This window comes from Hippoglossus hippoglossus, chromosome 15, assembly GCF_009819705.1.
Source record: "Hippoglossus hippoglossus isolate fHipHip1 chromosome 15, fHipHip1.pri, whole genome shotgun sequence".
NCBI lineage: Eukaryota > Metazoa > Chordata > Actinopteri > Pleuronectiformes > Pleuronectidae > Hippoglossus > Hippoglossus hippoglossus.
In genome coordinates, this window is record NC_047165.1 from 24,099,230 (window position 1) to 24,243,408 (window position 144,179).

At 41.2% G+C, this 144,179-nt stretch overlaps 5 protein-coding genes across 13 annotated transcripts in view; 1 reads left to right on the top strand and 4 right to left on the bottom strand.

Annotated features, from left to right (window-relative positions):
• The first annotated feature begins 2,368 nt into the window (after window positions 1-2,368).
• On the top strand, window positions 2,369-40,545 carry rasgrp3 (RAS guanyl releasing protein 3 (calcium and DAG-regulated)). Of its 7 annotated transcripts, none has more exons than XM_034608306.1 (17): window positions 2,369-2,517; window positions 21,133-21,270; window positions 21,916-22,018; window positions 24,313-24,375; window positions 24,810-24,941; window positions 25,749-25,896; window positions 26,573-26,746; window positions 29,493-29,609; window positions 29,708-29,986; window positions 31,010-31,090; window positions 32,739-32,852; window positions 32,957-33,072; window positions 36,306-36,453; window positions 36,724-36,760; window positions 37,930-38,079; window positions 39,104-39,480; window positions 40,373-40,545. In XM_034608306.1, exons 2-17 carry the CDS (start codon window positions 21,201-21,203, stop codon window positions 40,379-40,381), a joined length of 2,118 nt encoding a protein of 705 aa, XP_034464197.1. In that variant the 5' UTR covers window positions 2,369-2,517; window positions 21,133-21,200; the 3' UTR covers window positions 40,382-40,545. The 7 variants fall into 7 exon arrangements, with proteins under 7 accessions (XP_034464197.1, XP_034464205.1, XP_034464202.1 ...); XM_034608311.1 differs by having other exon boundaries at window positions 2,388-2,517; window positions 21,192-21,270; XM_034608307.1 differs by lacking the exon at window positions 2,369-2,517 and adding an exon at window positions 3,772-4,144.
• Window positions 40,546-44,458: 3,913 nt separating this feature from the next.
• On the bottom strand, window positions 44,459-69,847 carry LOC117775292 (cadherin-1-like). Of its 2 annotated transcripts, XM_034608305.1 has the most exons (16): window positions 69,782-69,847; window positions 69,365-69,479; window positions 58,538-58,626; window positions 57,681-57,944; window positions 57,020-57,160; window positions 54,115-54,270; window positions 52,236-52,380; window positions 51,661-51,833; window positions 51,086-51,214; window positions 50,384-50,569; window positions 49,893-50,137; window positions 47,265-47,407; window positions 46,936-47,027; window positions 46,580-46,712; window positions 46,006-46,215; window positions 44,459-44,532 (listed from the first exon to the last, which is right to left on the bottom strand). In XM_034608305.1, exons 1-16 carry the CDS (start codon window positions 69,845-69,847, stop codon window positions 44,474-44,476), a joined length of 2,346 nt encoding a protein of 781 aa, XP_034464196.1. In that variant the 3' UTR covers window positions 44,459-44,473. The 2 variants fall into 2 exon arrangements, with proteins under 2 accessions (XP_034464196.1, XP_034464195.1); XM_034608304.1 differs by lacking the exon at window positions 44,459-44,532 and having other exon boundaries at window positions 45,920-46,215.
• Window positions 69,848-75,888: 6,041 nt separating this feature from the next.
• LOC117775653 (B-cadherin-like) lies at window positions 75,889-94,218 on the bottom strand. Its single transcript, XM_034608989.1, has 19 exons — window positions 94,172-94,218; window positions 93,757-93,871; window positions 87,154-87,246; window positions 86,649-86,740; window positions 86,300-86,563; window positions 85,668-85,808; window positions 85,170-85,325; window positions 83,406-83,550; window positions 82,506-82,678; window positions 81,931-82,059; window positions 81,229-81,414; window positions 80,738-80,982; window positions 79,371-79,513; window positions 79,187-79,278; window positions 78,831-78,963; window positions 78,084-78,302; window positions 77,461-77,591; window positions 77,175-77,318; window positions 75,889-76,806 (listed from the first exon to the last, which is right to left on the bottom strand). The coding sequence occupies exons 1-19, from the start codon at window positions 94,202-94,204 to the stop codon at window positions 76,591-76,593; spliced, it is 2,850 nt and encodes a 949-aa protein (XP_034464880.1). The 5' UTR covers window positions 94,205-94,218; the 3' UTR covers window positions 75,889-76,590.
• A 6,004-nt stretch (window positions 94,219-100,222) lies between these two features.
• On the bottom strand, window positions 100,223-131,039 carry LOC117775290 (B-cadherin-like). The gene is made up of 17 exons (XM_034608302.1): window positions 130,931-131,039; window positions 121,038-121,126; window positions 120,181-120,444; window positions 119,551-119,691; window positions 119,053-119,208; window positions 117,161-117,305; window positions 116,261-116,433; window positions 115,686-115,814; window positions 114,985-115,170; window positions 114,189-114,433; window positions 113,044-113,186; window positions 112,828-112,919; window positions 112,472-112,604; window positions 102,543-102,761; window positions 101,920-102,050; window positions 101,565-101,708; window positions 100,223-101,212 (listed from the first exon to the last, which is right to left on the bottom strand). The coding sequence occupies exons 2-17, from the start codon at window positions 121,062-121,064 to the stop codon at window positions 100,994-100,996; spliced, it is 2,547 nt and encodes an 848-aa protein (XP_034464193.1). The 5' UTR covers window positions 121,065-121,126; window positions 130,931-131,039; the 3' UTR covers window positions 100,223-100,993.
• A 6,394-nt stretch (window positions 131,040-137,433) lies between these two features.
• Window positions 137,434-144,179, bottom strand: part of LOC117775289 (B-cadherin-like) — a 19,569-nt gene continuing 12,823 nt past the window's right edge. For both annotated transcript variants that reach the window (XM_034608300.1, XM_034608301.1), the window contains 11 exons: window positions 144,119-144,179; window positions 143,544-143,672; window positions 142,842-143,027; window positions 142,351-142,595; window positions 140,981-141,123; window positions 140,797-140,888; window positions 140,441-140,573; window positions 139,692-139,910; window positions 139,069-139,199; window positions 138,714-138,857; window positions 137,434-138,351 (listed from right to left, as the gene is read on the bottom strand). The exon at window positions 144,119-144,179 is cut by the window's right edge and continues 112 nt beyond it. In XM_034608300.1, the coding sequence (XP_034464191.1) occupies window positions 138,136-138,351; window positions 138,714-138,857; window positions 139,069-139,199; window positions 139,692-139,910; window positions 140,441-140,573; window positions 140,797-140,888; window positions 140,981-141,123; window positions 142,351-142,595; window positions 142,842-143,027; window positions 143,544-143,672; window positions 144,119-144,179 (1,699 nt within the window). In that variant the 3' untranslated portion in view covers window positions 137,434-138,135. The remainder of the gene's footprint in view (window positions 138,352-138,713; window positions 138,858-139,068; window positions 139,200-139,691; window positions 139,911-140,440; window positions 140,574-140,796; window positions 140,889-140,980; window positions 141,124-142,350; window positions 142,596-142,841; window positions 143,028-143,543; window positions 143,673-144,118) is intronic.

The window sequence follows — 144,179 nt, forward strand, 5'->3', positions numbered from 1 at the left end:
AATTATAATTACTAAGAGAGAGAGAGGGATCAGTGCATGACGGGAGTTCCCCCAGCAGTCTAGGCTTATAGCAACATAACTAAGAGATGGTTCAGGACTCAGCTGAGCCAGCGATGAACTATAAGTGTTGTCAAAGAGGACCTTTTTAAGTCTAACCTTAAATGTGTGTTAAATCACACCTTACATTTTCTAATAATACTGCATGCTTTATATCACTTATGTTGGTATTATTATGAAAGAAAATTGAAGTGGGCTAAACCATTTTTAATACATGTTGACTATAACAAATGTGTTACAGTTTACTATCTTTACTATCTGGTTTGGGATTTATCATTAACCTCTGAATTATCTATGGAGAATGAAAGAAGAATCTCCTTCTCTGGTCACAATGTGTTGGTAGACTGTAAGAATTAAAGAAGCTGCAGAGACACTGACAGAGCAGACAGAGAGAGAGAGAGAGAGAGAGAGAGAGAGAGAGAGAGAGAGAGAGAGAGAGAGAGAGAGAGAGGAGTACTTGTACTTTATGAGGAAATAGTTAACTACTAATGGAAACTACAAAGTGAGCTGGTCCTTACGTTCTGATTCACTTTTAAAGAGCTGGTTAAGGGTCAAGACTTGGTCTTAGTTTTCTGATTCAATCAGGTTTAGGTTAGTAAATGAATAAATGTATGTAGTATTCCTGTATAAGGGAAAAATGCAATCATGGCAGCAAAACAGCCATTAGAGCGTGACAACAGGTAGAACGTCTTAAAAAGTCGAACCAATAAAAACAAAGCTGACATAATATCATTGCGGAGAATATGCAAAGTTACACCTTTTTAAAAATCAGGACTGAAAGGTGGATTTCAAAGCAGCTTGTTGTTTTGTTGGCAGCAGCGTAAGTGAAGCTTGGATTTACAGTGATGTCAACAGAACCCAACAAACACCAAACATCTTTAGAAAGTCATCCGTCATCATTCAGGCTCTGATTTACACAGGAGCACAAACAAGCTCAATTTCAAGTTCCTTTGCCCTGTCCTTTCAAATGAGAGTAAGAGGCAAATGTTGAAAGTATTGAACCTGAACAGATGTTTCACATCAGCGCTTTACTTCATGGAACAAAGAGAGTAGGAAGAGATGAAAGGAATGGGTCTTGTGGAAAAAGAAGAAATAACTGTTTAGTAAGTTTTTGGTTGAAGGTGCTGGTGTATTTGCAGACAGATGCACTATTCACAAGGTCACATGGTAGCCTTATCATCACTGCTCTCTCTACATGCTATTAATAGTATGTTCATTTATTAAATGAAAAAACATTGCAGGCCCACCTAGTGTTTTCAAGTTATAAAAACATTTGAGGAAGCATAGTGACCCCCCTCTCCAAGTGTTCTAACCCTTTCTCGTAGTGTTTTGGGGTCTATGCCAATTGGGATGTGAGAACCCCTGAATACAAAAACTCTAGCTGCTGGAGGTGTGGCCACTCGCTGCCTACGCCATGAATCTGATGGCAGTGGAACCTGGTCCAGCTCTACAATAAAGCTGAAGTAATTTGGATCTGAAGTTGTTAAGAATCTGAGGATGAGTATTTAAAATTTGTGTGAAAGTTGCAAGTATTGCTTCCCTTTCCTCTCACGAGCTGCGTCGTAACGATGGCGATCCCTCCTAAAGATAGAAATAAAAAGTGTCAACCAGCTGGTCGCATTCTAGACAAAGTTAGGACATCACCGCTGTCACCAGGATTCATCATGTCTGCACCAACTTCCAAGACAATCTGTCCAACTGACTGGCCGACAATATCTTATACCCTAAAGCCACAAAGTCCAGTTCTGGAGCTCTCAATCATATCACATGTTCTCCCTCAGCTGGTGGGGGTTTCCCAGTTGCCATGGAAGTGCCGAAGTGGAAATCTCCACTTTATGGACCCATGTTGGTTTAAACTCTGTCTGTTGAGGAAGATCAAGTGATAAAAAAAAAACTTTAAAGCTCCAGGGCAGCTGCTAAATGGAACTCATTTTGTCAACTCCAGTTTCCTGAATCAAGGATATTTACAGTCCACCTCACAAAAACCTCTTGTGGACATGTGAATTGTGAATCTTGAAATGAAAGGCAGAATTTGTGTGACACTATTACACTGCTGCAGACCCATCCCGTGTTTTATTTCTTCATCTTTGTCCTCCGTTTTATAAGAACATGTTCATATGTTCATTGTTCCTCTGGATTAGATTCTGTGACTCTATCTCTATCTGTAACTGATATTTGCATAGCTGTCCTGAACACCATCCTTAGTTTCCAGTAAACTCAAAATCTATTTATAGACTGTGTGAGCGTGCGTGTGTGTGCGTGTGTGCGTGTGTGAGAGAGAGAGAGAGAGAGAGAGAGAGAGAGAGAGAGAGAGAGGGAGAGGGAGAGATAAGGGGGAGAGTGTTTTGAGTTATTGCAGAGACAGTTAACCTGCAGCACTTGAAGTCATTGTGTGTGTCAGTGGTGGTCCTGATGAGCTGGGACTAACCTGGCAGTTCTGTTTGTCTGGATCACAGTGAGGTAAGTGTTTCCTTTAACACAGATCTGTGTCCAGGATGAGAGGAGTATGGATTCAGGAGGTAATCATATTTTGTACCCTGCAGTCACTGACCACACTGTAATGTAGGATTTCTGTGTTTTAATGGAGTCAAGTTAACATTAGTGTACATTAGTCAACTATAACTGAGCACATGATCAAATGTTAGATTGAGTTTATAATTGTTTCATAATGTTATGCAGCAGTCAGAGAAAGCTCAGTAACAAAAGGTGATACCATGAGTGTAGTGGGTTATAATTAGTGTGACAAAGTAGGCAAAACACTGAGAGTTGTGCAGTAGAAACATTCATTCTGTGGAGAGGCTGCAGTGCAGGCAACGGTCAGGCTCATCTAACAGGCTGTTGATGTTTTAAACCAGACCAGGAGTTTCCACTAAACTTAACCAAGAGCTATGAGAGTCTGAACAGAATCATGAAGCACTTTGATAATGCTGGAGTCACAACAGGTGCAGACTGTACTGTGAGACCAGTTACTGGTGGAAAACAAACATGTTGTCTGGTACATTTTGTATCATTTGATACTTGTTAAATACATGAACTAACAACATATCTTCATTATAAACCCCAACTGGTCCCATTTAATAACATTTCTGTAAAGCTTGACCGCAACAGCAAATGTATTTTTTAAGAAACATCCTTGGGAAACAAGGAATCAATAGCAGAGGGTCAAATTTAGTAGAAATGGTTACATTGGAGTGTCCTTACAGAAGCTGCCCCTTGCTGGATAAGTGTGAGTTCTTTTTGTCCAGGCAAGCAGCAGGATGTGCCGTCAGTGTTTTTGTTTAGGCACACATTTTTAGACAAAACCCAGAGACAAAACAATGTGCACAACGTCATTAGAGTGGAACACGGGATGGTTCAGCCTCTCACACAACAACAATCCATGAACACACACACACACACACACACACACACACACACACACACACACACACACACACACACTCCACCCTGCTGACTGAAGCGGTAGTAATATACTAATACTAATAATAATACCAATACTAATACTAGTATGAATACCACCAAAATGAAGTCAGCTAAACTAGGCCCTTGATAAACTTAACATTTAACCACATGTCATTGGACTCATTCATCATGACTGTTGCTGTTGCTGAGACAGGAAGACACACAGAAACAAACATGAATGTGCGCACACGCATATTGTGATACATTTCCTGCTCTGCTCTGTTCCACTTTACCTTGTGTGGTCCCTATATTTAGCTCAGTCCAGGGAAACCAACCGACACAGGCAGGAAAACTAAGTTTGGAAAGAATTGAAGGAAGTCTAGTGGCCGTTTAGACAAACAGCTCACACACTGGGATCAGTTCTGGCTGAACACGCAGCAGCAGTGCTGTATATGGCTGAGACAGACAAAGGGCTTCAGAGGGACACAGGAGCATTTGAAGAAAGACTTGGGAAATATTCGCTTGAGCGCTGACTGGATAGCTATGCTAGTCCTTGTGGATCCAGCTAGTCTTGCGTTTGGATGTGGGTTTAAACAGACAGCTTGGATCTAGACGTGAACATGTTTAGAAGGTGGATTCGTGTGGTCAACCGATAGATCTCAACAAATTGGAGGTCACAAATCAGGTAAGATGCACATGCAGTTGCCTCAATGAAAAAATGAAATTGGTTATAACTTTAAAAAATCCGCTGCTGTCGGCTCCAATTACTACCTTGTCAAATTAGAACCTGAAACATATTTTCTGATTTGTGCTTAACTCTAATATGCAGCATATTAAGTCAGTATATTGCTGATTGGGATGGAGAGTGTTTCCTCTTTGTCAGACATTTAGTGATTGTCACTAATTGTCATATGGTACTGTACATGTGTTCCACTACATGAAACAGAGACTACTTCTACACACTCTTCTACATGATGGTGTGTATATCGTGTGCTGCTCTCCATGGTGTGTCCTGCTGTCTTCATTATGAGTGTAATTAGTGTGTCCCAGAGGAGGAGACAAACGTGAACTCACTAAATTCCCCCGATTGTATTAACAGTATATTTATTCAGACATTGACAACACACTCCTTTTTTCTTCTGTTAACTAATTACACAATTATCTTCTTTCACCTTTAATTGTGGTATTAGTTTGGACAGAGGGTTGCATTATGTTTGCTTTTGATCATTTATATCTACACTGATATTCTTGTAGATGCAAACTTCATCCCAAGACTCAGTCTTTTGTCGGCTCTACATGCGAGTGGATTAGCAGATGGAAATCTTTGCTTTAATCTTTGAAATATTGCCGCTGTGAAGTCTTTCAGAATCCAGAAGCAAAACTAAATTGTTTCATCTGGTGTTAATTTGACTTCAGTAAGTACTGTAATCGTGACAGACTATGGGGACCAAATACAGTTATGTTTCTGTATAGTTCAGTTGTGTTGTGTAGAGATTTGAGAGAATTGCATTTTGTAATTTGCCACAAACGTCTGTCTTTTACTACTTCTTACTGTGGCCTGAAGATTTCTACTGGGAAATGTCTCCTGACACCATGTTTCTTAATAGGTGTTTGGCCTGAGGTGCTGTTGATTTCTTTTCTTGTTTTCAGACTTGTTTTCACATCAAATCAACAGATTGCTCATATTGAACTGTTTCCATCTGAGACACATCATGACTTTCCACTAGACCCACCTTAATGACAAGATGTCAGTTTTGCAGACAAAATTCCCATGATCTTATTAGCAGCTCGCCATCTGCTGGGTACATTCATGACCCCTGGAGATTAACTTTAGGATTCAGTTGGGATTCAGCTAAAACCACCATCAGGACTAAACATTTGCAGCTAAGAATCTATATGAGCAGGATGTGTACCCTTCACTGTGGCCGCTACAAGCAGAGAGGAGGCTGTCAGGGACACATGGTGATCAGAGGTTTCAATACCTAGTTCATCCAGAATGTGTTGTCTTTGAGCAAGACACTGACCCCTATCTGCTCCTCATACTACATGCATGAGTGTGACTGAAAAAGACTTTGAGTGGTTGACAGACTAGAGAAGCACTTTATCAATGGACACTACTTAAAAGGTGACCATAAATAGGTGGCAAATAACTGAACTCTTCTGTTTGTTCTATTACAGCTGATTCATGCTCTGTCTTTGTGGTTGTAGCATTTACAACATTCTCTTACACTTAAATATTTGCATTTAATTTCAATGTTCAACCAATGGATTCTGTAATAAATTGCCGAACTAAAAAAGGGAAATCATCCAGTATGCACTTTTACTCCAACCCTGTCTCACACCCTCACATAAACAGCAAAGCAGTAACTGGTGGTAGGGTAGGGTGATGGACATGTGTGTGACACTGCAGTATTTTCTAATTCAACATGTACATGTGAACATGTGGACAGACTTTTGTGCCAACAGGACCTCATTCAACACAATCCACAGGACTTGCATACATTCATAATGAGCAGCAGTACGGCTGACACATTCAAACTCTAGTTAGCATAATTATTTCATTGGTTGTTACCTGAGAAAATGGTAATTTGACTCTTACTCCTTTAAATTCATAGAACATTATCCATTTATTCAGAATCCTATTTACCAGGCTGCAGTTTGACCACAGTGCGACTACGGGTTTAATGAATAACCCTCACTGCTGCAGGAACACTGGAGCTTAGCTGTCCATTCAAATAATAGGCACACTATTAATGAATTGTAAGAAAATACAGATTTATGGGTATATCCATACATTACCATCAATAGTAGGTGCTTTCAGATGGTGCCTTTATGCCATAGCATGGCATAAAGAGTTCCAGTGCCAGTCAGGCCTTGAAAGAAAAGAAAGAAAGACAAAAGGGTAGAAAACATTAGCCCAATGTTTTGTGTTACATTGTAAAAAGGCTATTGTACATTTTGGGCAAATGTATGTGACTGTATGAATCAAAGCACTTTTATTTAAAAGGATGCAGGCTTTTCAAAATGCTAAATGGGTGAAAGTATTAAGAGCATTTGATTGCGTTTGACCTGCATGAGAGAGATGCAGGCTGGGTAAAAACAAGGTTGAAACAAATTAAGCCATCTTTTTCCTTTAAATGAAAGATGAACCAAAGACAGAGTTTGTGGAAAATCTCTGAATAAGTGGCTGTAATAAGAAAACACCACAATTATAATAATACTAATGTCATAAGAACAAAGGTATAATGTATAATTACCTACACCAAGAATGTTTTTCATTAATTGGGAGGAACTGATTCATTTTTGGCCTGGATCTTTTCTTAATCACTATCTTTAACATCACAAGACAGTTTATGGACATTTTCACTGATTTCCAAATAAAACAGGAATAATATTTTCAAAAATTAAACAGGAAACACCAAACATGCTACAGCGAGGAAGTTCATAAGGAGGGGCTAATCACGACAGTTCATAGATCAACCCAACTCCCCAGTTCCCCTCAGCTCTACACATATTATTCACCCCTTTTAGTTTGTCTTCACATTATTACTGTTGCGATTCGGTGAGCAGGTGGACCCAAGTGCAGAAGTGAGGTGGATTCATTCCCAAAAAACTGAATTTATTGAAAAATAAATAAAATAGACTAAGGGGCAGGCACAGCAGGAGATAAACAGGAGAAACTCAAACTGTTCAGGGAGAACAAGCGGACAGGAACAAAGCAGACGACTGGACAAAGACAGAACTGAGGAGTGGACTTAAATACAAACCGAACTCATGACAAACAAACAGGTGGCACAGAGCGAGCAGGTGAAACAAACCAAGGAGGGACAAACAACACTGGAGGGAAACACAAAGGCAGGAAGTAAAGTGAACTGAGACACATGAGGGAGATCAGAACTACAAAATAAACAGGAAACACTGAACTAACAGATAACCATGACAACTACCATTCCATTCATGTAACATTTCTGAATTTATTGGATTATTTAAACATGTTTATTTGCCTCTTACAATACATAAGCTGTGCTGATGTTAGCGTTGAGCTTACTAGCAATTGACTGTGTGTTTGTGTGAAACTGAAGTAACTCACTAAGATAGACGTACAAAAGTGTTTGTGTGTGTGTGTGTGTGTGTGTGTGTGTGTGTGTGTGTGTGTGTGTGTGTGTGTGTGTGTGTGTGTGTGTGTGTGTGTGTGTGTGAGTGCGCGTCACATGGCAGGACTGCTGCTGCTCCAGGCTGCTGTGTTTACCAACAAGAGGAGGAGGTCATAGTGTAGTATCCATCATGGGAGTCTCTCTGCTTCCCAGCCAATAGCAGCCTGCAGCATGCGGCAGCAGTAACAGTTATCTCATTGAAAGGGCTGATCTTTAACTTGGATGGTTGCTGACACGCTGCTGTATAGGCGGTAAGATCTGACTGTTTGTGTAGTTTGGGTGACATTTATATTTGCTGATTTCTGTGACAGCATTTTAGACGTTATTTGCAAGAAAGAGAAACAACATTACAGATCACGCTTCGATTTTCAGCTATGAATTCATTTTGTGTAGTTAAGGCTAGTGTTCGGCAGAAGCAGTGTGTGTGTGTGTGTCTGTGTGTGTGTGTGTGTGTGTGTGTGTGTGTGTGTGTGTGTGTGTGTGTGTGTGTGTGTGTGTGTGTGTGTGTGTGTGTGTGTGTGTGTGTGTGTGTGTGTGTGATAAGAAGCAAAAGTAAACAACACTACATCACAGTTGTGTCTGAGGATTTTGTAATTGTTTTTTGTGAAGAAAATTAAACAGACTTCAATGTGAGCCCAGACTTTTAAGAACAATCTACTGAATCTGTGTGCAGGTCTATGTCTTTGTATTATTGTAATTATAATTTATGTGTGTGTGTGTGTGTGTGTGTCTGTGCGTGTGTGTGCTTGTCTTTTTATAGTTATGAAGGATAATTTTGGTTGAATAACATCATGAGGACTTCTTGACTTTGTGAGGACATTTAGGCTGGTCTTCACAAATTCAAAGGTTGGTTTGAGGGTTGAGACTTGGTTTTAGGGTTAGAATTAGGTGTGTGTGTGTGTGTGTGTGTGTGTGTGTGTGTGTGTGTGTGTGTGTGTGTACCTACAAGCAGTGTATGTCACTGGACTATGCATAAGAACACAATGACGCATCCACAAACCAGAGGTAGAGACAGAGTGACCCATTGTGGAAGCAGAAAAGCACAAGTCATGCTAAAGGGCACAGCTGACTGTAACATGCACAGCCAAGCTGTGAAATCAAAGGGAAGAAAAACATAGCAATGTGTTAGTATGTGTATCCTTGTGCAACTGACATATAATGTATTAATGTTTGACACACGGAGCAGCATGACGTCCACACACAAAAATGAAAGAGAACACACACACCAGTTTCATAATTGTCCATTGGTTGCTTGTGATGCATGTCTGCACCAGACTGTGAGTAGCAACATTTAATGTCATTGCTTGACTTGTATAGATTTTCTTCTCATTTTATATTTACGAGTGCATTTGGTAAACACTTGATTTATACAGTGACCTACATTGAAATCAAATTCACTCCAGAAGCCTTTTATGTCATAGCCAGGACCAGTCTGACACCAGGCACTGTTCAGACTCCCATTGTAGCACTGTTGTGAAATACTTTGACTGGGGGGTGGGGGGGCTTTCTGTGAGGAGTTTGAATTTCTGTGTGGGTTTTCACTTGGGGCTCCAGTTTCCTCCTACACACAAAATACATCCGTGGTTGGGAGACTGTAAACAAGCCTAAGGTGTGAATCTGAGAGTGAATACTGTGTGTTGAGTTCGTCTTGTGATCGACTGGCGACCTGGTTAGGATCTGCCTAACAGAGAGAAGAGGCTGGCTGAAATTTGGTTAAGTAATGTCAAACTCTCTATGAACAAACGTTGAGAGCAGGCAGCACATGGCTACTAGCATCACAGCCACTTACAAAGAGAACATGTCTCCTCAGAAGAGCAGCTCAACTTCCCTTCTTTAGAATGGACAAGGTTATGTAATGCTCTCCATGTCTTTCTGATGCTCAAATGTTTGCTCACTATAAATATTGTGGCAATGTGACATTAAGTGCAGATGTTATGTTATGATGATACAGAAATGTTTTCTTATAATTTGTGTGAGGAACATACTAAATGGCATAAGTACAAGGCAGATGCAGTGAGCAACATGTGCCATCAGCTTAAAATACTCAATTATCAAAAGCATAGTCATGGCTTAAAAGAAATGGACCAGAGGGGTTTACTCAATTGGGATTCGCTTTGAAAGTGTTTCTATGATTATAAAATTCCCTTTCACTTTGTGAAACTCACAGAACAAAACAATTATTTATGAAGATTTAATGATAAATCAATTTAGCAAATATCTTTAGGATATGTCCTCTTAGCACCATAAGTGTCCATAAACGTAAACCAGTTATTAGGGTTGGTGTTTGCATTGGTGGAGACAGTGTTGGGTAGAGACTTACTGGAAAATAAAAAGGCTGAAATGATGTGTATTGTCACTTGTGTAAAAGTAAATGTGCAAAGATAAATCAGCAAGTTTTGAATGTCAGTGCATGAAGGTGACTGGAACTGCTTGTTACAAATCCCAATTTCTTTTGTTATTGAAAAGTATAATTTAGTTGTGTAGGTTTTAAGTTACAACATTTCTTTTTCATTTGTTTTCTTGAGAATTGACTTGAGGATGTTTCACCTTGTCTGTTGGTTGCTAGGGTGGATCTGTGAATAGACCTGTGAATGCTTTGGCACGGATGGGCTTGACAAGTTCTTCAATTTCTCAGCAACCTTTACTTCTGATCCACGTGTAAGGCACAGACAACTTCTAGCCCCCTGGGACCCTAAGATAAGCAGGAGTAACTAATGGATGGATGGACAATCAATCCTTCAGCATGTGCTTGGAGACATGACCCAAAAGTATGCATTCACACGACAAATAAAGCAAAGCCTGCAGGGTAATTCAGGCAGCCCAACTTGAATCCACTGTTGCACTATCTTGACATACTCCTCTCACTGCAACACACCTCTTAGGTCATGGTGGTGGACTTAAACCATCAGTGCTCTGCTCATTCTTTTTCCGCATGGTTGTTCAAAGCATTGAACTGCATCTGCTGCTGCCAATCAATCAATGACATTTTATTTGTACAGCCCATATTTACAAATCACAGATTTTCTCATAGGGCTTAACAAGGTGCGACGTCCTCTGCCCTTAACCCTCACAAAGAGTGAGTATTAACAGGGGAAAGAACCACTGATTCCAAACCCCACCTACACCTCAGTGTTCACCTGGACCCTGAGTTAGCATCGTCGCTCCACAGGCATAATTCAACTCCATGTTTCCTTGTGGGGAACAATGAGATCAGAAACTGGACGCCAAACTTTACTGCTGTGCAGATTCTACTTTTACATCAGCTTGTAGGCCATGTGTGCTGGCTGCATGAACTCTTCTGAGGTCAAGTAAATTACAGTACATTGAAACAAGGACACATGTCAGGAAAGGCTGCAAATCCCTGAAAAGCATCTAGCAAGGCCAGTCATAAAGAGGACTTTTATTATTTGGTGTTTTTTATGTAAGTCACTTTTGAGTGTCTTGAACTGTCTATAAATTAACAGCACATAAAATGTATTTTAACAGGAAGGACATAAAAGCAGTCACTTATATTAAATAAAATGAGTGAGCCAGACTGTGGGGAATGCGAGTAATTCCCTGCAGGGATTGTACGACTGCAATGATTTTATATCTATCTGGATGTCAGCTGGGACGTCCTCAGCTGATCTGCCTGAATGTGCTCAGAGCTGGTCAAGACTTTATTTAATCATTAATATATGTTTCTTAGAATTTTTAAACTCTGTCTTAAAACAATAGTTCCCATATGAACACTACAGCAGTTTTTTCTCCAGCCTTTGTTGTACAAAAATATCTTTGTGTTTTTGACCCTTCACTGCAGACCAGTAACAACATTTGTATTTGTATGTACTAAAACACTACTACTACTACTACAGCACTACTGTTTGAGTAGCTGAAGTTAGGCTTCTGAATACGAACTTTAACTAAGCTACATATTTTAACTCTATTTGGCACAGAATGAGGGGTACAAATTTTGTCCCCCATCTTTTCACGGCCTGCATGATTGAGAGGAATGGTTGGAGGAAGAAAATCCTTTTGCAGTATTCATATGGGGACTCACTGATTTAAGACCGACGTCAAACATTTTGAATCCTTCAATACATTCCTATTTAGTTGTCGAGCATCTATCTATCTATTATCTAAACTGTTTCACTACTGTGGTGGTCTTAAAGCATGTGTAGCTTCTGCTGTCGCTGACATTGTGGCTGTAGACATGGTTTTGCGTTGGTTGTTTTGACTGTAAGACATTTACTTTTTGATGAGTGTAACAGTAACTTGGTCTTGTGTGTGTGCAGTGAATTAACACGCACTCATGCTGGCTGCATGTTGTATTAAAGCTCTTGTATTTCTAAACTTCTGCAGTGTATTGGTGATACATATGTCATACCTGACAGATGCTGCACCAAGGGTTAACATGTATTCAAACACAGCTGCAGTTGTGGTTCAGGCAGTAACCATGTCCACAGCTTCCCCCAGTGAGAGCCGGCACAGCAGCTGCAGCTGGACTGGCTCTCAGAGCTCTGTAGGAAGAATGAGCAATAAATGCATCATGTGAAATGTCTGATCATCACTCCTTACTGCATTGTCTGCCAAAATATACACATACCAAAAATCAAGCAAACATGGAGCGACGTCTGCGAGCTAGTTCAGGCAGCCAACTCCAGCTGCGCTACTCCAATCATGTGACATACCTCACTCTCCACAACCATCTATAATACACACCCACCTTATCAGGTGGTCAATTTAGGCAGAGAGAAATTTCCCATCATCCCCTTTGCTCGCACTGCTGCTGCAGTATGGCTAACAGTTGCTCCAGCCCCTCCACCACCCCAGCATCCACCTGCAGGCTCCGATGGGGGGGTTACAAGTATTTGCTCATCACTCCCATCATTCCTGTGTAATCATACGGGGGAGTGATTAAGTTGGAGCCTAGACACCAAACACTAAACCTGTTCTACTGCTGCAGTAAATGTTTGAACGTGAGTTGTCTGACTGAAATATATGAAGGTATTACAACAGTGTCTTTAAATAAATAAGAAGTCTTTTATTTGTATTTCTGAGCTAAATAAACATTTATATTTTTGTAATAGTAGAGATAGCCATAATGTCTAGCTGATCGGGTCCAAACTCTTTGACGCTGAGCTTCTCTTGCAAATTCTTTTGAAGGGCATTAATACATTTTCTTCTTCTTCATTTTGTAAATGACACTCCTTTCTCTTGGGTTAGACCATCCTAAAAATCATAGAATATCCTGTCCTATTAATGAACTGTTTGAGGGCTGGATTACGAGTCATTTTTTTCATGTTGGTTTTGATTTTACTGAACATCTGAAAATAGTGAAAATATCAATCACAGAACACAGCTGTGACTGAGGGGGTAGAGCGGGTCATCCTCTAACTAGAGGGTGAGCTGTTTGATCCCAGTCTTCCACATTCCACAAGCGTCCTTGGGCAAGAAGCTGAACCGCAAATTGCCCTTGAAGGCTTTGCCTTTTCATAGAAAAAACTCTCCCCATAGATGCACTGTACGAATGTATGTGTGTAAAACTCTACTGTTAAGTGATTTCATTGGACAGAAAGAGATCATTCAAAAGTGTGTGATTGTGTAACAGAAACTGGTTCATTTGCTGGGAGGGTCAACAAGTTGCCCTGGAAAGTACGTCAGCACCAGTTCTTTCTGCCTTCTATTTTGGTTTGCCAGCTGTACGCTGATATGATGTGGTGTGATTGGCTGAAGCTGAGGAAATGGTGGCGCTTCAGCGAGACAAAGGTTCTTAGTTCAAATCAGTTTTTATATTTTGCAAAGTTTAAATTGGGGGTGCAGTGGGTAGCCTCAGAATCATACACTTTCCTGTAGATTTAACCAATGAGTTGAGCAGATTAGGTCCCTGTGGGCCTGTCGCTAACTAACAGAAATTATCCCCGAGCAGGGAGGTAAAAAATGCCAGAAATCTTCTATCATTGGACACAGAATGAGCACAGGACCCTGACTGCAGGATGAGTCATTTTGTGTCATCAACAATTAAAACCATTTTACACGAAGAGAAAAGACAGAGATTTAGACATTTGATAAATAGATGAATAAAGATAAAATATAAATAAATGAACACAATATTTGTTCCTTTCTTCAAGTCATGGGTCCTTCAACCTGTAGCTTAGTTCATTTGGGAAAACAAAAAACAGAACATTGTTCCATATAAGTTCTGGTCACTCACTGATTGGACAGTTTTGGTGATGTCATCCTGCACATCATTTAGACCCACATTGGTAAATGAAATTCTGGTAACTGACAGCAGGTCAGTTTAATGCTTTTGTCATGTGTATCTATGATCGCTGGAGTCACAAAGATTTTACAAATAAATAACTGATCATAAGCAGTATTATTATAATTAGACTGCAGATCAACTGCATGGGATTACTATGCCATCACTATGTCATAGTCATTATAATGGACTTAATGAATAATAAACTTAGCACGCCACAATTTAGTGCTGTTGACTGTCTGATCAGGAGAATCTAAGAACTCACCTGCTGACTGGCAGTTACCGCAGTGAGCCTTGCCTTTGAAAACATGCTAAAAACGATCACATTTTCAAATCATAAACCAAATCACGTACATTTGTGTATAATTATCTGCAACAGTTTTGAGCTAAGCTCTCAGTGAGAGCACAAATGCCAGTAACCCAATTATAGTCAGTAATCATAGTGGCCTTTATCCAACGATGTAGCATTGATGCTCTTGGTGCATATAGTAATGTTCCATCAGCAGCATAATCTACAAACTCTCATATGTATTTACTGATGCAGTGTCTCTGCCATTCATGTATCATCATATCTGCTAGGCATTCTATCTGCATTCACATAAATAAAGCTCAGAATTTGGCAGAGTCAAAACGTATGTCACTGTGCTCCAATTCCTTATCAATAAGAACTTTGTGGTGATGTTAGTGTTGAAATCACCAGACACACTAGGAATTACCACATCTAAGATTACTCCTGTTCAAGATCTTATCCATTTACACATTTCTTTTATACAATGCCCTTATTCTTTTCAGCGTGTACACACAGACACACGGACACAATGATTGCTAATGTTGTTTCAAGTATTACAGAATGAACTAGATACTGGCCTGTGACGTCTTTTTAGCCTCTGATGGCAGCTGATTAGAAACTGAGCCCTTATAAGGTCCAAACCCCCCAGCTCCCACAATGCACTGCTAGTCTTCATCCAGCTGCCTGGATGATGTGGTTGGCTGCTACAATACAGATATTCCAAACGGCCCAGCATGTCAACAAACCACAATACGTGTGGGATCGATTTGAGTTTTATTGAGACTGGACTAGGTTAAATCCTGTTCTGGTGAAGATTCATTGTCAGCTAAAGTTGCATTTTCAACTGATTATGTAAGACATTGTGTTTGGGAAGAGAAACCACTGATTATTAGGAGCATAGAGGTTTCGGTCCTTTTCCTGGTTAGTAATCAGGATTAATTCACAAAATTATCTATATAAAGAGCCTTTTTGTTGAAATCCTGCATCTGCTATGTTTTAAAACTGTTTTAAGATGTTAGGTCTCATGCTATACTCTAAAATAGCATAACATAATTAGTAATAACTTTATCTTTATCATTCAGTTTACATAACAGAGACAAATACAAATATATCATTGAAATATGGGTTAATATACTGTAGTTTACAGTATGGAAAAGTTGCAAGGATATATTAATTGTATACTGTAAATATATTTTACATTATATACATCTGTCAACACATATAAATCAATCAATAACATTTTATTTGATTAGCCCATATTATGCCCTTATAATATAATAATAATAATAATAATAATAATAATAATAATAATAATAATAATAATAATAATAATAATATATTTATAGAGCACTATTTAAAATCCAAATAACAGTTCTTCACAAGTTAAGTTCTTCACAAGGGAGTAGAACAAAGTCATAAAATCAAAGTTTAACAATTATCGAAAATAACATGTCAAGTTTCAGGTTTTTGTCTGGACTCTGTTTGAATGAGTGAGCAGAGACAATGAGAATTTAACAGGGTTCAATGAAGATGGTAGACAAGTCTGGGCTCCAGATCTGAGGAGATTATCTTGAGATCCAGAGTCTAAACCAAGAAGAGCGGGCTGGGAGCCAAACAGAAAGCAGGCAGAGCTGCGGTGTTGTGGACAGAACAAGTGAGACAGGCAACAAGCACAATCCACAGAGCTCTCGGAAGCACCCGTAACATGTCTGGCCACAAGGGTAGATTGACGAAGTGCCGGAGTCTGTTTGCTTGAGCTGCTGGTTAAATGCTGTCAGGGGGTGAGTTGTTGACTACTGAATGCAGATCATGTGTGCAGGTGGAATTGGAGAGAGGCTGAGTGGTATATATCTCATATATAAACATATAACATATGCATACACAAAAAACAGCAGAACAGGGACAAACAACCCACAATAGGAAGATGCAGGGAGAAAGGAACACACAGAAAAACGGGGCAGCAAAATGGACAGTGAAAATTATCTTTCACCACAGTTTGTGTCGAATATGACATTCACATAGAAAGGAAACATGTCATGATCAACAAGGCTAGGGAGACGTCATGTGAGAAAATATCTGACATATTGAATGTGAACGTTTTCTACAACAGATGAGGATTATATTGCTACATGTGGAAAGAAATTCTGAGGAGGGAGTGGCATCTATTATTACATTTCATTTAGCTGACGCTTTTCTCCAAAGCGACTTACAATAAGTGCATTCAACCATGAGGGTACAAACCCAGAACAACAAGAATCAAGAAAGTACAATTTCTTCAAGAAAGCCAAACTACAAAGTGCTATGAGTAAGTGCCCTATAAGTGCTACTAAATTGTTAGTTAAAATTGTATTCAAGGTATAGTCGGAAGAGGTGTGTTTTTATTTTGCGGCGGAAGATTTATAGACTTTCTGCTGTCCTGATGTCAATGGGGAGCTCGTTCCACCATTTAGGAGCCAGGACAGCAAACAGTCGTGATTTTGTTGAGTGGTTAGCTCGCAGTGAGGGAGCAACAAGCCGATTGGCCGATGCAGAGCGGAGTGAAAGGGCTGGGGTGTAACGTTTGACTATGTCCTGGATGTAGACTGGACCTGATCCGTTCGCAGCACGGTACGCAAGTACTAGTGTTATGAAACGGATGTGGGCAGCCACAGGTAACCAGTGAAGGGAGCGGAGGAGCGGAGTAGTGTGAGTGAATTTAGGTTAAAGACCAGTCGAGCTGCTGCATTGTGGATGAGCTGCAGAGGTCGGATGGCAGTAGCAGGTAGACCAGCCAGGAGGGAGTTACAATAGTCTAGGCATGAGATGATCAGGGCCTGGACCAGAACCTGCGCCGCCTTCTGAGTGAGAAAGGGGCGTATTCTCCTGATGTTGTACAGCATGTATCTACAGGAACGTGTTGTTGCAGTAATGTTGGCAGTAAGGGAGAGTTGACTGTCGAGTGTCACACCCAGGTTCCTAGCAGTCTGGGTGGGGGCTAACACGGAGTTGTCAAAGGTAATAGTCAGCTCGTGGGTGGGAGAGCCTTTCCCTGGAAGGAAAAGTAGTTCAGTCTTGTCAAGGTTAATTTTCAGGTGGTGAGCAGACATCCACTGAGAGATGTCAGTCAGACAGGCAGAGATTCTTGCTGCTACCTGTGTTTCAGATTGGGGAAAAGAGAGGATTAGTTGGGTTTCATCAGCATAGCTGTGGTAGGAAAAGCCATGTGAGTGAATGACAGAGCCGAGAGAGTTGGTGTACAGAGAGAAGAGGAGGGGACCCAGGGCGGAACCTTGAGGGACCCCAGTAGAGGACAAGGTTCAGACACAGATCCTCTCCAAGTTACCCGGTAAGTGCGGTCGTTGAGGTAGGATGAGAGCAGGGAGAGAGCAGAGCCGGAGACACCCAGGTCCTGGGTGTCCGTCCTGGGAGAGAATTTTATTACAAACTAAACTGTTTCACATGTGATCTTAATATCTCTCCACAGCCTACATTGTTTAAATATGTATGTCTTAATAAATCAATTGTCAAATCACGAGATACAGTAAGACTCTGGATATTAAGCTTAATAATGTCAAGTATGTTTGAAATGATGGTGAAGGGAACTGACATCCCTACAATACATGTACTGTTACTTAGCCTGATAAGTTGATGAGGTATGTGTGAAACCTCTCTGACCCACTGACCTAATAAACCTAAATGTAATTTTGTTTTTCTCCAACTACAGTGTTCTTTTTGTAGGAAGACTGACAAATATGACTTTATCTGCAGCTACAGTGGGAACTGTTGGGTTTTCTCTACAAATTTAAGGTCTTGACCTTATTATGTTGTGATTTGGCTATTGAATATCTCTTATTACAACAGATTCTTCATTTTGCCATGGACTTTTGTGTGAAGCACTATGTAACCTCGTTTAGATAGGTGCTATACAAATAAAGTTATAATTATTATTATTATTACAGAAATACGGGAAGAAAGAGTTAAGACCAAGTAACACATGTTTTGAATGTGTCTGCATTTTTGAATTAGGTTTAACTTTACATTTTACTGCAGGAATGAAGTAAGTAGTCCTATTTTTTACCAACAACTTAATCAGCTACTTTTTTAACATGTTTGTCTATTAAATATATAAAAGGCATCTTCTCCTCCGTATCAAAGACCAGAAAAGCCACTTTGATGCAATACCCCCTTGGTCATCAACCCTTTTTTGAAAAACCAAAACTAAACAAAAAGCAATGAATGGAGAAGAGAACATATGTGTGCATCTCCTTGACCAGGTATTAGAGCAAAATGCTGCTTACACATTGACAAACAGTGTATCAGTATCATCATTAACCATTACCATGATAATGTCATTGGAAGGACATTTTACTGTGGAACCACTGCTTGCTGCCACATCTTGCTGATTATGCTTCACTACTAAAATAGGATTTTTCATGCAGGACTTTTAATTGTATGTAGGGTTTTAGCATTGTTTTATTGATACTTTAATGAAAAATGAATGACCTAATGAATGAATTATTGTTAGTCATAACAAACGTGGTAATAATGGAATGGAGGTTGTGTAAAAGAGACTACACCACCTTATTTTCAGATAAATGTACTCTCTGTTATATAGTGTGTTCTAATATGTTGTGTCCTGCAGCCAATTTAACATTGAAATTAATGATCAACCGACCATCAGTGTTTTTAGTCTTGTTTAACCCTTTCTTTGGGTTGAGGTGTACAGTATTACTGGTATGGTTCACTCTCACCACACTCTAACCTTCTAGTAGCAGTATTGGCAGAGTTAAAGTTAAAAACAGAGTGAATCTTGGCTTTAGATTTGTGAGTGTTAAAAACGAGTGAATTGAGAACTGAATGCTGAACGCTGCTCTATGTCTTGATGGGTGTGTAAATAGACAACTGTTCACTAACATGTTGCCATAACAACTTTATGAGGTGATAATATGTCAATGCTGTATCACAGCTTCCCCCCTTATGGCCCAAACAATGTATTATTGCTGCTTTAAACTCAAATAGAAGCATGATCCCCCCCCAATATAGCCTGATTTATTACATGTAGTTAATTTCTCTGGCAGCCTCTACAAGTATCACTTCATGCTGCTCAGGCAACAAAGGCCCAGTTGTGTGGTCGCTTTTAGCTTTGGTTAATATTTATAATGTTGAATGTTAAAAATGTCAAGTCACACTCAGACATTTCTTTGTTGTTAGTATAACTTTGATTGTTGTAGTTATATATATCCCTGCTGTATATGAGCAAATACCATTGTTGATAATTGAAACACTACTCTAAATATCATCATTACCAAGCAACAGCCAACCTGCAGATATAAACAGTGACATCCTGGATTCAAATGGCAGGTGATGAGGAGAAATACAGTGATCTTGTTGTGGATAGAAATGTCACTGACATGAAGCTGTTTCAGCTAAAAACATGTTGAGCATCATAAATGAAACATATTGGGTTAAATGTGATCAGCTGAAGAGTATATTTCAATTGTTGTGCACCACAAACATCAGTGGATCTCAACTACTTGGATCGGACACAGCTTGGTTTTAAAGCTTTAAAATCTCACTTTGAAAGTTTCTCATAACAGATTCACATTTTTAAACATACAACCCAACATTTCATAGCAAACCTCTGAGCAGGGAAACTCATTTGTCATGAGAGAAACGCAGATCATTTTAAAAGCCTCTCCACAGCTCTCAAAATGTGTGCCTGAAGACACACTATATCATGGAGGAAGCTATAATTTTCTTCGTTAAATAATCAGCCATAATGTTTCATCAATAGATTTTGCAGTAACTAAATTACTGTAATTAATCCATGTAATTTTACCATTAAACTCTTTGATATTACTCCTTTAATATAATGTGGCCATGATAGTACATGTGACAAGCGTCATCATGGGCCGTCTTTGTGCAGCTTAACATTAATGGCCTTTTGGATTAATATGTAGTGACAGACATGTAAACATGTCCATGCAGACAACCAGCGTAGTAGCAGAAACATGAGTGTGTCTACTGTTCATGTTTGTTTTGGACTACATCTACCCCTTACTCATAACAATCATATGATTGCCCTATAAATCCAGAAGTTTTAATTATATCTTTATGTTCAGAATCACTTCCTTGTCCTCCCATTCACTCTTATCTACATAATGAACACTGCGTAGTTTACTGGGTAGTGAGGGGTCATGAAACAAGCACTGCATTGGCAAAACTCTAAGTACAGTTTTGTACAAGTCTTTGATTGCTGTTGAGTCACAAGAGACCTTTAAGCGTTTAGAGTTAATATGGTGTAAGTATACATGTAGGAAATAGTGAATGACTTCAGGCACAACTTATTTGTTGCTTTAAGATTATTTGTTTCAGATTGTGTTGCAGGAGGGTTTTTGCTGTTCTGACATTTTTGTTAACACCACTATTTGTCGCAACAGTACAACAAATACAAATCCAGCCAGGAAGCTTTAATAGGTTTTAATGTCTGCCCATACAATGTACAGAGTAACAGTGAGTTATGTATGTAGTGTAATTTCTGCTCCCACTCAAATTGAAAATACTGGTACTCTATAAAAGTGGTTTACTCTATGAAATGTTGTTTTTTAAATGGGAATGACTACGTGTGTTTCAGTGTTTCCTATTAATTACCTACATTGTGGCAATCTGCCATCTGCCACAATGTAGGTATGTCTCATTTGTCCTGACACACTTTTATACTGATTACATTTTTTTAATAATAACTTATAAGATCTCTAACTTATAGTGTATAGTATATCCCATTTAAAGGGTATTTGGCGAGAGTAAAGGGATTTTTTAGTGCCTCCATTGTTTCTGTTTAAAGTGGACATATAAAGATTCCAAACAGATTGTTACTGCTACTGTTTGGCTAAATTCAGCTACATAATAAGGAGAAATGCTTCATTGCGTCTTCAGATAACTTGTTTCACTCCTGTCTCATAAACTGTTCTCTTACTCTGACTGATGATTCTCTCTCTCCTGCTCCAAAGACAATCCTGACTAGTCCAGAACAGTGGCGAAGAAGTGCTGACCTCTGTCCTACTTTCAGCTTGGTACTATGGGATCATCCACATTGGGAAAGGCAGCATCTCTTAATGCTCTTTTAAATGAATGCATTCAAACATTTGGTGAGTACCACATCAATCAATCAATCAATAACATGTATTGATGACAAATTAATGTGATGAGGAGGGAAGGGAGGAAAGAGAGGATCCATGTTTCATGTATTATCCCCCATCAAGGCCTATAGCAGCATTACTAACAGCTGGTCCAAGACAGATCTGAGCAAGCTCGAACTATAAGCTTTATCAACAAGATAGTTTCAAGTCTACTCTTAAACATACAGAGGGGGTCTGCCTCCTAAACTGAAAGTGGGAGATGATTCCACAGGAGAGGAGCTTGATGGCTAAAAGCTCTGTCTCTTACTCTACTTTTAGAATTTAGGGAAGACAAATAATCCTGAATTCCGGGAGCGCAGTGCTCTAGTGGGGTGATATGGTACTGTGAGCTCTTTAAGTTATGATAGTGTCATATCATTGAGGACTTTGTCGGAGAAGAGGAGAATTATTGTATTTTACAGGGGATTTCTATGGCACAAAACAAAAAGATTAAACACACTAAAGGATGGAAAGGTATTAATTGGTGATAAGAAAAAGAAAGAATATCACACATCTTATACTTTAAGATTAAGTCATACAATGACTTCCCTCATGGTCATTAACATAGTGATTGTCACAGTTAAAATCCGGTGACATTTTGTGCTCTCTTCACAGATGACAATGGGGAGCTGCAGGGCAACCTGCTTCCTCGAACCCTACTGCTGATGCATCGTTGGTATGTGACATCCTCAGAGCTGGCAGGGAAACTACTGATGATATATCCCATCTGGCAAAATACTGCACTTTTTTATGCAACCACATTCCTTTAACAATATGTTATAATATTGCAAGCTAATTTACCCAGTGTAGAATGCTGCCTTACAGGAAATCCAATCTAAATATGTTATTTTGATAGTGGAAGTGGGATGATTAGTAAAGCTCTTCATGTTTTACTTCACCTCAGTCCCTCAGCTCTCTTCTAGTTGCTTGTGTTACTACTATTGTTAATGTAAAATGAGCAATATTGATCCTGTCCAGGGCGGATGTCCTTGGATCGGCTCACTAAGTGGTCTGTTGTGCTGTCAGATGTCAGGGTAGCTTCCTTTGCCTCTACCTTCATGAAGTCTCCAACATTTATAACTGTATTTCACAGCAGGAATAACAGAATCATTGGTGAATCATTAAATGAAGCCTTCAAAGGTTTACTAAAATAGATAGAAAGAGAGAATCTTGAATCCGCACGTAATTCTTGTGTAAATGGGAAACCAGAGAGACCATCGGAGTGATCTGCTATGCAGTACAGTACAAAGGACAAGTAACCGGTGTTTCGTTGCAGGAATAAAAGCTAAACTTATGACTCTTGTTTGTGAAAACGGAGGTCAGGATAAAAAATTACAGATCCTTCATTTCTAATGTAGTTTGAGAGAATAATAACAGCTTCGTAATTTTGGCTTTTTACTTCAGCACATCGCATTTATCTTGTATGAATTCAAAGATAAGAGCTAAGGCTCAATGTTTTCAATGTAAGACGCAGTGAAATGAACAGTTTGCAGCAGTGACAGTTGTCTGATTTGAACCATTTCCATAAAACATAAACCCTGAACGACAGGAGACTGTTCAGGATTCCTTGGAGTCTGGTGGTGTTGGAGTACATGCAGCAGAAATCAAATCACCCAAAATCCTGAGGTCATGGTGGTGATGAGGGATTCATGTGTTGCACAACAGGTCTTAAAGACAGAATAACTGGAAGGAAATTATATTCAAAGAATAAAAAAAACATTTGGCTTGAGGGTAGATAGTGGTGATAACAGCAAATGTGCATGATAGGGTCTCTGATAGAGCTGAGCAAGAAGAACTAGTAAGATCTCACCCTCAAAGAAAGAAAGGCCAAGCATGAGAGGAAATACCTTCCTTAATTCACTTTTTCATTGCTTCATTGATAAATAGAAAGTGCTTTGCAAGTTGTACCTGGGCCTGCATGGGTTTCATTTGAGTGCTCTGGTTTCCTCCCAATGTTCAATATTATGCTTTATTAGAAGTGCTTGTCAGATGGTCAGATTGCTTCAGAAATGAGTCCACACACCTTTTTGACCGAGTGCAACTTTTTGAAATAAACAAATCCAACGCTCACACTTTGCCAGCTGTGTGGAGGTGAGAGAGGAACCGAGGTTAGAACTGAAGGTGTAAGACAATCAGCACACTTCCAGGAGAGAATTAAAAAAAAAGTGTGCAATATTTTAGTGATGTGAGGATCCTGAAATGGTTTGCACAGATATATCAGGAGTCCGATGGCTCTATCTCATAACCAAAGCAGCTCTTGTCATTTTTTGTTGATTATATATATATTATACTCAAAATACACCCAATGACATACTAAATACTTGCCTTTCGAACAATGCACTTCGAAAAAAGTCTGTTCCATTACACTAGTGGATTTAGACACTTACACTCTTGCTTTAGACAGAACTTTCTTTTTATGTCCTAAATCGTCGAGGGCCAAATTGAATACAATTTAACAAGCTGTATTCAATATGATGGTTGATATTTGCATATTCATAAATATTCATATATTATTACTGTATTCATTGCTATTCATCTGTCAATGTTGATACTTTTCTGTACTGTTCCAGTAAAATAGTTTTGATATGTCATGCAAATAAAGCACAATTTAATTTGACAAATGTGACTTGTGAGAGATGTTGATAATCTGTTTACTCTCACCTACAAACCCCAGTCCAGCCGATGTGTGAGGAAGGTGTGAGTGATTGATTGTGTGGTTGGAAATAGTATGATCAGATATGGTTTTGGTCAAGATAACTGTCTCTCTGCTTGAGGACATTGCTACACATCAGTTTGCCATCTGAGCAGAGAAGTGATGTCAGTACCGTATCAAATTAGCAGTAACACAGGCTGCATAGACGCTTGTAGACGATGCAGTCGTGGCTGAGATGAACCTGAATGGTGTGGAGAGGATAGCCTCCCATTTGTTATCTACAGACAATAACAAATATAAGTGTCAGTAATTAATTGTCAAATCTTGTGAAAGAAAAAAAAACCTTAACTTAAGCCCACGTACCAGGACTGCAGTGACGACAGCTGCCAGGACACCAGACTGAAGATTTGTTATTTAATGAGGTAAGGTCCTACATACATATTCATTCATCCCAACACATTAAGACTTTTCTCACTGGACCTCTCAGACCCAGAGAAATTTAAACCCAAGACTAGAGTTTGCAACATTCCCTTTTTACAGTTTAAAGCTTTCACACTTGGAAATCCGAGGTCGCAGTTATTTTCCATTATCACAGTGCTCATTATCTGTGTGCAGGTTACTAACCCTGAGATTTAAGCACAACACTGTTATAGAAGGAAGCCGAAAAGGCTGACAAAATCACAATTCTAAGTTGTGAATGTGAAACAAGCAGTACTGAACTACATGAGTTGCATGTCACAAGGTCATTATCTAGTTCAGTGGAAATTTTATTGTAATACATTTTCCACTCTACCACATGTCTTATCAGAGTCCAAATGTTTGCTGAACATTTATAAATGTGAGTGTGTGTATTCAGGTACTGGATCGTGACATTCCCTGCAGAGTTCAACCTGGACTTGGGTCTGATCAGGATAACAGAGGAGTTTAGGGACGTGGCTGCTCAGCTCGGCTGTGAGGATCATTTCAAACTCATAGACATCTCCACCATGTAAGATTTCAAATGCATGCAGACTCACTTTTAATAACTATTGACATTATCAGTGTTAGCAAGTACATTCATAACATGTTAATTGTGGCAGGAACTTAGGCCCTATCCCAATTCCTCTCCCTTGTCCCTACCCCTAGATATGATTTGCCCTTTGCTGGTAGTGTCCTCCTCCAAAAAGAGCTACGGGGGGGGGGGGGGGGGGTCACCACTCGCTACGTCATCAGCAGCCGACCAACGATATTACAGTGACAAACAATATCAACTAACGCTATTATATTAACAACCGACATTATAAAAGTGACACAATTGACAACTGCTGGACAGACGGGACAGATTGATCTATTGATCAAAACACAGTCAGTCAGTGTGTTTACATCAGTTATTTCTATGTAACATAAGTTCTGTTCATAGAAACTTCTGCCCCGCACTGAAAACTGAACTGTTTACATGCTTGTTTTAGTGACGTGAATAGAGATTTTCCTGAAACACTCGTCAGAGCAATTCAATTACATTTTCATTTGCCTCTGGACACTCTGCTGGATTTAAATATTTTTTTCCTGTTTATTTTTTAAGATTTGAGACTTACAATTATGAGCAATTTACTCACAGTGGTTGCCATGTTGATTCTCTTCATCTGTTCAAAAATCACTCAGGAATTTCTGTCTACCCCTTCGTTTTTAAGGGGGGTCCTGAATAGTAGTGGTTAGATGACCACTACCCCTACATCACATAGAGAAATGGGACATTTGTTTGTCTCTAGTCTCTTATTTTGCAGCTGTTATATTGGATATTTTGTTCTCCTTGTAGTCCATCATACGATTGGATGCGTAAGCTGACCCAGCGGAAGAAGCAGGCCAAGAAAGGCAAGGCCTCACTACTGTTTGACCACCTGGAGCCAATGGAGCTGGCTGAACATCTCACCTTCCTAGAGTTCAAGTCTATCCGGAGGATATCGGTAAACAGCTTTAGTTTAATTGTTCAATTATTTTTGCCACACTAACACTGAGAGTGTCTCTGCTCTTCTGCTCTTTTCTAATCACTCACACGTAGAACTGATCTTTATAATAACCTGCTGAATTCATGTTCCCGGATAAACAGACTTATTCTGCAACAATGAAGTTAAAACACAGGGACCCCCGAGACCCCCTGTATTTCCGCACACAGTTAGTAGCCTACAGAAGTACAGATATTTGAACTTGCCACAGAACTGTAAGAGTTTTTGTGATTCTATGACTTTTCATTCAGCTCCAACATACCTGTAAAATGCAGTACCATCCTCTGCTGTACTTTTAGTTCAGAGCTGATTAGTGCATGTTAGCAAACAGCATCAGAATATTAGCATAGGGATGATGTTGATATTAGCATTTTGCTCAAAGGAATGCTGTGTACAGTGTATGCAAAGGTTATTACAAGGAACGTTCCTAAAGGTTACAACAATGCAAAGTTTATGTGGGTTTACCAGGGTACAAGCTCACTTGATTTAAAAGGAAAGGGAGATGGCGCATGGATTGGTTTATGTTATGTTACACCCATGATTTTTTAAAGGCTGAAGTACAACCTTTTACAACCGTGACGGTGTGCAGAAACTATTGAAAATTAACATCTCATCTGTAAATCTTTTTTGTCCCCAGTTCACTGACTACCAGAGCTATGTGACTCACGGCTGCCTCGTAGACAACCCAACTCTGGAGCGCTCCATTGGGCTGTTTAACGGCGTGTCTCAGTGGGTCCAGCTCATGGTGCTCAGCAAGCTAACACCTCAGACCCGTGCAGAAGTCATCACCAAATACATCCATGTGGCTCAGGTAAGATAGGCAGGAGGTAGTCGACGTAGAGGATTTCCACCTTCACTGTTTTCTCTAAACATGAAAATGGCTTTAAGTGACTAAAATCCTGTTCATCCAATAATGATATAAACAGGGTCCCTGCTGATAGCAAAGGAAGGAGGCTGATTGGCTTCCACGTGGTAAATTGCAATTGGATTTAATTTATAAAGCTTTTTTAAACAGGTGAATTGCTCCACTAGTTCACCTCTTTACACACATTCACACTGATGGGGGTGCCATGCAAGACACTGACCTGCCCATCAGGATTAATAGAGGTTCAATCTCTTGCTAAAGGACACTAAAGGCCCAATCCCATTTCACCCCTTGGCCCTTCTCCTTCATTTTGCGCGTTCACGTGTAGGGGTAGGTGTCCCAATACCTGTTGGGACAAAGGGCTAGGGCCGAGGGGCTCTATACTCCTCTAAACGGAGATTTTTCAGACCCTCACTTCAAACGGAGGGGTACCCAGAATGCCTTGTTAATCACTGGCAAGCTGGGAGATAGACCCACAAATGTAGTATTTTCTCCATTAATAAGGATTACAAATTACGATAATGATTGTAATATCTTAGTTTAATATCATTTCAATGTATTATGGTCACTTTTTTCACAACAACCGTAAAAAAAAAAGATCGCGGGTGAGCCAGGTTTTCTTGACGACTACTGATGATGTAATGGCTTCTTGAAAGGCTGTCCCAATTCGTAAGGGAAGATTTCAACCACTACCGCTTGTGACTCCGTTTCAAGGGGCAAGATAACCCTCGGAAAAAAGGGGTAGGGAGGACCAAGGGGTGATTTGGAAAACTTGTGTCCAAAGAATAATGGCATGAAGAATCCAGGTTTAGGCACTCAAAGTCTTTTGAGAAATGTAAAAGGCCTTTATTTAAATGGGCTTTGACGCTTTAAAATACACTATATTGGCTTATGCCTTCTTCAGGGTGTATTTTAAAGTGTCAAGTCTATTTAAATAGAGGCCTTTTTATTCAGTGCCTGGACATGGATTCTACATGCCATTATTCTGTTTTTTGTTTTTTTTTACATATTCCCATCCATGAGCACCAGTGGGTTGAGGGACCCCAGTAGCGATCCTGCCACATCTTTCTTTTACATATAGATGCAGTTGACTTATCCTTCCATCATAAAAGCTATCTCATTAATATTCATTTTGAAGGTTACTGGTAATTGTGATGGGTATCTCCATCCAATGTGGGGGCGAAAGAGCTTCTCCAATACTCCTCCATCAGCATTGAAAGAAATGGATCAGTGTCCTAGCTCAGTGATCCTGTCTCTGTGTGCAGATGGGCTCAAGGATGAAAGCATTCAACACATATTTCTAAATGCTGAAATTAGAGCATTTGTTGCTGGTCTGTTTCTCTCAATATTCAGTCTATTGTAGCATAATATTAGCCTTAATACATGCAGAGACACTACCTTACATCAGGCTTAAATTCTCCATCATTATGTGTTTGAAGGATTAGAGAGAGTTCACTTAGAGAACATGTCCTTTCTCACCAAATCCAACTGCCAATTGTGAAAGAAATACACAGCTACTTCAGTTACGTGAAAAAGGTAATACTGTGCTTTAAAAATGTTCCATTACAAGTGAAAGTCATGTTAATAGGATGTTTTCATTAGTGTGTAATCACTTAAAATTGTTGTGATTTGGTTAACTTAGAATGAGCCCTTTTTATCCACATCAAGAGCAAGTCCATTTCCTCTTCTGAATCCATCAAGTTACATAGTAGTTTACATTTCTACAGTAACCCAGAATGGACAATCCAAACAATAGCTCTAGAGAGGGCATTTCACAATTTAATGTTAAATGAAGGTCACCATAGATTCTCCTACATACTAAAAAGGGGTGTCTGGTATTCAGATAATTAACATAACAAAAATAACCACCACAAGGAACACCATGGTCATGTCCTCCAATTATACATTTATTATAGTTTTTAACTTCATATTCTTAAAAGAAAACGTGATTTATGGGCTAATTTAAAAATCAGTTTCAAGTTAAAACCTGAGCTTGTTGTGTGGATATAGTAACCCAAATCTAATATGAGAAAATAATACTAACATTGGGTCAAAAATAATTCTGTATACCATTTATCTAGATTTTTTTTGGCTCAGAATTTACAATTTAAGCAAATGACCAACCAATGATAACAAATTGAATTTAACTACATCAAATATAGAAGTTCAAACAACTCATAACTTTCTTAAATCTTGTCTACAGTCCTGACTGTTTTTAGAGTTTTGGCTATTTGGAAGCAGTAATGTGTAGGTAAGGTGTCACTGCATTAATTAGTAAAGGTAAAAACGTATGTAACTACAATCTCTGTCTGTGTAAAGAAAAAAGTAACTACAGCTGTTAAACAAACTAAATGGAATGAGAAGGGCAGTTATTCTTTATTTATATAAGGAGTGGAGTAAAGGTATAAAATGTCATTAAATGGGAATACTAAGTACAAATACCTTATAGGGTACGTATTTCCACAATTATGAACCATATTATTATCTGCTAAAAGGGTCAGTAGCCCCATGCAAGCTAATGCTTTAAATGAATGTAGATTTAAAGTCTGTCCTTTATTTTTAAAATGTGTCATAATATTGTATCATGTTAACAGATGTCATGAATTCAGTGAGGTGATCAGCAGTAAAGAAAATGTATAAAAATCCATGTCCTTCTCTCTCTCTCTCTCTCTCTCTCTCTCTCTCTCATCAGAAACTTCTGCAGCTGCAGAACTTCAACACTCTGATGGCGGTGGTGGGGGGACTGAGCCACAGCTCCATATCTCGACTTAAGGAGACTCACTCTTATCTGGCTCCAGAGGTTGTGAAGGTATGGCTTTTAATGTAATTCAATATCTGTATTGCTTTTCCTGATCAAGTCTGCATTTTAGCCATGATACTTACTCAAATCCCCCCCCCCTACGTCAGATCTGGAGTGAGATGACAGAGTTGGTATCTTCCAGCAACAACTACTCCTGCTATCGCAAGGCCTTCATCGAGAGTCAGGGCTTTAAAATCCCCATCTTGGGTGTGCACCTCAAAGACCTCATTGCGGTGCATGTTGTCTTTCCTGACTGGGTTGATGACAGTAATAAAGTGAACCTGGTGAAGATGAATCAGCTCTACATGACCTTCAATGAGCTGGTGTCATTGCAAAGTGCAGCAGCTCAAGTGGAGCCCAACATGGACCTCATCTACCTGCTAACGGTGAGGGATTACCATTCCACTGAAAACAGCTGTAAGATAGAAATCCTGAGCAATGGGTCAAAAATTGTAAAGTAGGTAAATAACAAATATGCTATAACTACTCAGTAATGTCTACTGAGTATGTTTGTAATAATGTAGTAATGACTGCTCAGTAATAATGCGGGAAATATGAATGAGAACAACATTTTGGTGGGTGTCCCACCTGGTGTGAGCCAGTGTCAAGATGAGTTCTTGTTTGATCAGAATTTTTCTTTTTGGGCACAAATTGTGTGTAATTCTCTGATAAATGGAAGCTTTAGATTGTCTTTTATTTGCAGACATCTTAGAAAATGTGTTCTTTAGACCATAGTTTTGATAACACACACACACACACACACACACACACACACACACACACACGCACACACGCACACACACACACACAGCTGCTGTCAGCAGCTTTAGCCAAGACTTGGTGTGACTTTGTATCTTTGCACTAAACTGAACCAAATGAGAATCCGCAGTGATTCAAGATTTAAACCTCAGACATGTTATGTCCAATCTCTGGGATGAAATGTCATGGCCAATTTCATTTGGATAAATGTCCCTATAGTTCATTTGTGACTGTTGCTTGAAGCTGTTCATTATACTAAATTGCAGTATAACAGTCTTAAGGAGCATGAGACTACAAACCAGTCGAAATTTTATTCGTGACATCAAAAACCTGTTGGAAGCTGTTCTTGAGAATCCGCTCATTTGCCACAACCTGTCAGCCAAAATGGTGTTATGACACCGGGGGAAAAAGAAGAACTTCTTTGAGCTGTTTTTCTAAAATGTTATTGAGAAACTGCAGGTTGAAGACTTCTTTAAAGTTCTCTGTATCGTGCACTTATTTAGTGGAGGAGAAATTCAACTCTGAAATACTGGAAACATACAAGGTGATCTATTAGAAAGTTCTAGTCTATTGTAAGAACATTTACAAAACTGCTACCATCTGTAGAATGATTGTTGAACTAATCAAATCCATGATCCTTGTGTTTTTAGCTTTCTCTCGACCTTTATTACACAGAAGATGAGATTTATGAGCTGTCATTGCTCAGGGAACCACGTAACCCAAAATCATTGGTAAGTGTCAACTGCCATGAATTGTATTCTGTGCTCAGGTTTTTCCACACTGATTGAGTCCAGTTTCAATGAACTTGATATTTATGCTGATTCATGTCCCTCCATCCCTGCTGCTGAAAACACAGAACAGATGAAGATACCACCAATATGCTTAATGATGGTGGTGCCTGGTTTACTCCAGACATGATGCATAGAACTGTGGTCGAACAGTTAAATATTGGTTTCTACAGATCAGAGAATCTTCATTCTCGCAGTTTCAGAGTCCTTTAGCTCCTTTAGCTGCTTCCATGTGTAATTCACTGAAGAGATGCTTCCATTTGGCCACTCTTTCATAAAGCCCAGGTCGATGAAGTGCTGCAGTGATAGTTGCCTTCTACAAGTTTCTCCAATCTCCACACAGAATTTCTGGAGCTTAGTAGGAAAGTGACAAGCAGGTTCTCGGTCACCTCTCTTAAGCTGTTTTCAGATATGACCCACAGACGATCTCTGTGGTATTGGGTCTGGACTTTCTCCGCAGCTTGCCTTTCACACATGAACAACGCAGTGTGAGATTCTCTACTCAGACCTGCTCACAACAGCAACAAATTCTCCCCATGATTTCAGGCGAGGGGTTGTGCATTCGGGAGAGGCAGGATGGAACGTATCCATTCTGCTGCGGACAAACTCTCTTGACCCTTTCGTCTGTGTCTTTTTTGTGTGTGTCACTGCTTTTTCATCATGAGATATGTTTTATTTTTGGTTTTGTTTTTTCATTTTTGTGCCTGTTGCGTGTGAGAAGCATCTCCAACCAAACTTCTTCCCTTTTATGTAGGACATTTTCAATCAATCAACCAACCAATCAAATTCTATTTGTATAGCCCATATTTACAAATCACAATTCGTCTCATAGAGCTTGACAAGGTGCGACACCCTCTGTCCTTAACCCTCAACAAGAGTCAGGAAAAACTAAAAAAAAGAAACGTAGAAACCTCAGAGAGAGCCACATGTGAGGGGTCCCTCTCCCAGGATGGAGAGAAGTGCAATAGATGAGAAATGAACATCAACAAAATAACAGAATTTACAACATTGATGAGAAGAAACAATTTGTAACATAATGGAAAGTGTGTCAATGTTTATAGAATTTATACATGAGAAAATATCTGATAGAGATGAAGGGAGAAGGAATGACAACTGAAATGGAAGAGTTCTTGTCAGTAATGGTAGAATATGTGAGTAGGCATATTGTATTTCAAGCAGTCTTGTTGTAATCATAGTCCATGATCAGATGCCACCATGATCAGGATTCGCCACCATGATCCTCAATCCATCGTCATGATCCACTGCCACTATCATCCCTCCTTAGATCTGTGCCACAGTCCTTTTTCTGAGCTCTGCCAGCAGCTCCTTCAAACTCACAGCTTGGTTTTTGCTCTTTTGTGTGTTGTCAGCTGGCAGACCTTATATAGGCAGATGTTGTGTGTCTTTCCAAATCATGTCCAGTCAACTGAACTGATGACCGAAATACAATCTGAAAGATGATCAAGAGAAATAGGAGGTGACTGACCCTAACTTTGTGTCATGGCACAGCGTCTGAATTCATTACCTTTTGTCATGTTACATTTCAGTTTCTCTGTGCTTCAAGTCCTGTGTATGTGAATTATTTTCATAGCTGTCTTCTCCAACGACTCCCAATAAGCCCCTGGCCCCACTTGACTGGGCCTCAGGTATCACCACCAAACCAGACCCCTCTCTAGTCAATAAACACATCAGGAAGGTGGTGGATGTGAGTAGACATCATCCATTTTCAAAATATGCACAGAAAAGCAACAACCTAGATGTGTATGAAATGTTTCTGGTGTAATGTGTTTCTTGTCTGGTTTGGGGAAGTCTGTCTTCAGGAATTATGACCATGACCATGATGGATATATTTCTCAAGAGGACTTTGAGAGCATCGCTGCCAATTTCCCCTTCCTGGACTCCTTCTGCGTTTTGGACAAAGATCAGTGAGTGTGGAAAATAATGATACACATTAACTGCACTTTTTAGCTGTGATATTTCACTGACTTCCACCTGGCTTGCCTTAGTTTTCAGTACATGGTCTGCAATACCAAATGTAGAAACACTCCTAGTTTAGCCAGATTTCAATATGGCTTTCCAGCTACTTTCAAAATCATGTTACATTTACACTTGAAACCAAGTTACTTTCTTTTGTTGTGTTTTAACATACACAGCAGAATAATGAGTGCAGTTGTTGATGATTTTACTTAATAGTACATGTCCCTTGAAGTACCTTGCAATGTATTTTACTATTTTCAATTAAAATTCTTGGGTTGTCATTGCTCAACTACTACAATTAGCATGTAGCTTACTAATGCTGCGTCCAAAACAAATGCAACACAATTTCAAAATTGGTAAATTAACGATAAAACACATTTTCCGTCCATTTGTGTTTATGGCTCGATCTAAAATATTTTAACTTGGGCGAGAAATTTGTGTTGGGAAAGCTAATCAGTGCTGAGAATAAAATTCAGGGGACTCAGGTCCTGGCACAGCACCGAGATAAAGGGTGATCAAACCAGCCATCAGAATCAGAATCAGAATTCTTTTTATTGCCAAGTATATTTACATATACAGGAAATTGCCTTGGTGTGGTTGGTGCCTTTGGACATAACAACAAATCGGACATAAAACAACAATATATACAGAAAAAACAATAGGCACGTGCGGTGCTAAGGTGCAGTGATTGGTTCCGGATAGTGCCAACAATATATAAGTTATAAGTTATGTGCGGGGGGGGGGCAGAGTCAGTGTGATGCAGAGGGCTTGTTTGTGAGCCCCACTGCCATGGGGAAAAAACTGTTCAGGTGGCGCAAGGTTTTGGTCTTGATGGCCCGGAACCTTTTTCCAGATGGGAGTCTCTGGAATAGGTGGTGGCCGGGATGGGAAGGATCAGCAATGATCTTGCCTGCTCTCTTCCTGGTCCTGGAGTGGAACAGGTGTAGGAGAGCCGGCAGGTCACAGCCGATGACCTTCTCAGCTGACCGAATGATCCGCTGCAGTCTGCCCTTGTCCTTGGCAGTGGAGGCAGCGAACCAGACGGTGATTGATGCAGTGAGGATGGACTCAATGATGGCCGTGTAGAACTCGACCATCACTTTCTGCGGCATGTTGAATTTCTTCAGTTGCCGCAGGAAGAACATCCTCTGCTGGGCCTTCTTGGTGATGGTGGTGATGTTCTCAGCCCACCTCAGGTCCTGTGCAATTATGGTCCCCAGGAATCTGAAAGACTCCACTGTTTTAACTGGGGAGTCGCACATGGTGAGGGGGGCGGTTTGGGCTGGGCTCCTCCTGAAGTCTGCTATCATCTCTACAGTTTTTGAAGCGTTCAGCTCCAGGAAGTTCTGGCTGCACCAGGAAGCCAGGCTGTCAACTTCCTCTCTGTAGGCGGCCTCGTCCCCATTGGAGATTAATCCAATTAGGGTTGTGTCGTCTGCAAACTTCAGGAGTTTGACAGAGGGGTGGCTGGAGATGCAGTTGTTGGTGTAGAGGGAGAAGAGTAGAGGGGAGAGCACACAACCTTGTGGGGCTCCAGTGCTGATGGTCCGGGGCTCAGAGACAAGCTTGCCCAGCCTCACGCGCTGCTTCCTGTCTGTCAGGAAGTCAGTGATCCACCTGCAGGTGGGCTCAGGCACGCTCAGCTGTGTCAACTTGTCTCGGAGAAGAGCTGGGGCGATAGTGTTGAATGCGGAGCTGAAGTCCACAAACAGGATCCTGGCGTAGGTGCCGGGGGAGTCAAGGTGCTGGAGGATGAAGTGGAGTCCCATGTTGACTGCGTCGTCTACAGACCTGTTGGCTCTGTAGGCAAACTGCAGTGGGTCGAGGAGGTGGTTGGTTATGGCCTTGAGGTGGGTCAGCACGAGGCGCTCAAAGGTCTTCATTACTACAGAGGTCAGGGCGACTGGTCTGTAGTCATTAAGGTCTGTGATCCTCTGCTTTTTGGGAACAGGGATGATGGTGGATGTTTTGAGGCAGGCAGGTACCACGCATTCAGCCAGTGAGGTGTTGAAGATGTCCGTGAACACTGGAGACAGCTGGTCTGCACAGTACCTGAGTGTGGAGGGGGAGACAGCGTCTGGTCCAGCTGTCCAGCATGGGTCGCCTTCAGGTAGCACTTGAAATGACTGCATCTAGACATAGCGCCTAGAGAAGCCGGTGAAAGTCCCTGAGCTGTGTGCTCTTCTAGATGAGCTTATGGACCCATACAATGGTACTGGCTTACTTCGGTGGTTCCACAGCACCTACAACACAGCAAATGTCATCACTTCAGCCAGTAGTCCCCTCCTCTTTTCTAGAGGAGAACAGGCAAAGACTCGCAGATTGTGTTTATTTGCATTACTCACCCAAATAGCACTGTTTAAATTGAATGGGAATAAAGTAAAAAAGTAAAACATCATTGTGGCAATCGACCTTGCCACGGGGCTCTCCCACACACAGCCAGAGACGGAAGTGTTGCTTTTTAACATTCTTTATTACTCAAACAAACATAAATAAACTACAACTTAAATCAGACTAGCTTTCCAGCTCAGTCCTTCACTCAGTGTCTGGGAGTCTCTCCAGAGTCTGCGTCTCTGAGTTCCTCCTTGAGGCAGCGCAGACGCTAACTTTTAAGCACGAGGACCAATCAGCTAACAGCTCTCACCTGATTGATCCTCTGTGGTGCAGGTGAGGGTGCTCTCCCAGCCCCCTCACCTCCACAATCATCAAAAAACTGTTGCTTACCATTTACCTTGTGAGAGAAAGGAAGGCACACAAGACTATACACCTTTATCTACACAGGCAGAGTTCACTGCAGTGACAAATCATCACAGACTTTTAATTTGGGTTTGTTCAAGAACAGACGATGTTGCGCCTTGTGGCTCAGAATGAACTAATGGTGTGTGCAGGTGTTTCTTCTATATTTTGCTTTTTTCTTGTTCAATGACTCTGCACATATGACCTGCACCAAATGTTGCTTGTGTGTTTTTAATACATTGTAGTTTGCATTAAAGGTGAGGTTTGTTTTGGTCCCATGTAAGATGCAGGTGTGATCACAGGTAGAGAGGCATTGTGATAAAGCAGCATGAGGGAAAATCTGGGGCGAGCCATTACTTTGCTAGGTTGTTATTGTTGAAAAATGTTACCGACTGTCTTCTCTCTTTCTTTCTTTCATCTTACTCCCTCTCTGTCTTTCTCTCAGAGATGGACTGATCAGTAAGGATGAAATGATAGCCTATTTTCTTCGGGCTAACCCACTGCTCCAGTGTAAGATGGGACCAGGATTCATCCACAACTTCCAGGAGATGACATACCTGAAGCCCACTTTCTGTGAACATTGTGCTGGATTTGTGTGTATCTCTAACATCCTGTCACTGCACTATTTACGTCTCCTGTAATGTAACTGACCTGCCTGCATGCCCCCTCCCCAGCATGTATGATAATGTCCTGAACAAAGACACAGGAAGTCACATGATTACACGACATGTAGTGAAGGATTACATCCTGTTTATGAGCGAGTCGTGTTTGTCTTTAAAAAATGTTGCTCTTCTTCATAATCTAATTTTTTTTAAATTTTCTGTTTCAACCTTCTGCACTTCCACATGTTTCTGGACCTGCAGCTCTGGGGAATCATCAAACAGGGCTACAAATGCAAAGGTAAGGTTTACACTTTAACCTATTTATTAGTTTTATATGTTTTTAACAACATCTTACGAATCTGTAGCAGGTCTCCAGTCACGGTAGGTTACCCAACACAAACAAGAGCCTGCTTTCCCTTATAAACTTTTATTGTCAAAAAACTCAAATATAAATAAAAATAAATTGTCCTAAAGGTAAATCAGACAGCATGGTGTTTCAGTGGCAGCGTCACTCGGGTCCAACACGTCACTGCATCAAAGAGAGGGAGCGATTAGATGATTATCTGTGCTAATCAATACACTGCAGGAAGATGCTACAACGCACACCCTCACAAAATCCTTAAAGCACAGCTATTCCTTAAAAAGTCAAGCAAATATTGCTCCTTTGAAAAGTGTTTCTTCACTCAAAGCTCAGCTCAATAAGGAGCGATTTCAATTCAATGACACACAATTCTATTGCCAGGCACAACGAGTGGAGAAAGTGATTTGTTATAAATTAGTCTTTTGGCATGTAGACCCCATCCAGATATCATTATGATTGAAAGGCTGAGCTTAGTACAGGAAACAATATACTTAACCGGGGATATTCAATTTAATATTCCAAGAGATCCAAATAGAGAAAATGTCCTCAACGAAAAGTCCAGAGCATCATAATGTCGAACTTGTGTTATGATTCAGTGCAATATATATTAAAATATTAGATATATCAGCATATGTGTGTTGTCAAAACTTTCCCAAAAAGAAAAACAAACAACCAAATGAAGAAACTAAATCTAACCACATCTGAGTGAAGTCGACAAAGGTTTATCTTGCATTTTTATATATGTGGTATCTACTCCCAACTAATGATGTGCAGTCTTAAGTAAAGAGTTCAGTCAACACAAAATATAGTTGAGGAAATAACTCAACTCAAAATCTACTCATTTGTTCTGCAGCTTCTAACGCTATCACACAGTCTTCATCAGAAATCAGTCTGAGCATCATTCTGATCAACTGGGACGTCTCATCCATTGTGGCTTACTGGCTTAACTTGACAGTTCAAGATGTTGAGACTGTGATAGAATCAAAAGTTCATGTTTAAGAGACTTATTAAACATTATATTAAGACCGTTTCCAAGGTCATCAGTGGATTGTGAAGCTCACTAACACTTTTGGCCCTAATGTGACCTGTCTTCATTTACTTTGCAGACTGTGGTGTTAACTGTCATAAACAGTGTCGGGAGCTGCTGGTTCTGGCCTGTAGGAAGCTGATCCGCTCCGGCTCTGTGGGCAGTGTTTCCCCTTCCAGACTGACCCACAGCTCACTGCCCAGCAGCCCTGCACTGCCCACCTGTACAGGTCTGTTTCAAACATACAAACGTGCTGTAATGCATTTTTATAAGGTTCATATGTTGTGAAACTGAACATGGGAAATTATGCTGCCACTTTCAACCTGATTACAAAGACTAATTTAGACAATTTCACGACCTGTAAATGACCTGGTTGGTTATGTTAGGGATCTGAAAATCAAATCAAATTGTTTATTTGGATAAAATATTTGAAATCAAAACAATGGCTCTAATAACTGCCAATCAATCAATCAATCACATTTTATTTGTATAGCCCATATTCACATGTCCCAGGATGAAAATTGTTGCAGCTTTGAGAATGGCTCAGATTATTTGCCACCATTGCTGGTTCTGGGACACTTGGCCACGCCCAAGTCCACACATCAGCTCCTGTTGTATTCTCAATGAAACAGGCAGAGAGAACCCGTAGGGATATTCAGTTTTTTCATCACAATTAGAGCGGCTTTATCCTTTCCATATTTCATTATGCTTTTTCATTTCCTGCATTATCTTACCTGACTGCCAGTTTGCTAAAGTGTTAGCCTCTGTAGCTTTCAGATGCCAACATTAGCGTCTATATTGCTGTTGCCTAGCAGCAGTGTTCTCGTGACTTAACCATCACAGCGCCAACACATAGTGTGCCCAACTTCCCACATAACCACTAGCTAATGAGTTCTATTTGAAGGCAGCAAATACTTGAGCTGTGATTGGTGAAGTATCAAAAGTTCGCAAGAACACAAGTAGAGAGAAGAAGTGCAGAATATTTTCATACTTCAATAAGATACAACTTTTTTTACACCAAGTCACTGTCTCCCAGGCAGAACCAAAACTATTTCAAAGTTTTTCATCTTCTGTATGTTGTTATTACATGTTTAGAGAACAAATATTTTGTGCAGTGTAGGAGGTGATTACAGTATATTATATTATAGTATATTATATTATAATATACTGTAATCACCTCATACACTACACATACAGTTTACTCACCATATTAAAATTCATTACTTCATTATCTCCTGTGTTTTCTCCTTCAGATGAGGATGAGGTGTTTGAGTTTCCAGCTGTCACATCAGCAGGTGCAGCTCTGGACACTCAGTCCATCACCCTGATGACCGGTTCAGCCCAGAGAATATCTGTGCGCCTGCAGAGGGCCACCACCAGCCAGGCCACCCAGACCGAGCCCCTGTGGCCTGATCACAACTGGGGGGCCACAGATGGCGGCTCCCATACCTTCCCTAAAATGAAATACAGGACTCACAGGAAAACATCTAAAAATAAAGGTTTTGCCTGCTGGGAAAACCAAAATGGTGGGCAGCACCAGGCGGATTCCCCACGGTGCAGTCTGGAGTCTCAGGAGAAGTTGGACAGCTTAGGGGAGCTTGTAAAGAACGGGTTTACACTCAGAGGGAAGGTAATGCAATAAATGGCTGTGGAGTTTTATTTGAATATGATGTTTAATCTTTTAACATAAATAAGACATCACTATATATATATATATATTCTTCTTGAGACAACCTAAATATGGCACATGCCGAAATGAAAACTGTGGAGGTGGAATTAGTTAGTTCAAACTTGAGCATGGAAGTCCATTTCTTGACCATGGCAAAATAATACAAAATCAAGTCTACTAACTAGATTTGGTGGTTCAATGTACCATAACATAAACAACTGATGTTGGTGTTCCAGATAAAGGCTGAGATAGCAAGTGGGAACCAATCATCATGTCTAAATTACAAATTTATCTTTGATAGTCCCTTCTACAGTTTTCTAGTGTTGGAGGCCATTTTATACATTTTATTAGGTGTCAGCAGTTGATGAAGACGAGAGAGATGGAGGATACATGCTCCAATAGGTCCACATTTAAAATGCAACTGTTGTTGCTGCACTTCATGGTGGCCATCTTAAACTGCTTTCCCTTGCTTTGATGATTTTGCATTAGTGACTTGGCTGCCAGTTTGGAGCATTTATATAAAGTTTTGACTTTCTCACACAGCAAAATTTGCATGTGGAAATACTGTCTGAATGTTTATGAATGGTTCTTGTACTGTAAAGCACTTTGAGTGGTTGATAAGACAATATATATGTATATATGTATATATGATATAAACATGTTGAGCATCCTGTATGTACTACACAGGACATTATTATATTGTATGATGTCGGACATTAACTAAACAAAATGAAATCCAGTTTACAATGAAAGACATGTAAGAGTCATGGTTTAGTAGATGTGGTTTAGTAAAAAAATGCAGTTGCCATATATCTGCATACAAATGAACAAATATCTGTCCTCCTCCCTTCAGGACAGCTGACTTGGTGAGGGCAAATCCCGAAGGTCCAGAAAGCCCCTGGCAGCAGGAACCAGGAAGCTCCTCTCTGTGGGGGAGGTGCTGGGCTGCCTGAGGTCCCCCTTCAGTGACGTGAAGTTCTCATGGCCTCTCTAGACTTCAGCATAGACCGAGCTAGAGGAGGAGACTGTGTAGCTGCGATCAGGGAGGGTAGCTCAGTGGATAACTGACCAACACCCACTGTGAATTAAGTGGAATGCTAAGATGTAACTTAGTTGTGGGTATTGGTCCAGAATGTACATATAATCTGCACTGGAAAACGTGAGAAGAAGAATAAGAAGAAGCATATTTTATTCCTTAGAGGGGTGCAGATCTGGTTCAGTTTAGTGGCTCATAACAGCTAGGTTTAAACCCCAGCTTGGGTTCACTATGATAAAGTCAAATCCTGCTTGATCTGAGGATAGCAAAAAGAAAGTTCTTAGTGGTCACTTTCCAAGTTGGACTGATGAGAGAAAGTACGGTGCAGTCAGAGACTGTGTAGATATTTGTATGTGGGGCAGTAAATAAAGGGAAAGTCAAGTTGAAAGTGAAAGTTAAGGGCAACCAACCAACAATCAAATGGGACCCTGGGAATGGATGATTCTGCAAAGCATATGTTTTTTTGTTTTTGTTTTTGAACATAAACTTTATTTTGACTTAACTCCAATTGTCACAATCCATCTATTCATACATCCAGTCATCCTTCTTAGGGTCGCAGGGGGACTGGAGCTATGGGTTCTTTCAATCCATTCTATTTGGCGAAAAGACAGCAGTCAATCACAAGGCCAACAGACACAGACAAGCAACCATTTACATTCACATTCATACCAGAGTAATTTACAGATGCACAGCCAAAGTGTCAACAGGAAACTGCGTCAATGTGAAAGATGATCCGCTGTTATCACTTGCTATCAAGAAGCCAACCCATGGGCCCAGCAATATGAAAGTAGATTGTCACTGAGACTGATGATGTGACTTTGTCTTGAAGAAGGAAGAAGCTCCCGCTCACCTCACGAAAACTCATCAGGACAATTGTGTGCTGTCCTCTGGTGGACAATCCTGAAATACAGTACACCCCTTTGTGTGCTCTGATGAGTGGCATGGAAAATTACAGTACACAATTATTTATTCATTTATTAACGACAAGTGTCCCTACTGGTTGTATGACTCTTCCTGTTTGTCCTTAACATTGCTGTTGCTGTGTTTCTGTGGTCTATGGCGTTAACTGCTATAATTATGCATAAGTTGAAATACCCTTCACTTCAACTTGAAGATATTACAATCAAGATTGATTGTAATATATATTGATTGAATCATTTATACATTTTCATCTAAGTGATAGTGTCCAGGGGTGTAGTTTTGGGGTGTATACTGTATATAGTTGTAAGAGACCTGGTAGGTGTAACCTGCTATCTGGCGACATACATGTGATGGTCTAGAAAAGGTAAATGTTGTGAGTTAATCACACTGTAATGAGGTCTGGCCTAGTTCACACACAGATTTTAAAGACCAATAAATAACTCTACCTCCCTAAATACTGCAAAATGCATTTATTTACTATACATGTTGTATTTCCATTATCTTATTTGTCAATGAAGGCCAAGTGTTTGGACAGTTACAAATGTTTTACTTCAAGATATGAAATAAAATTATGTTAGTGGCAAGTCGCAGCTTTAATTTGAGTAGGTTGAAATCAGTGTAGAAAGAACTGCGTAAGAGTTACAGCTCTTTTATCATCAGCTCGTCTGGTGCTTAAATTATTTTAAGGAATAGATATACACAGTTTTGAAAAAATCATTAAATTCAATATTTGGTGGAAACTCCTTTACAGTCAGTGACTGTGTGAAGTCTTTGACTCACAGACCTCAGCAAACGCTTTGTATCTTCCTTGGTGATTCTCTCCCAAAGCTTCGCTGCAGCCTCCTTCAGCTCTTGTTTAATGCTTCTGAACTTTCATATCTTATGGTGAAGCCTCCGAGATGCATGAAGTCTTCTCTCGCCTACTATTTACAGTATTCATGTGATTATTCATTTCATAATTACTTATTTAATATAAAAAAATGTTGTGCTCTGCTCTTAGCAGACTGAGGAATAGGAAAGAAAATAGTTAAAGGAGAATTAAAACATTTACAGTTACTTTATATTTACATACTGTCATTATTAAAGCATATTTTAATGTATCTAATTTATCCTTTTACCTTCTAGACATAAACTAACTGTAATATTTAGAAGAAAAAAATATATTCAGTGACTAGAACTCTGCACTCGATATAATTAAAATTCAATAATAATAATAACATTTTTTATTTATAGAACACATTACTAAATGTATAAGAGGGCAACATCTTAAACCAAAAAAATCACAAAAAATGTCTATCAAGTAGTCACTAATGTCACATGCAATATTGCATTTGTGCAATGTCAAAAATCAATTAACAAAATTGTTTTCTGAGGCCTCGAGCTGAAGCAGAGAAAAGAGCTGCTGTGTTGTGGACAACGCTACTGCAGCAGTGGGAGTGGAAACTATTCAAAAGCATAAACATTTAGACATACGCAATCAAAGAACCACACACACACAGAAGGTTTTACAGTGTCAGGTGAGTGTGACGTGAAGAGGCTGTTGACAGCAGAGGGCTCTGGCATAGAGGGAGGGGATAACAGGTGGAAACTACAAGCTGGTGTTTCACCCTCAGTCAAATGTGTCCAAGAAGCGCTTTAAAAAGGAAAGAGGATTTATGGAGCCTGAATTAGCCTGAATCACACAATGCTCATGACTCAACTGATCAAGACTAACAGACTGATATCAACTCAAATGAACCTGTTCATTCTTGCACAGATCATTTGGTTTCATGGAGACTGAACAGTGTGATATTATGTTTAGACCCAATAGTTTGTGATGACCTGGATGCTCTTCCACAAGCAACATGTGTCGGCTGTCTTTGAAGACAGTTGATTCTTGGTGCATAATTCTGTTTTGCTTCACTGGCACTGAAGTTATTATTTCCTATTACTTTGAGATATGCTTCTGGATGCAACGTATGTGCTCCTCCAGTTCAAGCCATCTGCTAAGACAGCCTCCTCTGGCCAGAATTTATCTACAAAACTCCATAATTTGTCTGTATGCTGGGATTAGTATGGCAGATATGTGGTTTGAATACCCAAGGTGAGAATACTCTGTATGTACTTTACATTTGGAAAAAAACAAATGCAGGCTAGCTTACAAATCAGAGGCAGAGTAAGGCGGGTGATGTTTTCGCTGTGCTAGGAAAACTATGTATTGCAGGACACTAATGAACCACAGGCAATTTAGAAGTGGATATACTCTATGCTGATTGAGAAATACGTGGGTATAGATGCCATATATCTGCGTATACTCTGCACTACACTACTGAAAGCAGTTATGGATATGGTCCATAACTTGACATTCTGATGATAAATCTGTTGACTGCTGGAGCTGCTGTCCTCTGCTTCATGTTTTTAATCTGTCCAGTTTTGTTACATGTGGAATTTTGTGCCTATCAAATGTTAGAGAAGTGTAAAAAAATAACTTGTATTTTCCCATAGCTTAAGATGATATCTTCAAATGTGAAAACCCCAAATAAATGAGTATGGATACAAAAATTCACATGACTCACTGTCATTGGGATTGCATTCAGTGATGTCAGGAAACTCAGGATTTCATCATGATAGAAAGGGTGTGAAGCTGAGCATAGTATACAAAGTCTAGACACTGGTGGTGGTTGATGGTTGGAAGAGAATGGAGATGGGGAGAGGATTTGGATGAGATGAAAAGTGGACTCAGCTGGGCTCAATATGGAGACTGGAGACAATTGGGGAGGAGGACAATCGCAGCAAATCACTGAAATGACAGCAAGCAGCATTTGAGAGGTGATCATCTAAAGCTTGACAGCAACATCATTATTGGCTGATTAAGACGATGACAACATTTTATTGGATTACTGAAAACACCCACACTCAAGTGATTAGAAAAGGCAGGGAGAGAGAAAGAGTTGAGGATGAATGGGTCATAAATACAGTCTTCCTGAATGAACTTACAATAAGATTCATGAGAAGCTTCTATCCTCTCCATCTCTCAACCATCAGCCGCAGCAGCAACACTTGCAGCAGCAGCAGCACTGAACACAGAGCACACAGGTTAATCCAACACACCTACAGGATTAGGTAACCACCTGAGAGCTGAGAAAGGAAAGTGTATGTTAAGTGGTGAGAGCACCACTGCATAGATGGTATAATAATACCTTTGTCAGCTGCTGGAGCTGAACAGAACCAACCAGACACGTAGGAGCAATGTGCTCATAGTACCATGGACTGCATCGCTCTTCGTTTCTTTACTTTTAGGAGTTACTGATATTGATGTACTGGGCGGGATATACGGCGGGTAACCAGACCTTCCATTTAAGTAGATTTATCCTATGAAATTAAATATTTATTTGGAATGGGGGATAGATAGTTTACAGATTTACCTTGTGACAGCCCCCAGTCTGTTGCGCAGTGTGCACTCTCCTTAAAGGGTAGGATAAGGGAAGTTTAAAACAATGTCTGGTTGGTTAAATCAATCCTCATCGCCAACACACCCAGTACATCTCAATCTCTTCCTGTTTCAACATGCACCAAGGCATCCTGTCACCAAAATGCCAAGGGCGCACAATCACGTTCTGTGTGCCATTGCACACAAAAATAGGTCCATATGTTTTCAATAACTATTGTGTCATCAGAGTCAGTGCAGACAGTGTGTGTCAAACTAAAGCCCATTATGGAGGCTTCATCGTGTGATTCAGTGAAACATTTCATCTCTCATCCGACATGTTTGCTTCCACACGTCTTGTTGGTAAAGAACAGAACATCTTGTGGTTATTTATCTCACCAACGTATGCACAGTAATGAGTAAATGACACATTAGAGTCATTAGAAGAGTTTAACAAGCAGATGCTGGAACTGAACCTTCCTGGCTCTGCTGCTAGTATGTGCAAAAACACTGTAGGTCAGGTCAAGCATTCAATAGGAGGGAGGCCTGGGCACCGGTTGCATTATGGGTGTTCTACCTTTTGGGGAAAAGGGAATTCCTCAGTCCCTTTTCTCTGTTTTCTCTCGTCATGTTTGACCAATCCCCCCCCGACTTTCTACTGCATAGATACACAAGTTTCATCGTAGGGCCATCCTAACCCACAATGAATTACATCTTCAAATTTACTCACTTGGCTCAATCCGACTGAGACCGAATCAAATGTGGATTAATCCACCACTCACGATGTTCCTCAGCAAAAGCACATTTTCATCAGCTTTGTCCATCCGTCAGTGAGGCCGTCAAGTTAGTACTACCTAGCTACATTAAACAAATTGTTTTGATGCCCAAATTGAAAGCAAACGTTACGTAATCTTTATACAGAATTATAATTTCAGCAGTTTTCAGATTACTGAAACAGGCAGAGCTTCTCCTGTGTCATACAGAACAAATGATCTGCACCAAAATCAAACAGCTGCAGGTTGAGATGCAAAGCTACATGACTTTTCTTTGAGTTACAGGCTAAAGTTCTTCCCTAGGACTTCGATATAAATCTTTTCAAATTGAACTAGAATCAAAGACTCACTGAGCAGCAACAGGATGCCTCCCAGTATTCCAAGAATCATGGGCAGGCTGCTCCCACCGGCAACACAGGACACAACATTTCCTGTGCAGTCACACACTGTGGCCTGGACGGTGTTGTCCTGCTCCATGCCATCGTTGTCTGTAACCCTCAGGACCACAGTGTATTCTCCACTTTCCAGCTCAGTGCCTAAATTAAGTACGATGCCCGTTTCTGCAACAAAGAAGAAATGAGAAGAAAGTGTAGTTTATATCCCCTGCATTATTCCATATCAGTATATATCTCAGGAATCTATAATTTAATCTAATTCCAGATTCATTTCCAAAGCCGTGCTCATTTTGTTCCCACCAATTGCTTTAAACTACACATTGACCATAACAATAATGCTACAAATCAAATTTTGGAGCTTACATTGCGTGGTACACAGACTGGGAGGAAGACTTCTATACAGTTATCAACATTTTTTACTTTTTGGTTATCTGAAATAGAACAGCACCAAAAGTGGGTTTTGTGGGTTTGTTTTTAAAACTATGTTTTTAAAATGTAAAACAACAAGCCTGTATCATAGTGCACATACTGGAATCATTCATCCGAGCGGTCCAGTTGGTCTTGGACATGCCCTGTAAAGAGACACTGTATGGAGCAGCAAAGCCAGGTCCATCTTTATCTGTTACTGAAAGCAGCTGAGGAGCCGATTCCTTGTAACACACCTGAGAAAACACAAAATGTCATATTGAAACATTTGAATTTGCTGATCAATTAAGTGGACAACAGTTATGTTTGGCTACTTTTAGAACAGCGGCATTTAATTATTTGTTTCATATGTATAGAGGCTCTCCACCAGACAGCTAAACTCCTCCATGTTAAGTTACATCAGCATTAAAAGTGCTCAAACACATGACAACTGTTCAGCATCTGGGAAATGAAACACACCTTTATTGTACGTTCCTCAATTATGGGTGCATTGTCATTGACGTCTTCAAGCTGTATAATCAGAGTACCAGTTCCTGTGGCCGGGACGTCATCTGGTGAGATCACACACACACACACACACACACACACACACACACACACACACACACACACACACACACACACACAGACACACACACACACACACACACACACACACACACACACACACACACACACACACACACACACACACAGACACACACACACACGGTGAGCAAAATAAAATTAATTCTCAAGTCTATAGTTCGACAACTTTTAACGATTATCAAGCTTATTGTCACACCTACCATTGTCGTATGCACCAATGAGTGCTGTGTATTTGCTGTCCTTGACAAAGTGCGACTCTCTGTCCATGATGCTTTTCACCTTAATCAGGCCTGTGTCCTTGGCCACGTTCAGCCAGCCCGCAGGGTCGCTGATTATTTTATACCTGGACAGTCAGAGAAATGATGTGAGGTCAATGCAAACAAGCTTATCACAAAAACAAGCTTCACAATGGGACATTCAAATAACTTGTCAATTAAACAATATTCAATTCATCACAGTATAGTGAGAGTCTGCGTGTACATCACGTAAAGATGATGTACTTTTCTACAGCTCATGCTGTAATTGCTGTACACCAATATCCAGTCAAGGGCTGCAACCAACAACTATTTTGATAATCGATTAATCTGGCAATTGTTTTTTGATCAAGCGATTATTTATCAGATAAGACAAAGCTTCATTCCATCTTTTCTAGCAGTTTATTTAGAAAAACTAATTGCACATCTTCTTGTGCAATTATCTTTGCATATGCATTAAGATGTCTGCAATCAAATTATGAATATAATTCCACTTTCAGATGTCTACAATTTAATTCCGACTAGTCATAATTTAATATCTAAAATGTATCTTCTCTTGACCACAGCTGCCTTCTCTCTCCTCGATGAGCCGGGAAAGCATCAGTCGTTTAAAGTGTGAGAATATTTTACATGAAACACTAAAAGAAAACTTTCACATGTGTTGGGCCATGGTTCTTTGTGAAACCACACTTCGGCCTACATGTGCCGTCAAAGCCTGAAGCAGCATGTTCCTCCAGGACTCAGTCTCCCAGGGGCCATCAAATCCAGAGCAAGGAACTCAGTCTCCCAGAGGGCATCAACTTCACCCAGAGGGGTGAAACCCCCCCCCAGGGGCACAGGTTTCAACTCCCATTGGTCACTCTGGACCCCATGACCTGTGAGGTCACCGGGCCAATATAAGGCCTGTTCTCCCCCTCTTCTGTCTCTTCTGCTCTCTTTCTACACTCCCTCCACGTAGAGAAGGCTGTCGAGCCTCTTCTGCCCTCGTCCTACAATCCTTCTACAGGAGGGAAGGCTGTCGAGCCTCTTCTCCAGCTCATCTTACCAAGGACACCTCCTCGCCCTCCAAGCTCTACCAACGTCCTAGCAGCGATGCGATGTCCTGCTTGAAAACTTCAACCAGCAACTGAGCTACACAGCCAGACAGAAACCAGCAAGACGACTTCACAGGACTGCGAACTGCACAGCAACTCTTGTTTCCCCTTTCCACCGACGGGTAACACAACTGGGCTTAATAATTATACTAGGCTAAGCTAACTGTTTATTTGATTCTGTATGACGTTTATAAGTTTGATTTGTGTTGTGATATTGTGGTTACAAGTTGTTGAGAAAGTTAATGCTAGTTATGCTCTTCAGTCCTAACTCTTCACCTCATTATCTCTACAGGTCGTAAACATTCCAATAGGGGGGAGGGTGTTATATTCAATTGGCCAGCCGCCATTTTGAAAGCACGCTGACTCACACATACCTATCTTTGTTTAGTAAGTACACCGTTAGTAATTTGTGTTTTTATACTTTATTATATTCATAATAAATGTTTTTCTTTCACAAATGTTTTTTCATTAATGTTGCATAAGTGAATTTTGCCAACCTCTACACTGTCAAGAACTCCATATCCTTGAACTTAGCTAACTATCTATATGGTAATTTTGGTTATAGTTATTAATTGAATTGTTAATCAGAGTTCCAAATTTGTAGTTAGTACTTTTATAAGACTTATTCAATAAATTGGCTATCTTTTCCCTTCCTTTGAAGGGTGGTGCCCTGAGGTAACTTTAATCAATTAAAGTTATTATTTAATATTAATAATACAATATTAATATTTAATATTTTATTTTGATAACCAAATTTATTGAATGCCGAAAGGCACACCATTTCATGGTATCACGTTTAATGCATTATGGCACAACACATGACACAGCAGCATGTCACTGTGGTATGATCCTTGAAGCTATTTACGATCCCCTGGTAAACCAAGAGAAAAAGTTATCTTCAGCTCCAACATGTTCTCTCCTCATGTTCATTCCACAGATATTTTGCTGCTGTGCCATACAAGATCAGCTTTGCAGAAAACAGTCTTCTTTGAAGGCATTAATGTAAATTGTTTCAACACTTGGAAAGTACACTTGTCTGTGCTGTATTGGTAGCAGTGTTTGTCTCTGCCACTTTTCAAAAGCTTAGTCCATGTCCGTGTTGTTACATGAGCTACACAAGGCAGTACTGCCCCCACCTACAGAAACATTGCTGCAGTGTGTGCAGGGCATTAGAGCAGACCCTATTTATCGATTATGAAATTAGTTGCCAACTATTTTTATGATTGATTAAATCAATTAGTTGTTGCAGCCTTAATCCTGTCTGTGAGTATTACAAATCACTGTGCTGTCTTTTAGTGTCTTACTCCTTTAAATACAAATCTGTTTCTCGAGCTGGACTTCTCACATCGTATATTTCACTCCCACATGAAACTAGTGTGAGCAGCGTTTTAAACTTTACTGTCTAATTTTCTGCAACAGGGATTAATGTGTTTTGATAAATGTTCAAAGTAACATGTTATTTTCATTAGTTTTCTCTTACATGACTTTCTGTTTGCGTGCAATGTCGGGGTCAGAAGCAATGTACTGCACCACGTCACCGTCAACAGGAAGGTTCTCCGGTTTGGACACAAACTTTTCAACTGGATCAAAGACTGGAGCTTCGTTGACATCCTGCACGTTCACCACCACTGTGGCTGTGGCAGTGGGCAGTGGAGTAGCAAATGGAATGTCATTCTCCACTGCAACCAACAGAGTGTGCTTGCTGATCATTTCAAAGTCAAGACCCTGGTTGGATGGAGGAAACAGTACATTCATTTATCAGATAACGATCTTACATGTTGTTCTGCTGTAAAACACAAACTTGTTCTAAAAGAGTAAGCCACTTGAACACTGCTACTTCATTACTATAATCTTGTGGAGTTGAGGGAGGAACTACCCAGTATAGGTGTAGTGTTCCAAATAAAAGTGTTCACTGATATCTCTAATCTTTGATATTGTGGCTTGTTTGAGAATTCATGCTTTAGGTCCTACCTTGGCAGTAGTAATGATCCCTTCCTGTTTGTTACTTCCTGTTGTGACTGTGAACAGGCCTCCAGGATCACCATCAACAATCTTGAATTTGGCGTTCCAGGCTGGTGAATGTGGCTCATCACCATCTGTTACTGCCATCGTAATGACCAGAGCGTCCACTCTATTTTCTGGTACTGTTGCCTCATACTGTGAGAAAGCAAGGGATATGTTGAAAAAAGTATAGTTCCCTGACATAAAGGTATATTTCTTAAAGATACCCTCCTACATCAATATCTGAGTTTCCATTTGATTTGTTCTCACATGTGAAAAGTATAAATGTAAAAGAATTACTATCCAATCATGTCGTAGACATTCAGAACCTAAACTGAGATCCGATAAAATGGAAAACAATCATTGTTTGTTGCTCATCACCAAAAAAAGATTATGATCAGCTATGTTCTCCAGCAGTAGCCTTACAGTTGACCATGTATGAAGTCAATGTTCATCAAGCCCCGGTGACTTGCTGTGATTGTAAAGATGTTTGTACTTGTACTACATGTCTGCATGATGGCTGCAGATTTACAGTTGATTTCCTAATCATTTTTAAAACACTGTACTGTATTTCAGACAGAAGAAAAAAGAAAAAGAAAAAAAGCACACTGCTTGGTGACAAGTAGACATCCTTGCAAAGCTGTGATTGAACTGTTTGTATGTTTTACTTACAGAGGACAGAGTGAAAGCTGGAGGGTTGTCATTGCTGTCTGTTACAGTGATGATTACTTTGGCATTTCCAGTCAACCCGTTTCCCTCCATGTCTGCTGCCTCTATCACCAGAGTGTGCTTTGGGTATTTCTGTTGGGGAGACATACAATTAGTGTAACTCATCAAATGGACAGCTTAAACACTCTGCTATCATTCTCTGATCATAAAACACTAAATCTATACCAGGCCTGACATAGTGATGAAAAGGTAATACTAATCTCATTGCTCTGTCCTTTGTCCAAATACCTGCAAAACAAACTTTGTTTTTGTGTTCCACCCATGTTAAACAACTTCTCCTGGAAACCCAGAATCTGTAGTTTCATCAGTGGAATCACATGCATCTTAAATATTGATTCCCAAATATGGATCAGTTCATCTTTACAGCCCTACCCGACAGCCAATGACAGACAGCTCCTATGAATGGTAAAGTGACTACAAGATCAATAGAGGCTTCATAATAATCTAACATATCAAAAATTATGAATGCTAGCACAGTTGAAGTAAAATGCTAATACAGTACGTTTTAAAATCCTCACCTCTCTGTCTAGCCCACGGGCATTGACTCTGATTGCTCCAGTGTTTGGGTTGATCTCAAACAGTGGGCCACTGGGGAACTTTGGATCCTGGCTCACAATACGGTAACGAATATCCGAATTGGCATTACCCGGCTCGTCAAGATCTATGGCCACAACCGTTATCACCTCAAAACCTGCACAAAGGGGTTTTCAGAAATGTGAATTTAAGTACAGAGGCGTCACAACGTGAACACTTTTAATTTTACATGTTCTTTATTCTGCAGATTCATTCTTCCCCATTTTTCTGGACTCTACTCAACACCTACCTCAACCCACAAACACTCGTCTGCAAATTTTTAGCATGTATGCTTCATTTCAAATTATTAATAATTGGTTACATTCTGGATATATTCCATTTGCCAACCTTTCATTCTCCCATTTTAAATATAATGTACAGCTATAAGAAACCTAAATCAGTGAATAATTGAGTGAGAAGACCACAAAAACGTCAGTGCTGCCACAGAATATTACTGCCAGCTCTTCTCTGTTAAATGTAACATATTTATCCAATCATAAATGAAAGTATCTCACTGTACCTGTTGGTGAGGATTCAGGAACTTCTCCCAGAAATGTATCTTGACCAAAAACAGGTTTGTTGTCATTCTGGTCTATTACAATCACCATAATATCCATCGGCTGCTCAGCATTTAGTGACCCATCTACCGCAGCATGTGCTTGAAACTGCGAACAGACACACATTTGTATCATAATACAAAACATGTAAAAATAATTAATGTAGATATTTCATTCAGGTGATGTGAGGTATATTCCAGCCATGAGTTTTACACTCAGTAGGCCGTGAAAAATACTACTGGCAAGTAAACAGAGATAAACTTGACACCACTGTAAAATACATTTAAAAGAAGACTTTTCAAATGCATTAAGAGGGAGAACAAATGAAATGAACACTGAATGGTAGGCATTACTTTGTTTACATGACATCTCCAGAAGGCATTTTGATTATTGGTCATTTATGTCCATTTTTTTAAGAAAAGTAGTGGATGTGTCAACCCAAATGCAGGTAGGCTTTACTGCCTGTTTACTACTCGATTGCACACAGTGATCTCAGAGTATTCAGACATTTTTTTCCACACATTGTATAATAGATATCATTTTTTTAAATGGACCAAGTTCCATTTTTTTCCCATCAGTCTACAATTAATAACCCATCCTGACTTGGTTTCAGAAACAACCTCTCTTTTACAGAAGTATTCAGACCCCGAGTTCAGTACTTTGTAGAGGCTCCTTTAGCAGAAGTTACAGCTTCAAGTCTTCTTGTTTGGTATCTGAGCTTCAAGTCTCTACACAGTTTCTATGGGGTTTAAGTCTGGATGACACTGTATAAATGTGTGTTTGATTGCCACACAAATTGTCAAGCGCTTGTAATTGTTGTACTGAAAAAGCGCAATTTAAATACAGTCCAGATACCATTTACTTTGTCAGGACCACTTAAGGAAAGTCAGACTTGTCCTGAAGACACTCCAGCTTTGTCTTGGCATCATGCTTCAAGTCATTGTCACGCTGGGAGTTTAACAGTCATGCCAATCTTAGGTTGTGTTCACTCTGAAGCAGGTTTTCTTCAAGGAACATCTTCAAGGTGCAACCCTCTGCTTTCAAAAGTATCTTGTACACGGCTAGGAGGAACCAGACAATTATTTTGTCTTTCTTCTTCTCCTCTCGGTTTTCTGGTGGATCATAAACAACATACCACCAACTCTATAAGCTGTTGCTCCTGGGACAACAGTTGCTCTCGGCTCTCCTCGCTCAATTGCTCACAGATTTGCTGCATGTCCCAGTGTCGGAATCCTTTCACATAAAATATAGACATATTTTCAACAGTTTATCTTCAGGTATTTTGTTGTTTTGTCTACTTGAGTTTGAGGTAGCTACTAGATAACTGTAGGGTAACATTAAGTGCTGCCAAAGCCATGTAGAGTGTGCTGCCACCAGAGGCACGTGCAGTGATGTTAATGTTACCTCTAAGCAGGATAACTCTGTCAGTACATAGCTCAGGCACCAAAATGAGGCACTGAAATATATATATATATTGTTTTTCCACCTCCCTGTCTCAGCCCGCCTTGGTTAGTCAACTTGACTGGACATCCAGCTCTAGAAGAGACCTTTGGTTCCAAACCTCTTCTGCCTCACAACTACTGAGATCCCTATGCTCCTGGGAAGACTAAGCTTTAGAAATGGTTTCATAACAATGTCCTGATCTTAACCTCACCACAAATTTATCACAAACTGTCTATAATGAGTTTTTGGTTCACTTGTCCATGTTCTATTAAGGGCTATTGAGTGTAGATGAAGGCACTTTACTGTACTTGGACGTCAGCATAAAATGAAAGTGAAAAGAAATACACAATGTTTGACAAAAAGTGTAGATATAAAACTAACATCAGAGAGGGTGCTTACCGTGTACCTGTCCACCTTCTCTCTGTCCAGAGGCTGTGTCAGATACAAAGTACCAGTGAGCCTGTCCATTGTGAAAAGGCCAAGGGGAGGCTCATTAGCTCCTGGACCAGTGATGCTGTAAGATATCGTCTTCACTTTATCTTCACTAGAACGGATCTGGACAAAACACAACAGGTGTGAGTTAAACAATTCTCACTGACTGTAACCATAGTTAATATATTGCAAAACCATTTAAATTTAGTAAAGAAGAAGTGCTAAGTTCTTTGAGGTTTGCTGCTTTAAAATTCCTGGGCTAGAAAAACAAAGACTGGCTTAGCTACCATATTCTACATTCTGATCAAGTAAGTTACCATGTGATCTCAACCTTGTTAAATCACAGCCATGGTGCACCAAAGAACGTAGTTGTCATTGTTACAAGGAAACATCTATTTTCTGCAACCATTGTTATTAGACATTTTTTGCATTTGAGTATTTGATTGTGCAAATTGTCCATCTTACCTGAGCTACTTTAAGAGGATAGGGTCCTTTGTCATTTTCAGGAACATTGATGTCAGGAATATCCCAGTCTCTCTTCCTCCTCTTCAATCCATCACCAGATTTGGGGAACTTCAGAACAGGCACCTCTGGGGTGGTTGCATTCTATAAAAATGTACATACATTTTAAGTACTATAGGGTTTATTAGTCTAACAAGAGTCTAGATAGACAATCTCTAAAGAAATCCTGAAATCTTAGAGCAGGCGTCAACATTAGCCGTTACTGTCCAAGGAGTACACCAGTCCAGGGTGGACCCCCCTAAGAACCAGTGTGCACTGGGATAAGCTCCTTCCCCAAGTGACTCTGCAGCCATACATGGTATAGATACTGGATGTCTGTGGTGCTAAACCCAACCACTTCTCCCATCCTCCTCTGCAGATTTATAAGAGACCCACCACTCTGACCAACAACTTCAGGCAGCTGATCATACGCTCAGACAAGCCAAGTGGAGCATAGGTTGGTTGATATTAAACTTGCTGTGCATTTATCTCGGGGCAAGAAACGTATTTTCAGTGGAACTGTCAGACTTTCAGTACTGCCATGACAACTTAATATGTAAGGGCTGCATTTCTTCCTTGTGCTCAAAAACCTTTCAAATCTGCTGTGAAGCATTGTATTGCCAACCTCTAGAGACATAATACTGAGTTTGTCCCATTCAAACACAGACAGTGTTTTTTAAGGAAACAAGTGTTTGCATGCAAACTAATTTCAATCAAATGTATTACTTTAAAATCATTTTTTATTTTCACAAATTGAGGTTCTTTATGCCCAAACCGACAGGGCCTCTAATCATACCTCTGTATTGTTAGCAGAGTCCACTTCATTCAAGTGGTGCTGTGAAGGTATGTTTTACTTACAGAGGACTGAGTGAAAGCTGGAGGGTTGTCATTGCTGTCTGTTACAGTGATGATGACGTTTTTTTTCCACACATTGTATAATAGATATAATTGTTTAAAATGGACCAAGTTCCCATTTTTTTTCCATCCGTCTACAATTAATAACCCATCCTGACTTGGTTTCAGAAACAACCTCTCTTTTACAGAAGTATTCAGACCCCGAGTTCAGTACTTTGTAGAGGCTCCTTTAGCAGCAGTTACAGCTTCAGGTCTTCTTGTTTGGTATCTGAGCTTCAAGTCTCTACACAGTTTCTATGGGGTTTAAGTCTGGATGACACTGTATAAATGTGTGTTTAAATGCCACACAAACTGTCAAGCGCTTGTAGTTGTTGTTGTTGTCCTGTAAAAGCGCAATTTAAATACCAAGTGCCAAAGCCATGTAGAGTGTGCTGCCACCAGAGGCACGTGCAGTGATGTTAATGTTACCTCTAAGCAGGATAACTCTGTCAGTACATAGCTCAGGCACCAAAATGAGGCACTGAAATATATATATATTGTTTTTCCACCTCCCTGTCTCAGCCCGCCTTGGTTAGTCAACTTGACTGGACATCCAGCTCTAGAAGAGACCTTTGGTTCCAAACCTCTTCTGCCTCACAACTAATGAGATCCCTATGCTCCTGGGAAGACTAAGCTTTAGAAATGGTTTCATAACAATGTCCTGATCTTAACCTCACCACAAATGTATCACAAACTGTCTATAATGAGTTTTTGGTTCACTTGTCCATGTTCTATTAAGGGCTATTGAGTGTAGATGAAGGCACTTTACTGTACTTGGACGTCAGCATAAAATGAAAGTGAAAAGAAAAACAGAATGTTTGACAAAAAGTGTAGATATAAAACTAACATCAGAGAGGGTGCTTACCGTGTACCTGTCCACCTTCTCTCTGTCCAGAGGCTGTGTCAGATACAAAGTACCAGTGAGCCTGTCCATTGTGAAAAGGCCAAGGGGAGGCTCATTAGCTCCTGGACCAGTGATGCTGTCCACTTTATCTTCACTAGAACGGATCTGGTCAAAACACACCATATCTGATTTATGCAATTCTTACTAACTATAAACAAAACAAAACAATTTAAATGTAGTAAATAAGTGCAAAGGTCGTGCCGCTTTTAAATTTCTGAGGTACCGAAACAAAGTTACAATATTCTACATCCTGGTTTTGAGATGAAGTCAGTTACTTTGTGATCTCTGGTTAAAAACATTGTTTAAACATATCAGCCATGGTGCACCCAATAACTTAGTTGTCATTATAACAAGGAAACACCTTTATTGATTTCTCCTGATGAAATTCTTTTACTGTTGTCATAAATAATTAACTTTGCTGTCGTGACAAACAAGGTCATAACCCTTCACCCTGTTCATTCATTCATTCATCTATATCAGGGTTGATTAGTGATTGTAGCTATGGCTTTACTTGAATAGTTGAATGCAAGCAGTATTGAATTCTCAGTGACAAGGGGCTGCAGTTCGTCTTACCTGAGATACTTTAAGAGGATAGGGTCCTCTGAGATTTTCAGGAACATTGATGTCAGGAATAACCCAGTCTCTCTTCCTCCTCCTCAATCCATCACCAGACTTGGGGAAATTCAGAACAGGCACCTCTGGGGTGGTTGCATTCTATGAAAATGTGCATACATTTTAATTAGTGTAGGGTTTATTATTCTAAAGAGTCTAGATAGACAATCTCTAAAGAAATGCTTGAATCCTAGAGCCGGCATCCACATTAGCTTAAAAGCTTTAGCTCAGATCATCATGAACCTGTTACTGTCCAAGGTGTACCCCAGTCCAGGGTTTTGACAATAGGTTTTAAAATGTAGGCCCTACATTAAACAAATGAATAAGTACATGCCATTAAATTTCTATTACACATTATACTGAAATAATGATTCTGTTTGGAAAAAGAAGAATATTTAGACATTGAGATCCTATGAGCACACAGCTTGTTCTCAATCTAATGTGGCCACAGAGGGGCAGTGTTTGTTGAGGAAAAAAGCACAGAGCCTTTTTTCATTTGTGCATGTTGGAATTGAAAACGATATTTCCTATTAAATGTGTTATTTAGAAATTTATTTTATTTTGACAACAGTTTGAGTTTCTGGTTTTCTTTATTCCCCTCCAACAGGGCCTCTAATCATACCTCTGTATTGTTAGCAGAGTCCACTTCATTCAAGTGGTGCTGATTGTTGTGGTGTCTGTGCTCTCCGAGGTGATGCTCAACATTTTGCTGGTGATGCCCATGGTTTTCCCCTCTGTGTTGTCCATGGTGATGACCATCATTTTGTCCATGGAGACGCCCATAGTGCACGACTGTGACTGGAACAGTCATTTTTTGACCGTGCAAGTTCCAGGAGTGGATAAAGAAGTCCTGGTGTCCTTCCAGAAGAGCAACCATTCTCTTTACCTGGATGGAAAAAACATCATCAGAGAAGGTGGGCACGCTTTAACTCTTTGACTTGAAAAAACTGTACATGACAAATTAGGCAAACTGGGACAGTTTGATGATATTCCTCGCCTGGAGTAGATTGACAAGTGATCTTGGCAACTGACTGAATTTCTGATTGGCTCAGGTCAATATTTACTGTTGGTATAGAAAAGGACAAAACGTTTAGAAATGCTGGATATTTCAACAAAGCTGATAGATGTGGATCCTGGAGTTCACGTGAGTCATATTCTGTATGATATCCCTCATAATTTAACTGTCTAAGAGTCAAAGCTACGTTTTCATAATGAAGATCTGGCTGAAACCCAATAATTGTATTTCAGTCCGGTTGGTTTCCCAAATAGAAAGCCCTGGGAATTAATCATGCATTTATTTTACATGCAGGAATTACAGCCCCGTAGAAAAAATATACTTAAAAATGTCCACACCTTCTTTTACTTTATTTTACTACCTAACCAACTGCTGCATTTATTTTAAATCATTTAGGGTGTGAGACGAAGGGTGAAGCATCAGAAAGCATTTTTTCGGTATCGAGTCTGTCAAAGTCTGCTCACCATCAATATCCCATCTGGATGGACCATGAAACGTCTGTCATTACTGATGAAAAGGAATATTGTGCGGTTTGTGCAGTCATTGAAGCCCACTGGGATTGAACACAAGAAACAATTAGGGCATGCAGAGAAATCAATCTGCAAATTTTCAGTACATGACAAATTATTGTTGGATTGACTGGATAAAAAACACACACACACACTAAGCTAAATATCACGTGGAAGTGGCAGCTTGTCATAAATGGTTCAATTAGGGCTGCATGATGTATGTTAAATGTCTACTTTGAAGAAATCAAGTAAAAACAACTTGTACAAAAGGGTCATTTCAGTTCATAAAATAAGAGATGATAGCTGCCACATCAGCCTCCCAGAGTCACAACAGTTCTATAATCTGTTACATTTTCAGTTACAGCATATGAACCTGCCACAGTTCACAGGACTGTCCTGACCCAGGATGGTTAGCTGACTGGATATCTTAAGAGTGGATTCTGAGGTTGCATATACAAGAGGGAGTGGCTGAAAAAAAGTGCAAGCTGATGTGAATTTGATTTGCTAAATATGGCTATGAGATGTGAAGCAGTTTGAGATACTTGTTATTTCAATCCACTTACGTACTTCACCGACTTGGTCACTTTGAAAATTGAAAATAAATATATGATTTAGTTTTAGCCAGTCATGCAATTTCTGAAGGAAGTTGGTAAAGGAATGTGCAGTGACATAAAGAACCAGACTGGTACAGCACCATGTTTGCTCAGTTGCTGTAAGACACACTCAGGCTCGCTGAATTATAAATAAAATTAACATCCACCCTTAAATGTACTGATGATAGCAGATACAAGTCAAGTGAATGACTCATGGGCTTGCAAATGTGTGATTGAACACTGAAGGTAATAGGAAGTCTTTCAGTGGTCAGTGCTCATCTCAGTACTGACTGTTGACACATCTAATATGGGACAGTCAGTATCTTTCCTGTGCAAAGACTTGCTGTTGGAAATTTATCCCAGCATGGGACTATGTCAGTCGAAGGTCACAAAAGTCAATATTGATTCGGTGTGTACACATGCAAAAACAATGTCGGACTCCGTACTTTTAAAAATAATTTAAAACCTAATAGCAATAATAATAAAGTTGATCCAACCAATATATCAGTACCAAAAAAAAGAAGTATACAATTGTATTAAATATCAGGTCACTCAATCCAAAATCCCTACATATTAATGATCTGATTATTGACCATCAGATCGATTTAATATGTCTAACTGAAACCTTTCTGCAAAATGGTGAATATGTAGGTTTAAATGAAGCAACACCCCCCACCCATATTATTACTCATATTTCTCAAAGCACAGGTGGAGGGGTTGCAGCAATCTCTAAATCTGACTTATCTATCAACCCTTGACCTAAAGGTAGTTACAACTCGTTGGAAAATCTCATCATCAGCCTCATACAACAAAGCCTGAAATCACATAAACCAGATCTATTTCGACCTCACTCAGACCGTCACCACGGTCTTTACCTTGAATGGTGTCCTCATCTCCCTATCCTCGAGACCATATATCAACAATGTCACGTAAGTGACCTTAGGGGGCTGGGCTCGCCGCCCATAAAGCTCCCCGGTGAGCGCGGCCCCCTCCTCTTTGCTTCACTCGCCTCATCCGAGACCGGCAGGTAAGTGATATATTTTGGGACTCTTGTGCAGGCGCCTTGTGTCCCTGAGGATTGTATGTGGTTTCCCCCTTTTCTAATAGCGAGGCAGAGGGTTACACTGCATGTGTTAAACTCTGCTCTTTGTTTCAGGCAGCTTAATTCGCTGCACCTGGTACTAACTACTCTTGCTCGCAGCTTCGGATAAGTGTTGTTTATCTCACGCTGTTTGTTTCCATACAGAGTTTTTTCTCTTACAGGAGTGAGTAGAAAAGTTTGGAAGCGTGATCACTAAATCATCTCTTCCTGAAGGCAAGTTGATTTAGATCGGGGTTGCCCCCCCTCACCCCGTAACTCGCTGTCCGCAGTGAGTGGGGTTTCTCCAACCCCCCCTCGTGCGTTCGCACACAGTGAGGAGTGGAGGTGATTTTCAAGTCAACCTTTTCACGTTTATTTGCCTTTCAAAAATAAATAAATAAACAGTATTTGAGGCCAGGTAGTTTCCCCTTTTCACCTCTGTGCGCAGAAGGTGGGATTGTTTACCTGTGTTCCCTGTATAAAATACAGTTGGTTCTTAGTTATCACCTTTTTTTAGGTGCTAATTTTGTTTCCCTTAAGCCCTGTTCGCAGTGGCTGGACTTTTGTTCTCTCTCCACCCCCCCTTTTTTTTTTCTTTTTTTTCTGCCATTGCAGGAATACAGTGGGCATTTTCAGGTGAATTACATTTATTTCACCCCTCCCTTTATCAGCTATCCGTGGCTGCTGGGCGCTATTGTTTATCTATTTGTTTATTTATTCTTAATTCACAAAAGTGACACAGAAATGTCCTCACATTTGTGCCGTTATTGCCGGGGTATCATGGATCCCTGTGATGGCCACCGTGAATGCCCTACTTGTTTGGGCATGGCACATTTGATGGATGCGTGCTGTGTGGCAGCAGTGGAACTGCCTGTGGAGGAGCGTGTTAAAAGAGCCAGATGGGTGGAGCAGTCTGTTCGTGCTGGGGCCGTGCAGCCTCTACCAGCCCAACTACATGAAAGGGGACACACCTCAAGGAAAGCCCCCCGAAAACGTAGGCATGAGCACACCCCTGTTCGCAGGCGGGACTCAGGCAAGAAACAGGCTCCCAAATCCTCACAGAACCCAGCTGGTCAGCAGGATGACACTCAGCTGAAAATCCTAGCTGCCATACGTGGTCTGTCAGAGAGGTTGGGTAGAGTTGAGGCCCAGTACCCGGCCACAACAGCTATGGCATCGGGGCATGGGCACTCAAAGGAATCCTCCCCGGACAGGTTACCCTCCTATCAGGAGGAGAATGTGGTTCACCCTGACATTCTCTCTCTCTATGCTCAAAATTCCCTTTTTGAAAGTGATGAGCAGTCTGATGGTGCTGCTGGGCTAGAGCAGCCTAAATCCACACAATTTGAGGGGGCATCCAACCTCAGCAACATGGGTGACAGTGAGCCTTCACCCATGGACGTCATCTCAAAGATTTCAAGTGCGGCAAAAATTGTGGGGCTCAATGTTCCAACTGAGGCTCCTGCTCCAGTGGATGGTATTTGGGCCGGCATCACTCAGTCCCAGCAATCAGTTACTGTACCTGTGGCTGGTGACTATTTGCACATGCTCAGGAAAGCATGGAACATCCCTAGTGGTGCACCTCAGTTCAATGCAGGTTGCCGGAGACTGGCTAAGATACAGTATGCTCCTGAAACAGGAATGGGGGATATGCCTCCAGTTGAGCGGGAGATGGCAGCCTTAACATCTCTGGGTCCAGAGCGGGTAACCGCCAATCCACGCTGTCCACTGAAAGAGTGTGATAAGTCGGACCGACTGGTGTGTCGGACTTATAATGCAGCCACACGAGCAGCCCGTTCGGGCAATGCACTCGCCATTTTATTGGTGGCTCTTAGGAGAACAGCCAACCCAGAAGACACCATGAGCCTGATAGACTCTGCCCTTGTCACTCATTCCCAACTTACAAGGGACATTGGTGCAGCTATGTCATCTGCCATGATGTCACGGAGGCAGATCTGGTTGGCACAGACAACTCTTCCCGAGAATATCAGGAAAGAACTGACCAATATGCCAGTCGTGCCAGCACACGTTTTTCATCCTGACTTTTTCGGCTAGAGGTGCACCCCAGTGGAAGCGCCCCCCCAGAGGTTCAGGACCTCAGGGCGGTACTGCCTAGGGGTGGGGGGACACCCGCCGAATTTCATTCTCAGCTATGCCTGGGCAGCTGGGAAGAAACTGTGTCAGACCCATGGGTGCTTGCTACAGTATCAAAGGGGTACAGAATTCAGTTTCGGCGGCGGCCCCCCCCCTTACTCCAGGCTCCGCATGACAGTGGTCCAGTCCAGGCTCAAATCCTGACACAGGAAATTTTAACCCTTCTGCAGAAGGATGCAATTATGAAAGTAGATCCAGACGAACAGCTCACTGGCTTCTACTCCACTTATTTCCTCATGCCGAAAAAAGATGGCGGAATACATCCCATCTTGGACCTAAGGCGATTAAACGCCTTCATAAAGGTACTTCCTTTCAAGATGCTGACCACGGGTCAGATCTTAGAATCTATCGAAAAAGGGGAGTGGTTCACCTCGATAGACCTGGAAGACGTGTACTTCCATGTGCCCATCTGTCCAAACCACAGACCCTTTCTTCAGTTTGCATTCCAGGGGCAAGCCTATCAGTTCAAGGTCCTGCCATTTGGCCTTTCCCTCTCACCATGGGTGTTCACCAGAGTGGTTGGGGCTGCCTTGTCTCCTCTCCAGATGTCAGGAATAAAAATCCTACCCTACCTGGATGACTGGCTGATTTGTGCTCCATCTCTTGGCCAAGTTGTAGAGGATACCCAGAGGGTGATAAAGGTAAATGTGACAAAAAGCAACCTCGAGCCAAGGCAGCAGGTGACTTTTCTGGGACTTTGTTTGAATTCCCTTATGATGTCTGCATCCCTCACCTCTCAGAGGGTGAGGAGGATTCTAGCCTTCCTGGAACGATTCCGTCTCGGCAGGCAGCTAGAATTTATCAACTTTCAGAGGATGCTGGGGATGATTTCAGCCGCAGCAGCTGTTGTTCCTCTGGGCCTCCTCAGAGCCCGGCCAATGCAGAGGTGGCTGAATGCTTTCAAGCTCGACCCGAAGCTGGACAGACACGTGAAACTTTGTGTGACACGTGCATGTCTCCAAGCCTTACGCCCATGGGCGGACCGGGTGCTCCTGCTCCAAGGAGTCCCCCTCAGGAACATTCCATCGAGGAGGACAGTGGTGACGACAGATGCTTCCCTCACAGGTTGGGGAGCAGTCTGGGAAGGCAGGATGGTGCGCGGTTCGTGGACACCCCCTTGGGGTGGCGAACACATCAATGTTCTGGAGTTGAGAGCGGTTCACCTTGCTCTGAAGGCTCTCCCTTCCTCCATCCAGGGCAGGCATGTCTTGATAAGAACAGACAGTTCTTCAACTGTGTATCATATAAATCATCAGGGAGGCACAAAGTCCCTGCGTTGCCTCCAGGTGGCACAGAAACTCCTGTTTTGGGCCTTTCAGCATCTGGCTTCACTCAAAGCAATCTTTATCCCAGGGATTGTAAATCGGGCAGCAGACCTCCTGTCCAGGACTGGTCCTCTCCCAGGAGAGTGGAGGCTTCATCCAGAAGTTGTATCCCTCTTATGGAGTCGGTTCGGCAAGGCTCGGGCCGATCTATTCGCATGAGCAGAGGCAACCCACTGCAGGATGTGGTTCTCTCTGAAAGGCCAGGGAGGTTCTCTAGGCCTAGTTGCACTATCTCAAGAATGGCCGGCAGGGTTGTTGTACGCCTTTCCTCCATTCCCTCTGATTCCCCAGGTACTCAACCGGATTGCCTCGGGCCACTACGAGGTGCTGTTAATAGCCCCCAGGCGGCCAGGGAGGCATTGGTTACCAACGCTCCTTCGCCTGGTTCACAGTCATACATGGGCCCTGCCAGTCAGGGCAGACCTCCTCTCACAGGCAGAAGGTCAGATATGGCACCCCAGATCAGACATCCTGCAGCTTTGCGCTTGGCCCCTTCTCAGTACCTCTCTCAGGGGTTAGATGAGGCTGTCCTAAGGACCTTAGACAATGCCCGGGCTCCCTCCACTCGGGCTAACTATGGCCAAAAATGGAGTGTGTTTTCTACATGGTGTCGCAACAGACAGGAAAATCCAGCCACTTGTCCTATTGAGCTGGTTCTCCGCTTCCTTCAGTCGCTTTTGGACTTGAACAGGGCGCACAGCACCATTAAGGTATACACTGCCGCAATTTCTTTCTTCCATGAGACAGTGGGGGATGTTACAGTTGGGAGACATCCTTTAGTGTCTCAGTTCATTAAAAGATCATACCGCCTGCGACCAAGCAGGGCTCCCAGGGCTCCATCGTGGGAACTCACCTTGGTATTACGGTCCCTGATGCAGTCTCCCTTTGAACCCATAGGGCAATCCAGCCTTAAGTCTCTATCTCACAAAACAGCTTTCCTCCTGGCTATATGCTCTGCCAAAAGGGTGAGTGAATTGCATGCTCTGTCTATAAGTGACGATTGTTTAAGATGGAGGGCAGGTGACTCAGGTGTGTCGCTCTGGCCAAACCCCTCGTTTTTGCCTGAAGTCATAAACCCTCAGACGGTAAATCAGGTGGTTGAGATCAGCACTTTTCAACCTGATCCGGCTCTACTGCAGGAGGAAGCCGGCCTGCCTACTTTGTGCCCAGTAAGGGCACTTAAGGCTTATATTGCACGCACAAAGTCTCTGAGGGGCTCACACTCTCAGTTATTTGTCTGTTTTGGTGGTAAAAAAGTCGGCCACCCTGTGTCTAAACAGTGTTTGTCCCATTGGATCGTTAACACAATCGCTGAGGCCTATTCTGGAAAGAACCTACCAGTCCCAGATTCTTTGGTAGCTCATTCCACCAGGAGTGTGGCCACTTCCTGGGCTGCTTTGAAGGGGGTCCCTCTTTCAGAAATCTGTGCAGCAGCAACATGGAGTGCTCCCTGCACGTTATCTAGGTTCTACAGGATCAACGTGGCTTCCCCCACACCACTGGCTTCCGCGGTGCTGCTCTCAGCTGCTGGGCGAGGATGTGAGGCGGTGGAGTCCTCTGTTCTTCGCGACCCTGATGATACTAGTCATCCAAGGTAAAGACCGTGGTGACGGTCTGAGTGAGGTCGAAATAGATCGTAAGTTATGACTATAACTATGGATCTATGAGACCGAACGATGACCGTCACCCTCTCTTGTCACTCAGAACGGGCTAAGGCGTTCAGACAAGGAGGAGGCGGCCGCGCTCACCGGGGAGCTTTATGGGCGGCGAGCCCAGCCCCCTAAGGTCACTCACGTGACATTGTTGATATATGGTCTCGAGGATAGGGAGATGAGGACATTATTCAAGGTAAAGACCGTGGTGACAGTCATCGTTCGGTCTCATAGATCCATAGTTATAGTCATAACTTACGTTCATCTAGTTTAAATGTTTAAATCACACTCTTGATCTGACATATGGCATAGACATTGAAAATGTAATAATATTACCCCAATCCCTATTCTGTCCAAACATTTTTTAATAACATTTGAATTTAGAATCATTGACGACACTGATTCTGTACAGAAATTCTATTATAGTCGGTGTTTATCTGATACAACTGTGAACAAATATAAAGAACTGCTTCCTTTGACACTAACCTCACAACCATGTGTCAGTACAATACAGTAAAGAGTTATCAAAACTTCACTTCCACACTAGTTGATAACTTTGTTAATAGTACAGCAGCCTCATTACAAACAACCCTTGACGCTGTCGCCCCTCTGAAAAAGAAGAAAGCAAATCAGAGGTGATTAGCTCCATGGTATAATTCTCAAACAAGTGTTTTAAAACATACATCACAGAAGCTGGAGAGGAAGTGGTGTTCCACCAGCCACTTCCTCTCCAGCTTCCGTGATGTATGTTTTAAAACTTCTCACCAAGCTACTCAGCCAATCAAGTCTGTGCATTCCAGGCGGTAAACATTGCAGACAGATGAGAGAGTTAGAGGCAAGTTACACATGAAAAGACGGTAGAAAGAAAAAGAAAGATAGAGATACAGGTAGAGAAAACAAAGGGAGAGATACAGAGGAGTGAGACGGAGAAAGGGAGAGAAACAGAGGAGTGAGGCGGAGAAAGGGAGAGAAACAGAGGAGTGAGACGGAGAAAGGGAGAGAAACAGAGGAGTGAGACGGAGAAAGGGAGAGAAACAGGAGTGAGACGGAGAAAGGGAGAGAAACAGGAGTGAGACGGAGAAAGGGAGAGAAACAGAGGAGTGAGGCGGAGAAAGGGAGCGATACAGAGGAGTGAGACGGAGAAAGGGAGAGAAACAGGAGTGAGATGGAGAAAGGGAGAGAAACAGAGGAGTGAGGCGGAGAAAGGGAGAGATACAGAGGAGTGAGACGGAGAAAGGGAGAGAAACAGGAGTGAGACGGAGAAAGGGAGAGAAACAGAGGAGTGAGGCGGAGAAAGGGAGAGAAACAGGAGTGAGACGGAGAAAGGGAGAGAAACAGGAGTGAGACGGAGAAAGGGAGAGAAACAGAGGAGTGAGGCGGAGAAAGGGAGAGATACAGAGGAGTGAGACGGAGAAAGGGAGAGAAACAGAGGAGTGAGGCGGAGAAAGGGAGAGATACAGAGGAGTGAGACGGAGAAAGGGAGAGAAACAGAGGAGTGAGGTGGAGAAAGGGAGAGAAACAGAGGAGTGAGACGGAGAAAGGGAGAGAAACAGGAGTGAGACGGAGAAAGGGAGAGATACAGAGGAGTGAGGCGGAGAAAGGGAGAGAAACAGAGGAGTGAGACGGAGAAAGGGAGAGAAACAGACGAACAAAGTGGGGGAGTGGGATATAAGAGGGGAAGAAAGTGATTCTAAAACTGTTCAATTGTTAAGATGTGTTGAGATTTATTATCTGTAAAATTGGTTGAGACTTTTGAGTCAAGATGTGAAACAGAAAAAGGGGAAATTCAAGCTTTTGCTCCCTTTATTTTATTTTTCTCAAGTTAAGCCCTTTATTTGAACATGCAGAATTTTCACATTTTATTTATTTTCTCTTATTTTGAAATGCAGCCCTACTTTTATTTAGTTAATGAGAGAACATTATACATATCTGCAATCATACATATATGTTCAGTTCTATGTTACGTGACAATAAATATTGTCAAATAATATATCACACTAAATAGTTAGACATTATGATCTTCCGGACCTTTGCTTCACGAAATTTTCTCTAACTGGACCTCTTTAAATTTTAGTCCTCTTTAAACTCGTTCACGCATTTGTTACCACTAGACTGAATTACTGTAATTCTTTATTATCAGGATGTCCCAGTAAGTCTGTGAAAAGCCTCCAGTTGGTCCAATATGCTGCAGCACGAGTGCTGACAGGAACTGGAAGGAGAGATCATATTACTCCTGTCTTAGCTTCTCTGCATTGGCTCCCTGTAAAATTCAGAATAGAATTCAAGATCCTGCTCCTCACATATAAAGCCCTGAACAATCAAGCCCCTTCATATATCAAAGAGCTCATAACACTGTATTGTCCCAATAGATCACTTCTCTCTCAAAACACAGGCTCTCTTGTGGTTCCTAGAGTCTGTAAGAGTAGAACAGGAGGTAGAGCCTTCAGCTACCAGGCTCCTCTCCTGTGGAACCAGCTCCCACTCTGGGTTCAGGAAGCAGACACCATCTCTACATTTAAGGTTAGACTTAAAACATTCCTTTTTGATAAAGCCTATAGTTAGGGCTGGAAAAGGTGAGTCCTGAACCATCCCTTAGTAATGCTGCTATAGGCCTAGACTGCTGGGGGAACTCCCATCATGCACTGCGAACTGAGCACTTCTCCCCTTCTTTCTGTCTCTCTGCCCCCACATTCATTTATTTATTTCCTCCCATAGTTTCTCTCTCTTTCTCTCTCTCTTTGCAGATATCTCCGACTCCCGAGCTGCAGGATAACAACAATTAAAAAATATATATTATTATTATTATTATTATTAACAATAATACCTATTATTAATTAATTATTATATGAATTGTCAATGCTATCATTAATGATCAATAACATCTTTACACTCTAACTGTTTTCATTCTAACTAGTCAGAGCTGAAACCTGATGGTGCACAGCTGTTCCTGGTCTCTCTCTCCTCTCTCTCCTCTCTCTCCCCCTCTTCTCCCCCTGCCCCCTATCTCTCTCTCTTCTCTCCCCTCTTTTCCACCCATCTCTCCTCTCCTCCCCATTTTCCCCTGCTGCCCACACTGAGTCAGGTTCTGTTGGAGGTTTCTTCCTGTTAATAAGGGAGTTTTTTCTCTCCACAGTCATTGCTCATTTAGGGAACTGTTGGGTTTCTCTATAAAAAATTTAAAGTCTTGACCTTCAATGAAAAGTGCCTTGAGATAATGTTTATTATGATTTGGCGCTATACAAATAAAATTGAATTGAATTGAATGGTCAAAAATGTGATTTTATACTACTGGGGCAGTATTCTCTAATTGGAATCACTTTCTTTGTTTTGTTCCATTATTGTTGTAGTCATGTAATAGAACCTGTTAAAAGCCAACAATGCTTATTAAAATGGTATATGGCTGTAACATAGATTTATAGAGCACTTTTCTAGTCTTGTCCACTCAAAGTACTTTACACTACAAGTCACATTCACACACATTCACACAGAGCTTCTTTATACAGACTTTCACAAACATCATTCAGACACAAAAGCGCCATCAGGGGCAATCAAGGCCTCAGTTTTTTGCTCACAGAACAACATTTTGCATGCACGCCGTTCACCTGCCACACACAAGACGAGACATGGTGGGCACAGCCAGGACATCAGGGTTAAAGTGACTGGAACGATTCTGCTTCATGTCCTGACATCATCGTTTAATAACTAAATACATGTGGTAGAGACAAGCACACACACACTCCAGCAGACAGGAGAGAAGTTCTTCCTGCAGATTGTGACACAACAAAACCTAACATATAGCTGAGAAAATAAATGTATCACTATGATTTGGGCCTGGATATTTTTTAATAGCTAAAATGTTCTTCCTTAAATGCACAGAAATTATATCCAAACATACGGACAATGAATGTAGGAAAGAAATGAACACTCAAGTTTCATTCAGGTCCGTGTGTGAGAGCAGCTTCCTGGATTGTTCTCACCTCTGCCCAGCCTTGTACCCGGCCCCAGGTGCTTTCTGGTCACTCTGAAGATCAACACATCTGACTTGAATCCAGGTACACATTTTGGCTCCTCTGTGGTCTCTAAAGCTGAGGCCTAGGAGGGAAAACCATAGTTTCAGTTAATCATAATCCAAATCATGGAAAATGTGTAATCAGTCACCAAATATATATATATATATTAAAACCAAAGATACCAGAAAAATCAACACTTGAACAAATTATTTGCCGTGTACTTAAGACAGTCTGCAGCCTGTTACCAGGTGGCAATGAAGACGCTTTGGCTTCACTTCTGGACTGCACTCTTTTCATCCATCTATCTATACAGTTCATCTGTTTTACACAATGGAAATGGGTGGACATCAAAAGAAAAATCCCAGCTGCAGCTGAAAATCTCACCTGAAAAACGATTAATAAAATGCCCACAGCCATGAACCGAGTGGGCGCCATCTGCTCATAAATCATTTGTCTATATTCCTCACAATGAAACTAACAAAAAAATGTGAAAAGTAATTGTAAATATATCCCTTAAATTGTTGTGGCTCTGTGAGAGTGAGTCCAGCTGCATACATGTATCTGCTGCAGTTTCTGAGCTGAGTGAGCTGCACGATTACAATCACCAGCCAGCCCCCAGCCTGCATCTGGAGAAACAACAGTCTAACCACACATGCACATGCACACAGAAACTAGACAACCTCAAAAGTGTTTGTCAAGTCATGTGTGTGAAACCAGCCAGCAAAGTGTCTCAAGTTTTAGGTTCCCCATTTTCATATAAATGAGATCCATATCTATATCTATATCTATCTGACAATAATGTCAGTATGTGTCTGTGCAAGTTACTGTTGTATTCAGCGTGTCATTCAATATCTCATAAATCATCTACAATAACAATACATTTAAAAAAATAATTTCTATTATAAATTTGTTGTGAATAAATTATAGTTTTACAGTTACGGATTCAAGCTCAATGAATTTCATTTTGCTTCAAAAGCATGTTCAGTGTGTAAAAGACATACACTGAACACAAAAACAACACACATATAAACATTTAACCAGGGCTTAACAGGGTTACATTAGAATATATGCTAATAACATTTCAGGCAGACAACTCACATTTGAAATATCTATTACAGCAACAGAACATAGTTAGTTTGGCTACTAGGCTCTGACTTCATCACTTCCCCAGATAAGATTACAATAATATAATGGGGGAGTGATGAGGAAATATCTTTAATCCTCCTTTGCCTACAGATCATGTCGATACTAAATTTGTAGAATTTGTGAACAGATCAAATATTTAAAAAACATAAAACTTTGTTGATGCTGCCTGCCAGGCTGAATGCTAAGTTTGTGTTCGCTTATAACGTAATGATTATTGTGTTGGTCGATGCTCAATCTCGTGTTTTTAATTATCATAAATGAGTTATATGCTTGATTCTATATCCTTGCCCAGCACAGGAAACTGAGGGCTAACTGGATCTCACAAGTCTATCACTCTCCTTTCACATCTAAGGCTAGAGGCGTGGCCATCATTTTCCGTAAGAATATATCTTTCCGTTTTCAGTCATCCATAATTGATCCTAATGGCAGGTTTTTAATCCTAACTGGATATATAAATGTACTCCCCCGTTACACTGCTAAATGTCTACGGGCCAAATACAGATGATCCCGCCTTCTTTCGGAAATTGTTCAATTTAATTCCTGATAATGACTTGAGCCATATAATGATCGGAGGTGACTTTAATTATTATCTTGACCCATATCTGGACAGACTATCCTCAGCCCCTCCCCCCAGGTGGTGGATATTTGGCGACTGAAACATCCATCTGATCGTGATTATTCTTTTTATTCTAATGTACACAAGTCCTATACACGGATCGACTATTCTCTAGTCAACTCTAGACTGATCTCCAATATTGACAATGTCAAATATCACAATATAATAATATCAGACCATAGTCCGGTTGAGCTGAACCTCCGAATGTCCCTCCACAGACAAGCCTCTTACTCCAAGACCAAGCATTTAAAAAGTACATAACAACGAATATTTCACAGTTTCTTGAGATCAATGACAACGGGGAGGTGAGTGACTCAACATTGTGGGAAACACTTAAAGCTTATAAAAGAGGCCACATTATTTCTTATGAAGCTACATTGAAAAGGGCTAGGAGAAATAGATTGGATGAGATTGATGGAGAATTGCTGGTTGCTGAACAGGTTTATAAAAGCTCTTTGCGCCAATCAGATTATAATAATATTCTTAAATTGAAATATGAATACAATTCCATTCTGGGGGAACAGATTGGTAAAACACTTTTCAAACTTAAACAGAGACCCTTCTGTAAAGGCGGCCGGACCGGATGGGTTTGGGCCAGAGTTTTACAAAGCTTTTCAAAATGCTCTCAAACCTATATTAATAAGAATGATGGTCACTCTGACAGAGCTCCAGCGTTGCACTGTGAAGAGAGGAGAACCTTCCAGAAGGACAACCATCTCTGCAGCACTCCACCAATCAGGCCTGTATGGTAGAGTGGCCAGACAGAAGCCACTCCTCAGTAAAAGGCTCATGACAGCCCACCTGGAGTTTGCCAAAAGGCACCTGAAGGACTCTCAGACCATGAGAAACAAAATTCTCTGGTCTGATGAAACAAAGATTGAACTCTTTGGCCTGAATGCCAAGCGTTATGTCCGGAGGAAACCAGGCACCGCTCATCGCCTGGCCAATACCATCCCTACAGTGAAGCATGGTGGTGGCAGCATCATGCCGTGGGGATGTTTTTCAGCGGCAGGAAGTGGGAGACTAGTCAGGACCGAGGGAAAGATGAATGCAGCAATGTACAGAGACATCCTTGATGAAAACCTGCTCCAGAGCGCTCTGGACCTCAGACTGGGGCGAAGGTTCATCTTCCAACAGGACAACGACCCTAAGCACACAGCCAAGATAACAAAGGAGTGGCTTCGGGACAACTCTGTGAATGTCCTTGAGTGGCCCAGCCAGAGCCCAGACTTGAACCCCATTGAACATCTCTGGAGAGATCTGAAAATGGCTGTGCACCGACGCTCCCCATCCAACCTGATGGAGCTTGAGAGGTCCTGCAAAGAAGAATGGGAGAAACTGCCCAAAAATAGGTGTGCCAAACTTGTAGCATCATACTCAAAAAGACTTGAGGCTGTAATTGCTGCCAAAGGTGCTTCAACAATGAGCAAAGGCTGTGAATACTTATGTACATGTTATATTTCCGTTCTTTATTTTTTACAAATTTGCAAAAATTTTAAACAAACTTTTTTCACTTTGTCATTATGGGGTATTGTGTGTAGAATTTTGAGGAAAAAAATGAATTTAATCCATTTTGGAATAAGGCTGTGACATAACAAAATGTGGAAAAAGTGAAGCGCTGTGAATACTTTCCGGATGCACTGTATACTCACTGCAGACACTTGCCTGTACAATGCCCTTCCTGGATGAGGTTTCTATGACCCCAAGCTGGTGCAGCTTCTTTATCTTTAAGGAAAAGGTTTAATGCATTTTTGCAAGCACGTGTTTCTCTGTCCTTGACTTTGCTGGCATATACAAAATTGCTAATAATTGAGCCACCTTGGAAAAATTGTGATTCTCAGACCTTCTCAGAATCTTCTAGGAAGATTTGCCATGGTGTCTACAAAGGGCTCTTTCACAGAATATCTGACCCTTCCTCAGAATGTCTCCATATTTCCCATTTATAACAGTAGACATATCATCTTGATGAAGGAAATGGCTAAGAAGTGGGTGCATTAGTTTTGGCACTTCCTGCTATCGGATGTTCTCTGACTACCTCTCTTTGTAGTTGTTTTCTGGACCTCTCTACATTTCATGTTGTTAATCACCTGCTTCCTCTTGGACACTGACTTATTTATTTTCCATCTTTTCTTTAGGTTTACCATCTCTTAGGTCTCTTAGGTCCTGAGCTTCTCCTCTGTGTAGAGCAACTTTGAAAAGAAGAAAGATAGCACAACAGATATATGGACCAATGAGGGCATATACCTCAGAGTAATCTTGCAAAAAGAGGAGAAAAAAAACATCATCTAAACTAAATCAGAGTTGTTATGGTGTCATGGACATTTACATGCTGAAGTGAGAATGGCTGTTCTCTTAGACATGACATCTAAAGAAGCGAATGGGGAACTGAAACTGTTTTCAGCAAGTCACAAGGTTGGCCTCACACTTCTGACTTGACAAACGCTTTTAGGATGATTTCACACTGATAACCGTCAACAACATTTTTTTGTCAGTAGTCCTCAACTAGGATACGTTTGGTTTTAAACAAGGTGAAACATCATGATTGACAGCTGAGACTGACTCACAATTGGCTAACCATGTGCATCAGCGCAACATTTTTGAAGCAGGTCCATTCCTCGACTCCACAGACTCTTTGGGGATCTTTCATGTTGTCCGTCCTAAAATATAGTCTCAGGCAGTGATTCTCAAACTGTGTGGCGCGCCCCTCTGGTGGGGCGCAGAGGCATAACAGGTGGGGCGCGCGACCGGGAGGGGGAAATGTGAGGCGGAACTACTGTTTTGACGTCCGCATCTCTCTAACGGTGGAACAGTAAACAAATCGTTCTTTCGCCGTAGCCAGGGGTCGCAACCCGCGGCTCTGCAGCGGCTCCCTGTACAGTGTTGTGCATGTCGCGCATATTTTTCGCGAACAGTGAACTCACGTTCACGTTAATTTGTTAAATCATCATCGTATCAGGCCAGCATGAAATACCAGGAGCGGGCGAATGTGTGTGTGTGTGTGTGCGTGTGTGTGCGCGCCCCCAGACAGCGCACACACACACACACACAGGCCCCGGGGCTCCGCCCCCACTCATTCGCTCAGAGAGACACACACAGTGAGATCAGAGCTCGTTCACGTGAAGCAGCAGGTCAGTGACAAACAAGACACAGTGTTCAAAAACCAAGTTGAAAAGAAAGATCGATGAAGCCTGTCTTGCTCTTGGGTTCACAGTGAATGAAGGAGGACATGAGAGACCAGTGTGTATTTTAGGTCTGAAAACTCTGGCAGCTGACAGAGACCCAACAAATTAAGAAGACACTTAGAAACATTACACCCCAGTCACATGCATGTGTTCTTTTTGGTTGAGCTTTATCATCGTTGTAACAAAGTGATTATAATTTAATTTATTTTTTCTCTATTTTTGAAAAAGTACATACTGATGGAGGAATGTAGTGATAAATGTTTCCAAAAGTACTTCAATTAAGTTGAATTTAAGCAAAGTTATTGCACTATTCTTTGAAAAAAGTGGCAAATGTCACAAAAAGTTGTTTGAAAAAGGTTTTTTATTTGCACATCAGAAATTCCTGAAAGTAATGTGAATTTAATGTTCATGTGTATGTTATGTAAATACACATGTTAAACTTGGCCCATTTTGTCATAATTTTGTTGGGGCAGGGGAGCGGGTGGGGCATGAAAAATATTCTAGCTCCAAAGTGGGGCATGACAGAAAAAGTTTGAGAACCACTGGTCTAAGGTGTGTATGTGTGCGTAAGTCTCTCTCTGTCTTTCTCTATCCCTTCAGGAACAGAGCGTCACTGCCTTTCCAGTCTGCAAGTACACTGAGGAGTTGAACCTTTATCTTAAAGAGCTTGGGTGGGAAAATGCCTTAACAGAGAATCACGCACAATGTTCAGAAGAAGACAGGAATGCGAGTGTATCTTGGGCACATTGTATCCCTTTGCAAGCAGCACATACAGAGTGGGGGTCAACCTCAGTGATCTTGAAACCATGTCCAGTGCTTACCCTTGTCCATTGCAGGCTCCATGGCTGAAAGTGGTTCCGTTTTATAACTAGAAGCAGTGATCTGCCAGACACATTTTCACATGGAACAGCAGCACATCACTGTGGTATGAACCTGAAGGGAAAACTTGCTGTACAATTGCTGTATGTTGTGCAACACGTAGCACCAAGGGGATAGGAACACTGGTGTTGAACCTGTTCCCAGTTCAGCTCAAGTGGATCCCACATACAGATATTATTGCTTTTGAAAAGCAGCTTTAAATACATGTGTTGTCTCAGTTTGGGACAACACATGCATTTCATACTCGGTTATTTTAAATGTGCAAGTATTTTCACACTGAGAATGGCAACATGAGGTGCACTACACCTGTCTGGATGGTGAACTCATAACAGTCAAAAAGCTGACTATAAAAAAAACTATAGCTTTCTCATCCTCAACAGCTGCCAATTTTAACTTTTAGGGAATTTTGGAAGAGGAACCGTTGTTTTGCACTAGTGGTTTAATTTTCACATGGCGTGAAACAGGATACAAATGAGTATCATCAGCACACCGTCTACACTACTTGATAACAGTGTGGGGGTTTCTACTTCACACGTCTGCTCTGCTTATGCACCGGTCAGCCACAGTTCTTGTTTAAATAAAGACCATTCACAAATGTATCTTTGTATTAAGACATTTTATAAAAATTAAAAATCAACAGTTTGTAATAAAGTACCTTTGGAGTTAACTATACAAAGTTTGACATTGCAATGTAATAAAGTTGTCTATTGAACAGATACTTACCAATCATTTTTAAAAAGCATTTATTGATAACTCATTGACCACAGTTGGCTGGCTACCTGGATTTTGCTTTGATTATATATAATTTCATTCCTCAAACAGAAATACAAAACTGACATGTAATTGTAGCAGTGGTGCAAACTACATAGAAAAAAATGTAAAGTACCATAAATTGCCAAATTTACACACGTTACCAGTGCAACTACAAGAATGTGTGTGTCCAGTATCACCCAGCATAACGGCAGGCTAATACATCTAAATCCATAAATCCACATTCAGACTGAACAGGTGGCTCCGGAACATAGTGAACAGAGAATAAACAAAGCAGATTTAGTCTTTAGCCTAGAGGTCAAACAGGGATCTAAAAGACAGACTGAGCTTAACCATTCAAAATGGGGAACTCCTGTACAAAAAAATCAAAAACAACATCCTCTGGCTTTGAGCGGTGGCTGTTAACTGCTGATGGGACTGCACTGTAAGGTAAACCACAATCCACACAAAGAAAAAACAACATTTGAGAGCCGACTGATGTCTGTCTGAGAGTAGTTTCCCTGGGATGCATTCACTTATCAGTCCATGTGTCGATCAAACTAACATTCACGCAGCCATACGTGCATCCACCTTAACATATTGTTTGTTCTTTGGTACATTTACAGCATATCATCATCCTCTCCTCCGCCATACATGTCTGCCAGTTTCTTGAAGCGGGGTCCCCATTCGTTCAGGCAGTTGTAGTCCTGGTCTCCGCTGCTCGACGAGTTCAGTGAGGAGAGGCTTCCTGCATCAGAGCCACCGCCCTCATAGTCAAAAACCAGCAGGGAATCATAGGGGGGCGCTGTGGGGTCATTGTCGGCTGCCTTCAAATTCTGAGAGGGGAGCAGGGGATAAACAGTAGATTGTCACTCTATAGAATCCAACTTTAATATACAAACACTGCAGAATATAGTGGGTGAGATGATACAAGTATTCATCTATTTATAAAAATTAAAAATAAAAAAAAATCACAAGACAAAAACATCTCCATGTACATTACATGGAAACAAAATGAGCATCAAGGGCAAGTTTTTTAACATCTTGTGCTGAACAGAATAAATTGTTCATCACTGAAACAGTTTTGAAAATGCTCCTGTGAAAATTATGAGTGAAATTATAAATTATGATTTCATTCTATCAAAGCAGTAATAATCAACCTATATAAGATGTTATGAATATGTTTGGAGAAGCTTTGACTCACATCATCAATGAAGTTGCCAATTTCCTCTGGGTTGGCAGGGCGAGGCCGGTACTGAGGAGCCGGCATGAAGTTTGGCATCACGTCGTTCCTGAACACCTCTGGCCGGTTGTCCAGACCACGGTGGAGAACACTCAGGTCATAGTCCTGACACAAAATACATCGCTGCTGTATTGATTAGCTGGTTGGAAGTGTATCCTTACCTTTTGATGTGCTACTTTGATTATTTAAAGAACCACGTGACCGGAGACTGATTAAGAAATTAGACCAAACCTGCATCTTTCTTTACCTGATCGTCCTCTCCACCTCCCTCCTCGTCATAGTAATAGATGTTGTCTCTGATATCATCGTCCTGCAGAAGAGGCTCCTTCTTTTCTCCTCCTCTCCGTCTCGCAAACAGCAGTAGTAGCAGCACCAGCACTGAACAAAGAGCACAGAGGTTAATTCAACACACCCACATGATTAGGTCACCAGGTGTTAGCTGAGAAAGTAAAGTGAAGGTAAAGTGATGAGAGCACCATGGTCACTACTGGACCAACCATTTCAAAAGGACATGTTGTATACTTTTCATATCGCTTCAAATCACATCAAATGTGGATTAATCCATCACCTTAAATTGTTCCCAACAAAAGCATATTTTCACCAGCTTTGTCCATTACTGGAGGCTGTCAGGTCCTATATAACAAATGTTCTGATGCCCAAATGAAGAGCAAACATTGCATGAATTACTGAAACAGTCATAGCTTCTCCTGCTGCCTGTGTCATACAGAACAAATGATCACATCACCAGAAACACACGGCTGCAGGTTGAGATTCAAAGCTTTTCTTTGAGTTACATGTTAATGTTCTCACCTACAGTCCCTAGAATTTTGATATAAATCTTTTCAAATTGAACTAGAATCAAAGACTCACTGAGCAGCAACAGGATGCCTCCCAGTATTCCAAGAATCATGGGCAGGCTGCTCCCACCGGCAATTCGCCCTGAACAGGACACGATTTCACCTGTGCAGTCACACACTGTGGCCTGGACGGTGTTGTCCTGCTCCATGCCATCGTTGTCTGTAACCCTCAGGACCACAGTGTATTCTCCACTTTCCAGCTCAGTGCCTAAATTAAGTACGATGCCCGTTTCTGCAACAAAGAAGAAATGAGAAGAAAGTGTAGTTTATAACCCCTGCATTATTCCATGTCAATATATATATATTTCAGGAATCTTTAATTTAATCTAATTCCAGATTAATTTCCAAAGCAGCGCTCATTTTGTTCCCACCAATTGCTTTAAGCTACACATTGACCATAACAAACATGCTACATTGTAAATAGGATGAGGTCTTCTTCTCTGGAACTGCTCACCCTCATGCTCAGAATAACCTCAGTCGACTTTAATCATTCAAACCTCAGACGTCAATTTCAAATCTATACTAAAGCATCTGACCTGAAAGTATTTCAAATTTTGGAGCTTACACTGCGTGGTACACAGCCTGGGAGGAAGAAGTGTTTGATAAATTCCATCAGTTATCATGAAATAGAACAGCACTAAAAGCACTGACACATGGTAGAAAAGTGTTGTCCCTTTCTTGATCAAGTTACATTTGTGGGTTTATTTTACAACAATCTAAAAACATGTAAAACAACAAGCCTGTATCATAGTGCACATACTGGAATCATTCATCCGAGCGGTCCAGTTGGTCTTGGACATGCCCTGTAAAGAGACACTGTATGGAGCAGCAAAGCCAGGTCCATCTTTATCTGTTACTGAAAGCAGCTGAGGAGCCGATTCCTTGTAACACACCTGAGAAAACACAAAATGTCATATTGAAACATTTGAATTTGCTGATCAATTAAGTGGACAACAGTTATGTTTGGCTACTTTTAGAACAGCGGCATTTAATTATTTGTTTCATATGTATAGAGGCTCTCCACCAGACAGCTAAACTCCTCCATGTTAAGTTACATCAGCATTAAAAGTGCTCAAACACATGACAACTGTTCAGCATCTGGGAAATGAAACACACCTTTATTGTACGTTCCTCAATTATGGGTGCATTGTCATTGACGTCGTCAAGCTGTATAATCAGAGTACCAGTTCCTGTGGCCGGGACGTCATCTGGTGACACACACGGTGAGCAAAATAAAATTAATTCTCAAGTCTATAGTTCGACAACTTTTAACGATTATCAAGCTTATTGTCACACCTACCATTGTCGTATGCACCAATGAGTGCTGTGTATTTGCTGTCCTTGACAAAGTGCGACTCTCTGTCCATGATGCTTTTCACCTTAATCAGGCCTGTGTCCTTGGCCACGTTCAGCCAGCCCGCAGGGTCGCTGATTATTTTATACCTGGACAGTCAGAGAAATGATGTGAGGTCAATGCAAACAAGCTTATCACAAAAACAAGCTTCACAATGGGACATTCAAATAACTTGTCAATTAAACAATATTCAATTCATCACAGTATAGTGAGAGTCTGCGTGTACATCACGTAAAGATGATGTACTTTTCTACAGCTCATGCTGTAATTGCTGTACACCAATATCCAGTCAAGGGCTGCAACCAACATCTATTTTGATAATCGATTAATCTGGCAATTGTTTTGATTAAGCGATTATTTATCAGATAAGACAAAGCTTCATTCCATCTTTTCTAGCAGTTTATTTAGAAAAACTAATTGCACATCTTCTTGTGAAATTATCTTTACATATGCATTAAGATGTCCGCAATCAAATTATGAATATAATTCCACTTTCAGATGTCTACAATTTAATTCCAACTAGTCATAATTTAATATCTAAAATGTATCTTCTCTTGACCACAGCTGCCTTCTCTCTCCTCGATGAGCCGGGAAAGCATCAGTCGTTTAAAGTGTGAGAATATTTTACATGAAAGACTAAAAGAAAACTTTCACATGACACGGCAGCATATCACTGTGGTATGATCCTTGAAGCTATTTACGATCCCCTGGTAAACCAAGAGAAAAAGTTATCTTCAGCTCCAACATGTTCTCTCCTCATGTTCATTCCACAGATATTTTGCTGCTGTGCCATACAAGATCAGCTTTGCAGAAAACAGTCTTCTTTGAAGGCATTAATGTAAATTGTTTCAACACTTTGGAAAGTACACTTGTCTGTGCTGTATTGGTAGCAGTGTTTGTCTCTGCCACTTTTCAAAAGCTTAGTCCAGAGAAGAAACAGTGTTGTTACATGAGCTACACAAGGCAGTACTGCCCCCACCTACAGAAACATTGCTGCAGTGTGCAGGGCATTAGAGCAGACCCTATTTATCGATTATGAAATTAGTTGCCAACTATTTTTATGATTGATTAAATCAATTAGTTGTTGCAGCCTTAATCCTGTCTGTGAGTATTACAAATCACTGTGCTGTCTTTTAGTGTCTTAAATACAAATCTGTTTCTCGAGCTGGACTTCTCACATCGTATATTTCACTCCCACATGAAACTAGTGTGAGCAGCGTTTTAAACTTTACTGTCTAATTTTCTGCAACAGGGATTAATGTGTTTTGATAAATGTTCAAAGTAACATGTTATTTTCATCAGTTTTCTCTTACATGACTTTCTGTTTGCGTGCAATGTCGGGGTCAGAAGCAATGTACTGCACCACGTCACCGTCAATAGGAAGGTTCTCCGGTTTGGACACAAACTTTTCAACTGGTTCAAAGACTGGAGCTTCGTTGACATCCTGCACGTTCACCACCACTGTGGCTGTGGCAGTGGGCAGTGGAGTAGCAAATGGAATGTCATTCTCCACTGCAACCAACAGAGTGTGCTTGCTGATCATTTCAAAGTCAAGACCCTGGTTGGATGGAGGAAACAGTACATTCATTTATCAGATAACGATCTTACATGTTGTTCTGCTGTAAAACACAAACTTGTTCTAAAAGAGTAAGCCACTTGAACACTGCTACTTCATTACTATAATCTTGTGGAGTTGAGGGAGGAACTACCCAGTATAGGTGTAGTGTTCCAAATAAAAGTGTTCACAGATATCTCTAATCTTTGATATTGTGGCTTGTTTGAGAATTCATGCTTTAGGTCCTACCTTGGCAGTAGTAATGATCCCTTCGTGTTTGTTACTTCCTGTTGTGACTGTGAACAGGCCTCCAGGATCACCATCAACAATCTTGAATTTGGCGTTCCAGGCTGGTGAATGTGGCTCATCACCATCTGTTACTGCCATCGTAATGACCAGAGCGTCCACTCTATTTTCTGCTACTGTTGCGTCATACTGTGAGAAAGCAAGGGATATGTTGAAAAAAGTATAGTTCCCTGACATAAAGGTTTATTTCTTAAAGATACCCTCCTACATCAATATCTGAGTTTCCATTTGATTTGTTCTCACATGTGAAAAGTATAAATGTAAAAGAATTACTATCCAATCATGTCGTAGACATTCAGAACCTAAACTGAGATCCGATAAAATGGAAAACAATCATTGTTTGTTGCTGATCACCAAAAAAAGATTATGATCAGCTACGTTCTCCAGCAGTAGCCTTACAGTTGACCATGTATGAAGTCAATGTTCATCAAGCCCAGGTGACTTGCTGTGATTGTAAAGATGTTTGTACTTGTACTACATGTCTGCATGATGGGTGCAGATTTACAGTTGATTTCCTAATCATTTTTAAAACACTGTACTGTATTTCAGACAGAAGTAAAAAGAAAAAGAAAAAAAGCACACTGCTTGGTGACAAGTAGACATCCTTGCAAAGCTGTGATTGAACTGTTTGTATGTTTTACTTACAGAGGACAGAGTGAAAGCTGGAGGGTTGTCATTGCTGTCTGTTACAGTGATGATTACTTTGGCATTTCCAGTCAACCCGTTTCCCTCCATGTCTGCTGCCTCTATCACCAGAGTGTGCTTTGGGTATTTCTGTTGGGGAGACATACAATTAGTGTAACTCATCAAATGGACAGCTTAAACACTCTGCTATCATTCTCTGATCATAAAACACTAAATCTATACCAGGCCTGACATAGTGATGAAAAGGTAATACTAATCTCATTGCTCTGTCCTTTGTCCAAATACCTGCAAAACAAACTTTGTTTTTGTCTTCCACCCATGTTAAACAACTTCTCCTGGAAACCCAGAATCTGCAGTTTCATCAGTGGAATCACATGCATCTTAAATATTGATTCCCAAATATGGATCTGTTCATCTTTACAGCCCTACCCGACAGCCAATGACAGACAGCTCCTATAAATGGTAAAGTGACTACAAGATCAATAGAGGCTTCATAATAATCTAACATATCTAAAATTATGAATGCTAGCACAGTTGAAGTAAAATGCTAATACAGTACGTTTTAAAATCCTCACCTCTCTGTCTAGCCCACGGGCATTGACTCTGATGGCTCCAGTGTTTGGGTTGATCTCAAACAGTGGGCCACTGGGGAACTTTGGATCCTGGCTCACAATACGGTAACGAATATCCGAATTGGCATTACCCGGCTCGTCAAGATCTATGGCCACAACCGTTATCACCTCAAAACCTGCACAAAGGGGTTTTCAGAAATGTGAATTTAAGTACAGAGGCGTCACAACGTGAACACTTTTAATTTCGCTCTGTTTCGGCCAATCGGCTTGTTGCTCCCTCACTGCGAGCTAAATCACGACCGTTTGCTGTCCTGGCTCCTAAATGGTGGAATGAGCTCCCCATTGACATCCAGACATCAGAAAGTTTACACATCTTCCGCCGCAAACTAAAAACACACCTCTTCCGACTATACCTTAAATAACATTTTTAAAACTAACAATTTAGTAGCACTTAAAATGGCACTTACATATAGCACTTTCTCTATTCTTGTTGTTCTGGGTTTGTACCCTCATGGTTGAATGCACTTATTGTAAGTCGCTTTGGAGAAAAGCGTCAACTAAATGTAATTTTACATCTATATTCTGCAGATTCATTCTTCCCCATTTTTCTGGACTCTACTCAACACCTACCTCAACCCACAAACACTCATCTGCAAAATCTTTTAGCATGTATGCTTCATTTCAAATTATTAATAATTGTTTACATTCTGGAGATATTCCATTTGCCAACCTTTCATTCTCCCATTTTAAATATAATTTACAGCTATAAGAAACCTAAAGCAGTGAATAATTGAAGTGAGAAGACCACAAAAACGTCAGTGCTGCCACAGAATATTACTGCCAGCTCTTCTCTGTTAAATGTAACATATTTATCCAATCATAAATGAAAGTATCTCACTGTACCTGTTGGTGAGGATTCAGGAACTTCTCCCAGAAATGTATCTTGACCAAAAACAGGTTTGTTGTCATTGTGGTCTATTACAATCACCATAATATCCATCGGCTGCTCAGCATTTAGTGACCCATCTACCGCAGCATGTGCTTGAAACTGCGAACAGACACAAATTTGTATCATAATACAACACATGTAAAAATAATTAATGTAGATATTTCATTCAGGTGATGTGAGGTATATTCCAGCCATGAGTTTTACACTCAGTAGGCCATGAAAAATACTACTGGCAAGTAAACAGAGATAAACTTGACACCACTGTAAAATACATTTAAAAGAAGACTTTTCAAATGCATTAAGAGGGAGAACATAAATGAAATGAACACTGAATGGTAGGCATTACTTTGTTTACATGACATCTCCAGAAGGCATTTTGATTATTGCTCATTTATGTCCATTTTTTAAAGAAAAGTAGTGGATGTGTCAACCCAAATGCAGGTAGGCTTTACTGCCTGTTGTTTACTATTTGATTGCACACAGTGATCTCAGAGTATTCACACATTTTTTTCCACACATTGTATAATAGATATCATTTTTTTAAATGGACCAAGTTCCATTTTTTTCCCATCAGTCTACAATTAATAACCCATCCTGACTTGGTTTCAGAAACAACCTCTCTTTTACAGAAGTATTCAGACCCCGAGTTCAGTACTTTGTAGAGGCTCCTTTAGCAGAAGTTACAGCTTCAAGTCTTCTTGTTTGGTATCTGAGCTTCAAGTCTCTACACAGTTTCTATGGGGTTTAAGTCTGGATGACACTGTATAAATGTGTGTTTGATTGCCACACAAATTGTCAAGCGCTTGTAGTTGTTGTTGTTGTACTGAAAAAGCGCAATTTAAATACAGTCCAGATACCATTTACTTTGTCTGGACCACTTAAGGAAAGTCAGACTTGTCCTGAAGACACTCCAGCTTTGTCTTGGCATCATGCTTCAAGTCATTGTCACGCTGGGAGTTTAACAGTCATGCCAATCTTAGGTTGTGTTCACTCTGAAGCAGGTTTTCTTCAAGGAACATCTTCAAGGTGCAACCCTCTGCTTTCAAAAGTATCTTGTACACGGCTAGGAGGAACCAGACAATTATTTTGTCTTTCTTCTTCTCCTCTCTGTTTTCTGGTGGATCATAAACAACATACCACCAACTCTATAAGCTGTTGCTCCTGGGACAACAGTTGCTCTCGGCTCTCCTCTCTCAATTGCTCACACATTTGCTGCATGTCCCAGTGTCAGAATCCTTTAACATAAAATATAGACATATTTTCGAAAGTTTATCTTCAGGTATTTTGTTGTTTTGTCTACTTGAGTTTGAGGTAGCTACTAGATAACTGTAGGGTAACATTAAGTGCTGCCAAAGCCATGTAGAGTGTGCTGCCACCAGAGGCACGTGCAGTGATGTTAATGTTACCTCTAAGCAGGATAACTCTGTCAGTACATAGCTCAGGCACCAAAATGAGGCACTGAAATATATATATATATTGTTTTTCCACCTCCCTATCTCAGCCCGCCTTGGTTAGTCAACTTGACTGGACATCCAGCTCTAGAAGAGACCTTTGGTTCCAAACCTCTTCTGCCTCACAACTAATGAGATCCCTATGCTCCTGGGAAGACTAAGCTACTTTACTGTACTTGGACGTCAGCATAAAATGAAAGTGAAAAGAAATACACAATGTTTGACAAAAAGTGTAGATATAAAACTAACATCAGAGAGGGTGCTTACCGTGTACCTGTCCACCTTCTCTCTGTCCAGAGGCTGTGTCAGATACAAAGTACCAGTGAGCCTGTCCATTGTGAAAAGGCCAAGGGGAGGCTCATTAGCTCCTGGACCAGTGATGCTGTAAGATATCGTCTTCACTTTATCTTCACTAGAACGGATCTGGACAAAACACAACAGGTGTGAGTTAAACAATTCTCACTGACTGTAACCATAGTTAATATATTGCAAAACCATTTCAATTTAGTAAAGAAGAAGTGCTAAGTTCTTTGAGGTTTGCTGCTTTAAAATTCCTGGGCTAGAAAATCAAAGACTGGCTTAGCTACCATATTCTACATTCTGATCAAGTAAGTTACCATGTGATCTCAACCTTGTTAAATCACAGCCATGGTGCACCAAAGAACGTAGTTGTCATTGTTACAAGGAAACATCTATTTTCTGCAACCATTGTTATTAGACATTTTTTGCATTTGAGTATTTGATTGTGCAAATTGTCCACCTTACCTGAGATACTTTAAGAGGATAGGGTCCTTTGTTATTTTCAGGAACATTGATGTCAGGAATAACCCAGTCTCTCTTCCTCCTCTTCAATCCATCACCAGACTTGGGGAAATTCAGAACAGGCACCTCTGGGGTGGTTGCATTCCATAAAAATGTTCATACATTTTAAGTACTATTGGGTTTATTAGTCTAACAAGAGTCAAGATAGACAATCTCTAAAGAAATCCTGAAATTTTAGAGCAGGCGTCAACATTAGCCGTTACTGTCCAAGGAGTACACCAGTCCAGGGTTTTGAAAATAGGTTTTCAAATGTAGGCACTACATTAAACAAATGAATAAGTACATGCCATTCAATTTATATTACACATTATACTGAAATAATGATTCTGTTTGGAAAAAGAAGGATATTTTTACATTGAGATCCTATGAGCACACAGCTTTTTCTCAATCTAATGTGGCCACAGAGGGGCAGTGTTTGTTAAGGAAAAAAGCACAGAGCCTTTTTTCCTTTGTGCATGTTGGAATTGAAAACGATATTTCCTATTAAATGTGTTATTTTGAAATTAATTTTATTTTGACAACAATTTGAGTTTCTGGTTTTCTTTATTCCCCTCCAACAGGGCCTCTAATCATACCTCTGTATTGTTAGCAGAGTCCACTTCATTCAAGTGGTGCTGATTGTTGTGGTGTCTGTGCTCTCCGAGGTGATGCTCAACATTTTGCTGGTGATGCCCATGGTTTTCCCCTCTGTGTTGTCCATGGTGATGACCATCATTTTGTCCATGGAGATGCCCATAGTGCACGACTGTGACTGGAACAGTCATTTTTTGACCGTGCAAGTTCCAGGAGTGGATAAAGAAGTCCTGGTGTCCTTCCAGAAGAGCAACCATTCTCTTTACCTGGATGGAAAAAACATCATCAGAGAAGGTGGGCACGCTTTAACTCTTTGACTTGAAAAAACTGTACATGACAAATTAGGCAAACTGGGACAGTTTGATGATATTCCTCGCCTGGAGTAGATTGACAAGTGATCTTGGCAACTGACTGAATTTCTGATTGGCTCAGGTCAATATTTACTGAGGGTATAGAAAAGGACAAAACATTAAGAAATGCTGGATATTTAAACAAAGCTGATAGATGTGGATCCTGGAGTTCACGTGAGTCATATTCTGTATGATATCCCTCATAATTTAACTGTCTAAGAGTCAAAGCTACGTTTACATAATGAAGATCTGGCTGAAACCCAATAATTGTATTTCAGTCCGGTTGGTTTCCCAAATAGAAAGCCCTGGGCATTAATCATGCATTTATTTTACATGCAGGAATTACAGCCCCGTAGAAAAAATATGCTTAAAAATGTCCACACCTTCTTTTACTTTATTTTACTACCTAACCAACTGCAGCATTTATTTTAACTCATTTAGGGTGTGAGACGAAGGGTGAAGCATCAGAAAGCATTTTTTTCAGTATCGAGTCTGTCAAAGTCTGCTCACCATCAATATCCCATCTGGATGGACCATGAAACGTCTGTCATTACTGATGAAAAGAAATCTTGTGCGGTTTGTGCAGTCATTGAAGCCCACTGGGATTGAACACAAGAAACAATTAGTGCATGCAGAGAAATCAATCTGCAAATTTTCAGTACATGACAAAGTATTGTTCACTGGATAAAAAACACTCACACACACACTAAGCTAAATATCACGTGGAAGTGGCAGCTTGTCATAAATGGTTCAATTAGGGCTGCATGATGTATGTTAAAGGGGACATAGCATGCCCATTTTACCACAAGTTGATATGGTTCCTTGGGGTCTTAATGAAATGTCTGTAACATACTTTGGTCAAAATACCACAAGGATCATTTAAAACAGCACCCTTTTTACCCTGTATAAAACAGCCCTCCACAGAGTGACCTGTTTTGAGTGCCTGTTCCTTTAAATGCTAATGAGCCAGCTCCCCCCTCCCCCCTCTCCCCCCATGATTTTAAACGATATAAATTACATATTTTATATGATATAAATTATCAAATATGCATCCCATACTTTGTATTCCCCTTCTGTTGTCCTGGAGTTTTAATTTTCCCAATCACATAATTAAATGTCCCCCTCTGCCCATCCACTACAAGCACACAAGCAGACAGAGAGAGAAAGAGAGGGGTGGGGGGGGGGCTATGAAGACCATCATTTACCCCCGAACCCCGACATTCAACGGGTACAACAACAAGCGGAGAAAGCAGAATCGCGGGCTGACCTTATATATACAGTCTATGGGGCTGACCAGCGCGGAGAAATGCTCGTCCCGTGTGAACAGCCAGGCGGCTGCGCGCTTGAGAACGGCGCTTCCGCGTCCGGTGTAAACCCGGCGTAACGAGTGGGGGGGGCTCTGTTTGTGACAGTGTAACAGTAGTGCTGTACACTGCGGAAGTCTTCCACACTGCTGGCTCTGTGGCGTTGACACAAATTCCAGCTCACGCATGGGAGAGCGAGCGGTCGCGCACGAGCAACTGCTGCAGCCTCCCAGTCCCAACGATCCAGACAAATGCCACATGTGAGTGAATCGAGGGCTGACCAGCGGAGAAATGCTCGTCCCGTGTGAACAGCCAGGCGGCTGCGCGCTTGGGAACGGCGCTGCGCTGCCTCGCAGCCTCGCTGCGTCCGGTGTAAACCCGACGTAACGGGAGTGTGGGACGGGGGGGGGATGAGGTGGGGGGTGGGCCAAGGCCATGTAGGAGACTTCCAGTTCCTTGTTACGACACAAAACCCAGGAAGCTCAATCGAGTCGCTCAAGCATGACGTTTCTGACTTAGAGGAACCATAACAAAACGCGCGAGTGTTTTTTCCCCAGAGTTTTTGGGTTGGTAGACATGCCAGATACCCACATTAACCTGTAGAAGCACTAACAAAGTGGAATTTGCATGCTATGTCCCCTTTAAATGTCTACTTTGAAGAAATCAAATAAAAACAACTTGTACAAAAGGGTCATTTCAGTTCATAAAATAAGAGATGATAGCTGCCACATCAGCCTCCCAGAGTCACAACAGTTCTATAATCTGTTACATTTTCAGTTACAGCATATGAACCTGCCACAGTTCACAGGACTGTCCTGACCCAGGATGGTTAGCTGACTGGATATCTTAAGAGTGGATTCTAAGGTTGCATATACAAGAGGGAGTGGCTGAAAAAAAGTGCAAGCTGATGTGAATTTGATTTGCTAAATATGGCTATGAGATGTGAAGCAGTTTGAGATACTTGTTATTTCAATCCACTTACGTACTTCACCGACTTGGTCACTTTGAAAATTGAAAATAAATATATGATTTAGTTTTAGTCCAGGCCAGTCATGCAATTTCTGAAGGAATTTGGTAAAGAAATGTGCAGTGACATAAAGAACCAGACTGGTACAGCACCATGTTTGCTCAGTTGCTGTAAGAAATACTCAGGCTCGCTGAATTATAAATAAAATTAACATCCACCCTTAAATGTACTGATGATAGCAGATACAAGTCAAGTGAATGACTCATGGGCTTGCAAATGTGTGATTGAACACTGAAGGTAATAGGAAGTCTTTCAGTGGTCAGTGCTCATCTCAGTACTGACTGTTGACACATCTAATATGGGACAGTCAGTATCTTTCCTGTGCAAAGACTTGCTGTTGGAAATTTATCCCAGCATGGGACTATGTCAGTCGAAGGTCACAAAAGTCAATATTGATTCGGTGTGTACACATGCAAAAACAATGTCGGTCTCCGTAATTTTAAACTCTGGACCTCCGCCTTATATGACCAGTGATGACATGTATAGCCACACGTCATCCCCTCACCACTGGCTGTCGAGGTGGTGTCGAATCAATGTGGGCTTCGTAGATAATTGTCAAAGTTTCAGGCAAAAACCTGGTCTGATTAGGAGAGATTACATTCATCCAACTTTGGATGGAGCAGCTCTCATATCTAGAAATATGACTACGTTTTTAGACAGTCCACACCGTGACAATACAGAGTTGAGACCAGGAGGCAGAGTAGCAGTCTTACACGCTTCTCTGCACTTCTATTAGAGCAATCACCCTCACAATATCCCTCACACTATCCTATAGAAACTGTGTCTGCCCCCAGACCACCTAAATTAATTAAATCAAAGGATAAAAAATATTTAAAACCTAATAATAATAATAAATTACTAAAGTTGATACAACCAATATATCAGTACCAAAAAAAAGAAGTATAAAATTGTGTTAAATATCAGGTCACTCAATCCAAAATCCCTACATATTAATGATCTGATTATTGACCATCAGATATATTTAATATGTCTAACTGAAATGCCTAACTTTAAAGAACTGCCTTCTTTGACACTAATCTCACAACCATGTGTCAGTACAATATGGTAAATGGTAAATGGTTTTGTATTTATATAGCGCTTTTCTAGTCTTGATGACCACTCAAAGCTCTTTACAGTACAGTTTTTTACATTCACCCATTCACACACACATTCATACAGTGCATCTATTAGCAGCACTTTCTTGTTCTATGAGGGGCAATTCTGGGTTCAGCATCTTGCCCAAGGACACTTCGGCATGCAGATGAGGAAGACTGGGGATCAAACTGCCGACCTTCAGGTTGGAGGAAGACCTCTCTACCCCTCAGCCACAGCCGCCCCACAATACAGTAAAGAGTTATCAAAACTTCACTTCCACACTTGTTGATAACTTTGTTAATAGTACAGCAGCCTCATTACAAACAACCCTTGACGCTGTCACCCCTCTTATTTATACCATGGAGCAAATCAGAGGTGATTAGCTACATGGTATAATTCTCAAACAAGTGTTTTAAAACATACATCACAGAAGCTGGAGAGGAAGTGGCGTTCCACCAACCACTTCCTCTCCAGCTTCTGTGATGTATGTTTTAAAACTTCTCACCAAGCCTGGAAAGGTAGCCTGATAAATTGCAAGAAAGCACTTAGAAATACCAGAACCTCCTATTATTCATTATTAATAGTAAAAAATAAGAACAACCCCAGCAATCTTACCCAACTAGACTTTTTAAGGAAGATTTCACCCTAATTGACAGTTCCATATTAAATCAGATTAATATGTCTTTGTCAACCGGCTATGTACCACAAGCTTTTAACGTAGCGGCTATTAAACCTCTACTTAAAAAACAAACTCTTGTTCCAGATGTTTTAGCTAATTATAGACCCATATCAAACCTGCCCTTCATTTCCCAAATCCTTAAAAAGGCTGTTGCTAACCAGCTATGTGATTACTGAGATAGTAATGGTTTGTTTGAAGACTTTCAGTCAGGATTCAGAATCTATCACAGCAAAGAAACAGCACTGTTAAAAGTTACTAATGAACTTTTAATAGCATCAGATAATGAACTTGTCTCTATACATTCAGCATTTGACACCATAGATCATACGACTCTGTTACAGAGACTAGAACAACATGTAGGTATTAAAGGAACGGCACTGGAATGGTTTAAATCATATTTATCAGATAGATTTCAATTTGTTAATGTTAACAATGACTCCTCCATGCACACACAAGTTAGTCATGGAGTTCCACAAGGTTCTGTCCTTGGACCAATACTCTTCACCTTATATATGCCCCCTTCAAGCAACATCATCAGAAAGCACCACATACACTTCCATTGTTATGCAGACGACATCCAGCTGTAAATATTTATGAAGCCTGATGAATCTAATCACTCAGTCACTTCAGGAATGTCTCAAGAACATCAAGGCCTGGATGACCCAAAACGTCTTACTTCTAAATTCAGACAAATCTGAGGTCATTGTTATTGGCCTTAAACATCTCAGAGAAACTCTGTCTGACCAGATAGTCACCTTGGAAGGTGTTAGTTTGGTCCCTAGCTCCACTGTGAGGAACCTTGGAGTTATGTTTGACCAGGACATGTCATTTGACCCACATATAAAATAAGTCTCCAGGACAGCTTTCTTGCACTCTGTAAGAGTAGAACAGGAGGTAGAGCCTTCAGCTACCAGGCTCCTCTCCTGTGGAACCAGCTCCCACTCTGGGTTCAGGAAGCAGACACCATCTCTACATTTAATGTTAAACTTAAAACATTCCTTTTTGATAAAGCCTATAGTTAGGGCTGGAAAAGGTGAGTCCTGAACCATCCCTTAGTAATGCTGCTATAGGCCTAGACTGCTGGGGGAACTCCCATCATGCACTGCGAACTGAGCACTTCTCCCCTTCTTTCTGTCTCTCTGCCCCCACATTCATTTATTTATTTTAATACATGTCACCAACTATGTGTCTTTTTCCTGCCATAGTTTCTCTCTCTTTCTCTCTCTCTTTGCAGGTATGTCCGACTCCGGAGCTGCAGGATAACAACAATTATTGTTTTTATTATTATTAGGGCCCGAGCACCGAACAGTAGGAGACAGTGGGAGGCCCTATTGAAATTGTAAGGATTATTATTATTATTATTATTATTTTTTTTTTTTTTTTTCAGACAAATTAATTGGCCTTTTGAGTGCTTAAACATGCTCAAATCGTTACCAAAGTTTGCAGAAAATTAGAAAGTGGTGAAAATGTACGTATTCTGGAGTAATTTTAAATGGGCGTGGAAAAATGGCTCAACAGCGCCCCCCGCGCCCCCTGGAACGAAAAAAGTCTAACCCCATTTTTCACATTTCTACTTTGACGAACTTGTCCCAGGGCTTTCATTGTTATTATTATTATTATTATCATTATTATTATTAACAATAATACCTATTATTAATTAATTATTGCATGTATTGTCGCTGCTATCATTAATAATCAATAACATCTTTATACTCTAATTGTTTTCATTCTAACTAGTCAGATCTGAAACCTGATGGTGCACAACTGTTCCTGGTCTCTCTCTCCTCTCTCTCCTCTCTCTCCCCCTCTTCTCCCCCTGCCCCCTATCGCTCTCTCTTCTCTCCCCTCTTTTCCACCCATCTCTCCTCTCCTCCCCATTTTCCCCTGCTCACCCCAGCCGGTCGAGGCAGATGGAGTCGGGTTCTGTTAGAGGTTTCTTCCTGTTAATGAGGGAGTTTTTTTTCTCCACAGTCGCCAAAGTGCTGCTCATTTAGGGAACTGTTGGGTTTCTCTATAAATTTAAGGACTTGACCTTCAATGTAAAGTACCTTGAGATAATGTATATTAGGATTTGGCGCTATACAAATAAAATTGAAGATTCAAGATTCAAGAGTTTATTGTCATATGCACAACGATAACATTAAGCAGTCGCTTGCAATGAAATGCTTGGGTCACAGGCTCTCTTATAACAATGCTCAATCAAAATTTAAAATTTAAAATAAAATATACATATCTAAAATATATATATACACCTAAAGAAAAAAGAAAAACAATACTGAATTGAATGGTCAAAAATGTGATTTTATACTACTAGGGCAGTATTCTCTAATTGGAATCACTTTTTTTGTTTTGTTCCATTATTGTTGTAGTCATGTAATAGAACCTGTTAAAAGCCAACAATGCTTATTAAAATGGTATATGGCTGTAACATAGATTTATAGAGCACTTTTCTAGTCTTGTCCACTCAAAGTACTTTACACTACAAGTCACATTCACACACATTCACACAGAGCTTCTTTATACAGACTTTCACAAACATCATTCAGACACAAAAGAGCCATCAGGGGCAATCAAGGCCTCAGTTTTTTGCTCACAGAACAACATTTTGCATGCACGCCGTTCACCTGCCACACACAACACAAGACGAGACATGGTGGGCACAGCCAGGACATCAGGGTTAAAGTGACTGGAACGATTCTGCTTCATGTCCTGACATCATCGTTTAATAACTAAATACATGTGGTAGAGACAAGCACACACACACTCCAGCAGACAGGAGAGAAGTTCTTCCTGCAGATTGTGACACAACAAAACCTAACATATAGCTGAGAAAATAAATGTATCACTATGATTTGGGCCTGGATATTTTTTAATAGCTAAAATGTTCTTCCTTAAATGCACAGAAATTATATCCAAACATACGGACAATGAATGTAGGAAAGAAATGAACACTCAAGTTTCATTCAGGTCCGTGTGTGAGAGCAGCTTCCTGGATTGTTCTCACCTCTGCCCAGCCTTGTACCCGGCCCCAGGTGCTTTCTGGTCACTCTGAAGATCAACACATCTGACTTGAATCCAGGTACACATTTTGGCTCCTCTGTGGTCTCTAAAGCTGAGGCCTAGGAGGGAAAACCATAGTTTCAGTTAATCATAATCCAAATCATGGAAAATGTGTAATCAGTCACCAAATATATATATATATTAAAACCAAAGTTACCAGAAAAATCAACACTTGAACAAATTATTTGCCGTGTACTTAAGACAGTCTGCAGCCTGTTACCAGGTGGCAATGAAGACGCTTTGGCTTCACTTCTGGACTGCACTCTTGTCGTCCATCTATCTATACAGTTCATCTGTTTTACACAATGGAAATGGGTGGACATCAAAAGAAAAATCCCAGCTGCAGCTGAAAGTCTCACCTGAAAAACGATTAATAAAATGCCCACAGCCATGAACCGAGTGGGCGCCATCTGCTCATAAATCATTTGTCTATATTCCTCACAATGAAACTAACAAAAAAAATTAAAAGTAATTGTAAATATATCCCTTAAATTGTTGTGGCTCTGTGAGAGTGAGTCCAGCTGCATACATGTATCTGCTGCAGTTTCTGAGCTGAGTGAGCTGCATGATTACAATCACCAGCCAGCCCCCAGTCTGCATCTGGAGAAACAACAGTCTAACCACACATGCACATGCACACAGAAACTAGACAACCTCAAAAGTGTTTGTCACGTCATGTGTGTGAAACCAGCCAGCAAAGTGTCTCAAGTTTTAGGTTCCCCATTTTCATATAAATATCTATGATGTATTGACAGTAATGTCAGTATGTGTCTGTGCAAGTTACTGTTGTATTCAGCGTGTCATTCAATATCTCATAAATCATCTACTATAACAATACATTAAAAAAAATAATTTCTATTATAAATTTGTTGTGAATAAATTATAGTTGTACAGTTACGGATTCAAGCTCAAAGAATTTCATTTTGCTTCAAAAGCATGTTCAGCGTGTAAAAGACATACACTGAACACAAAACCAACACACATATAAACATTTAACCAGGGCTTAACAGGGTTACATTAGAATATATGCTAATAACATTTCAGGCAGACAACTCACATTTGAAATATCTATTACAGCAACAGAACATAGTTAGTTTGGCTACTAGGCTCTGACTTCATCACTTCCCCAGATAAGATTACAATAATATAATGGGGGAGTGATGAGGAAATATCTTTAATCCTCCTTTGCCTACAGATCATGTCGATACTAAATTTGTAGAATTTGTGAACAGATCAAATATTTAAAAAACATAAAACTTTGTTGATGCTGCCTGCCAGGCTGAATGCTAAGTTTGTGTTCGCTTATAACGTAATGATTATTGTGTTGGTCGATGCTCAATCTCGTGTTTTTAAGGTATCATAAATGAGTTATATGCTTGATTCTATATCCTTGCCCAGCACAGGAAACTGAGGGCTAACTGGATCTCACAGGTCTATCATTCTCCTTTCACATCTAAGGCTAGAGGCGTGGCCATCATTTTCCGTAAGAATATATCTTTCCGTTTTCAGTCATCCATAATTGATCCTAATGGCAGGTTTTTAATCCTAACTGGATATATAAATGTACTCCCCCGTTACACTGCTAAATGTCTACGGGCCAAATACAGATGATCCCGCCTTCTTTCGGAAATTGTTCAATTTAATTCCTGATAATGACTTGAGCCATATAATGATCGGAGGTGACTTTAATTATTATCTTGACCCATATCTGGACAGACTATCCTCAGCCCCTCCCCCCAGGTGGTGGATATTTGGCGACTGAAACATCCATCTGATCGTGATTATTCTTTTTATTCTAATGTACACAAGTCCTATACACGGATCGACTATTCTCTAGTCAACTCTAGACTGATCTCCAATATTGACAATGTCAAATATCACAATATAATAATATCAGACCATAGTCCAGTTGAGCTGAACCTCCGAATGTCCCTCCACAGACAAGCCTATACCTGGTGTTTCAATCCCCTCTTACTCCAAGACCAAGCATTTAAAAAGTACATAACAACGAATATTTCACAGTTTCTTGAGATCAATGACAACGGGGAGGTGAGTGACTCAACATTGTGGGAAACACTTAAAGCTTATAAAAGAGGCCACATTATTTCTTATGAAGCTACATTGAAAAGGGCTAGGAGAAATAGATTGGATGAGATTGATGGAGAATTGCTGGTTGCTGAACAGGTTTATAAAAGCTCTTTGCGCCAATCAGATTATAATAATATTCTTAAATTGAAATATGAATACAATTCCATTCTGGGGGAACAGATTGGTAAAACACTTCTCAAACTTAAACAGAGACCCTTCTGTAAAGGCGGCCGGACCGGATGGGTTTGGGCCAGAGTTTTACAAAGCTTTTCAAAATGCTCTCAAACCTATATTAATAAGAATGATGGTCACTCTGACAGAGCTCCAGCGTTGCACTGTGAAGAGAGGAGAACCTTCCAGAAGGACAACCATCTCTGCAGCACTCCACCAATCAGGCCTGTATGGTAGAGTGGCCAGACAGAAGCCACTCCTCAGTAAAAGGCTCATGACAGCCCACCTGGAGTTTGCCAAAAGGCACCTGAAGGACTCTCAGACCATGAGAAACAAAATTCTCTGGTCTGATGAAACAAAGATTGAACTCTTTGGCCTGAATGCCAAGCGTTATGTCCGGAGGAAACCAGGCACCGCTCATCGCCTGGCCAATACCATCCCTACAGTGAAGCATGGTGGTGGCAGCATAATGCCGTGGGGATGTTTTTCAGCGGCAGGAAGTGGGAGACTAGTCAGGACCGAGGGAAAGATGAATGCAGCAATGTACAGAGACATCCTTGATGAAAACCTGCTCCAGAGCGCTCTGGACCTCAGACTGGGGCGAAGGTTCATCTTCCAACAGGACAACGACCCTAAGCACACAGCCAAGATAACAAAGGAGTGGCTTCGGGACAACTCTGTGAATGTCCTTGAGTGGCCCAGCCAGAGCCCAGACTTGAACCCCATTGAACATCTCTGGAGAGATCTGAAAATGGCTGTGCACCGACGCTCCCCATCCAACCTGATGGAGCTTGAGAGGTCCTGCAAAGAAGAATGGGAGAAACTGCCCAAAGATAGGTGTGCCAAACTTGTAGCATCATACTCAAAAAGACTTGAGGCTGTAATTGCTGCCAAAGGTGCTTCAACAATGAGCAAAGGCTGTGAATACTTATGTACATGTTATATTTCCGTTCTTTATTTTTTACAAATTTGCAAAAATTTTAAACAAACTTTTTTCACTTTGTCATTATGGGGTATTGTGTGTAGAATTTTGAGGAAAAAAATGAATTTAATCCATTTTGGAATAAGGCTGTGACATAACAAAATGTGGAAAAAGTGAAGTGCTGTGAATACTTTCCGGATGCACTGTATACTCACTGCAGACACTTGCCTGTACAATGCCCTTCCTGGATGAGGTTTCTATGACCCCAAGCTGGTGCAGCTTCTTTATCTTTAAGGAAAAGGTTTAATGCATTTTTGCAAGCACGTGTTTCTCTGTCCTTGACTTTGCTGGCATATACAAAATTGCTAATAATTGAGCCACCTTGGAAAAATTGTGATTCTCAGACCTTCTCAGAATCTTCTAGGAAGATTTGCCATGGTGTCTATAAAGGGCTCTTTCACAGAATATCTGACCCTTCCTCAGAATGTCTCCATATTTCCCATTTATAACAGTAGACATATCATCTTGATGAAGGAAATGGCTAAGAAGTGGGTGCATTAGTTTTGGCACTTCCTGCTATCGGATGTTCTCTGACTACCTCTCTTTGTAGTTGTTTTCTGGACCTCTCTACATTTCATGTTGTTAATCACCTGCTTCCTCTTGGACACTGACTTATTTATTTTCCATCTTTTCTTTAGGTTTACCATCTCTTAGGTCTCTTAGGTCCTGAGCTTCTCCTCTGTGTAGAGCAACTTTGAAAAGAAGAAAGATAGCACAACAGATATATGGACCAATGAGGGCATATACCTCAGAGTAATCTTGCAAAAAGAGGAGAAAAAAAACACCATATAAACTAAATCAGAGTTGTTATGGTGTCATGGACATTTACATGCTGAAGTGAGAATGGCTGTTCTCTTAGACATGACATCTAAAGAAGCGAATGGGGAACTGAAACTGTTTTCAGCAAGTCACAAGGTTGGCCTCACACTTCTGACTTGACAAACGCTTTTAGGATGATTTCACACTGATAACCGTCAACAACATTTTTTTGTCAGTAGTCCTCAACTAGGATACGTTTGGTTTTAAACAAGGTGAAACATCATGATTGACAGCTGAGACTGACTCACAATTGGCTAACCATGTGCATCAGCGCAACATTTTTGAAGCAGGTCCATTCCTCGACTCCACAGACTCTTTGGGGATCTTTCATGTTGTCCGTCCTAAAATATAGTCTCAGGCAGTGATTCTCAAACTGTGTGGCGCGCCCCTCTGGTGGGGCGCAGAGGCATAACAGGTGGGGCGCGCGACCGGGAGGGGGAAATGTGAGGCGGAACTAATGTTTTGACGTCCGCATCTCTCTAACGGTGGAACAGTAAACAAATCGTTCTTTCGCCGTAGCCAGGGGTCGCAACCCGCGGCTCTGCAGCGGCTCCCTGCACAGTGTTGTGCATGTCGCGCATATTTTTCGCGAACAGTGAACTCACGTTCACGTTAATTTGTTAAATCATCATCGTATCAGGCCAGCATGAAATACCAGGAGCGGGCGAATGTGTGTGTGTGTGTGTGTGTGTGTGTGTGCGCGCCCCCAGACAGCGCACACACACACACACACAGGCCCCGGGGCTCCGCCCCCACTCATTCGCTCAGAGAGACACACACAGTGAGATCAGAGCTCGTTCACGTGAAGCAGCAGGTCAGTGACAAACAAGACACAGTGTTCAAAAACCAAGTTGAAAAGAAAGATCGATGAAGCCTGTCTTGCTCTTGGGTTCACAGTGAATGAAGGAGGACATGAGGAGAGACCAGTGTGTATTTTAGGTCTGAAAACTCTGGCAGCTGACAGAGACCCAACAAATTAAGAAGACACTTAGAAACATTACACCCCAGTCACATGCATGTGTTCTTTTTGGTTGAGCTTTATCATCGTTGTAACAAAGTGATTATAATTTAATTTATTTTTTCTCTATTTTTGAAAAAGTACATACTGATGGAGGAATGTAGTGATAAATGTTTCCAAAAGTACTTCAATTAAGTTGAATTTAAGCAAAGTTATTGCACTATTCTTTGAAAAAAGTGGCAAATGTCACAAAAAGTTGTTTGAAAAAGGTTTTTTATTTGCACATCAGAAATTCCTGAAAGTAATGTGAATTTAATGTTCATGTGTATGTTATGTAAATACACATGTTAAACTTGGCCCATTTTGTCATAATTTTGTTGGGGCAGGGGAGCGGGTGGGGCATGAAAAATATTCTAGCTCCAAAGTCGGGCATGACAGAAAAAGTTTGAGAACCACTGGTCTAAGGTGTGTATGTGTGCGTAAGTCTCTCTCTGTCTTTCTCTATCCCTTCAGGAACAGAGCGTCACTGCCTTTCCAGTCTGCAAGTACACTGAGGAGTTGAACCTTTATCTTAAAGAGCTTGGGTGGGAAAATGCCTTAACAGAGAATCACGCACAATGTTCAGAAGAAGACAGGAATGCGAGTGTATCTTGGGCACATTGTATCCCTTTGCAAGCAGCACATACAGAGTGGGGGTCAACCTCAGTGATCTTGAAACCATGTCCAGTGCTTACCCTTGTCCATTGCAGGCTCCATGGCTGAAAGTGGTTCCGTTTTATAACTAGAAGCAGTGATCTGCCAGACACATGTTCACATGGAACAGCAGCACATCTCTGTGGTATGAACCTGAAGAGAAAACTTGCTGTACAATTGCTGTATGTTGTGCAACACGTAGCACCAAGGGGATAGGAACACTGGTGTTGAACCTGTTCCCAGTTCAGCTCAAGTGGATCCCACATACAGATATTATTGCTTTTGAAAAGCAGCTTTAAATACATGTGTTGTCTCAGTTTGGGACAACACATGCATTTCATACTCGGTTATTTTAAATGTGCAAGTATTTTCACACTGAGAATGGCAACATGAGGTGCACTACACCTGTCTGGATGGTGAACTCATAACAGTCAAAAAGCTGACTATAAAAAAAAACTGTAGCTTTCTCATCCTCAACAGCTGCCAATTTGAACTTTTAGGGAATTTTGGAAGAGGAACCGTTGTTTTGCACTAGTGGTTTAATTTTCACATGGCGTGAAACAGGATACTAATGAGTATCATCAGCACACTGTCTACACTACTTGATAACAGTGTGGGGGTTTCTACTTCACACGTCTGCTCTGCTTATGCACCGGTCAGCCACAGTTCTTGTTTAAATAAAGACCATTCACAAATGTATCTTTGTATTAAGACATTTTATAAAAATTCAAAATCAACAGTTTGTAATAAAGTACCTTTGGAGTTAACTATACAAAGTTTGACATTGCAATGTAATAAAGTTGTCTATTGAACAGATACTTACCAATCATTTTTAAAAAGCATTTATTGATAACTCATTGACCACAGTTGGCTGGCTACCTGGATTTTGCTTTGATTATATATAATTTCATTCCTCAAACAGAAATACAAAACTGACATGTAATTGTAGCAGTGGTGCAAACTACATAGAAAAAAATGTAAAGTACCATAAATTGCCAAATTTACACACGTTACCAGTGCAACTACAAGAATGTGTGTGTCCAGTATCACCCAGCATAACGGCAGGCTAATACATCTAAATCCATAAATCCACATTCAGACTGAACAGGTGGCTCCGGAACATAGTGAACAGAGAATAAACAAAGCAGATTTAGTCTTTAGCCTAGAGGTCAAACAGGGATCTAAAAGACAGACTGAGCTTAACCATTCAAAATGGGGAACTCCTGTACAAAAAAATCAAAAACAACATCCTCTGGCTTTGAGCGGTGGCTGTTAACTGCTGATGGGACTGCACTGTAAGGTAAACCACAATCCACACAAAGAAAAAACAACATTTGAGAGCCGACTGATGTCTGTCTGAGAGTAGTTTCCCTGGGATGCATTCACTTATCAGTCCATGTGTCGATCAAACTAACATTCACGCAGCCATACGTGCATCCACCTTAACATATTGTTTGTTCTTTGGTACATTTACAGCATATCATCATCATCCTCTCCTCCGCCATACATGTCTGCCAGTTTCTTGAAGCGGGGTCCCCATTCGTTCAGGCAGTTGTAGTCCTGGTCTCCGCTGCTCGACGAGTTCAGTGAGGAGAGGCTTCCTGCATCAGAGCCACCGCCCTCATAGTCAAAAACCAGCAGGGAATCATAGGGGGGCGCTGTGGGGTCATTGTCGGCTGCCTTCAAATTCTGAGAGGGGAGCAGGGGATAAACAGTAGATTGTCACTCTATAGAATCCAACTTTAATATACAAACACTGCAGAATATAGTGGGTGAGATGATACAAGTATTCATCTATTTATAAACAAAAGAAAAATCACATTATGACAAAAACATCTCCATGTACATTACATGGAAACAAAATGAGCATCAAGGGCAAGTTTTTTAACATCTTGTGCTGACCAGAATATATTGTTCATCACTGAAACAGTTTTGAAAATGCTCCTGAGTGAAATTATAAATTATGATTTCATTCTATCAAAGCAGTAATAATCAACCTATATAAGATGTTATGAATATGTTTGGAGAAGCTTTGACTCACATCATCAATGAAGTTGCCAATTTCCTCTGGGTTGGCAGGGCGAGGCCGGTACTGAGGAGCCGGCATGAAGTTTGGCATCACGTCGTTCCTGAACACCTCTGGCCGGTTGTCCAGACCACGGTGGAGAACACTCAGGTCATAGTCCTGACACAAAATACATGTCAGGGTTTTGCTTTGATTTCTGTTACATCACAGAAGGGACTATGTTCAATTATTTCCAAGCCTTCATCGCTGCTGTATTGATTAGCTGGTTGGAAGTGTATCCTTACCTTTTGATGTGCTACTTTGATTATTTAAAGAATCACGTGACCGGAGACTGATTAAGAAATTAGACCAAACCTGCATCTTTCTTTACCTGATCGTCCTCTCCACCTCCCTCCTCGTCATAGTAATAGATGTTGTCTCTGATATCATCGTCCTGCAGAAGAGGCTCCTTCTTTTCTCCTCCTCTCCGTCTCGCAAACAGCAGTAGTAGCAGCACCAGCACTGAACAAAGAGCACAGAGGTTAATTCAACACACCCACATGATTAGGTCACCAGGTGTTAGCTGAGAAAGTAAAGTGAAGGTAAAGTGATGAGAGCACCATGGTCACTACTGGACCAACCATTTCAAAAGGACATGTTGTATACTTTTCATATCGCTTCAAATCACATCAAATGTGGATTAATCCATCACCTTAAATTGTTCCCAACAAAAGCATATTTTCACCAGCTTTGTCCATTACTGGAGGCTGTCAGGTCCTATATAACAAATGTTCTGATGCCCAAATGAAGAGCAAACATTGCATGAATTACTGAAACAGTCATAGCTTCTCCTGCTGCCTGTGTCATACAGAACAAATGATCACATCACCAGAAACACACGGCTGCAGGTTGAGATTCAAAGCTTTTCTTTGAGTTACATGTTAATGTTCTCACCTACAGTCCCTAGAATTTTGATATAAATCTTTTCAAATTGAACTAGAATCAAAGACTCACTGAGCAGCAACAGGATGCCTCCCAGTATTCCAAGAATCATGGGCAGGCTGCTCCCACCGGCAATTCGCCCTGAACAGGACACGATTTCACCTGTGCAGTCACACACTGTGGCCTGGACGGTGTTGTCCTGCTCCATGCCATCGTTGTCTGTAACCCTCAGGACCACAGTGTATTCTCCACTTTCCAGCTCAGTGCCTAAATTAAGTACGATGCCCGTTTCTGCAACAAAGAAGAAATGAGAAGAAAGTGTAGTTTATAACCCCTGCATTATTCCATGTCAATATATATATATCTCAGGAATCTTTCATTTAATCTAATTCCAGATTAATTTCCAAAGCAGCGCTCATTTTGTTCCCACCAATTGCTTTAAGCTACACATTGACCATAACAAACATGCTACATTGTAAATAGGATGAGGTCTTCTTCTCTGGAACTGCTCACCCTCATGCTCAGAATAACCTCCTCAGTCGACTTTAATCATTCAAACCTCAGAAGTCAATTTCAAATCTATACTAAAGCATCTGACCTGAAAGTATTTCAAATTTTGGAGCTTACATTGCGTGGTACACAGCCTGGGAGGAAGAAGTGTTTGATAAATTCCATCAGTTATCATGAAATAGAACAGCACTAAAAGCACTGACACATGGTAGAAAAGTGTAGTCCCTTTCTTGATCAAGTTACATTTGTGGGTTTATTTTACAACAATCTAAAAACATGTAAAACAACAAGCCTGTTTGACGCATGGCGAAGTAGGTCGCAAGCCGGGAATACTCTGTTCACATTCGGTCAAAATCCTTTTTTAATCCGTTTAATTCCATTCAACTATTGGTGCTAACGCTGACTTTAGAGTATGAAAAAGACGAATAGAAAAACAGGCCACACGGCAGACCAACAAGATAAAGAGACAAAACAAGCCGACACAGATAAGCTAGCGGAACAACCGGACTCTGAGGCTAGCAACCTGCTAACCCTGCCAGATATTGCTAACGTCCATGAAGGAACGCATTATAGCAAAACTTTCTGCTCAACTGTAGGCTGAGAGAGCTATTATCGACCAACACCACGAAACCATTCAACAGTTGGAAACCTCGCACAACGACATGCATACAAGACTTGAGAGACTTGAATCCTCTTGTGCAGCGCTCTCAAAAGACAACGAAGAGCTGATCGATCCAGGCGAAACAATATTCGCATAATAGGACTGCCTGAAAAAGGTGAAGGACTGCATCCCACTTCATTCATTGACACATTACTGAGAGAAACATTTGGTGTGGAGGCTTTCCCTACCTCAACGATCGCTGACAGGGCTCATCGGATCGCCATGGTCAGGAAGAATCCAGCTGACTCCAAACCACGTCCCCTCATCGTGCGAATTCATCACTTCCAGACCAAGGAACGCATTCTGAAGCTAGCAAGAGAGGCCACCTCCGTTTCTTTCCGCGGATCACAAATTCACTTTTTCCCGGATTTCAGCGCTGAAGTCTCCAGGAAGAGAGCTGCATTTATCCCAGTGAAGTCGCAATTTAAAAATGCTGGATTCAACTACAGGATGCTGTTCCCTGCCAAGCTCCAGGTTACCGACAAGGACAGACAGGAGAAGCTTGTTTTTCTCGCCCCCGACGAAGCTGTCTTGTTTGTGGAAAGACGTACAGGCAAATAGGGCTGGGATACTTCCACGCAGGCTGAAACATAGCGTGGGTGAGTAAGCTAACTCCAGATGCATCTTATTATACGAACTCTGACCGTAGCTTACTCCATAGGACTTCATATTAGTGTTGGGATCGAGCCCAGGACAAAGGAGAGGCCTACAACACATTTGAGAAGCCTGACTAGAGTTCGTCTCTAACATGAGGCCAAAACCCCCAGAATGCTTTTGGGGCCTCCATGTTTTTTTGACCGCCGCCCGAGTTTAAACTCGGGCCTTCCATTGGCTGAGAGCCAACAAACCCCACGGCCCCCCCTGGAGGGAGGCCGGACATTTCTCAGGTAATAAATACAGAGAACCCCCTCAATTCATTTTTCCCGTGCACTGAAGATAGGACCAGAACCTCTCCCGGTTCCTCCAGATGATCCAGACACCTAAGGGAGCAACCACCAAACGTTTGTATTTTTATTTTTAACTTAAGTTCATTCCCTTTTATTTTTGTGAACTTCCCTTTTTTACCTGAGCTTTATTTTTGAAACAACCGTGGCAAAGTCTTTCACTCCCCGGCCGAGTTCCCCAGACTTTTTCTGGATCCACAACTACAGCTGCTCCTCAGCTGTTCATACCTGCAGAAGGGCACGTAAAATTCGCCACAAGGAGCAAGAACCATTCGCACCAGGAGCAAGAACCATTCGCCCCAAAGAGCAAGACCATTTGCCAGAAGAGCAAGAACATTCGCACGAAGGGCAGGACACATTCGCCCAGGAGAACGAGACGAATTCTCTCCTATCCGGCCCAGCTCGTTTCCCGCTGCCACCGCGCAAATCAGCTGCTCTAGAGGCCACGAACACAAATTCACTTGTCTTCCCGGAACGCGCCGCTCGCGCATCAACGAACCGCGGACCAGCAACAAGTAAGAGGCTTATGTCTGGGCAGAGACTAGTTTAAACATTAGCGTGTTATTATTTGAGTGTATATTTCTGTAGGACCGCCGAGTCCCTTTGTTTTGTGCCAGCGCGCCGTGACGAATCTGCGTTTCCGGCTATAGCGCCGCACTGTGTGATCGTCAGACTCATTTTGCGGAGATTTTAACCCATTAAAAGATCGGTACACAGCTGGACGGATCTTAGTTTGTCCGCTTGGGTACCGAGTGGTAGAGTCCCTGCAAAGTTGTCTCTGGCGGTGTTTGAGATCTTCTCTGATCACTCTTTGCATGTTTCCTTTTCTCTCTCTCTCTCTCTTTTCTCCTAAACCCGCCTGCACACACATTCCGACCTGCATCCACATAATTCACGTGTTATACCTGTCCGGGGACTTAGAGAGTGCGATCGCATCTCGACGCCATTCGGCGCTTTGAACCACGAGATAGACCAAAGTATCCCTTTGTTCTCCATTTCCTGTTGGTCAAACAACGCGGTTAGACCGCCATCTTGAATTCGATCCTACGTCAAATCACGTGGTTAGACCGCCATCTTAAATTCAGTAACACGACACCACGCGGTTAGACCGCCATCTTAAATTCAGTAATACGTCATCCCCCGTGACTTCGTACGCCATCTTGACTCCCCCTTCTCTCTCACACACACACACACACACACACACACACACACACACACACACACACACACACACACACACACACACACATAGGTATTACAAGTGTGTTATAAATCGTGTTAAGTGCTAGTGTTGTGATCTTTGATATAGTGGATTCTTGTTAGGATAATAGTCATTAATTAACATTGATGGTATTATCTTTAATAAATTCTATTGTATTTAAAGTACCGGTATTTTGTGATTATTTGTGCATATGTATGTGAATACAGCTACAACATGATAGCCAGTGCTTGAACTTTAACCTTCACTGTTCATTTTACAATCATTAATAGTAAATATTGAGATTTTATGAGACTGATCTTTACAGATTGATTGTTGGTCCCTGATACCAGGGTGGTGCCTAAATTATAATTACAAATTTTATTATTCTTAATTGATAATTTTATTGTTTCTCATTAATTATTTCATTATTCTTAATTTATAACTTTATTGTTTTTAATTAATAATTTTATTATTTTAATAAATAATTTTATTATTTTAATAATCGTATTTTATGATTATTAATAATTAGCCAACATCAAGTATACCTACTATTGCACAACATTAGTCAACTTTCATTATAAATGGTCATTCTTCTTTTTACCTTGACTGCTATGTGATGCATAAAAGGCCCTGTTGGATTTTTTTAAAAAGTTAAGAAAATGCTCTAGTTATATGCCAAGTTTGGTTGCCTACTATGTTAATGTGACTTCATTTTGGTCGTTTAACTTCGTTTTATGTACAGATGCTTGAAAAACGCTTTTTCTCCCTTCCTATGTTGTACTACATTTTTTAAGAGGCTAAATAGACTATTTTATACTATATCTTCATAGTTAGGCTATTTTATCTTTCAAAATCTAAAAAGGGTGGCACACGCCACCCGCAAACTGTTCCTCCTACTGTTCCTGCTACTCTTAAAAGGTGTTATTCGTAGTGACTTTGCGTTGTGCACATACCCTTTTAATGAAAAACATATTTTCTGTAATAACAGAGTACAGAGTGTAGAGTTTAAGCATAGGTAGCACGTGTTCTTTGTGCTTTTTGCTAAAGCAAGTTTTTCAGCCCAGCCTTTTTATTTTTATTTTCATTTGTATTTTTATTTCCCCCCTCTCCCTCCTCTCTGTGCATTACCCTCACCCCTCGCCATCATCTCACTTCACTATGGCTTCCCACAACTCTCAATTGATCTCAAACCTCATTTCCTGTGCTAGACAAAATGACATCTAGAGTTAACACTCAGTGTCGTTCCATACAGTGTGTTTCACTTAATGCAAAAGGACTAAATAACCCAGTGAAAAGACAGAAAATAGTATCCTATCTCCGGCAGCTAAAGGCAGATATTGCATTTATACAGGAAACTCATTTAAAAACTGATGCTGTCAGTTATCTTAAAAGAAGATGGGTTGGACAACTGTACCACTCACAGTTTAACGTCAAAGCCAGAGGGGCCGCAATCCTTATACACAAAGATATTGCATTTCAAGCAGAAGAGGTGATTGCCGACACCATTGGGAGATACATCATTGTCATTGGTCAGTTATTCTATCTTCCTGTAATTCTTGTCAATGTTTATGCCCCAAATTTTGATGACCACAACTTTTTTACTAAACTCTTTTCTGCCATACCTGCCCATAACAATTACAACTTGATAATAGGAGGCGATTTTAACTGTGTGCTCAACTCCACACTAGACAGATCCTCAGCTAGACCTCAGGCTCTCACCAAATCAGCCAAGGTCATCAATGGTTTTTGTGCACAATCTGGTCTTTCAGACATTTGGAGATTTAAATATCCCAATAAAAAAGGCTTCTCCTTCCTCTCCAGTGCCCATCATACCTACACCTGTATTGACTATTTTCTGATAGATAACAGGTTAGTAGGCAATGCAGACTCTTGCCAATACCACTCCATTTCTGTCTCAGACCATGGCGCTCTATCCTTTCAACTGAGCTTGCCCAATTGCTTCAGACCCTCTTGCCATTGGAGGCTTAACCCACTTCTATTGGCTGATGAAGAGTTTGTAAATCACATCTCCTCCCAGATTAATTTCTTTATAGAAACTAACACTACCCCAGATGTGTCCCACTCAACCATATGGGAGGCGCTTAAAGCGTTCCTTAGAGGGCAGATAATTGAGTACTCCTCCAGAATAAAAAAAGCAAGAATGGCCAAACTTGAGACCATCTCCCAAGCCTTAGCTGATATTGACAAACAATACGCCTCATCCCCCTCTCCAAGTCTTTATAAAGAAAGGCTGCGCTTGCAGACAGAATACGATACACTGACCACAGACAAAGCCACTTATCTACTCACCAGGGCCCGTTATAATATTTATGAATCTGGTGATAAGGCTGGCAAACTGTTAGCCCAACAAGCCCGCCAATCCGCCTCCTCTCGCCTCATACCTAAGGTCCATGGCGAAAATGGTGAGATCATGACCAACCATTTGGGGATTAACAATGTCTTTAAACAATACTACAGTGACCTATATAGCTCTGAACAAGATGAAAACTCCCCAAAAATTGAGAGCTTCTTTGACAAACTCACATTTCCCTCTATCCCTCCGGAGCACAATTCACCACTTGGGGGAGAGATCTCAAACACAGAAATCTTAGAAGCTATTAAATCTTTAAAATGCAATAAAACACCTGGGCCAGATGGCTTTACCTCAGACTTCTATAAAAAATTTGCACCTGAACTATCCCCACTGCTGTGGCCATGTTTAATGAATCCTTGTCTGAAGAGCTTCCACCAACCCTACGACAAGCTGCTATTACACTTATCCCTAAAAAAGGTAAAGACCCACTACAGTGCGCTTCTTATCGCCCTATCTCTTTACTGAATGGCGATTATAAAATTCTGTCTAAAATCCTAGCCGCTAGACTGGAGAAGTTACTACCACACATAATATCCAAAGATCAAACAGGTTTTATTTTAAATAGACACTCTAGCTCAAACTTGAGAAGACTCCTAAATATCGTGTATTCCCCTTCAGCCCTTGTTCCTGAAATGTTGATTTCACTTGACGCCGAAAAGGCGTTCGATCGAGTTGAATGGAACTACCTGTTCTCAGTGCTCAAGCAATTTGGATTTGGTGAAGCTTTTATATCCTGGATAAAACTTTTATATGCTCAACCCTTAGCCGCAGTAGTTACCAACGGTCAGCAGACTGAATATTTTTCCCTGGGTAGAGGCACCCGCCAAGGCTGTCCCCTGTCGCCCCTCCTCTTCGCCATTGCAATAGAGCCGTTAGCCATTGCCCTTAGGCAATCGGATGAGTTTTCAGGCATAGTGCGAGGTGGACTTACTCACAAGTTATCCCTCTATGCAGATGACTTGCTATTATATACATCAGGGGTATTCAACTAAAATTTAAAGAGGTCCAGTTAGAGAAAATTTCTTGAAGCAAAGGTCCGGAAGATCATAATGTCTAACTATTTAGTGTGATATATATTTAAGTAGCCGAGTAGTTGTATCAACATCTGCATGTACTAAATACCTGACTGTCTAATCAAATGAATTCAGTACGATTCAAAAACTTTTGGACAATATTTATTGTCATGTAACATAGAACTGAACATATATGTATGATTGCAGATATGTATAATGTTCTCTCATTAACTAAATAAAAGTAGGGCTGCATTTCAAAATAAGAGAAAATAAATAAAATGTGAAAATTCTGCATGTTCAAATAAAGGGCTTAACTTGAGAAAAATAAAATAAAGGGAGCAAAAGCTTGAATTTCCCTTTTTCTGTTTCACATCTTGACTCAAAAGTCTCAACCAATTTTACAGATAATAAATCTCAACACATCTTAACAATTGAACAGTTTTAGAATCACTTTCTTCCCCTCTTATATCCCACTCCCCCACTTTGTTCGTCTGTTTCTCTCCCTTTCTCCGTCTCACTCCTCTGTTTCTCTCCCTTTCTCCATCTCACTCCTGTTTCTCTCCCTTTCTCCGGCTCACTCCTCTGTTTCTCTCCCTTTCTCCGTCTCACTCCTCTGTTTCTCTCCCTTTCTCCGCCTCACTCCTCTGTTTCTCTCCCTTTCTCCGTCTCACTCCTCTGTATCTCTCCCTTTCTCCGCCTCACTCCTCTGTTTCTCTCCCTTTCTCCATCTCACTCCTCTGTTTCTCTCCCTTTCTCCGTCTCACTCCTCTGTTTCTCTCCCTTTCTCCATCTCACTCCTCTGTTTCTCTCCCTTTCTCCGTCTCACTCCTGTTTCTCTCCCTTTCTCCGTGTCACTCCTCTGTTTCTCTCCCTTTCTCCGTCTCACTCCTGTTTCTCTCCCTTTCTCCGTCTCACTCCTGTTTCTCTCCCTTTCTCCGTCTCACTCCTCTGTTTCTCTCCCTTTCTCCGTCTCACTCCTCTGTATCTCTCCCTTTCTCCGTCTCACTCCTCTGTTTCTCTCCCTTTCTCCGTCTCACTCCTGTTTCTCTCCCTTTCTCCGTCTCACTCCTCTGTTTCTCTCCCTTTCTCCGTCTCACTCCTGTTTCTCTCCCTTTCTCCGTCTCACTCCTGTTTCTCTCCCTTTCTCCGTCTCACTCCTCTGTTTCTCTCCCTTTCTCCGTCTCACTCCTCTGTTTCTCTCCCTTTCTCCGTCTCACTCCTCTGTTTCTCTCCCTTTCTCCGTCTCACTCCTGTTTCTCTCCCTTTCTCCGTCTCACTCCTCTGTTTCTCTCCCTTTCTCCGGCTCACTCCTCTGTTTCTCTCCCTTTGTTTTCTCTCCCTGTATCTCTATCTTTCTTTTTCTTTCTACCGTCTTTTCATGTGTAACTTGCCTCTAACTCTCTCATCTGTCTGCACTGTAGAGTCGCAATGTTTACCGCCTGGAATGCACAGACTTGATTGGCTGAGTAGTATCACGTGGGATGGCTTAACTCGCATGCAATTGTGGTCTGTGCGTTTCCTCATCCGCTGAACCACTACCGTAAAGACTACAAAAGCTGCGCCGGTTACAAATAGAAGCGCCCCATCAGGTTTTAAATCATAACCTTTTGTTTTGGCTGTAGGTCCGGGTCCGTACGGGACGGCTTCTGGGTCCGGACCCGGACCGCGGTCCGCCTGTTAGTGACTCCTGATATACATCTAACCCTATAACTGCAGTTCCCTCAATTGTCAACACTCTAAATCAGTTTGGGAAAATATCTGGCTACAAAATTAATCTCCAGAAGAGTGAAATGTTCCCTCTCAATCAGGCGGCCTCTCAAATTTCCCCATCACATTTCCCATTCAAAGTAGTTAAGAAGGGATTTAAATACCTTGGAGTAGAAATCACGCCCACTTTTCCACTGCTATTCATAAAGAACTTTGGAGTGCTCTTGGAAGAGTGTAAACAAGATATGGTGAGATGGTCCAGCCTGCCACTCTCCTTAGTCGGCTGAGTTAACCTAATTAAAATGATTGTGCTACCAAAATTTCTTTACCTCTTCCAAAACATTCCCATCTTGATAAGGAAAACATTTTTTACAACTTTGGACCGATGCATAGCATCCTTCATCTGGAATGGTAAATCACACAGGATTAAAAGGCAATCGCTTGAAAGACCCAAAGGGCTTGCTGGCTTGGCTTTGCCCAATTTTATGTATTATTAATGGGCCTGTAATATCCAGAAAATATTGTTCTGGATGGAGGACTATCAACCTGACAGCAGTGAGGCCTGGATACATCTTGAGTGCACAGGCGGCCCGGTCCACTTGCGCTCTGTCTTATGCGCTCCGTCCCCTCCGACCCCACATACCCTATTTTTCTCCAACCCAATTGTCCTTAACTCAGTTGGAATCTGGTCACAGTTTAAGACATTTCAGCCTGTCTACAATGTCAATTCACTCCCCAATTGTCAATAATTACAATTTCCCACCCTCTACCTTGGACTCAGCTTTTAAAATCTGGATGGCAAAAGGCATTACTTCCACACTTAGCCTCTTTTTTCAGGGCAAATTTGGATCATTCGCACAACTCTCTGAGAAGTTTGACCTGCCAAAATCATATTTTTTTAGATATCTCCAAGGAAGACATTTTGTGCAGAAAAACATTGCTTCATTTCCAAATTTACCATCAGATAACGCAAATGACAATCTTCTCACTTTGTCTCCGCACCATAAAGGCTTAATTTCAGTCCTTTACAAGCAAATCTGCAACATCTCCCCCCCAGTCACTGCAAGAAACTAGAACACTTTGGGAAGAAGACCTAGGGGAAGTAATGAGAGAGGATCAGTGGGAGGCTGCGCTAAACTCAGTACACACATCATCCCCATGCGCTAGACATAGCTTAATTCAACTTAAAATCCTCCTGAGAGGGCCCATGTTGTCATAGCTTTCATCTCTCTGCTTGCCAGACGTCTGATACTACTCTTATCTACTCTTATGGAAGGAACAAACACCACCCACATTCAGCAGATGGATTAGAGACACCATGTCTTTCTTGAAACTGGAGAAAATCAGATATACTCTGAAAGGTTCCATACAGAGCTTTGAGAGAACCTGGACCCCTTTCTTGTCGTACTATGAGAGCATACAAAGCCCACTACAAGAGAAAGATTAGATGGTCTTATTGTGGGTAGGGGTATAACCATTAGATTTGTGATGTGTAATTGTATAATTGTATTGATTACCCAAAAAACACCAATAAAAAACTGTTAAACATAAAAAATAAAAAAACAACAAGCCTGTATCATAGTGCACATACTGGAATCATTCATCCGAGCGGTCCAGTTGGTCTTGGACATGCCCTGTAAAGAGACACTGTATGGAGCAGCAAAGCCAGGTCCATCTTTATCTGTTACTGAAAGCAGCTGAGGAGCCGATTCCTTGTAACACACCTGAGAAAACACAAAATGTCATATTGAAACATTTGAATTTGCTGATCAATTAAGTGGACAACAGTTATGTTTGGCTACTTTTAGAACAGCGGCATTTAATTATTTGTTTCATATGTATAGAGGCTCTCCACCAGACAGCTAAACTCCTCCATGTTAAGTTACATCAGCATTAAAAGTGCTCAAACACATGACAACTGTTCAGCATCTGGGAAATGAAACACACCTTTATTGTACGTTCCTCAATTATGGGTGCATTGTCATTGACGTCTTCAAGCTGTATAATCAGAGTACCAGTTCCTGTGGCCGGGACGTCATCTGGTGAGATCACACACACACACACACACACACACACACCAGGTGAGCAAAATAAAATTAATTCTCAAGTCTATAGTTAGACAACTTCTTCTGAAGCGATTATCAAGCTTATTGTCACACCTACCATTGTCGTATGCACCAATGAGTGCTGTGTATTTGCTGTCCTTGACAAAGTGCGACTCTCTGTCCATGATGCTTTTCACCTTAATCAGGCCTGTGTCCTTGGCCACGTTCAGCCAGCCCGCAGGGTCGCTGATTATTTTATACCTGGACAGTCAGAGAAATGATGTGAGGTCAATGCAAACAAGCTCATCACAAAAACAAGCTTCACAATGGGACATTCAAATAACTTGTCAATTAAACAATATTCAATTCATCACAGTATAGTGAGAGTCTTCTTTGCGTTTTGCTTGGAAATGGGGTCAATTTAGCTTCATTTCATATTTTACATTTCTTTGACTAAGTGCTCAGTTATTTATTGTGAAGCCATTTTTACAAATCCGGGAAAACAAGGTAACATTATATCCATAATGTTTGTTTCATCATCGCATGAAGTGAATCCTCAATCAAAAGCAACATCAAGTACATCACTCTACAGATGATGTACTTGATATCAACAGCCACTGGATTGAAGAGGTCTGAACAGGAACTCTGTCAGACATCCGAGTGTCACAGGTGTGAACTGGGACTGCGGGACGATGATGAGATGTACTTGTGAGTGGTTTTCTACAGGTCATGCTGTAATTGCTGTACACCAAGATCCAGTCAAGGGCTGCAACCAACAACTATTTTGAAAATCGATTAATCTGCCAATTATATTTTTGATCAAGCGATTATTTACCAGATAAGACAAACCTACATTCCATCTTTTCTAGCAGTTTATTTAGAAAAACTAATTGCACATCTTCTTGTGCAATTATCTTTATAAGATAAACATTGCTGCAGTGTGTGCAGGGCATTAGGGCAGACCCTATTTATCGATTATGAAATTAGTTGCCAACTATTTTTATGATTGATTAAATCAATTAGTTGTTGCAGCCTTAATCCTGTCTGTGAGTATTACAAATCACTGTGCTGTCTTTTAGTGTCTTACTCTTTTAAATACAAATCTGTTTCTCGAGCTGGACTTCTCACATCGTATATTTCACTCCCACATGAAACTAGTGTGAACAGTGTTTTAAACTGTACTGTCTAATTTTCTGCAACAGGGATTAATGTGTTTTGATAAATGTTCAAAGTAACATGTTATTTTCTTCAGTTTTCTCTTACATGACTTTCTGTTTGCGTGCAATGTCGGGGTCAGAAGCAATGTACTGCACCACGTCACCATCAATAGGAAGGTTCTCCGGTTTGGACACAAACTTTTCAACTGGTTCAAAGACTGGAGCTTCGTTGACATCCTGCACGTTCACCACCACTGTGGCTGTGGCAGTGGGCAGTGGAGTAGCAAATGGAATGTCATTCTCCACTGCAACCAACAGAGTGTGCTTGCTGATCATTTCAAAGTCAAGACCCTGGTTGGATGGAGGAAACAGTACATTCATTTATCAGATAACGATCTTACATCTTGTTCTGCTGTAAAACACAAACTTGTTCTAAAAGAGTAAGCCACTTGAACACTGCTACTTCATTACTGCAACAGGTCACAGAAGAGTACATGTATATTTATATGCTTTTTGATGCTTTTCTAGTCTTAACGACCACTCAAAAGGCTTTAAACTATAAATCATACAAATTCATCAAATTCTCACACATTAATTTAGTGCGTCTTCATGCAAACTAGCTACATACTATCACATCGCATTCACACTCCATCAGGGTCATTTAGGGTAGAGTGTCTCGCCCAAAGAGGCATGCGTACTGGAGGAGCCAGGGATCAACCCAACCGTGATCCACACTGAGCATAAAGACTCTCAACAGAATCTCTATGGAAAGTTTCTATAATCTTGTGGAGTTGAGGGAGGAACTACCCAGTATAGGTGTAGTGTTCCAAATAAAAGTGTTCACAGATATCTCTAATCTTTGATATTGTGGCTTGTTTGAGAATTCATGCTTTAGGTCCTACCTTGGCAGTAGTAATGATCCCTTCGTGTTTGTTACTTCCTGTTGTGACTGTGAACAGGCCTCCAGGATCACCATCAACAATCTTGAATTTGGCGTTCCAGGCTGGTGAATGTGGCTCATCACCATCTGTTACTGCCATCGTAATGACCAGAGCGTCCACTCTATTTTCTGGTACTGTTGCCTCATACTGTGAGAAAGCAAGGGATATGTTGAAAAAAGTATAGTTCCCTGACATAAAGGTTTATTTCTTAAAGATACCCTCCTACATCAATATCTGAGTTTCCATTTGATTTGTTCTCACATGTGAAAAGTATAAATGTAAAAGAATTACTATCCAATCATGTCATAGACATTCAGAACCTAAACTGAGATCCGATAAAATGGAAAACAATCATTGTTTGTTGCTCATCACCAAAAAAGATTATGATCAGCTACGTTCTCCAGCAGTAGCCTTACAGTTGACCATGTATGAAGTCAATGTTCATCAAGCCCAGGTGACTTGCTGTGATTGTAAAGATGTTTGTACTTGTACTACATGTCTGCATGATGGCTGCAGATTTACAGTTGATTTCCTAATCATTTTTAAAACACTGTACTGTTTTTCAGACAGAAGAAAAAAGAAAAAGAAAAAAAGCACACTGCTTGGTGACAAGTAGACATCCTTGCAAAGCTGTGATTGAACTGTTTGTATGTTTTACTTACAGAGGACAGAGTGAAAGCTGGAGGGTTGTCATTGCTGTCTGTTACAGTGATGATTACTTTGGCATTTCCAGTCAACCCGTTTCCCTCCATGTCTGCTGCCTCTATCACCAGAGTGTGATTTGGGTATTTCTGTTGGGGAGACATACAATTAGTGTAACTCATCAAATGGACAACTTAAACACTCTGCTATCATTCTCTGATCATAAAACACTAAATCTATACCAGGCCTGACATAGTGATGAAAAGGTAATACTAATCTCATTGCTCTGTCCTTTGTCCAAATACCTGCAAAACAAACTTTGTTTTTGTGTTCCACCCATGTTAAACAACTTCTCCTGGAAACCCAGAATCTGCAGTTTCATCAGTGGAATCACATGCATCTTAAATATTGATTCCCAAATATGGATCTGTTCATCTTTACAGCCCTACCCGACAGCCAATGACAGACAGCTCCTATAAATGGTAAAGTGACTACAAGATCAACAGAGGCTTCATACTAATCTAACATATCTAAAATTATGAATGCTAGCACAGTTGAAGTAAAATGCTAATACAGTACGTTTTAAAATCCTCACCTCTCTGTCTAGCCCACGGGCATTGACTCTGATGGCTCCAGTGTTTGGGTTGATCTCAAACAGTGGGCCACTGGGGAACTCTGGATCCTGGCTCAGAATACGGTAACGAATATCCGAATTGGCATTACCCGGCTCGTCAAGATCTATGGCCACAACCGTTATCACCTCAAAACCTGCACAAAGGGGTTTTCAGAAATGTGAATTTAAGTACAGAGGCGTCACAACGTGAACACTTTTAATTTCGCTCTGTTTCGGCCAATCGGCTTGTTGCTCCCTCACTGCGAGCTAAATCACGACCGTTTGCTGTCCTGGCGCCTAAATGGTGGAATGAGCTCCCCATTGACATCCAGACATCAGAAAGTTTACACATCTTCCGCCGCAAACTAAAAACACACCTCTTCCGACTATACCTTAAATAACATTTTTAAAACTAACAATTTAGTAGCACTTAAAATGGCACTTACATATAGCACTTTCTCTATTCTTGTTGTTCTGGGTTTGTACCCTCATGGTTGAATGCACTTATTGTAAGTCGCTTTGGAGAAAAGCGTCAACTAAATGTAATTTTACATCTATATTCTGCAGATTCATTCTTCCCCATTTTTCTGGACTCTACTCAACACCTACCTCAACCCACAAACACTCATCTGCAAAATCTTTTAGCATGTATGCTTCATTTCAAATTATTAATAATTGTTTACATTCTGGAGATATTCCATTTGCCAACCTTTCATTCTCCCATTTTAAATAGAATTTACAGCTATAAGAAACCTAAAGCAGTGAATAATTGAAGTGAGAAGACCACAAAAACGTCAGTGCTGCCACAGAATATTACTGCCAGCTCTTCTCTGTTAAATGTAACATATTTATCCAATCATAAATGAAAGTATCTCACTGTACCTGTTGGTGAGGATTCAGGAACTTCTCCCAGAAATGTATCTTGACCAAAAACAGGTTTGTTGTCATTCTGGTCTATTACAATCACCATAATATCCATCGGCTGCTCAGCATTTAGTGACCCATCTACCGCAGCATGTGCTTGAAACTGCGAACAGACACAAATTTGTATCATAATACAACACATGTAAAAATAATTAATGTAGATATTTCATTCAGGTGATGTGAGGTATATTCCAGCCATGAGTTTTACACTCAGTAGGCCATGAAAAATACTACTGGCAAGTAAACAGAGATAAACTTGACACCACTGTAAAATACATTTAAAAGAAGACTTTTCAAATGCATTAAGAGGGAGAACATAAATGAAATGAACACTGAATGGTAGGCATTACTTTGTTTACATGACATCTCCAGAAGGCATTTTGATTATTGCTCATTTATGTCCATTTTTTAAAGAAAAGTAGTGGATGTGTCAACCCAAATGCAGGTAGGCTTTACTGCCTGTTGTTTACTACTCGATTGCACACAGTGATCTCAGAGTATTCAGACATTCTTTTCCACACATTGTATAATAGATATCATTTTTTTAAATGGACCAAGTTCCATTTTTTTCCCATCAGTCTACAATTAATAACCCATCCTGACTTGGTTTCAGAAACAACCTCTCTTTTACAGAAGTATTCAGACCCCGAGTTCAGTACTTTGTAGAGGCTCCTTTAGCAGAAGTTACAGCTTCAAGTCTTCTTGTTTGGTATCTGAGCTTCAAGTCTCTACACAGTTTCTATGGGGTTTAAGTCTGGATGACACTGTATAAATGTGTGTTTGATTGCCACACAAATTGTCAAGCGCTTGTAGTTGTTGTTGTTGTACTGAAAAAGCGCAATTTAAATACAGTCCAGATACCATTTACTTTGTCAGGACCACTTAAGGAAAGTCAGACTTGTCCTGAAGACACTCCAGCTTTGACTTGGCATCATGCTTCAAGTCATTGTCACGCTGGGAGTTTAACAGTCATGCCAATCTTAGGTTGTGTTCACTCTGAAGCAGGTTTTCTTCAAGGAACATCTTCAAGGTGCAACCCTCTGCTTTCAAAAGTATCTTGTACACGGCTAGGAGGAACCAGACAATTATTTTGTCTTTCTTCTTCTCCTCTCGGTTTTCTGGTGGATCATAAACAACATACCACCAACTCTATAAGCTGTTGCTCCTGGGACAACAGTTGCTCTCGGCTCTCCTCTCTCAATTGCTCACACATTTGCTGCATGTCCCAGTGTCAGAATCCTTTCACATAAAATATAGACATATTTTCGACAGTTTATCTTCAGGTATTTTGTTGTTTTGTCTACTTGAGTTTGAGGTAGCTACTAGATAACTGTAGGGTAACATTAAGTGCTGCCAAAGCCATGTAGAGTGTGCTGCCACCAGAGGCACGTGCAGTGATGTTAATGTTACCTCTAAGCAGGATAACTCTGTCAGTACATAGCTCAGGCACCAAAATGAGGCACTGAAATATATATATACATATTGTTTTTCCACCTCCCTGTCTCAGCCCGCCTTGGTTAGTCAACTTGACTGGACATCCAGCTCTAGAAGAGACCTTTGGTTCCAAACCTCTTCTGCCTCACAACTAATGAGATCCCTATGCTCCTGGGAAGACTAAGCTTTAGAAATGGTTTCATAACAATGTCCTGATCTTAACCTCACCACAAATTTATCACAAACTGTCTATAATGAGTTTTTGGTTCACTTGTCCATGTTCTATTAAGGGCTATTGAGTGTAGATGAAGGCACTTTACTGTACTTGGACGTCAGCATAAAATGAAAGTGAAAAGAAATACACAATGTTTGACAAAAAGTGTAGATATAAAACTAACATCAGAGAGGGTGCTTACCGTGTACCTGTCCACCTTCTCTCTGTCCAGAGGCTGTGTCAGATACAAAGTACCAGTGAGCCTGTCCATTGTGAAAAGGCCAAGGGGAGGCTCATTAGCTCCTGGACCAGTGATGCTGTAAGATATCGTCTTCACTTTATCTTCACCAGAACGGATCTGGACAAAACACAACAGGTGTGAGTTAAACAATTCTCACTGACTGTAACCATAGTTAATATATTGCAAAACCATTTAAATTTAGTAAAGAAGAAGTGCTAAGTTCTTTGAGGTTTGCTGCTTTAAAATTCCTGGGCTAGAAAATCAAAGACTGGCTTAGCTACCATATTCTACATTCTGATCAAGTAAGTTACCATGTGATCTCAACCTTGTTAAATCACAGCCATGGTGCACCAAAGAACGTAGTTGTCATTGTTACAAGGAAACATCTATTTTCTGCAACCATTGTTATTAGACATTTTTTGCATTTGAGTATTTGATTGTGCAAATTGTCCACCTTACCTGAGATACTTTAAGAGGATAGGGTCCTTTGTTATTTTCAGGAACATTGATGTCAGGAATAACCCAGTCTCTCTTCCTCCTCTTCAATCCATCACCAGACTTGGGGAAATTCAGAACAGGCACCTCTGGGGTGGTTGCATTCTATAAAAATGTTCATACATTTTAAGTACTATAGGGTTTATTAGTCTAACAAGAGTCAAGATAGACAATCTCTAAAGAAATCCTGAAATCTTAGAGCAGGCGTCAACATTAGCCGTTACTGTCCAAGGTGTACCCCAGTCCAGGGTTTTGACAATAGGTTTTCAAATGTAGGCACTACATTAAACAAATGAATAAGTACATGCCATTCAATTTATATTACACATTATACTGAAATAATGATTCTGTTTGGAAAAAGAAGGATATTTTTACATTGAGATCCTATGAGCACACAGCTTTTTCTCAATCTAATGTGGCCACAGAGGGGCAGTGTTTGTTAAGGAAAAAAGCACAGAGCCTTTTTTCCTTTGTGCATGTTGGAATTGAAAACGATATTTCCTATTAAATGTGTTATTTTGAAATTAATTTTATTTTGACAACAATGAGTTTCTGGTTTTCTTTATTCCCCTCCAACAGGGCCTCTAATCATACCTCTGTATTGTTAGCAGAGTCCACTTCATTCAAGTGGTGCTGATTGTTGTGGTGTCTGTGCTCTCCGAGGTGATGCTCAACATTTTGCTGGTGATGCCCATGGTTTTCCCCTCTGTGATGTCCATGGTGATGACCATCATTTTGTCCATGGAGACGCCCATAGTGCACGACTGTGACTGGAACAGTCATTTTTTGACCGTGCAAGTTCCAGGAGTGGATAAAGAAGTCCTGGTGTCCTTCCAGAAGAGCAACCATTCTCTTTACCTGGATGGAAAAAACATCATCAGAGAAGGTGGGCACGCTTTAACTCTTTGACTTGAAAAAACTGTACATGACAAATTAGGCAAACTGGGACAGTTTGATGATATTCCTCGCCTGGAGTAGATTGACAAGTGATCTTGGCAACTGACTGAATTTCTGATTGGCTCAGGTCAATATTTACTGAGGGTATAGAAAAGGACAAAACATTAAGAAATGCTGGATATTTCAACAAAGCTGATAGATGTGGATCCTGGAGTTCACGTGAGTCATATTCTGTATGATATCCCTCATAATTTAACTGTCTAAGAGTCAAAGCTACGTTTACATAATGAAGATCTGGCTGAAACCCAATAATTGTATTTCAGTCCGGTTGGTTTCCCAAATAGAAAGCCCTGGGAATTAATCATGCATTTATTTTACATGCAGGAATTACAGCCCCGTAGAAAAAATATGCTTAAAAATGTCCACACCTTCTTTTACTTTATTTTACTACCTAACCAACTGCAGCATTTATTTTAACTCATATAGGGTGTGAGATGAAGGGTGAAGCATCAGAAAGCATTTTTTCGGTATCGAGTCTGTCAAAGTCTGCTCACCATCAATATCCCATCTGGATGGACCATGAAACGTCTGTCATTACTGATGAAAAGAAATCTTGTGCGGTTTGTGCAGTCATTGAAGCCCACTGGGATTGAACACAAGAAACAATTAGTGCATGCAGGGAAATCAATCTGCAAATTTTCCGTACATGACAAAGTATTGTTCACTGGATAAAAAACACACACACGCTAAGCTAAATATCACGTGGAAGTGGCAGCTTGTCATAAATGGTTCAATTAGGGCTGCATGATGTATGTTAAATGTCTACTTTGAAGAAATCAAGTAAAAACAACTTGTACAAAAGGGTCATTTCAGTTCATAAAATAAGAGATGATAGCTGCCACATCAGCCTCCCAGAGTCACAACAGTTCTATAATCTGTTACATTTTCAGTTACAGCATATGAACCTGCCACAGTTCACAGGACTGTCCTGACCCAGGATGGTTAGCTGACTGGATATCTTAAGAGTGGATTCTAAGGTTGCATATACAAGAGGGAGAGGCTGAAAAAAAGTGCAAGCTGATGTGAATTTGATTTGCTAAATATGGCTATGAGATGTGAAGCAGTTTGAGATACTTGTTATTTCAATCCACTTACGTACTTCACCGACTTGGTCACTTTGAAAATTGAAAATAAATATATGATTTAGTTTTAGCCAGTCATGCAATTTCTGAAGGAAGTTGGTAAAGGAATGTGCAGTGACATAAAGAACCAGACTGGTGCAGCACCATGTTTGCTCAGTTGCTGTAAGAAACACTCAGGCTAGCGTAATTATAAATAAAATTAACATCCACCCTTAAATGTACTGATGATAGCAGATACAAGTCAAGTGAATGACTCATGGGCTTGCAAATGTGTGATTGAACACTGAAGGTAATAGGAAGTCTTTCAGTGGTCAGTGCTCATCTCAGTACTGACTGTTGACACATCTAATATGGGACAGTCAGTATCTTTCCTGTGCAAAGACTTGCTGTTGGAAATTTATCCCAGCATGGGACTATGTCAGTCGAAGGTCACAAAAGTCAATATTGATTCGGTGTGTACACATGCAAAAACAATGTCAGACTCCGTACTTTTAAAAATAATTTAAAACCTAATAGCAATAATAATAAAGTTGATCCAACCAATATATCAGTACCAAAAAAAAGAAGTATACAATTGTATTAAATATCAGGTCACTCAATCCAAAATCCCTACATATTAATGATCTGATTATTGACCATCAGATCGATTTAATATGTCTAACTGAAACCTTTCTGCAAAATGGTGAATATGTAGGTTTAAATGAAGCAACACCCCCCACCCATATTATTACTCATATTTCTCAAAGCACAGGCAGAGGTGGAGGGGTTGCAGCAATCTCTAAATCTGACTTATCTATCAACCCTTGACCTAAAGGTAGTTACAACTCGTTGGAAAATCTCATCATCAGCCTCATACAACAAAGCCTGAAATCACATAAACCAGATCTATTTCGACCTCACTCAGACCGTCACCACGGTCTTTACCTTGAATGATGTCCTCATCTCCCTATCCTCGAGACCATATATCAACAATGTCACGTAAGTGACCTTAGGGGGCTGGGCTCGCCGCCCATAAAGCTCACCGGTGAGCGAGGCCGCCTCCTCTTTGCTTCACTCGCCTCATCCGAGGCCGGCAGGTAAGTGATATATTTTGGGACTCCACTTTTATCAATCCGCCACTTTTGTGCAGGCGCCTTGTGTCCCTGAGGATTGTATGTGGTTTCCCCCTTTTCTAATAGCGAGGCAGAGGGTTACACTGCATGTGTTAAACTCTGCTCTTTGTTTCAGGCAGCTTAATTCGCTGCACCTGGTACTAACTACTCTTGCTCGCAGCTTCGGATAAGTGTTGTTTATCTCACGCTGTTTGTTTCCATACAGAGTTTTTTCTCTTACAGGAGTGAGTAGAAAAGTTTGGAAGCGTGATCACTAAATCATCTCTTCCTGAAGGCAAGTTGATTTAGATCGGGGTTGCCCCCCCTCACCCCGTAACTCGCTGTCCGCAGTGAGTGGGGTTTCTCCAACTCCCCCTCGTGCGTCCGCGCACAGTGAGGAGTGGAGGTGAGTTTCAAGTCAACCTTTTCACGTTTATTTGCCTTTCAAAAATAAATAAATAAACAGTATTTGAGGCCAGGTAGTTTCCCCTTTTCACCTCTGTGCGCAGAAGGTGGGATTGTTTACCTGTGTTCCCTGTATAAAATACAGTTGGTTCTTAGTTATCACCTTTTTTTAGGTGCTAATTTTGTTTCCCTTAAGCCCTGTTCGCAGTGGCTGGACTTTTGTTCTCTCTCCACCCCCCCCTTTTTTTCTTTTTTTTTCTGCCATTGCAGGAATACAGTGGGCATTTTCAGGTGAATTACATTTATTTCACCCCTCCCTTTATCAGCTATCCGTGGCTGCTGGGCGCTATTGTTTATCTATTTGTTTATTTATTCTTAATTCACAAAAGTGACACAGAAATGTCCTCACATTTGTGCCGTTATTGCCGGGGTATCATGGATCCCCGTGATGGCCACCGTGAATGCCCTACTTGTTTGGGCATGGCACATTTGATGGATGATATTGAGAACCCCTGTGTGGCAGCAGTGGAACTGCCTGTGGAGGAGCGTGTTAAAAGAGCCAGATGGGTGGAGCAGTCTGTTCGTGCTGGGGCCGTGCAGCCTCTACCAGCCCAACTAAATGAAAGGGGACACACCTCAAGGAAAGCCCCCCGAAAACGTAGGCATGAGCACACCCCTGTTCGCAGGCGGGACTCAGGCAAGAAACAGGCTCCCAAATCCTCACAGAACCCAGCTGGTCAGCAGGATGACACTCAGCTGAAAATCCTAGCTGCCATACGTGGTCTGTCAGAGAGGTTGGGTAGAGTTGAGGCCCAGTACCCGGCCACAACAGCTATGGCATCGGGGCATGGGCACTCAAAGGAATCCTCCCCGGACAGGTTACCCTCCTATCAGGAGGAGAATGTGGTTCACCCTGACATTCTCTCTCTCTATGCTCAAAATTCCCTTTTTGAAAGTGATGAGCAGTCTGATGGTGCTGCTGGGCTAGAGCAGCCTAAATCCACACAATTTGAGGGGGCGTCCAACCTCAGCAACATGGGTGACAGTGAGCCTTCACCCATGGACGTCATCTCAAAGGTTTCAAGTGCGGCAAAAAATTGTGGGGCTCAATGTTCCAACTGAGGCTCCTGCTCCAGTGGATGGTATTTGGGCCGGCATCACTCAGTCCCAGCAATCAGTTACTGTACCTGTGGCTGGTGACTATTTGCACATGCTCAGGAAAGCATGGAACATCCCTAGTGGTGCACCTCAGTTCAATGCAGGTTGCCGGAGACTGGCTAAGATACAGTATGCTCCTGAAACAGGAATGGGGGATATGCCTCCAGTTGAGCGGGAGATGGCAGCCTTAACATCTCTGGGTCCAGAGCGGGTAACCGCCAATCCACGCTGTCCACTGAAAGAGTGTGATAAGTCGGACCGACTGGTGTGTCGGACTTATAATGCAGCCACACGAGCAGCCCGTTCGGGCAATGCACTCGCCATTTTATTGGCAGCTCTTAGGAGAACAGCCAACCCAGAAGACACCATGAGCCTGATAGACTCTGCCCTTCTCACTCATTCCCAACTTACAAGGGACATTGGTGCAGCTATGTCATCTGCCATGATGTCACGGAGGCAGATCTGGTTGGCACAGACAACTCTTCCCGAGAATATCAGGAAAGAACTGACCAATATGCCAGTCGTGCCAGCACACGTTTTTCATCCTGACTCCCAGGGTGTGTTAGACAAGGCTGAACAGTCTCGGCGTACCAGAGAGTCTGTACAGCGCACGTTCAGAGGGGCTGTGACTACCAGGTATAAACTTAGGGGCTCCCAGCCTCCCCACCAATCATCATCCTGGGCTCGTAAGGAGCCATGGGTGTATGGCAGGCGACAGGCTACAGGATTCACAGCCTCTGGTGACTCCAACCAGCCTTCACAATGTCGACGTGGGTCCCATCCCCGTTTTTCGGCTAGAAGTGCACCCCAGTGGAAGCGCCCCCCCAGAGGTTCAGGACCTCAGGGCGGTACTGCCTAGGGGTGGGGGGACACCCGCAGAATTTAATTCTCAGCTATGCCTGGGCAGCTGGGAAGAAACTGTGTCAGACCCATGGGTGCTTGCTACAGTATCAAAGGGGTACAGAATACCCCCCCCCACCCCCCCCCCCCCCCCCCCCCCCCCCTTACTCCAGGCTCCGCATGACAATGGTCCAGTCCAGGCTCAAATCCTGACACAGGAAATTTTAACCCTTCTGCAGAAGGATGCAATTATGAAAGTAGATCCAGACGAACAGCTCACTGGCTTCTACTCCACTTATTTCCTCGTGCCTTTCCCTCTCACCACGGGTGTTCACCAGAGTGGTTGGGGCTGCCTTGTCTCCTCTCCAGATGTCAGGAATAAAAATCCTACCCTACCTGGATGACTGGCTGATTTGTGCTCCATCTCTTGGCCAACTTGTAGAGGATACCCAGAGGGTGATCTCGCATGTATGGTCCTTGGGTTTCAAGGTAAATGTGACAAAAAGCAACCTCGAGCCAAGGCAGCAGGTGACTTTTTTGGGACTTTGTTTGAATTCCCTTATGATGTCTGCATCCCTCACCTCTCAGAGGAGGATTCTAGCCTTCCTGGAACGAATCCGTCTCGGCAGGCAGCTAGAATTTATCAACTTTCAGAGGATGCTGGGGGTGATTTCAGCCGCAGCAGCTGTTGTTCCTCTGGGCCTCCTCAGGGCCCGGCCAATGCAGAGGTGGCTGAATGCCTTCAAGCTCGACCCGAAGCTGGACAGACACGTGAAACTTCGTGTGACACGTGCATGTCTCCAAGCCTTACGCCCATGGGCGGACCGGGTGCTCCTGCTCCAAGGAGTCCCCCTCGGGAACATTCCATCGAGGAGGACGGCAGATGCTTCCCTCACAGGTTGGGGAGCAGTCTGGGAAGGCAGGATGGTGCGCGGTTCGTGGACACCCCCTTGGGGTGGCGAACACATCAATGTTCTGGAGTTGAGAGCGGTTCACCTTGCTCTGAAGGCTCTCCTTTCCTCCATCCAGGGCAGGCATGTCTTGATAAGAACAGACAGTTCTTCAACTGTGTATCATATAAATCACCAGGGAGGCACAAAGTCCCTGCGTTGCCTCCAGGTGGCACAGAAACTGCTGTTTTGGGCCTTTCAGCATCTGGCTTCACTCAAAGCAATCTTTATCCCAGGGATTGTAAATCGGGCTCCCTCCACTCGGGCTAACTATGGCCAAAAATGGAGTGTGTTTTCTACATGGTGTCGCAACAGACAGGAAAATCCAGCCACTTGTCCTATTGAGCTGGTTCTCCGCTTCCTTCAGTCGCTTTTGGACTTGAACAGGGCGCACAGCACCATTAAGGTATACACTGCCGCAATTTCTTTCTTCCATGAGACAGTGGGGGATGTTACAGTTGGGAGACATCCTTTAGTGTCTCAGTTCATTAAAGGATCATACCGCCTGCGACCAAGCAGGGCTCCCAGGGCTCCATCGTGGGAACTCACCTTGGTATTACGGTCCCTGATGCAGTCTCCCTTTGAACCCATAGGGCAATCCAGCCTTAAGTCTCTATCTCACAAAACAGCTTTCCTCCTGGCTATATGCTCTGCCAAAAGGGTGAGTGAATTGCATGCTCTGTCTATAAGTGACGATTGTTTAAGATGGAGGGCATGTGACTCAGGTGTGTCGCTCTGGCCAAACCCCTCGTTTTTGCCTAAAGTCATAAACCCTCAGACGGTAAATCAGGTGGTTGAGATCAGCACTTTTCAACCTGATCCGGCTCTACTGCAGGAGGAAGCCGGCCTGCCTACTTTGTGCCCAGTAAGGGCACTGAAGGCTTATATTGCACACACAAAGTCTCTGAGGGGCTCACACTCTCAGTTATTTGTCTGTTTTGGTGGTAAAAAAGTCGGCCACCCTGTGTCTAAACAGTGTTTGTCCCATTGGATCGTTAACACAATCGCTGAGGCCTATTCTTGACAGAACCTACCAGTCCTTGGTAGCTCATTCCACCAGGAGTGTGGCCACTTCCCGGGCTGCTTTGAAGGGGGTCCCTCTTTCAGAAATCTGTGCAGCAGCAACATGGAGTGCTCCCTGCACGTTCTCTAGGTTCTACAGGATCAACGTGGCTTCCCCCACACCACTGGCTTCCGCGGTGCTGCTCTCAGCTGCTGGGCGAGGATGTGAGGCGGTGGAGTCCTCTGTTCTTCGCGACCCTGATGATACTAGTCATCCAAGGTAAAGACCGTGGTGACGGTCTGAGTGAGGTCGAAATAGATCGTAAGTTATGACTATAACTATGGATCTATGAGACCGAACGATGACCGTCACCCTCTCTTGTCACTCAGAACGGGCTGAGGCGTTCAGACAAGGAGGAGGCGGCCGCGCTCACCGGGGAGCTTTATGGGCGGCGAGCCCAGCCCCCTAAGGTCACTCACGTGACATTGTTGATATATGGTCTCGAGGATAGGGAGATGAGGACATCATTCAAGGTAAGGACCGTGGTGACGGTCATCGTTCGGTCTCATAGATCCATAGTTATAGTCATAACTTACGTTCATCTAGTTATCATATATCATCCGCCTGCCCCTTACTTGGAATTTTTATCTGAATTCTCTGAAATTCTATCTGAGCTAATTCTTAGGACAGATAAAATCATTATTGTAGGTGATTTCAGCATTCATGTAGATGCTGCTAATGACAGCCTTAGTTTAGCATTACTCATCACTCATTAATAGACTCAATTGGATTTACTCAACATCTGAAAAAACCCACTCACTGTTTAAATCACACTCTTGATCTGACATATGGCATAGACATTGAAAGTGTAATAATATTTCCCCAATCCCTATTCTGTACAAACATTTTTTAATTACATTTGAATTTAGAATCATTGACGACACTGGACAGAAATTCTATTATAGTCGGTGTTTATCTGATACAACTGTGAACAAATATAAATAACTGCTTCCTTTGACACTAACCTCACAACCATGTGTCAGTACAATACAGTAAAGAGTTATCAAAACTTCACTTCCACACTAGTTGATAACTTTGTTAATAGTACAGCAGCCTCATTACAAACAACCCTTGACGCTGTCACCCCTCTGAAAAAGAAGAAAGCAAATCAGAGGTGATTAGCTCCATGGTATAATTCTCAAACAAGTGTTTTAAAACATACATCACAGAAGCTGGAGAGGAAGTGGTGTTCCACCAGCCACTTCCTCTCCAGCTTCCGTGATGTATGTTTTAAAACTTCTCACCAAGCCAAGAAAGGTAGCCTGATAAATTGCAAGAAAGCACTTAGAAATGCCAGAACCGCCAATTATTCATTCAGCATTTGACACCATAGATCATACGACTCTGTTACAGAGACTAGAACAACATGTAGGGATTAAAGGAGTGGCACTGGAATGGTTTAAATCATATTTATCAGATAGATTTCAATTTGTTAATGTTAACAATGACTCCTCCATGCACACACAAGTTAGTCATGGAGTTCCACAAGGTTCTGTCCTTGGACCAATACTCTTCACCTTATATATGCCCCCTTTAAGCAACATCATCAGAAAGCACCACATACACTTCCATTGTTATGCAGATGACACCCAGCTGTAAATATTTATGAAGCCTGATGAATCTAATCACTGAGTCAACTTCAGGAATGTCTCAAGAACATCAAGGCCTGGATGACCCAAAACGTCTTACTTCTAAATTCAGACAAATCTGAGGTCATTGTTATTGGCCTTAAACATCTCAGAGAAACTCTGTCTGACCAGATAGTCACCTTGGAAGGTGTTAGTTTGGTCCCTAGTTCCACTGTGAGGAACCTTGGAGTCATGTTTGACCAGGACATGTCATTTGACCCACATATAAAATAAGTCTCTAGGACAGCTTTCTTCCACCTGTGCAATAATATGAAAAATGTCTCAGAAGGATGCTGAGAAACTCGTCCACGCATTTGTTACCACTAGACTGAATTACTGTGATTCTTTATTATCAGGATGTCCCAGTAAGTCTGTGAAAAGCCTCCAGTTGGTCCAATATGCTGCAGCACGAGTGCTGACAGGAACTGGAAGGAGAGATCATATTACTCCTGTCTTAGCTTCTCTGCATTGGCTCCCTGTAAAATTCAGAATAGAATTCAAGATCCTGCTCCTCACATATAAAACCCTGAACAATCAAGCCCCTTCATATATCAAAGAGCTCATAACACTGTATTGTCCCAATAGATTACTTCGCTCCCAAAACACAGGCTCTCTTGTGGTTCCTAGAGTCTGTAAGAGTAGAACAGGAGGTAGAGCCTTCAGCTACCAGGCTCCTCTCCTGTGGAACCAGCTCCCACTCTGGGTTCAGGAAGCAGACACCATCTCTACATTTAATGTTAAACTTAAAACATTCCTTTTTGATAAAGCCTATAGTTAGGGCTGGAAAAGGTGAGTCCTGAACCATCCCTTAGTAATGCTGCTATAGGCCTAGACTGCTGGGGGAACTCCCATCATGCACTGCGAACTGAGCACTTCTCCCCTTCTTTCTGTCTCTCTGCCCCCACATTCATTTATTTATTTCCTCCCATAGTTTCTCTCTCTTTCTCTCTCTCTTTGCAGATATCTCCGACTCCCGAGCTGCAGGATAACAACAATTTTTTACAAATTATTATTATTATTATTATTATTATTAACAATAATACCAATCATATCATTAATGATCAATAACATCTTTACACTCTAACTGTTTTCATTCTAACTAGTCAGAGCTGAAACCTGATGGTGCACAAGTGTTCCTGGTCCCTCTCTCCTCTCTCTCCCCCTCTTCTCCCCCTGCCCCCTATCTCTCTCTCTTCTCTCCCCTCTTTTCCACCCATCTCTCCTCTCCTCCCCATTTTCCCCTGCTGCCCACACTGAGTCGGGTTCTGTTGGAGGTTTCTTCCTGTTAATAAGGGAGTTTTTTCTCTCCACAGTCGCCAAAGTGCTGCTCATTTAGGGAAATGTTGGGTTTCTCTATAAAAAATGTAAAGTCTTGACCTTCAATGTAAAGTGCCTTGAGATAATGTTTATTATGATTTGGCGCTATACAAATTAAATTGAATTGAATTGAATGGTCAAAAATGTGATTTTATACTACTGGGGCAGTATTCTCTAATTGGAATCACTTTTTTTGTTTTGTTCCATTATTGTTGTAGTCATGTAATAGAACCTGTTAAAAGCCAACAATGCTTATTAAAATGGTATATGGCTGTAACATAGATTTATAGAGCACTTTTCTAGTCTTGTCCACTCAAAGTACTTTACACTACAAGTCACATTCACACACATTCACACAGAGCTTCTTTATACAGACTTTCACAAACATAATTCAGACACAAAAGAGCCATCAGGGGCAATCAAGGCCTCAGTTTTTTGCTCACAGAACAACATTTTGCATGCACGCCGTTCACCTGCCACACACAAGACGAGACATGGTGGGCACAGCCAGGACATCAGGGTTAAAGTGACTGGAACGATTCTGCTTCATGTCCTGACATCATCGTTTAATAACTAAATACATGTGGTAGAGACAAGCACACACACACTCCAGCAGACAGGAGAGAAGTTCTTCCTGCAGATTGTGACACAACAAAACCTAACATATAGCTGAGAAAATAAATGTATCACTATGATTTGGGCCTGGATATTTTTTAATAGCTAAAATGTTCTTCCTTAAATGCACAGACAAAAAATGATATCCAAACATACGGACAATGACTGTAGGAAAGAAATGAACACTCAAGTTTCATTCAGGTCCGTGTGTGAGAGCAGCTTCCTGGATTGTTCTCACCTCTGCCCAGCCTTGTACCCGGCCCCAGGTGCTTTCTGGTCACTCTGAAGATCAACACATCTGACTGGAATCCAGGTACACATTTTGGCTCCTCTGTGGTCTCTAAAGCTGAGGCCTAGGAGGGAAAACCATAGTTTCAGTTAATCATAATCCAAATCATTGAAAATGTGTAATCAGTCACCAAATATATATATATATTAAAACCAAAGATACCAGAAAAATCAACACTTGAACAAATTATTTGCCGTGTACTTAAGACAGTCTGCAGCCTGTTACCAGGTGGCAATGAAGACGCTTTGGCTTCACTTCTGGACTGCACTCTTTTCATCCATCTATCTATACAGTTCATCTGTTTTACACAATGGAAATGGGTGGACATCAAAAGAAAAATCCCAGCTGCAGCTGAAAATCTCACCTGAAAAACGATTAATAAAATGCCCACAGCCATGAACCGAGTGGGCGCCATCTGCTCATAAATCATTTGTCTATATTCCTCACAATGAAACTAACAAAATAATGTAAAAAGTAATTGTAAATATATCCCTTAAATTGTTGTGGCTCTGTGAGAGTGAGTCCAGCTGCATACATGTATCTGCTGCAGTTTCTGAGCTGAGTGAGCTGCACGATTACAATCACCAGCCAGCCCCCAGCCTGCATCTAGAGAAACAACAGTCTAACCACACATGCACATGCACATGCACACAGAAACTAGACAACCTCAAAAGTGTTTGTCAAGTCATGTGTGTGAAACCAGCCAGCAAAGTGTCTCAAGTTTTAGGTTCCCCATTTTCATATAAATGAGATCCATATCTATGATGTATTGACAGTAATGTCAGTATGTGTCTGTGCAAGTTACTGTTGTATTCAGCGTGTCATTCAATATCTCATAAATCATCTACTATAACAATACATTTAAATAAATAATTTCTATTATAGTTGTGAATAAATTATAGTTGTACAGTTACGGATTCAAGCTCAATGAATTTCATTTTGCTTCAAAAGCATGTTCAGCGTGTAAAAGACATACACTGAACACAAAACCAACACACATATAAACATTTAACCAGGGCTTAACAGGGTTACATTAGAATATATGCTAATAACATTTCAGGCAGACAACTCACATTTGAAATATCTATTACAGCAACAGAACATAGTTAGTTTGGCTACTAGGCTCTGACTTCATCACTTCCCCAGATAAGATTACAATAATATAATGGGGGAGTGATGAGGAAATATCTTTAATCCTCCTTTGCCTACAGATCATGTCGATACTAAATTTGTAGAATTTGTGAACAGATCAAATATTTAAAAAACATAAAACTTTGTTGATGCTGCCTGCCAGGCTGAATGCTAAGTTTGTGTTCGCTTATAACGTAATGATTATTGTGTTGGTCGATGCTCAATCTCGTGTTTTTAAGGTATCATAAATGAGTTATATGCTTGATTCTATATCCTTGCCCAGCACAGGAAACTGAGGGCTAACTGGATCTCACAGGTCTATCATTCTCCTTTCACATCTAAGGCTAGAGGCGTGGCCATCATTTTCCGTAAGAATATATCTTTCCGTTTTCAGTCATCCATAATTGATCCTAATGGCAGGTTTTTAATCCTAACTGGATATATAAATGTACTCCCCCGTTACACTGCTAAATGTCTACGGGCCAAATACAGATGATCCCGCCTTCTTTCGGAAATTGTTCAATTTAATTCCTGATAATGACTTGAGCCATATAATGATCGGAGGTGACTTTAATTATTATCTTGACCCATATCTGGACAGACTATCCTCAGCCCCTCCCCCCAGGTGGTGGATATTTGGCGACTGAAACATCCATCTGATCGTGATTATTCTTTTTATTCTAATGTACACAAGTCCTATACACGGATCGACTATTCTCTAGTCAACTCTAGACTGATCTCCAATATTGACAATGTCAAATATCACAATATAATAATATCAGACCATAGTCCAGTTGAGCTGAACCTCCGAATGTCCCTCCACAGACAAGCCTATACCTGGTGTTTCAATCCCCTCTTACTCCAAGACCAAGCATTTAAAAAGTACATAACAACGAATATTTCACAGTTTCTTGAGATCAATGACAACGGGGAGGTGAGTGACTCAACATTGTGGGAAACACTTAAAGCTTATAAAAGAGGCCACATTATTTCTTATGAAGCTACATTGAAAAGGGCTAGGAGAAATAGATTGGATGAGATTGATGGAGAATTGCTGGTTGCTGAACAGGTTTATAAAAGCTCTTTGCGCCAATCAGATTATAATAATATTCTTAAATTGAAATATTAATACAATTCCATTCTGGGGGAACAGATTGGTAAAACACTTCTCAAACATAAACAGAGACCCTTCTGTAAAGGCGGCCGGACCGGATGGGTTTGGGCCAGAGTTTTACAAAGCTTTTCAAAATGCTCTCAAACCTATATTAATAAGAATGATGGTCACTCTGACAGAGCTCCAGCGTTGCACTGTGAAGAGAGGAGAACCTTCCAGAAGGACAACCATCTCTGCAGCACTCCACCAATCAGGCCTGTATGGTAGAGTGGCCAGACAGAAGCCACTCCTCAGTAAAAGGCTCATGACAGCCCACCTGGAGTTTGCCAAAAGGCACCTGAAGGACTCTCAGACCATGAGAAACAAAATTCTCTGGTCTGATGAAACAAAGATTGAACTCTTTGGCCTGAATGCCAAGCGTTATGTCCGGAGGAAACCAGGCACCGCTCATCACCTGGCCAATACCATCCCTACAGTGAAGCATGGTGGTGGCAGCATCATGCTGTGGGGATGTTTTTCAGCGGCAGGAAGTGGGAGACTAGTCAGGACCGAGGGAAAGATGAATGCAGCAATGTACAGAGACATCCTTGATGAAAACCTGCTCCAGAGCGCTCTGGACCTCAGACTGGGGCGAAGGTTCATCTTCCAACAGGACAACGACCCTAAGCACACAGCCAAGATAACAAAGGAGTGGCTTCGGGACAACTCTGTGAATGTCCTTGAGTGGCCCAGCCAGAGCCCAGACTTGAACCCCATTGAACATCTCTGGAGAGATCTGAAAATGGCTGTGCACCGACGCTGGGAGAAACTGCCCAAAAATAGGTGTGCCAAACTTGTAGCATCATACTCAAAAAGACTTGAGGCTGTAATTGCTGCCAAAGGTGCTTCAACAATGAGCAAAGGCTGTGAATACTTATGTACATGTTATATTTCCGTTCTTTATTTTTTACAAAGTTGCAAAAATTTTAAACAAACTTTTTTCACTTTGTCATTATGGGGTATTGTGTGTAGAATTTTGAGGAAAAAAATGAATTTAATCCATTTTGGAATAAGGCTGTGACATAACAAAATGTGGAAAAAGTGAAGCGCTGTGAATACTTTCCGGATGCACTGTATACTCACTGCAGACACTTGCCTGTACAATGCCCTTCCTGGATGAGGTTTCTATGACCCCAAGCTGGTGCAGCTTCTTTATCTTTAAGGAAAAGGTTTAATGCATTTTTGCAAGCACGTGTTTCTCTGTCCTTGACTTTGCTGGCATATACAAAATTGCTAATAATTGAGCCACCTTGGAAAAATTGTGATTCTCAGACCTTCTCAGAATCTTCTAGGAAGATTTGCCATGGTGTCTATAAAGGGCTCTTTCACAGAATATCTGACCCTTCCTCAGAATGTCTCCATATTTCCCATTTATAACAGTAGACATATCATCTTGATGAAGGAAACGGCTAAGAAGTGGGTGCATTAGTTTTGGCACTTCCTGCTATCGGATGTTCTCTGACTACCTCTCTTTGTAGTTGTTTTCTGGACCTCTCTACATTTCATGTTGTTAATCACCTGCTTCCTCTTGGACACTGACTTATTTATTTTCCATCTTTTCTTTAGGTTTACCATCTCTTAGGTCTCTTAGGTCCTGAGCTTCTCCTCTGTGTAGAGCAACTTTGAAAAGAAGAAAGATAGCACAACAGATATATGGACCAATGAGGGCATATACCTCAGAGTAATCTCGCAAAAAGAGGAGAAAAAAAACACCATCTAAACTAAATCAGAGTTGTTATGGTGTCATGGACATTTACATGCTGAAGTGAGAATGGCTGTTCTCTTAGACATGACATCTAAAGAAGCGAATGGGGAACTGAAACTGTTTTCAGGAAGTCACAAGGTGGTTTTCCGGCTTGTCTCACACTTCTGACTTGACAAACGCTTTTAGGATGATTTCACACTGATAACCGTCTACAAAAATGTTTTGTCAGTAGTCCTCAACTAGGATACGTTTGGTTTTAAACAAGGTGAAACATCATGATTGACAGCTGAGACTGACTCACAATTGGCTAACCATGTGCATCAGCGCAACATTTTTGAAGCAGGTCCATTCCTCGACTCCACAGACTCTTTGGGGATCTTTCATGTTGTCCGTCCTAAAATATAGTCTCAGGCAGTGATTCTCAAACTGTGTGGCGCGCCCCTCTGGTGGGGCGCAGAGGCATAACAGGTGGGGCGCGCGACCGGGAGGGGGAAATGTGAGGCGGAACTACTGTTTTGACGTCCGCATCTCTCTAACGGTGGAACAGTAAACAAATCGTTCTTTCGCCGTAGCCAGGGGTCGCAACCCGCGGCTCTGCAGCGGCTCCCTGCACAGTGTTGTGCATGTCGCGCATATTTTTCGCGAACAGTGAACTCACGTTCACGTTAATTTGTTAAATCATCATCGTATCAGGCCAGCATGAAATACCAGGAGCGGGCGAATGTGTGTGTGTGTGTGTGTGTGTGTGCGCGCCCCCAGACAGCACACACACACACACACACAGGACCCGGGGCTCCGCCCCCACTCATTCGCTCAGAGTGACACACAGTGAGATCAGAGCTCGTTCACGTGAAGCAGCAGGTCAGTGACAAACAAGACACAGTGTTCAAAAACCAAGTTGAAAAGAAAGATCGATGAAGCCTGTCTTGCTCTTGGGTTCACAGTGAATGAAGGAGGACATGAGGAGAGACCAGTGTGTATTTTAGGTCTGAAAACTCTGGCAGCTGACAGAGACCCAACAAATTAAGAAGACACTTAGAAACATTACACCCCAGTCACATGCATGTGTTCTTTTTGGTTGAGCTTTATCATCGTCGTAACAAAGTGATTATAATTTAATTTATTTTTTCTCTATTTTTGAAAAAGTACATACTGATGGAGGAATGTAGTGATAAATGTTTCCAAAAGTACTTCAATTAAGTTGAATTTAAGCAAAGTTATTGCACTATTCTTTGAAAAAAGTGGCAAATGTCACAAAGAGTTGTTTGAAAAAGGTTTTTTATTTGCACATCAGAAATTCCTGAAAGTAATGTGAATTTAATGTTCATGTGTGTTATGTAAATACACATGTTAAACTTGGCCCATTTTGTCATAATTTTGTTGGGGCAGGGGAGCGGGTGGGGCATGAAAAATATTCTAGCTCCAAAGTGGGGCATGACAGAAAAAGTATGAGAACCACTGGTCTAAGGTGTGTATGTGTGCGTAAGTCTCTCTCTGTCTTTCTCTATCCCTTCAGGAACAGAGCGTCACTGCCTTTCCAGTCTGCAAGTACACTGAGGAGTTGAACCTTTATCTTAAAGAGCTTGGGTGGGAAAATGCCTTAACAGAGAATCACGCACAATGTTCAGAAGAAGACAGGAATGCGAGTGTATCTTGGGCACATTGTATCCCTTTGCAAGCAGCACATACAGAGTGGGGGTCAACCTCAGTGATCTTGAAACCATGTCCAGTGCTTACCCTTGTCCATTGCAGGCTCCATGGCTGAAAGTGGTTCCGTTTTATAACTAGAAGCAGTGATCTGCCAGACACATGTTCACATGGAACAGCAGCACATCTCTGTGGTATGAACCTGAAGAGAAAACTTGCTGTACAATTGCTGTATGTTGTGCAACACGTAGCACCAAGGGGATAGGAACACTGGTGTTGAACCTGTTCCCAGTTCAGCTCAAGTGGATCCCACATACAGATATTATTGCTTTTGAAAAGCAGCTTTAAATACATGTGTTGTCTCAGTTTGGGACAACACATGCATTTCATACTCGGTTATTTTAAATGTGCAAGTATTTTCACACTGAGAATGGCAACATGAGGTGCACTACACCTGTCTGGATGGTGAACTCATAACAGTCAAAAAGCTGACTATAAAAAAAACTATAGCTTTCTCATCCTCAACAGCTGCCAATTTTAACTTTTAGGGAATTTTGGAAGAGGAACCGTTGTTTTGCACTAGTGGTTTAATTTTCACATGGCGTGAAACAGGATACAAATGAGTATCATCAGCACACCGTCTACACTACTTGATAACAGTGTGGGGGTTTCTACTTCACACGTCTGCTCTGCTTATGCACCGGTCAGCCACAGTTCTTGTTTAAATAAAGACCATTCACAAATGTATCTTTGTATTAAGACATTTTATAAAAATTAAAAATCAACAGTTTGTAATAAAGTACCTTTGGAGTTAACTATACAAAGTTTGACATTGCAATGTAATAAAGTTGTCTATTGAACAGATACTTACCAATCATTTTTAAAAAGCATTTATTGATAACTCATTGACCACAGTTGGCTGGCTACCTGGATTTTGCTTTGATTATATATAATTTCATTCCTCAAACAGAAATACAAAACTGACATGTAATTGTAGCAGTGGTGCAAACTACATAGAAAAAAATGTAAAGTACCATAAATTGCCAAATTTACACACGTTACCAGTGCAACTACAAGCATGTGTGTGTCCAGTATCACCCAGCATAACGGCAGGCTAATACATCTAAATCCATAAATCCACATTCAGACTGAACAGGTGGCTCCGGAACATAGTGAACAGAGAATAAACAAAGCAGATTTAGTCTTTAGCCTAGAGGTCAAACAGGGATCTAAAAGACAGACTGAGCTTAACCATTCAAAATGGGGAACTCCTGTACAAAAAAATCAAAAACAACATCCTCTGGCTTTGAGCGGTGGCTGTTAACTGCTGATGGGACTGCACTGTAAGGTAAACCACAATCCACACAAAGAAAAAACAACATTTGAGAGCCGACTGATGTCTGTCTGAGAGTAGTTTCCCTGGGATGCATTCACTTATCAGTCCATGTGTCGATCAAACTAACATTCACGCAGCCATACGTGCATCCACCTTAACATATTGTTTGTTCTTTGGTACATTTACAGCATATCATCATCCTCTCCTCCGCCATACATGTCTGCCAGTTTCTTGAAGCGGGGTCCCCATTCGTTCAGGCAGTTGTAGTCCTGGTCTCCGCTGCTCGACGAGTTCAGTGAGGAGAGGCTTCCTGCATCAGAGCCACCGCCCTCATAGTCAAAAACCAGCAGGGAATCATAGGGGGGCGCTGTGGGGTCATTGTCGGCTGCCTTCAAATTCTGAGAGGGGAGCAGGGGATAAACAGTAGATTGTCACTCTATAGAATCCAACTTTAATATACAAACACTGCAGAATATAGTGGGTGAGATGATAGTATTCATCTATTTATAAAAATTAAAAATTAAAAAAATCACAAGACAAAAACATCTCCATGTACATTACATGGAAACAAAATGAGCATCAAGGGCAAGTTTTTTAACATCTTGTGCTGAACAGAATAAATTGTTCATCACTGACAGTTTTGAAAATGCTCCTGTGAAAATTATGAGTGAAATTATAAATTATGATTTCATTCTTTCAAAGCAGTAATAATCAACCTATATAAGATGTTATGAATATGTTTGGAGAAGCTTTGACTCACATCATCAATGAAGTTGCCAATTTCCTCTGGGTTGGCAGGGCGAGGCCGGTACTGAGGAGCCGGCATGAAGTTTGGCATCACGTCGTTCCTGAACACCTCTGGCCGGTTGTCCAGACCACGGTGGAGAACACTCAGGTCATAGTCCTGACACAAAATACATGTCAGGGTTTTGCTTTGATTTCAGTTACATCACAGAAGGGACTATGTTCAATTATTTCCAAGCCTTCATCGCTGCTGTATTGATTAGCTGGTTGGAAGTGTATCCTTACCTTTTGATGTGCTACTTTGATTATTTAAAGAATCATGTGACCGGAGACTGATTAAGAAATTAGACCAAACCTGCATCTTTCTTTACCTGATCGTCCTCTCCACCTCCCTCCTCGTCATAGTAATAGATGTTGTCTCTGATATCATCGTCCTGCAGAAGAGGCTCCTTCTTTTCTCCTCCTCTCCGTCTCGCAAACAGCAGTAGTAGCAGCACCAGCACTGAACAAAGAGCACAGAGGTTAATTCAACACACCCACATGATTAGGTCACCAGGTGTTAGCTGAGAAAGTAAAGTGAAGGTAAAGTGATGAGAGCACCATGGTCACTACTGGACCAACCATTTCAAAAGGACATGTTGTATACTTTTCATATCGCTTCAAATCACATCAAATGTGGATTAATCCATCACCTTAAATTGTTCCCAACAAAAGCATATTTTCACCAGCTTTGTCCATTACTGGAGGCTGTCAGGTCCTATATAACAAATGTTCTGATGCCCAAATGAAGAGCAAACATTGCATGAATTACTGAAACAGTCATAGCTTCTCCTGCTGCCTGTGTCATACAGAACAAATGATCACATCACCAGAAACACACGGCTGCAGGTTGAGATTCAAAGCTTTTCTTTGAGTTACATGTTAATGTTCTCACCTACAGTCCCTAGAATTTTGATATAAATCTTTTCAAATTGAACTAGAATCAAAGACTCACTGAGCAGCAACAGGATGCCTCCCAGTATTCCAAGAATCATGGGCAGGCTGCTCCCACCGGCAATTCGCCCTGAACAGGACACGATTTCACCTGTGCAGTCACACACTGTGGCCTGGACGGTGTTGTCCTGCTCCATGCCATCGTTGTCTGTAACCCTCAGGACCACAGTGTATTCTCCACTTTCCAGCTCAGTGCCTAAATTAAGTACGATGCCCGTTTCTGCAACAAAGAAGAAATGAGAAGAAAGTGTAGTTTATAACCCCTGCATTATTCCATGTCAATATATATATATATCTCAGGAATCTTTAATTTAATCTAATTCCAGATTCATTTCCAAAGCAGCGCTCATTTTGTTCCCACCAATTGCTTTAAGCTACACATTGACCATAACAAACATGCTACATTGTAAATAGGATGAGGTCTTCTTCTCTGGAACTGCTCACCCTCATGCTCAGAATAACCTCAGTCGACTTTAATCATTCAAACCTCAGAAGTCAATTTCAAATCTATACTAAAGCATCTGACCTGAAAGTATTTCAAATTTTGGAGCTTACACTGCGTGGTACACAGCCTGGGAGGAAGAAGTGTTTGATAAATTCCATCAGTTATCATGAAATAGAACAGCACTAAAAGCACTGACACATGGTAGAAAAGTGTTGTCCCTTTCTTGATCAAGTTACATTTGTGGGTTTATTTTACAACAATCTAAAAACATGTCAAACAACAAGCCTGTATCATAGTGCACATACTGGAATCATTCATCCGAGCGGTCCAGTTGGTCTTGGACATGCCCTGTAAAGAGACACTGTATGGAGCAGCAAAGCCAGGTCCATCTTTATCTGTTACTGAAAGCAGCTGAGGAGCCGATTCCTTGTAACACACCTGAGAAAACACAAAATGTCATATTGAAACATTTGAATTTGCTGATCAATTAAGTGGACAACAGTTATGTTTGGCTACTTTTAGAACAGCGGCATTTAATTATTTGTTTCATATGTATAGAGGCTCTCCACCAGACAGCTAAACTCCTCCATGTTAAGTTACATCAGCATTAAAAGTGCTCAAACACATGACAACTGTTCAGCATCTGGGAAATGAAACACACCTTTATTGTACGTTCCTCAATTATGGGTGCATTGTCATTGACGTCTTCAAGCTGTATAATCAGAGTACCAGTTCCTGTGGCCGGGACGTCATCTGGTGACACACACGGTGAGCAAAATAAAATTAATTCTCAAGTCTATAGTTCGACAACTTTTAACGATTATCAAGCTTATTGTCACACCTACCATTGTCGTATGCACCAATGAGTGCTGTGTATTTGCTGTCCTTGACAAAGTGCGACTCTCTGTCCATGATGCTTTTCACCTTAATCAGGCCTGTGTCCTTGGCCACGTTCAGCCAGCCCGCAGGGTCGCTGATTATTTTATACCTGGACAGTCAGAGAAATGATGTGAGGTCAATGCAAACAAGCTCATCACAAAAACAAGCTTCACAATGGGACATTCAAATAACTTGTCAATTAAACAATATTCAATTCATCACAGTATAGTGAGAGTCTGCGTGTACATCACGTAAAGATGATGTACTTTTCTACAGCTCATGCTGTAATTGCTGTACACCAATATCCAGTCAAGGGCTGCAACCAACAACTATTTTGATAATCGATTAATCTGGCAATTGTTTTGATTAAGCGATTATTTATCAGATAAGACAAAGCTTCATTCCATCTTTTCTAGCAGTTTATTTAGAAAAACTAATTGCACATCTTCTTGTGAAATTATCTTTACATATGCATTAAGATGTCCGCAATCAAATTATGAATATAATTCCACTTTCAGATGTCTACAATTTAATTCCAACTAGTCATAATTTAATATCTAAAATGTATCTTCTCTTGACCACAGCTGCCTTCTCTCTCCTCGATGAGCCGGGAAAGCATCAGTCGTTTAAAGTGTGAGAATATTTTACATGAAAGACTAAAAGAAAACTTTCACATGACACGGCAGCATATCACTGTGGTATGATCCTTGAAGCTATTTACGATCCCCTGGTAAACCAAGAGAAAAAGTTATCTTCAGCTCCAACATGTTCTCTCCTCATGTTCATTCCACAGATATTTTGCTGCTGTGCCATACAAGATCAGCTTTGCAGAAAACAGTCTTCTTTGAAGGCATTAATGTAAATTGTTTCAACACTTGGAAAGTACACTTGTCTGTGCTGTATTGGTAGCAGTGTTTGTCTCTGCCACTTTTCAAAAGCTTAGTCCATGTCCGTGTTGTTACATGAGCTACACAAGGCAGTACTGCCCCCACCTACAGAAACATTGCTGCAGTGTGTGCAGGGCATTAGAGCAGACCCTATTTATCGATTATGAAATTAGTTGCCAACTATTTTTATGATTGATTAAATCAATTAGTTGTTGCAGCCTTAATCCTGTCTGTGAGTATTACAAATCACTGTGCTGTCTTTTAGTGTCTTACTCCTTTAAATACAAATCTGTTTCTCGAGCTGGACTTCTCACATCGTATATTTCACTCCCACATGAAACTAGTGTGAGCAGCGTTTTAAACTTTACTGTCTAATTTTCTGCAACAGGGATTAATGTGTTTTGATAAATGTTCAAAGTAACATGTTATTTTCATTAGTTTTCTCTTACATGACTTTCTGTTTGCGTGCAATGTCGGGGTCAGAAGCAATGTACTGCACCACGTCACCGTCAACAGGAAGGTTCTCCGGTTTGGACACAAACTTTTCAACTGGTTCAAAGACTGGAGCTTCGTTGACATCCTGCACGTTCACCACCACTGTGGCTGTGGCAGTGGGCAGTGGAGTAGCAAATGGAATGTCATTCTCCACTGCAACCAACAGAGTGTGCTTGCTGATCATTTCAAAGTCAAGACCCTGGTTGGATGGAGGAAACAGTACATTCATTTATCAGATAACGATCTTACATGTTGTTCTCCTGTAAAACACAAACTTGTTCTAAAAGAGTAAGCCACTTGAACACTGCTACTTCATTACTATAATCTTGTGGAGTTGAGGGAGGAACTACCCAGTATAGGTGTAGTGTTCCAAATAAAAGTGTTCACAGATATCTCTAATCTTTGATATTGTGGCTTGTTTGAGAAGTCATGCTTTAGGTCCTACCTTGGCAGTAGTAATGATCCCTTCGTGTTTGTTACTTCCTGTTGTGACTGTGAACAGGCCTCCAGGATCACCATCAACAATCTTGAATTTGGCGTTCCAGGCTGGTGAATGTGGCTCATCACCATCTGTTACTGCCATCGTAATGACCAGAGCGTCCACTCTATTTTCTGGTACTGTTGCCTCATACTGTGAGAAAGCAAGGGATATGTTGAAAAAAGTATAGTTCCCTGACATAAAGGTTTATTTCTTAAAGATACCCTCCTACATCAATATCTGAGTTTCCATTTGATTTGTTCTCACATGTGAAAAGTATAAATGTAAAAGAATTACTATCCAATCATGTCGTAGACATTCAGAACCTAAACTGAGATCCGATAAAATGGAAAACAATCATTGTTTGTTGCTGATCACCAAAAAAAGATTATGATCAGCTATGTTCTCCAGCAGTAGCCTTACAGTTGACCATGTATGAAGTCAATGTTCATCAAGCCCCGGTGACTTGCTGTGATTGTAAAGATGTTTGTACTTGTACTACATGTCTGCATGATGGGTGCAGATTTACAGTTGATTTCCTAATCATTTTTAAAACACTGTACTGTATTTCAGACAGAAGAAAAAAGAAAAAGAAAAAAAGCACACTGCTTGGTGACAAGTAGACATCCTTGCAAAGCTGTGATTGAACTGTTTGTATGTTTTACTTACAGAGGACAGAGTGAAAGCTGGAGGGTTGTCATTGCTGTCTGTTACAGTGATGATTACTTTGGCATTTCCAGTCAACCCGTTTCCCTCCATGTCTGCTGCCTCTATCACCAGAGTGTGCTTTGGGTATTTCTGTTGGGGAGACATACAATTAGTGTAACTCATCAAATGGACAACTTAAACACTCTGCTATCATTCTCTGATCATAAAACACTAAATCTATACCAGGCCTGACATAGTGATGAAAAGGTAATACTAATCTCATTGCTCTGTCCTTTGTCCAAATACCTGCAAAACAAACTTTGTTTTTGTGTTCCACCCATGTTAAACAACTTCTCCTGGAAACCCAGAATCTGCAGTTTCATCAGTGGAATCACATGCATCTTAAACATTGATTCCCAAATATGGATCTGTTCATCTTTACAGTCCTACCCGACAGCCAATGACAGACAGCTCCTATGAATGGTAAAGTGACTACAAGATCAATAGAGGCTTCATAATAATCTAACATATCTAAAATTATGAATGCTAGCACAGTTGAAGTAAAATGCTAATACAGTACGTTTTAAAATCCTCACCTCTCTGTCTAGCCCACGGGCATTGACTCTGATTGCTCCAGTGTTTGGGTTGATCTCAAAC

What these genes read in the sequence shown, in the direction of transcription:
- LOC117775653 (XM_034608989.1), bottom strand. Translation starts at nt 94,204, where the DNA reads ATGGCTGTGGGCATTTTATTAATCGTTTTTCAG. An exon ending in GCACGCAAACAGAAAGTCAT is followed by an intron (nt 79,514 to 80,737) that starts GTAAGAGAAAAC and finishes CTGACTGTCCAG; the next exon opens with GTATAAAATAATCAGCGACC. An exon ending in CATTGGTGCATACGACAATG is followed by an intron (nt 79,279 to 79,370) that starts GTAGGTGTGACA and finishes GTGTGTCACCAG; the next exon opens with ATGACGTCCCGGCCACAGGA.
- LOC117775292 (XM_034608304.1), bottom strand. Translation starts at nt 69,847, where the DNA reads ATGATTTATGAGCAGATGGCGCCCACTCGGTTCATGGCTGTGGGCATT. An exon ending in CCCGTGGGCTAGACAGAGAG is followed by an intron (nt 51,215 to 51,660) that starts GTGAGGATTTTA and finishes TCTCCCCAACAG; the next exon opens with AAATACCCAAAGCACACTCT. An exon ending in CGCTCGGATGAATGATTCCA is followed by an intron (nt 46,216 to 46,579) that starts GTATGTGCACTA and finishes TCTTTGTTGCAG; the next exon opens with AAACGGGCATCGTACTTAAT.
- LOC117775290 (XM_034608302.1), bottom strand. Translation starts at nt 121,064, where the DNA reads ATGGTCCATCCAGATGGGATATTGATG. An exon ending in TCCTGAATCCTCACCAACAG is followed by an intron (nt 116,434 to 117,160) that starts GTACAGTGAGAT and finishes CCCTTTGTGCAG; the next exon opens with GTTTTGAGGTGATAACGGTT. An exon ending in CGCTCGGATGAATGATTCCA is followed by an intron (nt 102,762 to 112,471) that starts GTATGTGCACTA and finishes TCTTTGTTGCAG; the next exon opens with AAACGGGCATCGTACTTAAT.
- rasgrp3 (XM_034608306.1), top strand. Translation starts at nt 21,201, where the DNA reads ATGGGATCATCCACATTGGGAAAGGCAGCATCTCTTAATGCTCTTTTA. An exon ending in ACATCAGGAAGGTGGTGGAT is followed by an intron (nt 32,853 to 32,956) that starts GTGAGTAGACAT and finishes GGTTTGGGGAAG; the next exon opens with TCTGTCTTCAGGAATTATGA. An exon ending in GTGAACATTGTGCTGGATTT is followed by an intron (nt 36,454 to 36,723) that starts GTGTGTATCTCT and finishes CTGGACCTGCAG; the next exon opens with CTCTGGGGAATCATCAAACA.